This window comes from Argentina anserina, chromosome 3 (assembly GCF_933775445.1).
Source record: "Argentina anserina chromosome 3, drPotAnse1.1, whole genome shotgun sequence".
NCBI classification, from domain to species: domain Eukaryota; kingdom Viridiplantae; phylum Streptophyta; class Magnoliopsida; order Rosales; family Rosaceae; genus Argentina; species Argentina anserina.
The window spans coordinates 14,057,946-14,202,124 of record NC_065874.1 but is presented as its reverse complement, the minus strand read 5'-3'; the positions used below and the strand labels follow the sequence as shown (position 1 = coordinate 14,202,124).

Here is a 144,179-nt window from a genome sequence, read left to right as displayed (position 1 = left end):
CGTTAAGGTATTAAAATTAGATTAAATCAATGAATGAATTAAAATTGTTCAACATGAACCGTTCGTGTAAATCTCAATGTTAAAAGTTCAAACCATTGTCGAATTAGATGAAACTTTGTAGAGATGATCTTGAATAACATACCTAAATTGTGAATAACTTATGGTGAAAACATTTGACCGAAAAGTGTGCCAAAATTGAAACTTCACTCTGTAATTTTAGATTGAAGCTTCACCTATATATATAACTATGTAAATTTGTAATCAATAATAAAATGGTAATAGTAAAAGCAAGCGTCAAAAGAGACTGAAAATATGCGGGGGCCTCAAATTGAATCACATACTTCTGAGAGTTTGACCTCATTTGCTCGGCTGAGCTTGCCAAGTGACAATGCACTTGCAACATAAAAAAAAAAGATGCATATAAACTAATACAAAATTTGCATCATAGAGCCATTTGAGAAACTTCGAATATGTTGCTTCAAACTGGTTAATTGAAGCCAATATTTTTTCCTCAGAACTGTTCACCCCTCTCATGTTTTATATGTTGATGATCTTGTTGTCTTTTGTCATGCGGGCATACATTCTCTTATCCATTTGCGAAAGTTTTTTAATCATTATAGTTCTACTTCTTGGCAGTATATAAATACCGAGAAAAGTACTTTTGACCTTGGAGCCAAGTATCAGCATCTACATGTGTCAGTCCAACGTATGTTGGGTTTTTATGCATGTAGCGTCAGAGATGTCATCTTCAAGTTATTGCTAATAAAGCAAAATCGAGACTTATGGGCTACTAGGGGTGACTTCTCTTTATGGTTGGTCGGACTCAATTGGTGCAATCAATTTTTCAGAGTATATTGCTTCATAGTTTTTCTATGTATCAGTGGCCAGTCTATCTTGTCAAAAAAAAATTAACGTCATCGGCTCATAATTGTATTTAGTCTGGTAACATTAGTAACCGAAAGATCATCACTGTTTCTTGGCTTCAAGTGTGTGTCTCACAACAAGAAGGGGGCTTCATTATTCGTAATTTTTCATCCCTTTATTCAGTTGTTGTTCTTAAGTTTGCATGGGATTCTTATTTTTCTCCTTCTCAATAGGGTGCTTATGCATGAACAAGGTATCCAATTTTATCTAATTGCAAGCTGGGTTATCGTAAATCTTCATTTTGGCCAGGTTTCTGGTAAATTGCTTCTCACTTTAAGCAAAATTGTTGCTGGTTAATTAGGGATGGAAAGTCGGTTAGTTTTTGAAAGGATAAATGGCTTGAGGATCATATTCTATATATTTTGGGTATCTCAGGCTGGTTTCATTTTAGCAATCTTCATGTGGCTGATATTATTTCTAATAATTCATGGGAACCTCTCCCATTCTTATTTTCACACTTTTCCAGTATTGGCTTGGTAGATTTCTGATATACCCATTCCTCTCTCTAAAGAGCCTGATATGCTTATTTGGGAACCTTCCTCCTTTGGTGATGTTTTTCTAGTGGATATGGTTTCATGAGGCAACATCTCCCTGTGAAAGTGTGGGCATCTAATATATGGCAATATTGCATTCCTCCATGTTACTCTATCTTGGTTTTTGAAACTTTTATTTGATATGCTACTTATTGATGATAGGATGCAAATATGTGGAATTCCTATGGTGTCTATCTGTCAACTTTGTTATGGTTATGTTGAGACTTCATTGCACTTTTTTTTACACTGTCCTTTTTCTCAACGTGTCTAGAGGTGACTAACAGTTTAGTTTGACACTTTTTTTTTCTACTTTTATCTCTCCATAATAGATTTTTGGGTAAGCTATTATCGAAAGCCGTTCTTCTCTCAGCTTTATAATATGTGGCTAGGGGTAGGTATGTTTACCTTCATGGCTTTATGGAAGGCTTGGAATAGGCTATGGTTTGACAATCATCCTCATATCTCCTCTAAGTTGTGTTGCTGAATTATGGCTTAGATTCATGAAATTAGCTCTTTTATGCCTGGTCACTTTAAAGGTGTTTTTTATACATGTTTAGTGGCTTCTCAGGGTGTTGTTCCTAACCGGTTTAAGGCTCAAATTCATCTTATGGAAGACACCGATCTTCTTTGGGTTAAAGTTAACATTGAAAGTTTGGACAACTTCTTCCATGTGTGACATGTGTCCTTAATTTACACTACCCCAAAATGTCGATTAAACAATGGTTGATAGACAATGCACAAAAAAAAAACCATTATCTGAACTTTTCAGACAATGGTTTCAAAATAATTATTGTCTGAAATTCTGACGCAGACAATGCTTTTTAAATATCATTGTCAGATTTTTTTAGGGTAATGAATTTACTTCATTGATTAAGGATCATTACACTCAGATGTTATGATCTCCTCCACAACCGGAGGGATTACATTAGGGTTCAGGGTTTAGCCGTTTGGAAGATCTATTTCCATGTTATACCATGGAGAGACCGTGAGGTCTCCTCACGGAAGTGTTTGGTGTTTATGTCAACTGTGGTGATGTCCACCTCTTCACAGGGGCTTGTGACGCCTTCAATTAAGCTGTTATAGCTCTCTTAATGCCCATCGCTCTTTCTACAAAACACGCTCATTTCGTTGACTCTTATTGTCATCCTTCTTATGTGAAGGCTTCAATTTAGCATACTCCATTCTTATAATGAATACGATGTGATAATTGTTGACTCAATCTAACCAGCGTGCAGACCATTTGTATTTTTAATGGGACTGGTTGATGCCCTCGACGAATTGGTCTACCGTCGTTTTCTTGTCAACCACATGCTACATTAGCTATTCTTTTGAGCTTTTAGCTCATGTTAAGGAATCACCACCCTCACTATCCTATCAATTTACACATGGATACATTCTATTGCATGCAGCTTTAGTTATTTGTCTTTAACCCACATCAAACCAAGCGTTTAGTTTATACCAGCTGATTATTAAATACGATCCCAAGAATCTTTTCACTTATTTGGGTTTCGCTGTTTGTATGCCTATATTTAGTATCTCAATGGGTCTACATGAGACGATTAAGTATTATTGTTGGTTATGATTCACCAACACTTGTCCGTTATTTTCAATCTACAACCGTTGATCATCTCTTTTCGGTTACTTTGATAAGACACACTTCCCCTTGTGAGTGGGTGATATGGAATGCTCACATTCTGGTTTTAACGCCCCGGAATTAACGTGGCGTGGCAATAGGTCTCATTAAGATCATGCACCGCTTAAAGTGAGAAAGAAGTGTAATGCACTATCGCCTCCAGAAAGTCAAAGATTCGATGCTCAAGGACTTTATTGATATTGTCAAAGTGACGAGATCGCACAAAAATGTTGTGATGTGCCGGTAAGGTTGAAACTCCCATAATATAGGAGAATTTCATATAACCTGATCCTATCACCGTTGTCACCATCCCTGACAATAAGAAAAGAGGAGCGCTCATGGGATTAAGCCACGAAATAAGGGCGGCAAAGCAAAGATGGACTAATAAGGGTTATAGCTTCAGTCTTAGCTCATATCTAGAAGGGAAAAATCCTCAAATGATACCTGAATTATGCCTCAATGCACATTTTGGTACCTGAACTTTTAAAACTACCCAAATGGTACCTAAACTAATGCTCCATCAGCCATTATAGTACCTCCGTCTAATTTACCTTTAAAATGAGGGTAAAACTGTCAAATATATATTTTCTCTTATTCAGTTGATGACGGATACTCGAATAGTATGAGAGATGGTTTTTGTTGATAACTTGATGCTTGAAATAATAATAATAATAATAATAATAATAAAGCACCATCACCAATTCTTTATAGAGAAGATCAAAAGAAAGATATAAACAATAGTAATTGAGCATTCGCCAAAAACCTAGAACATGTTTTTGTTCTCTAATTTTTTATTTTTCTAAATTTAAGTAATTTTAGAAAAATAAGACTTTATAGTTTAATCAATCAAAAAAGTATGTTCGACTATTTTACTCTTAATTTAACGGTAAATTAGACGGAGGTACCATAATGGCTAATAAAGCATTAGTTTAGGTACTATTTGGGTAGTTTTAAAAGTCCAGGTACCAAAATGTGCATTGAGGCATAATTCAGGTACCATTTAAGGATTTTCTCTATCTGGAAGAGGGGAGATCATCAACTTCTCTAGAATAAAAAACCAGAAAGAAGCGAGGTGCGAAGACATAAATATTCCGCCCATCATTAAGAGATATTCTCCGAACATGTCTATTAACTAAGTTTATATGGGACGCTACATACTCCTTTTATTGATGTCAGAGAACAAAAACAATCTCTCAATTGATTTTATAAAAGAGCGTGTGTGTAAATGGATTAATCTTTGATGATGTATTCATTTATGGTCTTATTCCATTGTAAAGTATCAACAACGAGCAGCTTGGCCGAAGTGGAAAGAATCAATACATGTTGAACTAGATTTGTTATGCTAGTATTTGTTTGTAAATATAATGAGAATGATGAAGTCATGTAATATTTGCAAGACCTATAGCGCAAAGATTGTCTCATTATCCTAGTATTGGCTACAATGAGTTATTTTCTCTCATTAGATACATAACTGTTTTTCGCTACGTGATCAGTAGTTGTGTCCATGATAACTGATTTGTAGCATATGATTGTGGTTATAGCATATATGTAAAGGGATCTTGATACAGATATGAAAGTGCCTGAGAGACATTAATTCCCCAATTAAGTGCCTCCAATCCACGAAAAACTTATGCAGTTAGATTGTGACGTTCGGGAGAATGTAGAACTATCAGTTGCAAGAACCCATATGTGTTCACATGAAAGCTAATTTTGGATTTTCTATTCCGTCTAAGTAAAGATGATGATGAGGTTCAATGAACTAAGCATTCATGTATGTAAGTGTTGTTGGGACACTATTGCTTTCAATATGATGTGATTAACTATGCGCATATGCATCGTCATTTGACTTGAATTGTTCTTTTGACATGGTCTAGTTCTACACTTAAGCGAACTAACACAAATCCTCTCCACACCAACGCTATCAGCAGCTTACTCACATTAGTGTACACATTGGTGTTGCAGATGACACTAGCAGCATAAAGGTTGCGATAGTTCAGTCTTTGACCAAAATCAGTTTCTCATTGGTCTATCCCCACATTTCATTGATAAAGACACATTGAATATGGAAAATTAGAATCTATTCAGTTACAAAGGGTAACTTCAACAAGACATACATGATAGCTCACTTGATGAAAAATGGTGATTTTGGTACCATTGGAAATGTCTATGTTCCTATTTTCCAAGAACAAAAATATTTGATTATATCTATTATATTGAGTGAGTTATGGCCGTTTTAGAAAAATATGACAATTATGTCCCGGAATTTGCAAGTCAGTCAATTTTGACAGAGCTTTGTGATCTGCTCTAATTGAACTAGGTTGTGTGTTTTATATCACTGGAAAGCCACGAGTTTCTACTTTTCAAAATAGTTTACAGTTCACCCATATCTATTATGACGAAGAAGTTATGACCGTCTAAGTGCGTGAATGTAATTCCACGCGGGAATCTAATTTTCATTACAAACTCTTGTTTTCAGTTGTTATGCAATCTTGTTTCCTAAGATCTAAGTATGGCTATGTATAACATGTATGATCTAAGAATGTGTGGTTAGATTAATAATTAATCATTAATCAAAGACTACTTTTGAGAAACATATAATGTATGTTGTATATGTTGTTATCTGTACTCCGTGATTATGACATTAATCAGGAGGGGAGTGGCTTCGTAGACATTAAAGGGAGTCTACCTCACATGATGCTATCAACTGTAGATGGTGTGTTGCACTCTTTCTCTCATTCGATCAAGCTTTTGTTTTTCACCCAGGAGGTTTTTATTTTGTTACAAAGTTTTTACTGAGACAACATTATGTGCACCATTCAACCTCACATGCAACACAAGTGGGGGTGTTCCGGGATATTACAGTTATATTTTTATGTGTGTCTTAGCCTAATTAGATTTTCTTATTGGAGTAAATTATGTTTTAATGTAATAAATATGAATCCTTGATTATTCAGGATCCGTATGTAATGCCTATATAGACCCTATTATCAATCAATAAAGAATTTCGTTAGGTTTCATTATGTTGTTATTATTCCCGGATTTATGGAATTTTTTTAAGCCACGGATCTATAGAATTATTTGTGGTTTGTTAAAAATAAAATAACAACAGATACTACTGAAAAAGCTCAGGGCCGCTAGAATAATGCCACGGTAGAGAGGTTTTATCGGGCATAAGAAAGAGAACCGAACCCTAATTTACACAAAAATTTGGGCGACCCAATTTCTGTATCTCTCACCATGTCTCTAGCGATCACAAGCGATGGGTTCGCAGATCTGTACCACTGTCATGGTATGCTTTTGATCTTTTTCTTTATAAGGAAATTTGAATATGTAAGCTTATGGTTTGGTGAGAAATCAAATTGTAAAGATATTTGTTTAAGGAATTTAGGGTGTTTTCTCGAGCCTGGGCGAGTTTGGGATCTGCAGAAGGGGCTTCCTTATGTATTGGGTTCCGGAAGTAATGTAGAAATCAGTCTTGTTTAGCTGTTCCAACTTGAGTCTAAGATAGGAGCCATCAGTGATGTTTAGCTCTAAGATTATGGAGTGTCACAATGATTTATGTTATTATTATCGAAGGAGGCTAGACTTATTGGTTTGTTGGTCATGTATAATTAGGTTTCTTATTCATCATTGAATTATGTGCCCTGATCCAAGTTGGATTGTGCCTTTTACTACTCCACTATATGTTCTGATTGTTCTCTCTTTTGATATTTCCGGAATAAAATATCTCTGAGTTTTGTCCTTGAAATCTAATCAATGGAGCCTCAACAATCAGGTACAGGCCCAAAAGACTGGAAGCTTACCGCAACGTCTCTTACTCAACAATTTGACTTCTTGTCGCTGGCTATGCCTATACCTTTTGGTATGCTTTTCGTATTCGTTTTATACTTTTATAGTTTGTCAGAAATATTTCTGAAAAGTGCTAGATTATAGGAACATGGTCAATATCTTTACTATTACTGAGCTTGAACTTAAAGTAGTGGCTTTTCATTCGATATGGATATACCAAATATAAATAGACCTGTTCTTTGCTAATATGTTTTCCTTGCTTGCCAGTTATGCTGGGACAGAGGTTTGTGGCCAGAGTCTTTGTTTTAGTTGTAAAATTTTTACATGTTTCTAAATTGTAATCTGCTCACTTTTTGTCGAAGCAGAAGAACTATCAGTGAAACCAGAGGAAGAGGAGGAGGAAGAAGAAGAAGAGAGTGGTGAATGGGATGCACTAGATGAAGACGAGGAAGAAGAATTTGGGCTTTGTGATGTTTGCTTGAAGGAAGAGAAACACTCAAAATTTGATTGCCCGTACCTGGATCGCATACATACAGAACCCAAACAAGATAACTGTTGGCAGTGGCTATGATATTGTGTGTAGGCGATGTCATGCGTTGGGTGGCCATCCTGAACGTGACTGGGTAGGACGTGCCATCATGAAGTCTTGTACTATTTGTGGGGTACCAGCTTCTCACAGGAATTCAGAATGCCCGAAAAATCCTAACCCCGGAAGAAATTATGACTATTTAGGTTCCCGTGGTCGTTGGTGTTTGAAGCAATAGGCTGTGGTATGCCTTGTATAAAAAACAATAAGTAATACTTTTTTCCGTCGGCCAGTTCTAATAGACTATTGTATGCCTTGCATGAAAGTTTTAACCTCGTGTTTTAGAACATTGTGCATTTGCGCTATTTTCTCTCATGTTGTGATTTATCTATGCATTGTAAGATGTACCACATAAAAGTGGTTACTTAAGGAACCACTATGTTCTGTTGATTTAGGTGACTTCGTTCTTTCTTTTTGGTTCTTTTCAATCTCTAGTTGAACTAGGATTTAAGTTTTTTCTTATGTTCCCTTTTCTAATTGTTCGTTTTTGCTGGAATAAACATGGGGAATTCCGTATTATTACTATTGTAGAAGAGTTGCTCAAACTTGGGCAAAATTTTGCTCTGAAACTTAAACTCGGTATTGTATGACTATATAATTATCGGTAGGAGCTGCTGTTTGAGGCGACAGTTTTATTAGTACTCCGTTTCGTTGGGCAGTTCTAATAGACTGGAATTCTATACGAATTTTTATCCCGTGTTTGTGGACATTGTGTTATTGTGCCCCCTGTTAATAATATGATACTGATGCAGGATGAAATAATTGTGTATTATTGAATGATATGGTGGCCTATATATAGGCATTTACAAAACCACAATCCCGTAGGATTCGGAGTCCTAATTTATTACGGAGATGCTAATCTATCTCCTAACAGGAAACCTATTAGGCTAAGACACACATAAGGGTAGAATAGTAATTCTCCCGGAACACTCCCCCTTGTGTCGCATGCCTAGGTTGCATGGTGCACATATCGTTGCCTCGGTAAAAACCTTGTCAAGCAAAACAAAAACCTCTTGGGTAAAACAAAAGCTTGATCGAAGGGAAAAAGAGCACAACGCACCAACTACTTAAGGATCTTAACATGTGATGTAGACTCCCCCTGAAGTCTACCAAACTCTAGTGTTCCGATAAACAACGCATGCCAATGCTCTTCACATGTTTCACAAAAGTAGATTTAGGCAAAGACTTGGTGAACAAATCCGTAACATTGGATTCTGAACTCACTTGATTGATCTGAACATTCAAGAACTTCTGTTGTTGAACGTTGTAGAAGAACTTAGGCGAAATATGCTTGGTGTTGTCTCCCTTGATGAAACCTAACTTTGTCTACTCTATGCAAGCAGCATTATCTTCATAAATGCACGTAGGTTGATCAGTTGTAGAGACTAATCCACAAGAATCACGAATATGGCGAACAAGTGATCGTAGCCAAACACATTCTTTAACTGCTTCATGGAGAGCGATGATCTCCGCGTGATTCGAAGAAGTAGCAACAAGAGTTTGCTTTGTGGATCTCCAAGATATCGCCGTATTCCCAATGGTGAACATATAACCGGTTTGAGAACGAGCATTGTGAGGGTCAGAGAGGTACCCTGCGTCGGCATAACCAACTAACAAGTTGTTTGGAGTCTTTGCATCGGGGGAAAGAGCTGCACAGGACCGGTTGCTGCTCTCGACACCGCGCACGGTCTCCACGCCATGGCGGCCGGCGGCGTCGCTGCGGCGTACGGCGGTGGTGTGGGGAGATACCGTGGCGGTGTTCTCTCTGCAATAGGGGTAGAACAATTCCATGTCAAGGGAACATTTCAAGTGTCGAAACAAATGCTTGATTCCATTCCAATGACGTAGCGTAGGTGCGGAGCTAAATCTAGCTAATAAGTTCACTGCGAAAGATATGTCCGGTCTAGTGCATTGAGCAAGATACAATAGTGCCCCAATCGCACTAAGGTATGGAACTTCAAGACCAAGAACTTCTTCATCATCCTCTTTAGGATGGAAGGGATCCTTCTAGATATATAGACTTCGGACGACCATGGGAGTAGACAATGGACTGCATAGATCCATATTGAAACGTCGAAGCATCTTCTGCGTGTAATTTGACTGATGCACTAAGATGTCGTCGGCCCTATGCACAAGCTCAAGGCCGAGACAGAATTTCATCCTCCCTAGGTCTTTCATCTCAAATTCCGACTTCAAATAAGACACTGTCTCTTCAATCTCATCAAGAGTACCGATTATGTTCATGTCATCAACGTAGACCGCAACGATGACGAATCTGGAATTTGTCTTTCGTATGAACACGCATGGGCATAGTTCATCATTCTTGTAACCCCTTCTCACCAAGTATTGATGCAACCGATTGTACCACATTCTTCCGGATTGCTTTAACCCGTACAATGAACGACGTAATCTGACTGCATGAGCACTCCGTGGTCTGGAGGCACTTGATGGAGGTAAAGGTAGTCCCTCTGGACCTTTCATGTATATCTCTGCGTCAAGATCCCCATAGAGATAAGCTGTGACCACATCCATAAGATGCATGTTTAGTCTTTCGGACACTACCAGACTAATAAGGTAGCGGAAGGTAATGATGTCCATAACAGGAGAATAAGTCTCTTCATAGTTAATACCAGGTCGTTGTGAGAATCCTTGCGCCACAAGTCTTGCCTTATAGCGCACGATCTCGTTCATCTCATTACGCTTACGAACGAAGACTCATTTATGTCCAACAGGTTTGACATCTCTTGGAGTCAATTCAACATTTCCGAAGACTTCTCTCTTCGCTAATGAGTCAAGTTCTACCTGGATTGCTTCCTTCCACTTCGGCCAATCTGCTCTGCGTTCGCATTCAGCTACAGGGCGAGGTTCAACGTTGTCTTCAGATATGATCTCATATCCGACGGAATAAGCGAAAACGTCATCAATGCATGTAGTGGCTCGGTTTCGGACCGACTGCTCACTTGTGTAGTTCACTGAGATTTCGTTGTTCTCTGGCATCAAACAAGGTTCCATAGCGTCCCACGGTAACACTTGAGTTGATTCATGGACATAGCTGTAATCAGAGACAACTTCATACGATGGTGATTCATCGTTGATGACGCGCTGTGCCTTAGTCATTCGCTTCTTTCTAAGTTTTGAATCCCTATAGTTTATCGGTCTCCCCCTTTTTCTTTGAGGAGCCGAGGCCGAAGCTGCTCCATGCCGGGCCATCTCGGCATCGTCGCCACAAGGGGCGCCGGCAACACCACGGCGTACGGTGGTGCCGCCGCCGGCCTCCGTCCCACTGTCAGGGGCGGTGCCAACGTTGCTAGGTCCAGGAGCTTGTCTTCCACGCCCGTATTTCGGGACATCCAACCGTGCCGGTACGTTCGCAGCGGGTATGTTTGATCTCGTCACTTTAGCAATATCTACAAAGCCGTTGGGCATCGAATCCGCGACTTTCTGGAGGTCGATAATGCGTTGCACTTCTAACTCGCTTTGAGCAGTGCGGGGATCAAAATGAGACATAGTGGGGACACACCACGTCAATTCCTGACGTTCATTTGGAATGATAACATTCCCATCTCCCCCTAACGACGGGAAGCATGTCTCATCAAAGTGACAATCTTCAAATCTTGCAGTAAAGAGATCTCCGGTGGTTGGTTCTAAGTAGCGGACAATCGTTGGGGAATTATAGCCAACATAGATACCTAATCGTCTCTGTGGACCCATCTTAGTACGCAGCGGAGGCGTAATAGGCACATAAACGGCGCAACCAAAGATGCGTAAGTGTGAAATATTGGGTTCGTAACCAGTTACCATCTGGTACGCACTAAACGCTTGGTTAGCCGCGGGTCGGAAACGAATAAGTGTCGCTGCATGAAACACTGCATATCCCCACGTAGAGATCGGCAGGTTAGTACCCATAACCATTGCCCGAGCAACAAGCTGAATACGCTTGATGGTAGCGAATACGCTTGATGGTAGCCTCTGCTAGACCGTTCTGTGAATGAACATGAGGAACGGGATGTTCAACTTCGATCCCAATAGAGATGCAGTAATCATCAAAAGTTTTGGAGGTGAATTCTCCAGCATTATCCAAACGAATGGATTTGATAGGATAATCGGGGTGGTGAGCCCGAAGTTTGATGATCTCAGCTAATAACTTGGCAAATGCAGCATTCCTTGTGGATAGCAAAGCGACGTGTGACCAACCCGTCGATGCATCAACCAATACCATAAAATATCGAAAATGTCCGCATTCTGGTTGAATAGGTCCACAAATGTCACCTTGGATACGTTGTAAGAATGGAATGTTCTCGGTTGAAGCCTTAGCAAAAGAAGGACTTCTTTGAAATTTAGCAAGAGAACAAGCTTTGCAAAACGAGCGATGGGCATCAGAAATTGCCATGGAGGCATTTGAAAGCACGAGAGGCATCACAAGCTCCTGTGAAGGAGGGGATGCCGCCACCGATGGCATGAAAGCCGTGGAGTTGCCGAGTGAGGCATGCTCGGCCACACCATGCGGTGCATGGGTAGGCACGGCCTCACCGTGCGGAGCACGGGTGAGGTGATCCTCTAATCGCTTCCGGGACTTAAAAAATGGATGACCATGTGAATTCTTAAGAATTCTAATCATCATATCACGTCCAGGGTGCCCGAGACGGGCATGCCAAAGCATATAAGAGTCTGAATCACAAAAGTTGCGTTCAACCGCATATGATTCAAAGATCCGAATGGAAGTAAGATACAAACCATTCCCAAGACTCTTCATCTTCTCTAACATGTGGCGATGGCCTGCTTTCTCAGAGGTAACACAAAGATATTCCTCTCCATTCTCAACATAAGTATCGAGGTGAAAACCATTGGCACGTATGTCCTTAAAACTTAGCAAGGTGCGGGGAGACTTCGGCGCATAAAGAGCGTCTACGACGTTAAGAGTCGTACCATTAGGCAACATGAAAGAAGCTGTGCCTCTTCCTTGAATGATGGATTTCGAGCCAATCATTGTAGTCATCGAAGAAGTCGAAAACACTAGATCCATGAACAACTGCATGTGCCGTAGGACAGTGTGGGTGGTTCCGCAATCAGCTAGCCATTCGATTTCACCGCGGGACATCTACAAAATGACAATTAAGAGAGTCAGCGACACGGGAACAATTCTATACAATACGCCGTAGGATATTGTAAGAATGGGAATCGGAACAAAGGTCGATCCCATCGAATGTATCACATGGCAATAGTACTACATTCTTCAACTAAAGAGTTGGAAATCATGGTATTGAAGCAATGAAATACCAAACAGTAAACTAGGGTGGTATAAACCATCCAAAAATGGTGTGGAAAACACACACAAAGAGTACCTGTGAGTGCATATAACGGACTTGGAGAAAACCGGAAAAACAAACCGGAAAACCATGTCAAAAGAACTCAAAACCGGGTGAATTTTGGACGAGGAAAACGTGGCAGCAGGGACTGCTGCAATATGCCGGAAAAAATGATGAGAAACGACGGAAAAAATCGTCGAAAAACTCGTTGGAAAACCGGCGGCACCGATTGCCGGAAAACCCGCCGGCGGCGGTTGGAACTGGCCGATATGGAGGCCGGAACTTCAGGTCCGACAGGGGACGCCGGCAGGAACCGGGTGGCGGTGCCGGAAACGCCGGGAAATGGACGGAAGACGGCGAATACGCCGGCAAAACGTGTCGGAAACGCTGGAATAGTAACCGAATCCGGCCAAGGCAAAACGACGTCGTTTTCAACGTTCCGAGGTTCGTTTCCGAATTTTAAGTTCCAAATTCACAATGTAGTGCTATTGGGGTCTCATGTGACCCAAAAGCGTCCAATTTAAAAACCACGTGAGTTGCACACGTTGATGATCATGCTAAGTGTCAGGTAAATAAAATTCTCAAAGAGATCGTCTTGTAAGCAAGAAATGAGAAATTTTATTGAATGCCAATCTTTAATACATCACACATGAACTTCTAATTCCAAAATCAAAAGACTATTACAAAGTCAATGAAAATAACAATGGCGGTCGGCCATAACAATACTTGAATCATAAAGCTAAAGAAGCTAAAACGACTAATCAAAGTCGGGAGTATCCATGGTAGCAACCGGAGGCCTAGCCTTAGAAGCAAGGGGCTCGGGCTTCATGGAGATATGGTGAGTCTCGATCTCATGGTCCTCATCCACATGATTCGATTCGGGTTGTAGAAACTTCTTGTAGGCGGAGTAAGCCTTGATCATCTCTTTGCTAGCGCGACAATCGCAATTAAAGTGCTTGAAGGAGCCACATTTGAAGCATGGAGACTTGCCATTACCGGAAGTGGAGGCATTAGGAGGCGCACGGCCTCCTTGGAGTTTGGGACAGGGACGGCCTCCCCCAGAGGGTGCGGCGCCGCCACCATCACGGGTCCAAGTATTGGACCGAGGCCGAGATCGGCCTTGTTGCCTCCCACCACGAGAGTTGTTATTTTGGTGCTGATATGGAGCGTTCCTTGATTGATTCTTTTGCTTAGGAGCTTTCCCATAGTTAGACTGTGGCGTAGAAATTCTTTTAGTGCCAACAGGTCTATTGTTGTTGTTGAGGAGAATCTCAGAATGTCTCTCCTTCTTAGCCAAGAGTGCCATTAAGTCGGCAAAAGACCGGATCTTCCCTTCATCTACATGAGTGCGGTACGTATGAGCTTGAACCTCATAGTTGATTGGAAACGTGTCCAATGTCTTATTGAGAAGATCTAGGTCGGTGTTGATGACACCAACGGTGCCAAGATCGGATTGCAAGCATAGCATATCCTGATTGAAATCATCCACTCTCTTATAGTCCAATAGACGGATGTTATCTCATCTAACGGTCAATTCAGGAAGAAGCTTATCATAAACGTTGTTGTACCGCAAGCGTAGTTTGTCCCATAATTCTTTAGGATCTTTTACGTTCAAGTATTGCCTCTTGAGAGTTGCATGGATGTGACGTCTCATGAAGATGAGAGTCTGAGTCTTAGCCATGGGTGGGAAATCAGCAGGAGGGTCGGCAAACATGCCTTCAATCCCTCGGCTCTCGAAAGCGAGTTCCATGTCGGAAACCCAGCGGTGGTATTCCTTTCCTTCTAGATCAAGAAGGCCAAATTCCGGTCGAGATGGCGATGACATCTACAAAACGAATACGAAATCGATTAGATTCAAGTATAATAGGAATTAGAAGGGGTGACGTATATGGTCACAAGAAAAAATCGATGCAAGCGGCGATACTCATGATCGCACCCAAAACAGCGGTGCACTCAGGCGACCACACGAAAATCGATTAACTTCCCTTTCAAAACAATCGTGACTCCCCCAGGACCGTCACACATAAAACATCGACCAAGAGGGGAAACCCATCCCTCTATAGTCTCATCGGCGTTATAAGGAAGGCCGGAATTAAGACAAGAAGAAGGTTAATAGCGCCCGATATAATATATCTATACGTTCAAAAACGGGAACGATTATGAAAAATTTACCTTTGAAGGTTTGTAGTATACGGGAGTAGCTTCTCTTGAGCGAAGTCTTTGCTTGTGAATTTCACGTCTCTTGCGTGAATATGCGGGAGGAGCAATTTTGAATGCTTTGATGCGGGGACTTGCGGGGCAAAAAGATGTTTTTGCGGAGCGAATGCGGAGGAGACCCTGCGGTGCTGCGGGGATGCGTGCAGGGCTGTGGGCAGGGGCTGCAGGGGCAGCGTGCAGGGGCTGGCTACAGGGGCTGCGGGGAGGGCTGCGTGCGGGGCTGCGGGGGGGGGGGGGGGGGGGGTTGCAGGGGCAGCGATGCGGCGGCTGCAGTGGCGGCAAGCAAGAGGTGCGCCGGCAAGGAGATGCCGGAGCTTGGAATCGACGGCGGCCGGCGGAGGAGAAAAGAGAGAAAAAAAAATTTAGGGCTCTAAAAGTTCGGGGTTTTAGGGCAAAGTGCGTGATAACGTGATGCAGGATGAAATAATTGTGTATTATTGAATGATATGGTGGCCTATATATAGGCATTTACAAAACCACAATCCCGTAGGATCCAGAGTCCTAATCTATTACGGAGATGCTAATCTATCTCCTAACAGGAAACCTATTAGGCTAAGACACACATAATGGTAGAATAGTAATTCTCCCAGAACAGATACCTATTTATATTGACCAAAAAAAAATGATACCTATTTATGCATAGGGGCATATTATGTTGTACTACATTGAAGTACGTGGTTCCTTTAGATAAGAGCTTCGCCTCCCAAATCTCTCTTTTCTCTTTGATAAAACTCTGGTTGAACTAGCCATATCTTTTGTTTGTTCTTCCTCTCTTTTTTCTTAATGCTCAGCAACCTGAATCTAGGAACTTTAAATGAAGGACTAAAAAACCGACAATCGAAGATATATAGAAGATCTAAAAAATGGAAATTTCAATGGAATTATCTGAAAATATTGATATAGAGACAAATTTTTGACAAAATTTCATAGAAGCTTGAGAAATATCTTACAAGGGAGCATTTTTAATGAGAACCAGTTAGTTGAAGACTAGATGAGGAATTACTCATTTCAGTGATTTTCATATTCATATCTCGATCGTTTAGTTTTCAAATATATACGAGTATAATCATGCAAATCAAAACTGAGAATCGTCTAGGCATTCAAAACTGCAATTTACTAATTAAGTAAATTGGTAAACATACAACAATAATAGTGGACATGAATCTAAAGGATTCAACTGTAACCTAATCGATCCCAGAACTAATTGATACCTCCTCATGACCACTCTCAATAAGAAAACTGCTCCAATAAGCACTACATACCCAAACCTCCGATACATATGCAAAGACAATCCTCCAAGTTACATTCACAACAAGAATGGAATGATGTCAGAATAATCCCTTCGAATGACATGCACCATGAACATGGAACACTTAACGATACGACCAACACTCTACCTACCGACACCCTAAACCCTCACCGAAGGAGGAAGGACGACAAAACAACCTTAAAATACCTAAAAAAAACAAAAGAAAAATACCTAGGTTAAAAGACCCAAGCCCACCTAACTGACCCATCCTAGGCCCATTAGGCCCACGTCCATCTCAACAAATCTTTAAAACTGGTCGCCCATGATTACACCGACCTGCCGCCAACTTCGTCTTGTCAATTAGCCTCTCCGTCGTCGACGTTGGTCATCGCCAGAACCATTGCTCGTGTCTATGGTGACGGTGCAGCTCACCACCCTACGATATGCAACCCAGCTACGTGGGATGATATCCAACCCGGATTCGCACAGCAACCCAGACTAGCGAACACGGCCTCCATTTCCCCATTTCATTACACCACACATCTGCAAAGGCTTCACTCGCCCATGACGAGTACCCGACCACCAACTCATAGCGACAACATGGAATTTCCACCGAGATTAACCACTGCAAACCCAAAAAATAACGCATCAACTCTAACTGCAAAAAGGCCCGCCACCCTCTCGATTCCCACTAATCCCCCGCCATGCTTTGTCACTAACTTGGCCCGCCACAACTGCTGTATGACGAAGACACAATTTTTTTTTCGAAACCTTAAAACGTTCCTGTTTTTGCGGAAAGCTCTACAACTACTTAGGCTTATCAAAACTAGTCATTCTCAAGAATACAGTTCGTTCTTTATGTAGAAGTTGGTTATTACATAGTGGGCGAGAAAATAGGGTTTTTGGAATGACTTTTATTTTATTTTCAATTGCCTGAAATGTATTTATGATTTATTTTGTTCATCAAGTTTTTTTAATATTTCAAGGAGTTTTTGGTAAAATAATTCTTATAAGGCTAGCATGCCTTATTTGGGTTATAAAAGTATACATTAATCACATTTAAATGTTCAAATCTAGTGATTTTCTATAGATAATTGACAAATTGATATGGGATCTGAATCTTGTCCTAACCTATTCTCAAGCTGAGCTACCTAAGCTTCTTCTAGGATGATGACACATCCAAGTGAGATCTGATAGGTTACGATCGTTTTAGGTGCATGTAATGTTGTTTTCCTAACCTATATCCCTTAGTATTGGGGTTAGTGTTGTTTTCCAGCGGTTTCTTTTTTTATGGTGTTGGGTGCTTGTGATGAAGTAAGAACAAAACAGAAAATACAACCTCCTTCAACTAAACTACAATCTCATCTTGCTTCCAAGAAATCCTCGCCCATGCTTGAGTGTTGGAGAAGAGCAGTGATATAGGGTCTCATAAAGGCCTTAAAGGTCTTAATCCTATGTGTCAAGTCTAGTCACACACTATATCATTTCTAAAACTATGCAACATCATTGTTAAGTAAAAAGACCATCAAATCCTTTCAAATCTAATGGTTATTATTTATTTAAAAAATATCTAATGGTTATAATTTGTTATTTACATTTGACTTCGTTTTTTTCTTAATTAATTTGATTACCTTACCTCTTTAGTTACAAGGATCTCATGAATTTAATTAATATCTTAATATATTTCCTTTCCATATTTAGATCTTTTGACATTCTTTAATTTACTAGTTTGTGCAATTGTGCAAGGAAATAAACATTTTCATAAATAAAATACGATGTCAATATGAATTTTGTTAGAATTACACAGTATCTTTAGTGCAAATTTTGTTAGACCATGAAAAATCACGATTTTTTTTACTAACTTCGAGTTAAATAGACCAAGACAACACACATTAGGAATAATATATCAATCATTAAATCAGTAATGGAAATGCATAATTTAATCCATTTGAAAATTACAATTGACAAAATGTTGCTTATTGTCTTCCTGGTCAATTCAACCGGCTTTCACAGTATCATGTCAATGCGATTCACAAGCACACTGATCATACATTACTTGATACCAATGATTTTTTTTTTGTGTGGTTCTATTAAAACCACATACAATATAACAATCAACACATGTTTATGTACTATAACCAAGCAATTCTTGTACAACAATATAAATATAGTCACCACAATATAATCTCATTTTTGAAATAAAAACCGTAACATTATATAATATAACAATCCATATATATGTATCGTATTTACATTTTTGTACACATACATAACTCACTATATTATATAGATGACACAGTTCACTCTTTTTAAGAAATCGTAAATATGAGTCACCGCCAATGGTAAACTTGTCATAGTAAGATTTACTCACATTCACCACAGTCCATAATTACTAAAACTTTTTAAAATCATTTATTAAAATAGAGTTTCACATACCCATGAACCGTAGATGATCAAGTTCACGTAATTTAAACCAAAACGTATTTTTAGAACCGTTTTTATAAGCTACTGATGCAATTACTATGTTAACAACTCAAACTAACTTCAATAATTATAACACTACTTCGATCATGATGATCATTGTGAGGTTTAATCACCTTATTTCTTGCATGCAACTTCCATGACACTGAGAGCGATTCCCTCACTCGTTTCGTCGGTCACCTATTAGCATGATAAAATGCTTAGAAAACGATATGTAGAATCTCAGGTGACGATTCATTATAGTTGAACACTGTTAACAAAACACTGTTCATGCGCCGGTGACCACCGATAATCACCAAAATTTACCACCACAATCTAAACAACATTTCCAACAACTTTCTAGTTGACACCAAAGTCTAAATCGAAGCCTAAACAGTCCAATCAACGAAGAACATAAAATCGGCACTATTCACATACCATAGAAAAAGAAATTGTCGATTCTCCTTGTGTGTTTTGAAATAGATAAAATTGTTTTAGGGGGTTGATATACATCTTACAAGCTTCAAAACCCAAGAACAATCACCTGGATTGATTGCCGGAGGAGAGAGTTCTCCTCACTTCTTCAAACAGAACAGCCGTATTGTTTCTTCATTTATGGGCTTCAAACAGCTCCAATCTCTCTCAAACACTAATCTAGATCGGTAGGGGATGAAGAGACGGTTCTAACGCCACCGGTCTCACTCAATTCCGTCGCCGGACGACGGAGATATGACCGGAAAAAGATTCGGCAATAAAGAGGGAAAAATCGCGTGAATATTACCCGAGCTCGGGTGAATGGTAACCGAACTAATTTTGAGAAAAAAAAACTGATTTTCTGATTTTAAATCTCTTCTCTTTCCTTTTGTAATCATCCCAAAATCAGAAAACAAACTTCCGTTGCTAACAACTTTCACTATGACATCCGATTAAAGCGTGATGCGCGTCTATGAACTCATATTAACGAACTCTACGACTTTTATGAATGAAGTTTTCAGAGATGAGTGATGGAATAAAAGTCAACTCTTGAGCCACAAAAAACGTAACGTTTTTGAACTTAGATTTCCGAAATCAGTTTTGTTTCGCAAGGTATCAACGAGGAGACGTAAAAATGCGATTTTACTCAAATTACCAAGCTTAATAATCTTCAAGAATTATACGAATTAAAACCGAAAATTTAGGGTATTACACATGGTCTTTTAGTTGAGCTCAACATGTCACGAACCCGAATTTCGAATGATAAAAATTCGAATTTGAAACCATGAAAACTCAAAAATAATCTCAAATATACTGAAATCATCTTATCATAACAGTGTATCAAAACTGAGTCCACATCATGACTCAGTCAACTCAAATAATACACAACCAATGGAAATGTAAAATTCACTCAATCCTCACCACTAACAGTAGAAAGAAATCTTCGACGTCTTCAGAGTAGTCCGTCAATTCTACTAATCCACACCTGCAGAACTATCCCATACACCATCGAATAGGTGCACCGAGATTGTAAACACAAACCCGGTAAGCTTTGCAGCTCGCATGAGTAAAACAACAATACAACTCGTGTATAAATACAAAATAAACATACTAAAGACATATAATTATAAATGTACTCATGAGTCATTGGACAACCCATCTGGTTGTCTAATAATATCTGAAAATATAAGTGCTCATGAGAAATAGGGAAACCCCTTTGTTTACCCAAATACATTTATAATACGGATACTCATGAGCGCTGGTACACCTCTGTTACGCCTCATGAAATACGCCGTCAGACATTGAGCAAACTCTCGCTACCCAATATCCAAAAGAAAAATACTGAAAATATTTAATTATAAATGTACTCATGAGTCATTTGACGGCCCATCTGGTTGTCCAATAATATCTGAAAATATAAGTGCTCATGAGAAATCGGGCAACCACTATGTTTACCAAATTACATTTATAATACGGGTACTCATGAGACCCAGGTACTCATCTGTTACCCCTCATGCAGTACACCGCCAGGCATTTGGCAACCCATTTGCCACCCAAAAATCCTAAAAATATGGGTACTAATAAGTTGGTAACCCATTTGTTACCCCTCATGCAGTACCCCAGCAGACAGACTAGAGCTCTAACTGTATCGTAATTCTTGCCCGGCCAAGGCTAGGTTCCGACATGCCAACAGGTCTGAAGACTGGTCCGAAGACAGAAAAAACACGTCCGAAGACATAGCACACGTCCAAGTAATTTTCTCACTCATTTCGTCAGTCACCTAATAGCATGATAAATGCTTAGAAAATGATATGTAAAATATCAGGTGACGATTTCAGTACAGCTAAATGTTGTTCACAAAACATTGTTCACAGAACACTGTTCACGTTTTACTGTTTTTCTAATCACTGTTCCAATGTACTGTTTTACCAAAACACTGTTCACGGTACTGTTTACTAAAATGCTGTTCACATTTACTGGTATTCATGCGGCGCCACTGTTCACCGAACGGCACCAATGACCACCAAATTTCACCACGACATATTAAATGATATTCCTAACAACTTCCTAGTTCACCACAAAATCTAATTCTGAGCCTAAACACTTCAATTTAACAAGAACCGAAAAGTCCCAATTTAAAAACCTAGAATTTCTTTTCTTCGATTCTCCTAGCACACAACGATTGCGGTTAAATCTTTTGGAGGGTTTGTAACATGGAAGAAGACCTTCAAAATGGGACAAGAATCGTACCGATTGGTTGGCGGAGAAGGGAGATCCGACGAGTTGAAGTTCGGCGAAATGTGTTTTTTCGGGAGAACTTCTGGGCTTCACCGCTCCTAAACGGCGGCGAGATGGCGGGTGGCGCTACCACAATCAACAGGGGATGCAGTAACCTTTCAAATGTGACCAGTGCGCCGCTCTATGGTGGCCGGACGGCGGAGATCCGGTGGCCCAAAGTCAGCCACTCGAAGAGAGGAAAATCTGGGATTCCGGGTATGAATAGTTCCCATGAACAGTACCGATCCGAAATTTATGATTTTTCTCTCTTTTTCTCTTTAATTCCCCTATTTATACTATTTTCCAAAAATATCTAAATACCTTTTGATTCCTAACTTCTTCATACAAACTCCGATTTAGGCGTGCCACATGTCCACGAATTCGTATCGACGAGCTCTACGACTTTCTTTAAGAAGTTTTCTAAGAAACCCAATGAGTCAAAAGTCAACTCTTAGACTCGTCAAATTGAACGTTTCCGAACAATTAATATTTCGAACCCTTTCGTTTTCATCCTCGTCTAATAAAATTGGACAATGATCAACTTAATAATATCAGGGAACTCATTGGAAATTTGATATGATTTTTCGGGGTATTACACAACAGGTCAATGGTGATTTTGAATTGGATATATGCAAGTCTGCTATTGCAGATGCAACCAAAGATATTGACGTTACAGGGTTTAGTAGAAGAGTCGAGGAGAAGTGCGCAGTTGGACACCAACTGAGGAAGATCAAATATTTTGGTACTGGCTGAAGGAAAGGAAGATATAAAGGAAGCAATGGCCAAGAGTTTTCTCAGGAGCCTTATTAAGGATGACGAGCATGGAACAAAACAATGTGACGAAGTTGCTATAAAAGTAATCAAGAAAACAACTCTGAAATGGCTTTCAATATTTCAGCAGTTGAGGGATTTCATGTGAATTAAGACAAAACTGCTGTGATTAAAAAGAGCATGGTCATCTCTTCCACACGGTCATCTTGAAAAGGCAAGAAAATGGAAGTCATAATTTGGGAGCTGAAGTGACAGATAAAGGAAGACAGGGAAGAAACAATGGCTGAATGGTTTGCTAAGAACCTTATGGAGGTTGACGAACAGCAAAAAATTGCAAAGTTACTGTATTGTAGAAGAGAGATCAAGAAGGCAGTTCTTGAATGGTTTTTCAAGTTTCCAAGACATGTAGATGACCATGCAGAGAATTCTGCAAGTAAAATTCCTGAGAAACTGGCATTAATTATTGTAGTAAATCCTGAATGAGATGTAGATTTTGGGGCAAACCTAGGGAGACACAGAATCCAGTGTATGCACTTTTGGATGGTTTCACATGGTTTCATTCTATGCCTTTAACATTCATATGGTCTAGTTTGTTATATCAATGGTGTACTTTGTTACAATGAGAGGTGATCCTGTGGCCATTTTAGTGCTTGAGATTTTGAAAATGAAATAGTGTTTGTGCTTCAGGCTAGTTGAATCTGTTGCATATCCGAAGCTTTTATTTAGCAATTTACTGCATTTGCTTTCTGATTCATGCATTTGTTCTTGTGATTAGTATCAATATTTTAGTATCCCAAGTTCCCAACTTGTTTCATCTGTGTTCTCCGGGTTTCTTGTTAACCTCATTTATTTTTAACAAATAAGTTATTATTTTATAAAATGACACATCTCACTTGATAAGTAAATATGGAAAGTTTTCTTGGTTATCTGTTACGCATATATAATTTACAGCACCTGGCTATAACTTTAGAGCCCTAGCTATTGCTATAAAGATGTACAAAAATGGTTGGGAATGATCTTGTCCAATTAAAGGACAGTTAAGTTTTGACATGGATATAATGGCAGGTTTTTTTTGGCCCCCCATTTCGAGAAAACAAAATCCAGATTTTGGGTGTTTAGATAATGAAAAGAAGTAGTTAAACAAAAAGTGAGTCTCTACCTGTCTCTCTTTATTTAGAATACTTGACTTGGTCTTTTTGGGTGTCCGAACTAATTGTTTGGAAATGGAGGTGAAGCAAAATGAAGAACGTGAAGGATATCGAGTTCTTGGGTCTTGAAGGACCAGAAAAACATTCTGGTTTTTCGTGAGCCAAGGCAAATCGATATCCATTCTCAAAAAATATCTCAACTTGCATCCTTCACGCTTATTTATTTTCCTGGGGTTTAATTGAGTGAAACATTTGTGTTTTATATCATAATCCCAAGTTTTTCCTAGGATATGGCTGCAAGATTTGGATGATATAAATTGGAAGGTGCTCTGGTCGGATTGAAGTATCGGTAACGATGAGTTGTTTCCAATGTTGCATGTCCGAAGAGAAAGTCGCCAGAAAGTCCTTGAAAAAGAGCATAAAGGAATACCATGACACCAAAACATTGAACTCCTTTGCTAACATCTCCTTCAAAACTGGTAAATTCTTCTAAACTTTCTCCTGATGGAAATTGTAGAAATTGTGAAAAACTTGGCTTCTATTTCTTAATTATATAACTAATATCAAATGTATATATGCATGGCCGCATAGGGGTGAAATGATCCTATTCAGTTTATTACAAGTTGTCTAAGTTTTGTCTGATCAAAAAAGCAAGTTGTCTAATTTGTGATTATATTTGTAAATCATCTGAAAGCTGCCTGTAGAACATAAGTAGACTAATTATATAAATTATAATTTTTTTTGTTTCTTTGGACAATCTATGAAGAACATGGATAAGTAGAAATTGACTAGGTAGCTTATATGCAGCAGCTAGTTCAATCTGCTGGCCTCCAATTCAAGTTCTTGAATTTTAACCTTAGCATATTAAAATGCAGATAGCAGTAGGAGAAAGTACATTACCGATGAAATAGCAAAGATAGGCAAAGGAAATATTGCCGCTCGGATTTTTACTTACCGCGAATTATGTGTTGCAACTCAAAACTTCCATCTTGATAATCTGATTGGCGAAGGGGGTTTTGGAAGAGTGTACAAAGGCCACCTTGAATCCACCAACCAAGTACATTTTTTATCAAATTATCATTGATTTCATCCAATTTCTCATCAATTTCCTTCTCTACAGATGTTGTTTTATAATTAATCTATCTTGTTTAGGTGGTTGCTGTTAAGCAATTAGACAGAAATGGATTCCAAGGAAACAGAGAATTTCTTGTAGAAGTTTTGATATTGAGTCTTATTCATGCTCCCAACCTTGTCAATTTGGTGGGATATTGCGCCGATGGTGATCAGAGAATTTTGGTGTATGAGTACATGGCCAATGGTTCCCTAGAAGATCATCTACTCGGTATGCACCACATTAGTTTCTTGCTTTAAAATTCTACTATATATTCTAGTTTCTTGCATTGAAGCATTTTGTGAAGTATACGTATTATATAACACGTCTTACTTTGCTCCTAGATATATCCCCAGACAAAAAGCCCTTAGATTGGGAAACTAGGATTAAAATAGCAGCTGGAGCAGCAAAAGGACTTGAATATCTACATGAACAAGCAAACCCCCCTGTAATATACCGTGATTTTAAAGCATCGAACATACTGTTAGACGAAAACTTCAATCCGAAACTATCTGATTTTGGCCTCGCAAAGCTTGGTCCAACTGGGGATAAGACTCATGTGTCTACCAGGGTGATGGGAACCTATGGATATTGTGCACCTGAATATGCTCTCACAGGCCAACTGACAACAAAATCCGACATTTATAGCTTTGGAGTTGTATTTTTGGAGATAATCACAGGGAGGAGAGTTATAGACAACAACAGACCAACTGAAGAGCAAAATTTGGTTACTTGGGTATGTTCAATTCTTGTTAATATCATACATTTATTCTCAAAGTCTAAATTTTGGGGTGTAATGCTTATATAACATGATATTGATCATAACCTTAGTAAGCAGATGCACATGAGGAAGTTAAGCTTGATACATTGGTTATGTCAGATTCCAATTAAACAACTTAAGTATCTGAGGTTTAATAGTCTTATACTTGCGCAGGCACAACCATTGTTTAAGGACAGAAGAAAATTTACATTGATGGCAGACCCATTACTAGAAGGGAATTATCCCATAAAAGGCCTTTACCAAGCACTTGCAGTCGCAGCTATGTGTCTTCAAGAAGAAGCTGCAACTCGGCCTCTAATCAGCGATGTTGTAACAGCTTTAGAATTTCTATCAGTAGATCACCATGGTGAAGAGGGTAATGGAAATGAGGAGAATATTGATGGTGCAGATGAGGAGGGTGTTAAAGAAGAAATCTCCAATGCATGTTAATGTTTATGACATTGTTCATGTTTCCTGAGAAAACTCCAATGCATGTTGTAGCTAGCTAGACTTTGTAAAAAAACCAGTACCCCCATTCAACCATTGTTTCTAATATCGCTTATTTTTCCCTTCTTATCTCCCCACGGCCATGTTTGGATTAAGGATAAATGCTAGAATTTTCAATCGTAATATTGACAAACCAGAATTGTAATGAAGAGAACCATCAGAAGCAAATGTTAAGAGATGATATCAACTAAAAACCTCAAAAGACTAAAACCGTAGCTATTTTGGGGCAACTGGGCGTAACAATAATATTAGATGATCTCTTATGGCCAGTGGCGGAACGTGAAAAATAATCTCGGAGGGGCCAATTTTTTTGCCGGAGGGGCAATTTATACTAAACATATCACTAACTGTGTAATTAAAACCTAATTAAGGGAAAAATTAATTTTCGCCGGAGAGGCCGTGGCGCTCTCTGGCCTCCAAAGAGATCCGCCACTGTCTAAAATATATGTTGATACAGTGAAGTTACTCTAGTCAGTCACTCCTAAAGAGAATAGAATTTATATATCATTGACCTGTTTTCTATAATTTTATATCCAGCAATTAAATATATGTTTTGATCTTACCAATCTCAGTTGCATAAACCATTGAAGCTATGTGATACATGAATGATAAATCAGAGGTGCCTCCGGGAGAGCAGTCAGTTAGGAATTGCATCAAGTTTGCGTCAACTTACTCAGCTAAGTGTGCTGTATTTGTAGGAGCATCTACATTACTTGCAAGTCAAAAAATAAAAGACAATTGTTTTGTGCACCTCTTTTACTCCTAATCCAAATTATGTATAATGTCGCCACTACAAAGTAATAGTGCTTTGTGGTATTTTTAGATTGCAATCATGGGGCTGGTTATGTCTAGAGAATATAGCTTATCTAATCATAAAATCAGTCTCCTTGATCTCACTTGTCATCAGAGGAGACCAATTTCTGCTCATTTCTTCAGTTTGTTGCAGTAAAGCACCAAATGATTGTGTGATTGATTAGTTAAAAGGTTTGTACGTAGTAAGAACTTTACCAAAGAAATTAGTTAACAGCCTAACACTAATGTTTGAGCACTGATTTTTAAGTTTGTTGAAGCAACATTGTTAAAGAACTCTTATTGAAATTCACAAGAGTCTAGTCGGTCACTGCTAAAGCTACTACTTTCATTTCTAGTTGAAGCATTAAGTGCGAATATATGATTTTTCCATCATTAGCTAAACTGCATTTTAATTAATTGTTGAAGCGATGCATACACTAACTGCAAGATATATATATATATATATATATATATACATGTGCCTAGGATGAAATGTATGTGTTTAGTTAAATTAGTTTCCACCGTCCAGTTGTTACAGAAAATTACTTCCATTTGCCTTCCTAGTCCCTTGAAATTTCACCTTGAAACAAGGCATGCTATCAAATCTTATGTTCTTCTCCCGGGGGGGGGGGGGGGGGGGGGCATGCACTCCTCTGGCCTCCAAAAGGTTCCGCCATAAGTTATGGCATCAATATTGTACGTCCAAGCTTCCCCATGTTTTTGTCTCCTGAAATGTTGAAGTCTCTTGCATAGGCATTTCCTTAGATTTTATGGACTGAAGCCATAACTAGGAACGAATGCACTAATTAAGAGTTAGGACCCTGTATAAGATGCAAGGCTAGGTTATTCAACATTATAAAGGTCCAACCATAATTGTGAAAAATAAAATTCGTTGGTAAATACTAAAGAAAAACATTTTGTAGAATGACAATCTGAAAACCAATAAGAGTGCAGACACGTATATAAATAAAATATGATTTATTTATAATTAAGCGCGGGGTTACAATCTTTGTGTACTCCTCTGATTCTATCTCCGTGTGTAACTTGGCTCAAGGGTGACGTGCACTTGATCTTGAGAATTTGAGTTTGATTTGGATTTGATGAAGAACGATCAATTTGGTGGCTTGATGATTCTTCGTGGATTTGAGTTTGGATTTGGATTTGATGAAGAACGAGCGATTTGGTAGCTTGAGGATTCTTCGTGGACTTGAGTTTGGATTTGATGAAGAATGAGAGATTTGGTAGCTTGATGATTCTTCGTGGACTTGAGAGACTTCGGGATTTCTCGAGAGTGATATAGCTCTCTTCTTCTCCAATGTAAAAATCCCCCTTCTCTTTATGTTGGAAGGGGTATTTATAGTGTCAAGAATATTCTATTCTATAGAATATTTTAATGACACTAAAATAATAATATTTCTTTAGTTGTATAATTAAATCAATATGTATTTTCTGATTAATTTAAAATTAGTTATGAGAATAACTAAATTAAATAGATTCAAATAATTGATTTAATTATAACCGTAAACAAATTTATAAAATTAATCAAATGTCCGATTACCATTTCGATCGTCAATGACATTCAATTTCCAATTAAAGTCGGAATCATGTAGCTTTGATTACGATCATCCGTTTATGTGCTGACGCGAATTTTATTCGGGTCTGTACTGACTTTGTTGACTTTTGGGGCACGTGTGCAATTTTGTCGGGTTCTTGGTCGATTTAATCATTTAATAAAAATGATTTACTTTATTAAATTTCTTGTGTCTACAAATGCCTACACTTCAAGTCGTGCTGCAGACATGTCGTCGTCACGTGCCGAAAGCGCAGCTTGAAGTATGTACTTTAATTTGGAGAATTTGTGGAGCTAGCTTCGGGACTCCGCAAATTTTGTAGTAATCTTTCCTTATGACTTCCGAGATTTAGTTCGTCACAAAGGGAAATTACTGACTTTCCCGTCGATTTATTTGATTTGGTGTTGATTCAGTATGGCTTGATCATTTATTGATGATCGTTGACAAATTGCTTCTCTAGCATTAATTGTTTGGGAGTGTTGGCATTTATTGATGATCATTGACAAATTGCTTCTCTAGCATTAATTGCTTGGTAGTGTTATTTTTTTTCCTGCCTGCATTAATGCAGCGACATGCTTGCCTATTTAATCTCCTGCAATCTTTTAGTTCAACACACAAGCATTTCATTCAATACTCATTGTTGTTCAGTTTTCATCTTCATCTTCAACCTGAAGTTCTTTCGTCTTGCCACTCCAAACTGCAACAGAAGGCCATGGATGCAAGGTAGTTTTCTATTTCCCTTTTTTTCCCGTAGCTTCTCGGTAAAATTCATGCATTTCAACAATCAATATGCAGAAATTTTGAATTTTGATCCATTCAATCCAGAAAGCTAACAACAAGACTTCACAACAGGTATCAAGAATAATATAATCAAGCAGAAGCAGCCTTTATGATTGAAGCACGAAGAACAACACAGCTTCAAGAATTTCCAAAATCTAAATTCCTCAAATCTTCATCAAATCTAAGAACTAATTACACAGACTTGTTTAGCACGAAGAGGAGAAGAAGAAAAGTACTGAAGTTAACCCAAACGGTGGCCGGAGAGGCGATCGGAGACGCCGGAAAGAGCCGACTGTCTCCCCCTTAGTTCTCCTGTTTCCGGCGGCGGCGAGGCCATCCAAGGCCAGAGGGAGGACGACGACGGCGAGCTTGTGGTGATGTAGGTGGTGCGCCGACTGGAGGTGTAGAGGTGTCGGAGATCGGGATTACAGGAGTTGTTCGACCGTGTACCAAGTTCCTGGGTTCCTCTCGGGCTGTTTATATTTTTCTCGGCTAGTATGATCTTGTGCGGGCATGCCCACGGGCTTTAAGGTGCGACCCCTTTTTTTGACTTTGACTTTTTTTTTCATGGTTTGAATCTGATTTTTTTTTAGTTTGATTTTGACCCCCTTTTTTGTAGGATTTTGACAACAATTCGAGCACTACGGTTAATCTAACCATTCGACTTCTTTAGAAACGCGTTGATTTCTGACGGATTTGAAGAACGTAAACGACCTAATCGCTTGACTGTTCTCATTTCATAGATTTGACAACACTTAATAAAAGCGTTTTAGGCTTTACGCATCACATTCAGCATGGCGGCTTTCAGAGTTTGAAGAACGTAAACGACCTAATCGCTTGACTGCTCTCAATTCATAGACTTGACAGCACTCAATAAAAGCATTTTAGGCTTTACACATCACATTCAGCATGGCGGTTTTCAAAAGTTTCAAGGACGGGACGATTACTATCCTCGAGGATGTTGAAGATGAGAAATATGGTGGCACCACCTTAACTGGGTTGTACTACCGATGCGATTGAAGACTGAACCTCTACTTGTTGTTATGTTCACACGGTCAAAAACTAACACCCTTGTGATTGATCCTTCAATACGTTCTGATGTTGCTCTTCAGGGATCTGGACGATGTGATCGAACGACAAAATGCAAGGGGTTGACTGAACCTCTTAACTCTTCTCTTCAACTACCTATACACTTATATGTTGCACATTGGCTCTCTCCACCCTTCTTCTTTATGAAATTTTGATTGACTTGCTTGAAGCGAAACCGAGACCAGCTTTAGAAGAATCAAATCTTGCCCCTTACTCTCTTAACTTCTTTTGTGGCTCATCGAGCTCATGCGCCATCTTTACTGCAGTTTGATCGTCCTTTTTTCTTGATGAACCAAAGTCGTATCCGGCCTTTTCTAGCAGCTTGTATGCGTTAGGATCAAACCCTTCACTTGTTCTTTTCTTGGGCAGCGATCCATGTTCCGTCTTACCTTGAATTGGTTTGACAAGCCCCTTTAATGGCTGCTTTGTGGGATTTCAGTTACTCACCTTTATTAATGGCAATGTTGACTCCTCGTTCAACAATTTCACATCATCCTCTTCTAATTTTCGTGGGCACTCTTGTGACTTTGTCTCCACAAATGGAGATTCCCCCTCCCTTCGTCTAGACTTCGGAACATTGCGAAGGACCGGAAAGGCATGGCTGGCTTTTCTTTCTGCAGACGATGTTGCCACTTCAGATGAGACTTTTTGCGACACTTCACCATGAAGCTCAATGTCTTTTGATTTGGCATTATTCTCCCTAAATTTAGCGGCTTTCCCCGTGGAGGGTACTCCAACCGGAAGGACTTCTTTCATTGACTCCTCATCTGTGTAGAATTTAGAATCCGCAAAGTATGATTCGGCTTCTGTGAAAGGTTTAGTATCTCTTACCACGGTTTTCACACCTCCGCGATAGAACTTGAAGCATTGGTGTAAAGTGGATGGCACGATGTCATTTTCATGTACCCATGGTCGTCCCAACAACAAGTTGAACTAGGGGTGGGCACGGGACGGGATGGGACGGGACGAGGCTCATCCCACGTCCCGTCCCACTCTTTTAAATCCGGACGGAACGAGAGTTTTTAAAAATGCATCCCACTCGGGATTAATCCCGGTTGGGACGGGATGGGATCGGGACGGGACGGGATCGAAACGGGACGGGACAAATCCCACCTTCCTATGAAGTTAAATAAAAACCTATATTTTTACTTTTTCATTAACAAAGTAACATTCAATAATGAAATTTTAACAAAAAAAATACATATTATGTTCAAAATATTATAATTTACCATTATTATTTGAGTTGATATAATTTTGGAGTTATTAAGAACATAAATTAGTTTCATTTTGATAAAAATATATAAGAATTTTTAAGTTTTCATTAAAAGTGGGACGGGACGGGACGGGATAGGATGAAGCGGGATATACATTATTCATTCCACGTCCCATCCTATTATTATGAAACGGAACGGGATCGAGACGGGACGAACGTTTTTAGACATCCATCCCGTCCCATCCCTAAAAATTTCGGGACGGGATCGTGATTTCACTAATTTATGCCCACCCCTACTTTGAACTTCTGACCTCAAAAAAAGGAGACTTGCTTTTACTTGTTCACCTTTTCCTTCACATGATTCAAATCAACAACAATGAAATTAATTTCATAAAAAAACAATAATGAAATTAATTACATCATCGGAAAAACAATAAACTTAATTAGCGAAAGCAAAATAATAGCTAGTCGATCCCATATTGGATCTAGGATTGAGTGGTATAATCTAAACCTAGAACAAAAGGAAAATTACAGATAAAAAAAAGTATAGAATTTGGAACCTGATGATGGACCAAAACTTATTGGCTTTATTCGAATAAAATTGATGAATATCTAATCTAATCAAATTTATATTCAATAACTACACATACAGTACTAGGCTCATTTAGTCACATAATGGTCACCTCTGTTTTAAAAATAATAATTTTTTGAGGAATAGGCGTCAATAGGCTCCAATAGAAGCACCCAAATGTTATAGTATCTAGATAAGTAATAATAAGTGAAGTATTTTTTGTACAATTTTTGCAACACATGAACTATTTTTTTAATAGTCGAAGATGTGACATCCATTAATGAAAAACATGACCCACCGGAAGATATCCGGCTACGTCAATAATAAGTCATAAAAAACAAATCTAAGCCTAAAACTTAGCTTCATATGAAGTAATACAACTTTAGAAATAATAGTCTACAAGTAACCAAAGAGACAGATGCTACCAAGATGACTCCCGAAGCTACGTAAACACAACCCTAGGACTAGGCCCAAAAACCCAGATCCAAACCCATGCCAAGAACATCAACGTAGACGCAAGTCTCCCATTAGCTTGTTCCGCCTCCGGCGGCCGATCGTGCTCCCACCGTGTTGCCATGAACACCAAAAGTTGAGAAACAAGGTATTGATCCCCCGCTTGAAAACCCAAGCCGCTGCCTCGATGTCCAACTAGAAAGAGACGCAGGAGATTTGATTCGCTTCAAGGAAACTCCAACCATGTCGCTGCTAGGAACCATCGCCACAGTCTCGTCCCTTCGAAGCCTTGATTTCCGACCCAAAGATGCCGCACGGGAGTGAAAAGCCCCACCACCCTTCATAATTCTGCGCCGGAATGCCTTTCCGGCTAACGGGATCGAAGTCACCGCCACCGTTTCGCAAAATCTAGAAGACTAGGTTTTTTGATTGTCTGCCTCTTTACGTATCAAACTTTCTCTTATTGTCATAAGGAACACCTCTTTGCAAACATGAATTTGGGAAAGGAACAAGAAAATGTACAACAACAAAAAAGAGTAAAAGGTATTTTGTTAAGAACAAAATTTTCAAAAAATAAAAAATAATAAGACAAATACTCACTCTCTCTCCCTCTCTCTCACCATAAACAGCACCCAGACATCAACGCCCTCTACAATATCTCATCTCATTATACTAGCTATTCTCAAAGCCGAAGCTTGTCCACAGACATCAACCGGTACCATTTTCTCCTAAGCTCTAGTATTGTTTTAGCTTATTTGCATCTAGTATTTTGCTCATGATGCTTAATTAGTCGTAGAATCTTACAAGGAAGTTTGGTAAAGTTCAAAATTCTAAAGAATATTAATAATTATTTCTCATTTAATTTTTTTGAAAATCTATTAGTCACATTTCCACATCCAATTTGTTCAAACATACAATATTAATTAGTTTCATCAAGATTGTAAATCTTATTTGTTCATGATCATAGACTCATAATATATCTATGTTCAAGTTCTTAGCACTCATAATTGATTATAACAAATGTATTCAAGCGAGCGAAACCTAAAAATAAATAACCAAACAAAAAAAAACTAAAAACTAGTATGACTTGCATCATGCACCTATCAAAATTTACATAAAATTTACTTAATAATTGATTGTGAATGATTATGAATTTAAAGTACTTGGAAAAGAATAAGGTGAGATTTTTTTTTAGTTGTATGGTGAAATTTATTTGGTATAACGGATTTTCTACAGTGATCGAGATTGTTTTGGTAAGATGAATTATTTATAGTATGATGTAATTATTTTGATAGGATGGGTTTTGGTAAATTCACACGCATTAAAAAAAGTCAATACCAATTTGAAAAAAAAACTATCTAAGTCCTATTTTTAGAGGAGATATTTTAAATACACACCTCAAATCTCTTAATACACACTCATACTTAATACATTATCTATTTCAATTCTCATTCCAATATTTTTACTAAATACATCACATAAAAAACCTAAAATACCTTTGAATTAAAAAATCATAAAATACGTCATTATTTGGATATACAAGGTTATTTTTTACCGTAATTAGTATATTAATATATATACATATATATATATATATATTAATATCTTATAGATATTCATATCGATTCTTATTTGTTTTTACAAATTATTATAGATTGTAATTGTTTTTTTTTTTACAAATTAGTTAACCATAAAAAACTGATAAACAACATGAAGAATATATATATATATATAAGAGAAATGGATGAATTAATTGTTTAAAGAAGATGAACATTTCTCTGTTAAGAATGTATGAAGATGAAATTTAATGAACGATGAAAATTATAATTCTTTTTCATGAATTAACTCGTTTGAGACTCTAAAAATAGAAATGATATTTTTCAGTGAAACTTAAGGAATGAATTGATTATTTGAATTTCCCGCTTAATTTTCCATCAAAATATATACTAATTTAAATTTCCCTGAAATTTTTCTTATTTTAATTGTTTCTAAAAATAAATTCTTAGTTTTGATAATTTAATTTGTTTTTAATTTTCTGAATTATTACATGTATCTATTTTGGTCATTCAACATACATGCAAAATGTTATTTGAATTATTCAATAATAGGGGTGTGTATCAAGAGTTTATGGGTGTATATTTAAAACTTTTCTTTTTAGAGGTATGGATAAAAACTATTTTGAGAGAATAACAAAGAGAGAGCAAAACAAAACAAATAAATTAAGAGCTTGTTCTTTTTCTTCTGTTATTTTATTTTCATTCCAATAAAGACTCGACTTTTTACATTATTCACACACTTCTCTTATGCTTCTTCTCTTCATGTTACTCAATTTTTTTCTCCTTTCCTTTTCATTTCATTAGTCAAAAGCTTACCCTTTTTGTGTTTTTACACGGACTCCTCAACTTAATTTATCTGATCTACGTTTTTCATTTCGGTAAAGGATAGACCTGTTTGCATTCGGTACTCATCATTCAAAACTAATAGACCTCACACAATCTGTTGCACAAAGCGTAAACTCTGAAACCCTATTAGACGGTTACAATAGGCTTTGCGTATTACTAGATGTCTTAGTATGATATGTAAACTGAAAATCTACTGTGCAAGATCAGAGTCGTTCCCCCAAATAACTAGCATGAGATGTGACTTTGTATTCAACCATACTTTAGCTTCAATTTGTTTCCATATCTTGTCCTCAATATTAAGTACCTCATTGAAATGGATGTCATCTTTGTGAGATTGATGTATTTAGTAGATTCCTCCACCCTACTTGGAATTGGAAGCTCTGCAAAGTTTGCACCTCCTCCACCCACATGACCTTCAGACATTGAAATGCATCAACTACTTTTTCTTGACAGTTACTTCCTTGTGCAGTACAAGCATTTTTCTAAATAACCATTATCGGCATCGTATCGGTTTTACAAAATAAGGATATATCAGGGATATATCAAGGATATATCGGGATATATTGAATTATATTGGATTTATCAGATTTGTTAATATTTAATTAAATTAAATATATTTATAAGCATATACTTCAAAATATACAAAATAAACTTGAGAAATTAAAACTTATACTTCAAGATGTACCAATTAAACTTGAGAAAAGAAAAACATTTAATTGTTTTGACAATGAAAATATATAAATAATACTAAGTACTAAGTACAAACTAATAAAAATAGGTGCCTACAAGATAGATTGAGATGATCATGCATTATAAACTCTCTCATCATCGAATTCAAATTCAAACTCAAAGTCATCATAAACACTGCCTAACTACCTAATTATGTATGATTTTTAGATTATGTTGTTTAAATAGATCTATATAAATGAAAATGGTTAACTCTTACATATACTGCCACTTAAAGCAGTAATCATGTTCAAATGCATAAAGACATTCAAGATGGTTATTAAACTTGGAAAATGAATAAAATCACATATTTCATTTCCTCGTCGATGTCGAACCAAACAAAACTGACTTCGGAAAATTTAAATTGAAAAACGTTACGTTTTCTGTGACTCAAGAGTCAACTTTTATTCCGTTACTCTTCTCCGAAACGTTCCTTCCCGGAAGTTGTAGAGCTCGTCGACACGCATGCGTAGACACTTCACGCACATTAATTCGACATCATATGTGAAAGTTATTGTCGACTGAAGTTGGTTTCCAAATTTAGAAAATGTATAAAAGGATGTTTTTTGGAAACCCTAGTTTCCTAATTTGGAAGCAGCCTCTCTCTCTCTCTCTCTCTCTCTCTCTCTCTCTCTCTCTCTCTCTCTCTCTCTCTCTCTCTCTCTCTCTCTCTCTCTCTCTCTCTCTCTCTCTCTCTCTCCCCCGGAGTCTCTCTCCCTCCCCGACCCCGACCTAATTCCCAAACTTCACCACCAACGATGTCCCCACTCCGGCGACAGTGACCCTCACCACCGGTCCCAAGACCACCGCACGCTCGACTGCTCCAACCCCCGGACGAGACGCGCCCTCCCTCGCCGACGAGTGGCGTTTTCGGCAAAATCCCATCGCCGATTCAAGCTTCGCCGCCGGTGAGTTTTGACCCATAGATTCTTGCATTCGACCTCTTTGCTGGTTTAGCACGAAATTGGAGCTCAAATCGGAGGCTTTGACGTCGGAGGTGAACATGGAACTACCGAAGCTTTCCGGCCATTTTCCGGCGATCTGGGTTGCAACAAAGGTACGGTTGTGATCTCCTCCTCATGCTCTTCATCTTTCATGTTGGATGTTTGTTGTTTTGATAAGTTTTAGGCGGAGATGGTAGAGTGGCGCGTGTCGCCGTTTTTGGCAGCGCGTGGGAAGAGGTGAGGGCGGTAGGGGCTAGGTTATCCAACTAGGACGGCGTAAGAAGTGGAGTTGCGGGTTTTGGGGGCTGCGTGTGAGGTCATGCGCGCCGGAGGGTGGCGCATGAACCCCACGCGCCGCCACGTGCGGTGGCGTGTGAATAGTAAATTATGAACAGTAATTTTGTAAAACGTAATTTCTGAACAGTAGATTGTAAAAGTAATTTCTGAGCAGTAATTATAAAAGTAATTTTTGAATGGTAACTTGTAAAAGTAATTTTTGAATAGTAAATATGTGAATGTAATTACGTGAATAGTAATTGCAACAAACAGTGACTTGATGAACAGTAATCAGTTGAACTTATTCGGCATCTGTGGTTTTACGTATTATTTCTAACCGCTTTATTATGCAATTAGGTGACCGACAAAATGAGTGAGGAAATTGCTCTCGGTGTCGTGGAAATTACATTCAGGAAATAAGATGAGTAAACCTCACAATGATCATCATGATCGAAGTAGTATTATATTTATTGAATTTAGTTTGAGTTGTTACCATAATAGTTGCATCACTAGCTTATAAAAAAACATTATTCTAAAAATATGTTTTGGTTTAAATTACGTGAACTGGATCGTCTACGGTTAATGGGTAAGTGAAACGTTATTTTAATAAATGATTTTAAATTTTTTTAGTGATTATAGACTATGGTGAATGTGAGTAAATCTCACTATGACAAGTCTACCCTTGGCGGTGACTTATATTTTTGAATTATTAAAAAAAAAAGTGAAATGTGACATTTATATAATATAGTGGGCTGTGTATGTGTACGAAAATGATAAATACGATACGTATATATGGGTTGCTATATTATATAATGTTTCGGTTTTATTTCAAATGTGAGATTATAATGTTGTGACTATATTCATATTATTGTGCAAGGTTGTAGTATAATAACATGTGTCAATTGTTATTGTACATGGTTTTAATATTGAGTCTTGTTAAAATATTTTCTGGTCTTCGGACGTGTTGGCAGTAATCGGAACCAAGCCTTGGCCGGGTGTCAGTTGTGATTCAGTTAGAACTCTAGTCTGTCTGCCGGTGTACTGCATGAGGGGTAACAGATGGGTTGTCTGGGTCTGATGAGTACCCATATTTTTGTGTGATATTGGGTAACATATGGGTTGCCCATTATCTATCGGTGTACTGCATGAGGGGTAACAGATGAGTACATGGGTCTCATGAGTACCCGTATTTTAAAGGTAACTTGGGTAAACAGATGGGTTACCCAATGTGTCATGAGTACCTATATTTGCAGATGTTATTTGACAACCAGAAGGGTCGTCCAATGTTTCTACGAGTACATTTATTTTTAAATGTCATCAGTATTTTCTTTAGTATGCGATGTGTGTTATACTATTGGTTTACTCATAAGAAGTGCAAAGCTTACCGGGTTTGTGTTTACAATCCCGATGCACATATTCGATGATGTAGGGGATAATTCTGCAGGTGCAGATTAGCACAATTGGAGGGCTTTCTATGAAGATTGTTGAAGCTTATTTATTCTATTTGTTGTGAGAATTGAGAGAATTTTACATTTTCATTTGTTATAATACTTGAATTATAAACTGATTTTGTAATAATCAAATCGATTGAGTCGTACTATGAACTCAGTTTCGATACACTGTGATTATAAGATGATTTAATATATTGAGATTATTTTAGAGTTTTCATGGCTTCGATTTCGAGTTTTATTACTCGAATTTCGAGATTGTGACAAATGAACTGAAACAGATTTGCTTTGGCATTTAAACAAATTGTTGAGATGAAACATAAACTCACATCTATGGAAGTGCCACTGATCATTCACACCTTAACATCAACCTATATATCACAATCCCGAAATTTCGAATGATAAAAATTCGAATTCGAAGTCATGAAAACTCTAAAACAATTTCAAATATATTGAAATCATCTTATAATAATAGTGTATCGAAACTGAGTCCACAACACTACTCAGTCGACTTGAATAATACATAACCAGATTATACCTCATTATTATAACCAATGGAAATGTAAAATTCACTCAATCCTTACTACAAACTGAAGAAAGAAATCTTCAGAGTAAACCCTCCGAATATGCTAATCCCCACCTGCAGAACTATCCCCTACACAATCGAATTGGTGCACTGGGATTGTAAACACAAACCCAGTAAGTTTTTCAGCCCGTATGAGTAAACCAACATTATAACATACATCGCTGACAAAGGAAATATAACAGATAACATTTAAGGACAAACGTATTCATGTGACACTGGGCAACCCATCTGTTACCCAATATCATTTAAAAATATGTGTAATCATGAGACACTGGGCAACCCATCTGTTACCCAAAATCATTTAAAAACATGGGTACTCATGAGACCTAGGCAACTAATTTGTTACCTCTCATGCAGTACACCGACATGCACTGAGCAACCCATCTGGTTACCCAAAATCATTTAAGACATGGGTACTCATGAGACTCAGTTACTCATCTGTTACCCCTCATGCAGTACACTGACAGACACTGGGAAGCACATCTGTAGCCAATGTCACTAAAAAAAAATATGGGTACTCATGAGACCTAGACAACCCATCTGTTACCCCTCATGCAGTACACCGAGAGACAGACTGGAGCTCTAACTGAATCGTAAACGACACCCGGCCAAGGCTCGGTTTCGATTACTGCCAACACGTCCGAAGATAGAAAAACACGTCCGAAGACAGAAAAAACACCTCCGAAGACAGAAAACGTTTTAACAAGACTCAATGTTAAAACCATGTACAATAACAATCCACTCATGTTATTGTACTACAACAAAGCGACTCTTACTCAAATAAAATAAAATAGTTGCCACAGTATAATTCATTTGAAAATAAGAACGTGACAGTATATAATATAGCAACCCATATATATGTATCGTATTTACCATTTTATATACATACACAGCCCACTATATCATATACATGTCCTAGTTCGATCTTTTAACAAAAAAACGTAATTATGAGTCACCGCCAAGGGTAGACTCGTCATAGTGAGATTTACTCACATTCACCATAGTCTATAATCACTAAAACCTTTTCAAAATTATTTATTAAAATAGCGTTTCACTTACCTATGAACTGTAAATGATCAAGTTCATGAATTTAAACCAAAATATATATTTTTTAAAAAAATAATTTTTATAATTAGTGAGGCAACAACTATGGTAAGAACTCAAACTAAATTCAGTAATTATAACACTATTTCGATCATGATGATCATTGTGAGGTTTACTTACTTTATTTCCCGCGTGCAACTTCCACAACACCGAAAACGATTCACTCACTCATTTCGTCGGTCACCTAATAGCATGATAAAATGTTTAGAAAATGATACGTAAAATATCAGGTGATGATTTCAGTACAGATAAATGTTGTTCATAAAACAATGTTCATGTTTTACTGTTTTACAGAACACTGTTCACGAACAATGTTCGCAGTAACTATTCATGAACACTGTTTATAGTACTGTTCATGAGGGACCACTGTTTCCCGACCATCACAATGACCACCAAATTTCACCACCACAATCTAAATGACATTCCTAACAACTTTCTAGTTCACCATAAAGTCTAATTCTGAGCCTAAACACTTCAATTTAACAAAAACCGAAAAGCCCAAATTTAAAACCTAGGATTTCTTTTCTTCGATTCTCCTAGCACACAACAATTTGGGTTAAATCTTTTGGAGGGTTTGTAGTATGGAAGGAGACTTTCAAAATAGGAAAAGAATGTTACCGATTGGTTGCCGGAGGAGGGAGATCCGACGAGTTGAAGTTCGGCGAAATATGCATTTCCGGGGGAACTTCCGGGCTTCACCGCTCCCAAACGGTGGCAAGATGGCAGGTGGTGCTGCCACCAATCGACAGGGGACGCAACAACTTTTCAAACGTGATCGGTGCGCCACTTTATGATTGGACCAAAATCGGCCGTTCGGGGAGAGAATTTTTGGATTTTTTTCGCGGGTGTAATTTCCCTATTTATACTATTTTCCAAAAATGTCCAAATACATTTTGATTCGTAACTTCTTCATACGAAATCCGATTTAGGCGTGTCACATGTCCACGAATTCGTATTGACGAACTCTACGACTTTCATGAATGACGTTTTCTAAGATTCCTAACAGGTTAAAAGTCAACTCTTGACCCCTCACGGTAACGTTTCTGAGTATAAATCGCTTGAACACTTTCGTTTTCTCCCTCGTACTATATAATTGGATCATCACCAATTTAAATATCTCCGAACAATAATTAGAAAATAATTATAAATTTCTGGGATATTACACACAATTTCTATATTACCTATATAACATGATTAACATCAACTAACACTGATTCACATCTTAACATCAACTAACAAATTCTATCACAAAACAACAAAATTTAACAAAATAAAACTATAGGAACACTAATTCAAACAACATATTCAATGGAAACACGTATTCAAAGTTTTAAACAATCAAGCCAGTACGACAGTACCTGAAATATCGAATTGGGCAACAGAGTTGGGCACGACAGAGCTGGAGCTGGACGCGACGAATCTTGGTTTGATATAGAGTTGGGCACGACAGAGCTGGGCGCGATGAAACTGGCCGAATGGATCGATTGTTCTCCTAGTCTCTCTTTTTCAATTCTTCTCAGATCGTCGATAGGGTTTAGATGAATAATGAATTAGATGATTTTTAGCGTTGAAGGGCGAGGCCGCGAAAGGTAGAAGGTCGACACAATTTTGGAAAAACAACGCAAATTTTGCAACACGACATTGATCATTAAAAAAATCACTAAAATATCGGGTCAAACCGATATATCGCCTGTTGATCCGATATTTTGCGCTGACTGATATATTCAGACGATATGACACTTATTGTATCAGATTCTAAATATCAGCGATATATCGACAGTATATCACCGATATATCTCGATATTTAAAACATTGAGTACTAGTTGTCACTTCAGTTGACAACACTCAAAATTCTACCTTACCCTCAATTACTTTGAACACCAAGAGATCCACCTCCTCATTCTAGTATTGTTTTGCATGTCAGTATAAATTTAGCTTCTCAGTTATGCATTTTGTTACTGATATCCTACGGTTGATTTTTTTTTTTCAAATTTTATTATCTCAGTATAGTTTATAAACAAATAAATTTACACTTGAGCTACTATAAAAATTATATCACATTAGTAGGTATATTGTGATTCACGTGACTAAAATTCACAAAATGAAACTTTTACCATAAGATATGATAATCAGTTCATCACACTAAAAAATGGCCATGGTACAAAATTCACCAATTTTGTTTTTATTCGGGTCTTGATCCACGTAGTCAAAATTTAATTAACATAATGCATCCCTAAAAGCAGTTGTGTGCGTATTATAAACTATTTCAATTTTTTTGCTTTGATAGAGCGGATTATCACTGGACCTTTTTAATTTTGGGAATTTTTTGGCACATGGTGAATTTTTTGAGTTACCGACACATTAAAAATACTTAATCAACAATTCTCTAATGAGTGAAAACTAATGTGTCGATATTAAACTACACGTTGTCATGAGCGCGAAATATTCTCGGAATAATTTACCGATGCTCGAAATTTATTTTATGATTTTACTTTTCTTTTTATTAATTGTTGTGATTACTTTAATTTGAAATTATTATTATTTTTTACTTTCTCTTAAAATTAGTTTGGGTTTGGCTTTCAGGCTTACCCACCCGCCACCTCATTCTCTCCTTTTTTCTCTCTCGGTAACCACACACAGAGTCCCCTCCGCAACGCTGCCGTATGGTGAAGTTGACGACATGCTTCACCACCATCAAAACCACCTCTCCCTCCTCTTTAATCCCATACCCATAAATCGTCACTGCAACCTAGTTTTGAGAAATTCGAAACTAAAGAACTGAAGAACAATTGAAGATTAAGCTTTGACGTGAAACTTCGGCAGACTTCCCGGCCTTTATTTGGCTAAAGTAGCTTCATATCTTCTTACCGACTCGATTCTCTACTTAATTTCACAAATTATCTTTTTCCAAATACCTTCTAATTAATCTCGTCCTCCTTTCTTTGTTTCCTTTTCTTTTTTACCTCACTCCATTTAGAGAAAAAAAAAACCAATCTATTGCTTTGTCCACGCGGCAACTTCAACGGCCAAGATGCATAAGTATCGAAAAACAAACACTTGTTAGACAGAACCGCAGAACATCTAACCCAACGAGGGATTAACTCTCTCTCTCTCTCTCTCTCTCTCGGCCTCCTCTAATGTAGCTGGACTGTATGATATTTTTTAGAAGTCAAAAAAACACATTTAACCTAACTTTTAGACTTTCTAAATAAATACTGCTTCACTCTTGTACTCCCAGAACAACCCATATATAGTATTTACCCCATAGCCATAAGCTCTACTGAGTGAAGACCCAATCTTCTTACAGCTTTTGCCACCCAACACGGCTTATTTCTCTTCTTCTTGTCGTCGTCTTAGCCATATCAAGCTGGGGAGAGTTGCCTTCACCGACCTTATGGCTATGGGGTTATCCTCCTTCCAGACTACCAGCAGCCATTTGAGGCCTTGCCCTTCTTATTTCTCTTTATTACGGGCTTCTTCTTCTTCTTCTAGGTCCCTTTGGACTCCTTCTGTTTCAAGGTTCGGTCTTTACTTCCCCACTTGCTCACTTTTCAGTTTTGTTTTGTTGTTTTGAGGTTTTGGTGTTTCTGGGTATTTGAAGGTTGTTGTCTTGTCTTGTTTTGTTGGCCCTTCACTCAGTAGAGCTTGTTGGATATATTAGGGTTTATTTAAATTTCTTGGTGGAACACTTAAACTACTTTTGGTTAGTTTGGCTTTGTTATACTGTACGTATAGTTTGTGAAGTACTTCGGAATTGTGAGTCTATCGGAATTGTGAGTCTAAACTAGGAAATGGGGTTACCAAAGTACATTTTTCTGTGTATACTGGTGTTGATGTTGGCGTTGGATTCGGGACTTCAATTTTGTTATGTGTAAATGTATTAATGCCAATCTACTAGCATGAGAATGTGGTGATGCTTTTGGAAGTTTGTCGGTATACTTTCCTCTTGCTTTACATGCCTAGAGTGCGAGTTGATACTGTTTAGTTGGTATTTTCTGCCTTTGATGTCGAATTGATAAAAACTGCAGGCGAGTTTTAGATTGCAGGGATGTACAGGCTGCAAAATCATATAATTCTTTGATCTCTGAAACAACGTCCAGTGACTCTAGATACGCATGGAGAGCTGCAGTCACTCGCCTGAGGAAAGAAAAAACAGGAAGTGGATAACTCTTACAGAGACAATACGTACTCTGAAGGAAATGTTAAAACGATTGCTCCTGAAAAATTTGATAGCAGTAACTATGAGGTGGGGGAGGTAACTTTGTATGAAGCATGTGATGAGCGATGCAATGCAGACAGAGTAAATGGTTATGCAGATGATAGTCCAGATGTAGTAGCTTCTGTAGGACTTGATAATCTTAAAGTGGAAAAGGTGAATGGTTATGCACATGATGGTCTAAGACCAGGTGTGGCCATGCCACACAAATCTGGGAAGGATATTCAGTCCAAGGGGTCATTATTAGGAAAGACCTCAAAGGTCAGTAAAGGGATCGCTTCTGGACCTAGTAAAGATAAAGCTAGTAATGTGATCAACAAGGAAAAGGAAAAATCCAATGTTAAGATTCTGATTCTAAAGCTGCTGCTACACCAGTAGATAGTAAGGAAGATCTCCGCGAGACGCTTAATAAAATTTACGAAAAAGTTCTTATTGTCAATAGTGTCTCTAAAGCAAAGGAAGTCGTAAGGATGCTTAGAGGTGTATACAAGAATCTTATTCATGCCTATGACACAGAGGTATGTATTTTGCTGGTTAAATATTGACTTCGATTGATATAGTTCTGTGTAATAGAATTCGACTTCCTTTGTATTGCCTATATCTAGATGACTAGATAGATGTGTGTCGACTTGTTGGTATTTTATATTTTGTTATATACTAGCTTTTCTCTACTTGCTAATGATAGTATGTTAGCAGATGGCTGAGATAGATGTTAAGAAAGAAACACCGGTTGATCATGGACAGATAATATGCTTCAGTATATATTCTGGACCAGATGTGGATTTCGGAGATGGGAGTCCTGCATCTGGGTGGATGTTCTTGATGGTGGCGGCAAAGAAATCATACTTGAATTTGCTTCTTTTTTATTTTAAGATCCCTCCATCAAAAAGGTTGTTTGTCTTCCCCTTTTTTAAGGTGCTCTAAACAATGAGAAACTTTACCCTACATAGAAGCAGCTTTGGAAAAATGAATTCTTCATTTTGCTTAACTGCAATGACTTGCCACTTTTTTCTCATTTGTGGGAGAATTTGGTTCATAATGACGATCTGAGCTTGGAATTGTTTGTCTTTGTCTTGAAATTATGCATGAATAATTTATGTTGAAGTTGTGGTTAGCTTGTTTGAATGATCCACTTTACTTTGTCTATAGTGAATTGCTTGCCAGCAAAGCAGCACAAGCATTTGTTGATAAGTAATTTGGATTTTCGGAAAAGTGATTGGTACCAATGGTACGTGGCTTAATTGAATTTATTTTGTTTGATGATTTACCTTGGTGTTTTTTTTCCCGAGCATATTAAGTGCATGCCTGGTGGAACCAAATTTGAGAATGACAATAACTTTTTGTAGGTTTGGCACAATTACAGCTTTGATAACCATGTAATTGAGAACTATGGGTTTAAGGTTTCTGGCTTCCATGCGGACACCATGCACATGGCTCGCTTGTGGGATTCATCCAGGCGGTTAAACGGTGGTTAATCTCTTGAAGCTCTAACATGTGACCCGAAGGTCATGTCTGGGGCACAATCGTTTGAGGAGAATGACTTGATTGGGAAGTTGTCAATGAAGATGGTACTGATGGGACAATAACAATTCTTGACCCAGTTGAAGTGCTACAAAGAGAGGAGCGAACACCATGGATCTGTTATTCTGCGTTAGATGCTATAAGCACACTAAAGCTTTATGAGAGTATGAAAAGCCAACTCTCCATTAGGCAGTGAGAAATTGATGGAAAACTGGCTCCTGGAACCATGTTTGATTTCTATGAAAAATACTGGCGACCATTTGGTGAGCTCTTAGTTCAGATGGAAACTGAGGGAATGCTGGTTGTTCAAGGATATCTTGCTGAAATTGAGAAGTTGGCCAAATCAGAACAAGAGGTTGCTGTTAGTAGATTTCGCAAGTGGGCTTTCCATGCTTCTGCCCGGATGCCAAGTACATGAATGTGGGGAGTGATGTTCAACTATGCCAGCTTTTATTTGGTGGGACTACGAACAGGTGCATATTATCAAAATTATAAACGTGGTATTACCACTTCAGTTATATGTGCTCTCTGATGTAGACTACCATTCTGGCATTACGTGCCAGAGACACAGTAAGTTTTGAGTGCGTGAGGTTTTGTTAATGATTAGAGATTTGAAATGAATGTAACACTTCTAGTAAAAGCAGACACAATTAAGAGTTGATAACATTTTGAAAATGATCGGCGGATCTTTTAGGCCTGGAACTTGAGCGCACTGGTAATGTAGACTTAGAAATTTATTACTCATGTCATGTTCAAAAGAGTCTCTCTTTTAGAAACACTGAATTCAGATAATTTATTCCTAGGGCGCAGAGGACACTTTTAATTCTCATAAAGGAGATAAGTCAAGAATTTGTTTGCACTCATCTCCTGCATACCTTAATTTTAAGAGCACGGTTACCATTTGCACATTGGGTGTTATGATGCCAGTGAAAATCGCCTATTCTTTCTTTAAATCTATATAACCAAAACTTAATGTAGTAAAGGAGCCTGTTTGCTGGAGTCACTGGTTCATATTGATTGCTAGTCATATTCCCAGATATCCCACTGAAACTTACTACCAAAAACAGCTCTTTTCTCTTTTCTTATTTTTTGACTATTATGTTTTGAAACCTGTGATTTACTTCGACCAACCTGCTTTTTTGTAGTAAGCTATTCAAATAAAGGTACAATATCAAGTAGACATATATTTGAAACATTTCTCGTAGCCTTCTTGAGCCAACAGAAGCTGTATTAATTGACTTGATTATTCCTGGTACAGCAAGGACTCCAATCAGGCTCTTCCAAATGAGAGGACTTTTAGAGTTCCAAACACTGATACAAAGATTGTAGAAGGCAAAAATATAGCTCCAAAATTTCGCAATATCACTCTGCACACAGTTGGTGCCCATCTGCCGACTGAGATTTACACAGCAACTGGTTGGCCTTAAAAGTTAGTGGAGATGCTTTGAAGATTTTAGCTGGCAAGATCTCTTCAGAGTATGGTTTTATGGATCATGCTGCTGATAGTGATGATGGAGATTCTTGTGAGACAGTGACTGATGAATATTTGGAAAAGGACGAGATTATGTCTGCAACTATTGATAGGTCTGATTACGGAACAGCTTTGCACGCATTCAAGTCAGAGGAGGGGAAGGAAGCTTGCCAAGCCATTGCGGCATTATGTCAAGTTTGCTCTATTGTTTCATTGATATTCAACTTCATCCTCCCTTTGTAGGTGATTCTACACTTACATTCATATTGCTGAGTATATTATTCATACATGTATGTATTTGCAGCTACATTAAGTTTTCAATGCCACACTTTGATTCATATTGCTGAGTATTTTATTCATATGTGTATGTATTTACAGCTACATTAAATTTTTAATGCTCTCAAGCTTGCTCCTCATTCTTGTGCTTTTCTACTGTGAATACTGTAGGGCAGTAATATAGCTGGCAAGAACAGACAGATTCATTGTTCACTGACTATTAACACGGAAACTGGGCGATTATTTGCTAGAAGACCAAATTTGCAGGTTTGTTATTGGTCCCAACATTCTTGCAATCTTATAATTAAATGAATTTAATGCTCTTATTCTAGATCTAACACCAATCACCTTACCTGACTGATGATGAAATCTGGTACTCAGCTTCATTTAACTTCCTGATCTTTTGACAAAGGGGTCATGGTTCATCCCTGTGGTGGGAAAAGGGATTAGTTTAACCCTTTGTTTAATGACACCCTTCGTGCATTTTGCTCACCGAATTTCATGACTCCATTTTGCTTAGGATCCAAGTGCATGCCATATGAATCGACAGGTGACAAGTGAATTCTTTTTACTGTTTACTATTGGAATATGTTGAAATAAAATGTGCACTTCATCTAGCTTCCAATTGATTGTACCATGTGTACGCCATATCATATGGAAGGGAAAGTGGACCATGAGTTAAATAAAACCATACAATTGAGTTAAATAAAATATATGAGTGAGTATCCTGGATGAAGTTAGAACTTAAGCAGGAAAAATTTAATTTAGACATCCCTAGAGGCAGGATTTTAAAGTTTTTCAACTGAAACAACTTGAATGGTGGAGTTTACATCTAAGGGGATATTGATAAGCAACTTATTCTTGACAAGAAATTAGATAATTTAGGAGCTGAGGAGGGGAATGTAGCCTATGATGGGAAATGAAAGGACCGACCATTTAAACTTAATTGACAGTGGGTATCACACTTACGTTTACGTTTAACCCTAATCCTTAACTTCCATGTGGTCTGGGGTTTGAACCACTTAGGTGTTGCTTCTGTTTTCTAAAGGTTGTATAGTTTGGTAGGAGGAGGCCTGATATTCAAGCTGGGGTGCAAGAAGTGGAAATTCTGGGGATTCCAAATTAGTAAATCCATTCTAAATCTTAAAGCATGTATGCTTATCCTGTTTTACTTTTCACTGATTCAGAATCAGCCAGCTCTTAAAAAGGACCGCTATAAGATCCGCCAGGCATTTGTAGCTGCACCTGGAAATTCTCTAATTGCTGCTGACTGTGGGCAGGTTAGCTGTTTGTACTATCTGCTCATTACATGATTTATATCATTATATGGTTTGTCTAATGTTTTAATATGACAGCTGGAAGCCTGGAACTGTGGATTCTTGCTCATCTTTCTAATTGTAAGAGCATGTTGGATGCCTTCAAAGCTGGTGGAGATTTCCATTCAAGGACTGCAATGAACATGTACCAGCATATTCGTGAAGCTGTTGAGACTGAGGAAGTACTACTTGAGTGGGATCCTCAACCTGGTCAAGAAAAACCTCCAGTTCCAATGTTGAAGGTTAGATGTGTCTTTGTGAGTATATATGTGACTGAGATTAAAGTTTAATAAAATCTCCTAAAATCAATTTGTGATTCCTTAGCAGGAAATCTTTTGTATTTTTTTTCATGGGAAAAGTTCTCTAATGGCCATCAAAAGAAAAATTTATCTTACCTTTACGCCTCAACATGTTGCAAAGTTATGGTGAAATTTATCCAATTTTAAATTTTCTATAAATTGTTTATTAACGCGTACTTGTAACCATCTACTTCATGTAACATCTAGATATTCTTTTCTTTCCTTTTTGCCAGTCAAAATCTGGTTTGTTGAGTAGATCTGGTTTAACTCCATATAGTCATCACACATTCTAATTGTTACGTTTCATTATACATATGGATCTGAGAGAAGGAAAGCTAAGATGATCAACTTTTCCATTGCATATGGGAAAACACCAGTTGGGCTTTCCCGGGATTGGAAGGTATTGTAGCTTTAAATTATAATTTGGCAGTCGTTTTCTTCATTTTAGGAATTTTCATGATCCATTAGTGTTTTGTGGTCCTCAGGTATCTGTCCAGGATGCAGAGAAAACAGTTGAACTCTGGTACAAAGAAAGAAAAGAAGTGAGAAAGTCGCAAGAAGAACGTAAAAGCGAAGCTAAAGAATTTAGATGCGTTCTAACATTGCTAGGACAGGCACGCTGGTTTCCCTCAATAACTCATGCTAGCCGTGCTCAAAGAGGACATATTGAAAGGGCGGCTATTAATACTCCAGTCCAGGTATGTGTGCTATATTATCTGTCTCCTTATTAATGCTCCAGTGCAGGTTCTATTGCTATCTATCTCTCAAGTTTTTATCTAGTTGACTGCAACAGGGTAGTGCTGCTGATGTTGCCATGTTAGAGATCTCCACCAATAATGAACATTTGAAAGAGCTTGGGTGGAGGCTGCTTGTACAGGTTAAAATATATAAATAGAGATATATTCTATCGAGCGAGTTATGAACCTGTGCCAATGCCAGAAGGATAATTGCGAGTCTTAAATATTCTACAAATAGCGGGGTTTGCAGAAATGGCCATTTGCTCCATTTGGTCTGGGTTCAAACCCCTCAAAGTATATCGACCTTAGGTTTGCTAGAATTTCTGTGTTCCTCGCTTCCTCACGGTATGCCTACCTGGACAGGGAACTGGTCTTGGGCTTTCTGCATATCATATACATACATATTGTACAAAAAGAAAAAAAGAAAAAAAAAAGAAAAAAAGCTGAGAGCTTAAAAGATGCTTCAAGTGTAATATATCTATACTTTAATAAAGCAAACAGAACTTGCTCACCGTAACTGAATTTTTTTACCACTATCCCCTCAGATTAAAATACTTTTGAAATGAAATTTGTAAGAAGGACAAAAAGGTCTATTAACAAAATACAATAAAAGAAAAAAAAACAGAAAAATTGGAGCAGTTTTCTCCCTAATTCCTGCAATAATCGTCGTATGTTTGGTTTCTAGTTTCATATAGCCCAAATCTTTGGGGTTGCTTTTTCCAATAAACGTTGGTTATAGTTTTTTATGTTATTTGTACCAGTAACCGGTTTATGGACGAGTGCTCTTGGAGTAGTCAGTCTGGCCCTGAACATACGTGCCTATGATTTCGTTTCTTAGGAAATCCGTGCAGCGGAAGATCCTGAATTTGAGACTTTCTACACCAAAAATATTCTCTTAAACGAAGGTATTCGTGCTTGGATGGCGGCTCAAGATCAGTGGTGGACGTATTGAACCGAAATAAGAACTCAGATTGACATCTTGATACACTGATTTACCAAAATAATAAATAGTCAATGGTGACTCCGCCATGGGAAGAGCACGTAAAAAATACATTCCTTTATTTACAATGAAATAGGTGGCTTTATTATGAACGCCCACTTTCTCGCAGCCTTAATCCCAGAGGTGAAATCGGATCTACCTTATTTGATATGATAGAAAATAATTTGTGCTACGAAGGGCCGGGAAAAAGCGTTTTGTGCAATTCAATTTGATCTCGAGGTGAATCGAAATTAATTTTGTCTCTTGAGAGTGGTGATTGACTTATTAGTAATTGGGGAATATTTGAGTGAAGTTCATTTTTGCCCGACTCAGAATTAACTTTTTATGGAAAGCAGGTCCATGATGAAGTCATCTTAGAAGGGCCATCGGAATCAGCGGAGGTTGCAAAGGCCAGTTGTCGACTGCATGCCAAAGCCCTTCAATGGCAAGAACATCCCCAATGTCGACCTCGCCGTTGATGCCAAGTGTGCACAGAACTGGTATGCTGCCAAGTAGATGTTGTGGTTTGTTACAAATTGAATCCGACTTTTGGTCTACCAATTGTAAAGTTGCCTAAATTGCATTCACTCCCAAGAGGTTTTGCCCAATGAATCGGTTCATATAGCCTGCGGATGTGAAGTTTTCCATCATTTTTGATGATGCGTTTGTCACACTTCGGGCCGAGGATTACTAGAAGAGGGTGCTCTGCTTTTATGTCATCACATGGTTCTTGGACCATGGACAGGGCGATTTGAAAAGCATAACTTGTACATAGGTTATTCTAGCCATCGACACATTCTTGTATTTAGGAGTCATTATTTCTTGGTGGTGAAGCAAAATGTGTATTCTAAACAATTTGCAAAAAAAAAAAAAAAAACATCTCGAGTTATATACGACGAAACAACACAAGTAGATGGATACCCTAGCCATGCCTTTGAGCTCAGTCTACAACTACTTATTGAGTGACTCTTAATTTGACATCGAGGCAATGTAGATGTATTTGCACTACTGCAGAACGAGACATCGAGCACAAGCTCCTCAACCCTAGCCAAACAAGAATTGTCTGGGTCACCCCTAACTCTTTGAAAGCAATCTATGCTGCCTTTTGTTAAGGAAACTTTGTAGCATTGGTCGAACACAATTTTGCTTTCGATGAGGCATGCCAGCACCGTGTTGATGATCCTTGCGCTCATCTGACGATGAACAGCTTCATTACCACTAAGAAGTTCGGAGAAGTCAAGGATGGGATAGGAAGACCATGCATGACTCCATCTTCGAGATAAGACACTTGTTCGACCAATGGCTTTGGAAGGCAAAAATGAGAGTATGAGAAGCAGCACATCATCCGGGAGATCACTGATTGTCTGATTCTGTCATTTGAAACGGTACTACTCAGCTTCTCATGCATGATTTCTTAATTTCTTCACTCTCTCTAGAACGAGCGAAGAGATCACCACTAATTCTGTCAGCTGGAACATCAATGGACTGATCTGGGAGATGGCTTATTATGTTTCCTTGTTCGTGGTGGTGTTTGTTTCCTTCCTTCTCCTCCTTCTCCTCCTCATCTTTTCTTCCACAAGTGAAACAGTTCAAAAACCAGTTTCCCATGCCTATGGCAAGGTCAAGAAATTGACTATTCTGGAGTATGATCGAATTTACAAACGATCGTTTGGCTCATCAAATTGGCACAATATATATATGCCTCTGGTTCATTATTATCAACTTAGCATAGGGTTTCCTAACTCCAAAGTACCTGCAACGCCACAACCGTGAGGGATTCCAAATCTGTTTTTATTTTATTTTTAGGAATTCATTAATTAAGGATAATTACACTGGGAAGCTATTATAATATTTAACCTCCACATGAGGATCGGAGGGATTACAGACTTACAGTAATGAATTCTAATGACGTACATTCTATTCTGAGTAGTTAATTTTGGTAAGAGAAGTTTTAAACATACACCTATAAATTCTTGATACACACCTTTATTATTCAATAATTCAAATAACAGTTTACATGTATGTTGAATGACCAAAATAGGTACATGTAATAATTCAGAAAATTAAAAACATGTTTCAGGATGAAAATTTGTGTATTATTGAATGATATGACGGTCTATATATATAGGCATTACATCACCTGAATCCCGCAGGATTCGGAATCCTAATATATTACAAAGATGCAAATTTATCTCTAACCAGAAACCTAATAAGGCTAAGACACATACAAGGGTAGAATAATAATTCTCCCGAAACACTCCCCCTTGTGTCGCATGCCTAGGTTGCATGGTGTACACATAGTTGTCTCAGTAAAAACCTTGTCAAGCAAAATAAAAACCTCTTGGGTAAAAACAAAATTTTGATCGAAGGAAAAAAGAGCACAATGCACCGTCTACATTTGATAGCATCATGTGAGGTAGACTCCCCCTGAAGTCTACGAAACAACTCCCCCTGATTAGTGCCATAATCATGGAGTACAAAGAACAACGTATACAACGTTCATTACATGCTTCTCAAACGTAGTCTTGGGCTAATCATTAATCTAGCCACATATCCTTAGATCATACATGCTATACTTAGCCAAACTTAGATCTTAGGAAACAAGATTGCATAACAACTCAAAACAAGAGTTTGCAATGAAAATCAGATTCTCGGGTAGAATGACCTTCACTCACTTAAACGACCATAACTTATTTATCAAAATATGTATCAGCTAACAGTAAAATGTTCTGGAAATTAGACACCCGTGGCTTTCCAATGACATAAAGTTCACAACCTAATTTGATCGGAGCAGTTTACAGTGCTCTGTCGAAGTTGACTGACTTGCAAATTTCCGGACATAATTGTCCTACTTGCTAAAACGGCCATAACTCACTCAATATGATACCTATGAACAAATGGTTAGTGTCTCTGGAAAATAGACACATATACCTTTCCAACGGTACCCATTTCACCATATTTCATCGAGCGAGCTGTCTTGTAGGTCTGGTTGAAGTTGACCTATGAAACTGGACAGATTCTGATTTGTCACATTCAATGTGTCTTTCACAAAGGAATGAGGGCATGGACCAATGAAGAACTGATTCTGGTCCGAAGCAGAACCATACATATCCTTTACGCTACTAGTGTCGACTACAACATCAAGGCGTACGTTGATATTACTAGAGCTTCTGGCGGCGTTGGTGTGGATAGGATTTGTATCGGTTCACGAAGTGTAGAACTAAACTCATGTCAAAGGAGCAATGCAAGTCCAATAACAATGGATAGGCGCATAGTTAATCACATCATAATGAAAGCAATAGTTTCCCAACAATACTTACATATATGAATCTATAGCTTATTGAATCTCTTCATCATCTTTACTTAGACGGAATAGAGAATCAAGAATTAGTTTTCATATGAACACATATGGGTATAAGTTCTTGCAATCGATTGTACTACGTTCTCTCGAACGTCGCAATCTGATTACATAAGCTCTCCCTGGTCTGGAGGCATTTAAAGTCCCTTAGGCACTCTCATATCTGCATCAAGATCCCTTTACAGATATGCAATGACCACTATCATATGCTGCAAATCAGTTTTCATAGACACTACTACTGATCAAGTAGGGGAAAGCAATTATGTCCATAACGAGAGAATATAACTCATCGTATTAAATATTAGGATAATGAGACAATATTTGCGCTATAAGTTTTGCAAATATTGCATGACGTCATCTTTCTCATTACACTTACGAACAACGACCAACATAACAAGTCTAATTCAGCCTGTATTGATTCTTTCCACTTCGGTCAAGTTGCTCATAGTTGATGCTTTACAACGGAATCAGAGTATAAGAGAATACATCATCAATCATGGGAGATCAATCTATTAAACACACGCACGCGTTGTATGCGATCAATTCGTGAGATTTATATTCTTCTCTTAATATCAACAAAATGAGTCTGTAGCGTCCCACAAAAACTTAGTTGATACACATGTTTAGAGAATATCTCTTGATGATGGGCGAAATACTTGTGCCTACGCATCTCGCTTCTTTCTGGTTTTGATTCCAGAGAATAATGGTCCCCCCCTCATCTAGGCAAGAGCCAAGACCGAAGCTATGACCCTTACTAGTCCATCTTTGCGTTTGCCGCCCTTGTTTTGTGGTGCAATACCACGGGTGCCGACAACACCACAACGTACGATGGTGCCATCACCGGCTTCCTTCCTACTGTCAGGGATGGTGCCAATGGTGCTAGGACCAGGTCATATGAAATTCTCCTATATTTTGAGAGTTCCAACCTTACCGGCACATCACAGCATTTATGTGCGATCTCGTCACTTTTGCAATATCGGTAAAGTCATTGAGCATCGAATCTTTGACATTCTTGAGGTCGATAATGCGTTGCACTTTTGCTCACTTTGAGTAGTGCGGGATCTTAATGAGACATAGTGTCACACCACTTCAATTCCTAGCATTAAAATCGGAATGGGAGCATTCCATATCTCCCCCTAATGACGGGAAGTATGTCTCATTAAAGTGACCGTCTGCTAAAATCGCAGGATAGAGATCCACGGTTGTAGATTGGAAATAGCGGACAAGTGTTGGTGATTCATAAATCATAACCAACCAGAATACTTAATCGTTTCAAGTAGACCCATTGAGATAACTACAATAGAGGCACATAAACAACTTAACCAAATATGCGTTAGTGAAAAGAACGTTGGGATCGTATCCAGTGCCCATCTGGTACGCACTAAACGTTTGGTGAGTTGTGGGTCTGAAATGAATAAGTGTCGTTGCATGCAACATCATTACATATCCCCATGCAAAATTTGGCAGGTTAGTACCCATAACCAAGTCCGAGCTCTACTAGATCGTGCAGGGAATGAACATGAGGAATAATATGTTCAACGACGGTCGTAGTAGATATGCAAAACGAAATCATCAAAGTCGTGGAGGTGAACTCTCCAACGGTATCTAATCAAATAGATTCGAGAGGATGGGAAGGGTGGTGAGCCCTTAATATGATGATCATAGCTAAAAACTTTAGCAAATGCAGCGTTTCTTGTGGATAGCAAAGCGACGTGTGACCAACGCGTTGATGCTCTTAACCTATACCATAAAAATACCGAAAAATGTCCACATTCAGTTGGATAGGGTCCACTAATGTCACCTTAAATACTTTGTAAGAATGGAATGTTCTCGGATGGAGCCTTATCAAATAAAGGACTTCCTTGAAATCTAGCAAGAGAACAAGATTTGCAAGATAAGTGATGTGGATCAGAGATTGCCATGGAGGCATTAGAAAACACGGGAGGTATCACAAGCTCTTGTGAAGGAGGGGATGCCACCACCGACGGCTTAAATTCCATGGAGCCGCCGAGAGGGGCAAGCTCGGCCTTACCGTGCTGGGCACGGACAGGCATGGCCTCACCGTGTGGAACACGAGTGAGGTGGTCCTCCAATCGTTTCGTGAACATGAAAAAATAGATGATCTTGTGAATTGCAAAGAACTCAAACCATCATATCTCGTTCAAAATGATAAAAAAATGATCATGTTAAAACCGAGAAGACAGCAAAACTGAACCCATGATTCAAAGAATCTTGAGTTACATAAAGCGACTGCTGCAGGCAAGCAAAGCTATGTCTACAGGCTAACAAAGCTATTGTCTAAGCTTGAAAAAGCTACTGTCAATGAAATCTGACAGATTTATTCCTCTCCATTCTTAACACAAATATCAAGATGAAAATTCATCATTGGCATGTATGGCCTTTAAAACTTAGCAAGGCACGAAGATATAGAACACAATCTCCGCACGAGATCCGTAAAACAACTACTTGCACCGTATGACAGTGTGGGTGGTTATGCAATTAGAAAGACACTCAATTTCACGGTGGGACATGCTCAAAATAAAATTAAGAGAATCAACGATGCGGTGAACTTATCTAGACAATACGCCGTAGGATATTGTAAGAGGGGGGATTGAAACAAATGACAATCCCATCGAATGTATCATATGGCAATAACTACATTCTTCAACTTAAGAGTTGGAAAAACATGGTATTGGAGCAGTTGAATACCAAACAATTAGGTGGAAAACCATCCAATTGGTGCAGGTGGTCACCAATAATACTAAAATCGTTTGAGCTATGAAACGATTTGGAGAAAACTGAAAAACTAACCGGAAAACCATGTCAAAATAACTCAAAACCGGGTGAAATTTGGACTGGGAAAACGTGGCAGTAAAAACTGCTAAAAATATGCCGGAAAAATGACGAGAAACAACGAGGCCGGGACTGCTGTCCGACAGTGGGACGCAGGCAAGGAGGCCGGGACTGCTGTCCGACAGTGGGACGCAGGCAGGAACCAGATGGTGGCGCCAGAAACGTCGGCAAGTGATCGGAAGGCGGCCAAAACGCCGGAACAGTAATCGCGGATAACGACGTCAATTTTGACGTTCCAAGGTCTGTTTTCCAAATTTTAAGGTCCAAATTCACAATGTAGTACTATTGGGGTCTCATGTAATCCAAAAGCGGCTAATTTAAAAACCACGTGAGTTGCAAACGTTGACCATTCATGCTAAGTCTAGGCAAATAAAATTCTCACGAGATCATCTTGTAAACAAAGAATACGAGAAATTTTATTGAATATGCCAATATTTAGTACAACACAAACAAACTTCCAATTCCAATAGACGACTTAAGCTAAAGTCGAGCAAGAAACATGGCAATGCCAACGTCATACTTGAAAAATAGTAAGCAGAAAACATAGTCAAAATAGATTGACTAATCAAAAGTCCGTAGCAACAAAATCTTGCATATCGGATCAGGCAGAGCCTTAGCCTAAGGCTCAAAAAATTAGCTTACTTGAGAATGGAAAGAATGTTACGTTTCCATCTCCAAAGTTCCCTTAATAAATAGATACAGGTGCCAAAAATGACATGTGTTTCTCGGATGTGGAGCATGCTTCAAGATCAACTCTGGTAATACAACGTCATAGACGTTTATTGAATCACTTTAAGTGTGTCCCATAGAATTCGTTAATTTTTTAGGATCTTTTGTTAGGAAATAGTGTTGTTTCAAAGTAATGGGTTTCAACTCAAATAAATGAGTACGTAGACCTTGTGATTATCGTTTATAGACATGAGTTTAAGAAAACTCAAACATTCAACTAACAGTCGCGATGACGACGCATCCATAAGAAATGATGGTTGTATATGTTTCGAATGATCGACATTATTCAAGTATGTAACCGGAATTAGAAGAGTTGTGATGTATATGGTCACAAAATAATCGATGCATATCGGTGATTCTTATGATCACACCCAAAATAGCGGTGCACTCAGGCGACCACACAAAATCGATTTCTTCCTTTTGAATAATAACGTGACTCCCACAGGACCGTCACATGAAAAACGTCTACCAAGAGGGGAATCATATCCCTCTTTGGTCTCATCGGCGTTATAAGAAGGCCGGAAAAGAGACATGAAGAAGGCTAATACCGCCCGATAATTTAAATATATATATATGTTCAAAAGCAGAAACTTTAAGAAAAACATACTTGTTGGTCTGCCAAATAGACCGCATATAATTAAATTGCTCTGCAAATCGATCGTCATGCAGGAAGTTGCTTGATGAATTCATTTTTGATCTTCATACTGATGTCATAAATTGCGTATGAGTAACGTCCGTCTCAGGCATGGATGTCATCACAGTGGTACGACAATTGATCATTTTTTCTTATTGGTCTGCCAAATAGACCGCATATAATTAAATTATTCTGCATATCGATCGTCATGCAAGAAGTTGCTTGATGAAATCTTGTGAGGATACGATCGAAATCGTATGTAGATGACAAAAGTATCGTCTATCTCGGCATGAATGTCATCACCATAGTACGACGAGCAATGATTTTTCCTTTGAAGGTGTGAGAAGACATGAGCAGCTTCTCTTGAGCGAAGACTTTACTTGTGAAGTTCGCGTTTCTTGCGTGAATATGTGGGGGAAGCAATCTTGAATGCTCTGATGCGGGACTTGCGGGGCAAAAAAGATGATTTTGCGGAACGAATGCGGAGGAGCCCCTGCGGAGCTGCGAGGCTGCGTGCAGGGGCTGCAGAGAGGTCGTAGGGGCTGCGGGCAGGAGGTTGCGGGGGCTGCAGGAGCGATGGGCAGAGGCTGTCGCCGACGAGGAGCGCCGACGGTAGAAAAATTCAGGGTTCTAAAAGTTCAGGGTTTTAGGGTAAAGTGCGTGATAACGTGTTTTAGAATGAAAAATTGTGTATTATTGAATGATATGAGGACTTATATATATGCATTACATCACGTGAATCCCGCTGGATTCAGAATCTTAATCTATTACAAAGATGTAAATCTATCTTTAACATGAAACCTAATAAGGCTGGCTAAGACACACGTAAGGGTAGAATAATACTTCTCCCGGAACAAAACAAATTAAATTATCAAAACGAAGAATTTATTTTTAGAACCAATTAAAATAAGAAAATTTACAGGAAAATTTAAATTAGTATATATTTTGATAGAAAATTAAGCGGGAGATTCAAACAATCAATTCAATCTTTAATTTTCACCGAAAAGATCATTTCTATTTTTAGAGTCCCAAACAAGGTAATTCATGAAAAAGAATTATAATTTTTCATCCTTCATTAAATTTCATCTTCATACATTCTTAACAAAGAAATGTTCATCTTCTTCAAACAATCAATTCATCCATTTCTCTTATCATGTTGTTTATCATTTTTATGGTTAAAGAATTTGAAAAAAAAACATTGCAATCTATAATAATTCGTAAGAACAAACAAGAATTGATATAAACATCTATAAGATGTTAATATATATATATATATATATATTAATATACAATCACGGTAAAAAGTAGCTTTGTATATACAAATAATGATGTATTTTGTGATTTTTTAATTCAATGGTATTTTAGGTGTTTTATGTGGTGTATTGAGTAAAAATATTAGAATGAGAATTGAAATATGTGGTGTATTAAGTATGAGTTTGTATTAAGAGATTTGAGGTGTGTATTTAAAATCTCTCTTTTGCTAAACTATGTGCAACCGTATTAGATGTGCACCGAACAAAAAACAATTTAGCTCTTTGGGGAATTCAGAAGACATAATGGTTACCGGATAATAATTTGAACACAAGGGGAAGCTGGAAGACAGAGAACCAAAATCCAATACTTCCATGCATATGACTTGTTTTTTTTTCTTTACGAAAGGAATGCCCATGAATGCACGTACAGACGTATTCTATGATTATTGAAAGTTAGAAAGGTCAATTATTCTATTGCACCCCAAACCCAAAAGAATGGCTTTAGCTTTGAAGTTGTAGTTTTGGAGACAACTGACCAACTCGAGTGGAAAACTTTGCTTACTTGGTTATATCTAAAGTTCTTTATCATATTGCAATTCCTGATAATTATTATATTCCTATGCTCAAAGTCTAAACTTCTGGGTAATAATTATGTAACGTGACATCTTAACCATGATAACTTGATGCGCATGAGGAAGTTAGGCTCGAGCCTCAGTGTCCAACAAATCCTTGTACCAGTTATCATCTTCTGCGGAAGAGAAACCAAATAGCGAGGGTTTGCACTGCGGGAGAGATCATCAACAGGCATGCTAAGCCCCAGAGATGTCTTTGCTCTATTGAAAAATGATAGTGACATAAGGCATAAAAACAACCCATTTCATGGCTCTTATGCATATAGCAGACACAGAACTTTCTCAACAAGCACTTAACGTACAACACAATAAGAAGAAAGTAACTGCATCACTTCAGAATATCGCAAGCACCTCAACATCTTCCAAAATTCAAACACCATCAACTCCATATGTGTTTACTGCCCTATGTATTCAAAATCTTAGATAAGGTAACAAACATGTAAAATGTCACGATCCAAACCAACAGATCGATATGACCGAGTATTTAGCTATTACAGAGGAAGCATACGTCTACAATTTAATATGTGATAAGAACATCTCCATGCAGGGGGAGGGGGGGGGGAGTGGCAGATCAGAACCCAACAAACACAGCAAGTCCTGGGGAACTGCAAGATTAGTCTTCATAGACGATAGAATGAGTGCAAAACTACAAAAGATGAAAAAGAAGACAAGAAGGATTAGAATTGAAGCTGACAAAGCCAACCAGCTGCAAGGCAATAAGGACCATTTCGTAAAGAAAATATATATGCATCTATATATTTCTTAGGTTTGTTCTCCAAGAATGGGAAACGCCGAGTCATTTGGCTAAATGATCAGTAGAAAATGAATGTGCATGGAATTTAACCAGACTGAGAAATAATTATAAGATAAGTTGAAAGATGACACTACAAACTTGCATGTGAAGCTAACCAATATACAGGCCCACGTTTAAACTCATAGAGCATCCCCAGATAAAGTTCACACATTGCGCGTACGAGTCAAAATAGACAACAAACACTATAATGCCAAATTGAAACAGTTCAAACTATAAGTTAATCAAACAATTACCTTGTTGATGATCTTGGAACGAATGCACACCCTCATTTGACACCAATATATACCCTCAGCCGAACAATTGTCTACAAAGGAACAACACAGGAAATGGATCCATAAGATAACCATGTTCTCAAACAAAAGACAAGAACAGAAAATCATAAAAATTGTTTCAGTATAAAACAGTACCGCGGGGACCAAATGGGATCTGAACTTAGCATAAAGGATACCAAAGTCACCATGAGGCCTAATAATCTTTCCCCAAATGCAGCAGTAGTGGCTTATTTTTTTCTGCACATTATTCTTGTAGCGGTAGGCAACGGGTTTTCCAGTGTACCACTCAGCTTCTTTCCTAGAGTTGATTCCTACTATCCCTATCAGTGTGCTCTTGGGGTACAGTTTCATGATTTTTCCTTCAACATGCAATCTGACTCTCCCTTGAAATAGGGGTCTGTTCACCACTTGCACCTCACTCAACAGATCCTTCCACAGTACATTTGCCAGTGCATACATTCTGTTGAGAAATGGCTCAATATCATTGAAATACTCATGTTGTTTATACGTGGAAAATAGTACCTCTGCCCTCATTGTGAATAAAGCCATCGACTCATCTCCCAGATGTTGGAGTTCTTTCAGCAGCCAACCTACTGACCTTGTATCTGTTTCGAGCAACCTCGGCCCATCCCCATTGGGCAGTAGTGCAAAGCTCAGATAAGACTCCAGCTTTGAGACAATTCTTACAGTCCAACCAAGGATGCGGTGAACAAATGGTACATAGTCCTCATTGATGCCAATATTTAGTTCCAACTGTTCAATATATCCTAGACTGTAAATTGGCATCCTTATTCTCTTAGTGACCTGTAGGATGAATTCTCTGTGTGCTTGCTTCATAAGAACCATGATCCTGTTAAACACCACACCAAAATAAGCACTTTTCCCAGGCCAATCAAAAGCATCCACTAAGAATGATAACATTTTCAGGGTATCACTGAACGGTTCCACCAACTCCCGTCTGTCCTCTATGTTCAGCACCACCATCATCTGTATAAGAACTTTCGAGGCTGCTTCACCAATAAGAGCTGCTTGAGCTACTATGTTATCTAATTCTCTACGCACTGCCTCATCATGACACTCTCTGAGCAACTGCATGAAGCACCTCTCCCCGCCAATCCTAGCATTCGGGTACTCCTTGAACTCGAGGTATTCGAGTGCTTCATTCATATTATAATCAGCCCGGGGTATAAATCCGCCATTGTAGATGACGCCCTTGCCGAATGCTGCCGCAGTTAACCCGTGCAAAATTTCGCGTACGCCCTTTTCTGAAACCACACTGTTGGGATCAAAAGTCAAAATCCTTGCCAAGTGTGTGTTGAAAATCTGCTTGAACTGTTGCTTATATAACTCCATCCCTTCAAGTGGCATACCATCACCACCGATATCGGCCATTCTTTACCCTCTTGGAACAGAGACCTAAACAAGAAACAATGAAACAACAACACGAATTAGTCTTCAAAGCTTGAAATGACAAGTTCAAGAAAACTTTGTTTTCTACTACAATCTTTCCCGGAGATGATCTGATAGTTCAGTAGTCAGAACAAGTCCAAAGAACACAAAAATTGAAGGGAAAATAGCACAATGTCCATCCAAATAACATGAAAAACAAACACTAAAATGCGAAAGTCAACACGAAAGCAAAACGATGCTCAAGATCATCAATTGTGTAGTAAAATCAAACACAAGGTTCACTACGGATACATAATTAACATAAATATTCAACTACGAACAAAGTAAACAAAGAAATACTCGCTGTTTTCATAATCTAATCGTAATTAAGCTCATAACTCAGGCAAAGCTAATCTCGAAGGAAAATTATACAAGAAAATCAAGCTACATTTCAGAAGAGAGCTAGATGGAGTTAACTCGTACCAAAAGACTTTCTTGTTCAACAAGAATCCAAAAGCTAGTGACTAAAGAACAATGTTCATATCAGAGACTAAACCAAATCAAGAATCATACACACTCAGAAATTAAAGACGACGAAATTTCACTCCGAATTCTTGAACTACTGATTTCTAGTACTGTAGAAGCTAGAAGAAATCAAACAATGCAGAAGAAGAGAATCGCGTAAACCTCACTGGAATTTTGAGCAAGAAATTAAAGAAACTTGAAGAACAAGTAGAGAGAGAGAGAGAGAGAGAGAGAGAGACGTACAGAGTGTCACGGTGAGAGTGTGAAGTGAGGGAGCAGAGAATTTCCGGTTTTATAGGGGAAATGAGAAGCAGAAGGTGACTCAGCTGCCCTTTTTGTCTCATTTTGTTTTAAGGTGTGAGAATTTTCCGGTCTAGTCACCGCAACCTTCTCTTCCCTTAGTTCCTTCTCTTTAGGAGTGACTCAGCTGACCAATGCAGGCTCACAGGTGTTGAGGTGGCCATTGCAGTGTCGGAAAAGCTTGAATCGTCGGAGACTTGACTTGGAAGATCTGGGCTGCTTCGTTTTGTGATGAGAGGAGAGTTGACACATTCTAAAGGTCGATAATTGACCCATGGAAGAAGGAAGAAGAAAGGTGGGAAGATGGATGATGTGATGACCATAGAGAATGGAGAGAACAGATAGAACAAGGAGTAGAAAAGAAAAGGGACTTGTTTCCTGCCTCTGGGTTAACACGGGAGAGAGAATGTACTCCCAAAATATATATTAGTCTTAAATTATACATACACACATATATATATATATGTCAGGACCCCAAAATTTCGAGCATGAAACTCGAATTTCGACGTTATGAAAAACTCTAAAATAATCTTAATAAATCGAAATCGTTTTAATGTTTCAGTGACTCATTACTGAGTTCACAATACAACACAGAGAAACCAATTATTACAAACTAAATTTATAAATCAACATTACATCAAATGGAAATGTAATAATCCTCACAAATTCTCACGAAAATCCACACAAATCCTCACCACAAGATGGAATATGAACGACTTCGAATCTTCAGAGTTGTTCTTCGATTTCCACTAATCGACACCTGCGAAATTATCCCCTACATCATCGAATAGGTGCACCGGGATTGTAAACACAAACCTGGTAAGCTTTACAGCTCGTATGAGTAAAATAACAAATACCACTCGCATATCAATATATACGAAAATCCACAAATCAACAAATATAAATGCACTCATGATAAATTAGATGGCCCATCTGATTGTCTAATAATGTGAAAATATATGTATTCATGAGAATTGGGCAACCCCTCTGTTTACCCAAATGCATTTATAATACGGGTACTAATGAACGCTGGTACACCTCTGTTACCCCTCACGTAGTACACCGCCGATATTGGACAACCATCTGTCATCCAATATCAAAATATATGGGTACTCATAAGCCGATAACCCATCTGTTACCTCATATGCAGTACCCCGGCAGACAGACTAGAGCTCTAACTGTATCGTAACTTTCGCTCGACCAAAGGCTAGGTTCCGACATGCCAAACACGTCCGAAGACTGGTCCGAAGATATAAACACGTCCGAAGACATCAATCATGTCCAAAGACAAAAACTCGTCCGAAGACATAAATCACGTCCAAAGACAAAACACGTTTTAACAAACTCAACGTTAAAACCACGTACAATAATCATCATGTCATATTGTACAAATCAAATCACATGCTCGATATATAAATCTCATCACCAACGTGAACATATTCACAACGAAATCATAACAGTATATAATATAGCAAACTATATATATATATATATATATACCTATTTACCATTTATATAAATATATATATTCTACTATATCATCAATTACGTATTTTACTGTTCACGTATTTCTGTACAAATACACATCAATTACGTATACATACTGTTTACGTATTTATGCACGTATGCATACTATTCACATGTAAATATTGTCTCAGTAAATAACAATAACTGATTTACCCTTATGAAATTACTTTTTACATTTACTAAAAAAGTAATTTACATTTACATTTACTGTACGTAAAATAAATTTACATTTACAGTACGTAAAATAAATTTACATTTACAGTACGTAAATCACCTTTCTACATTCACCGTAGTAAATTTTTTTTTACAATTCACTGTTTAAAAACACTATTCACGCGTCGCCGCACGTGGCGGCGCGTGGGGTACACGCGCCGCCCTCCGTCGACCGCGCGTGGCGCTCACACGCCACTCATTGTGTCAGCGCGTGGGGCCCACGCGCCGAGCCTAAGGCCGGCGCATAGCACGCCACCGCCGCCTTGAATCTCCTCCTCTCCTTCTCCTCTACTTCCCCACGGCCTCACGCCGCCTCCCACCCCCTCCACGCACCCACACGCACCGCCTAAGGCGGCGAAATCTCCCCCCCCCCCCTTTCCTCCTCTGATCCACAATCAAAACATCACAAATTCACACACAAAGCACAACAACCAACAATCAAGCAATCCCATACCTAAATCGTGCCTTGGGTGCACCGGAGAGTCGCCAGAGATGCGCCTAGGACGGAGGTGGTTTCTGCCAAATCTTGGGATCGCTGGTGGAGCTCCGGCGCGGCGTGGAACGGCGTGTCGAGCTCGGGGTCGACTGCGGAGGGTCGCGCGAAGCTTTCTGGGCCAGCGGTGTGTGACACGGACGGTCGGAGGACAAGATCACCGGAGATGGGTTTTTGAGAGAGAGAGAGAGAGAGAGCGAATCGGGGAGAGAGAGAGGTGAGGGAGGCGCGGGGTGTGGGTTTCCAGAAATGGAAACCCTAACTCCAATAATTATCTATTTATACTCGTTTCCAAAATCGAAAACTAATTTCCGACATTAATAACTTTCACGTACGACGTCCGATTAGAACGTGTGATGTGTCCACAACTTTCACGTACGAACTTCGGTGAAAGAAGTTTTCACAAACGAACGACGAAATAAAAGTCGATACTCACGTTGCGGAAACGTAACGTTTTTCTAAATAAACGTTCCGATAACGTTTCCGTTTTCGATTTCCGACGTTGCAAGGCGACATAAACACGTTTAATGGAATTTGCAAACTTTATATAATTAAATCAACTCAATAGATAGTTCCAAAAATTTCGGGTTATTACAATATATATATATATATATATATATATATATATTGCCCATTGAAGCATAAAATTGTCAAAAATAACTAACTTTTTTATGGTCCCGGGGTGTGAAACTCTCTCTCTCTCTCTCTCTATTTCGAATATGAAATCGGTGCAGAGTCAAAACTGTCTAATATCTTCAATAGCAGTATGTTGAGAGCTTGGCATTTATAGATGCCCTGGGGAATCCATTTAATAAAGCAATGGTGTCAACTAGGGCATTGGGTGGGAGAGCACTTCCGCTCCTCCAAAATTTAAGAATAATGTTTTCCAGATCTGTTCCATATTTGAGCATAATCTTTGCGAAAGTTATAGCATTCTCAGATATGATCTTACCAAGGTGAATGTTGACTACCTTTAGGCGAATAAGAAAGGGGATCAATGTTTCCAACAAATCGTTGTTCCACTTATGCTCTTCTTCCTGACTAAACCAGAGATCGAGGGTGTGGACTACCGGAGAGCTCTTCAACAGGCATGCTAGACCACCAAGATGTCTTTGCCTCATTTCACCACTCATTCTCAAGGTTTTAAGTTTCCCGAATGAGAAAGGTAAGCCACCAGATTCGAGATATATTTCTGATAGAATCTCGAGGTAGTAGTCATGGGATAATTCAAGGATTTCAGCTTGGGAGGAATAGGAAAGAAGATCGATCACTAAACTATGACGAGTCGTTTTAAACCTTGTACCGCCGAACAAGTCATGACGCATGCGATATCTTTTGGGCGTAGGAAAGTTGTGAATGGCACACTTATTAGCAATGTAATTTCCCCAATCCAAAGATTGTAGATTCGGCGCAGAAATGTTGACCCGATCACGGATGCAATTTCCATAAAAATACAACGTCTCTAGTCTCATTCCAGAGATCTGCATGCTATATAGCTTCATACTCCAAACTTGTATGTCCTTTAGGTTTGGACAACAAATGTTCAGAGAAGTCATTCCTCTACACCGGTATAGTTTCAATTTCTCGAGAAAAGGGAATGAAGAAACGGATAATAAATCCATACCTGAGAAATCCATCTCATTTAGAGTTAAATCTTGGAGCGAAAGGATATACGACGAAACAACATAAGTAGATGGAAACCCTAGCCACGCCTTTGAGCTCAGTCTACTACTACTTATTGAGTGACTCTTAAGTTGACATTGAGGCAATCTAGATGTATTTGCACTACTGCTGAACGAGACATCGAGCACAAGCTCTTCAACCCTAGCCAAACAAGAATTGTCTGGATCACCCCTAACTCTTTGAAAGCAATCTATGCTGCCTTTTGTTAAGGAAACTTTGTAGCATTGGTCGAACACAAAATTGCTTTGGACGAGGCATGCCAGCACCGTGTTGATGATCCTTGCGCTCATCTGACGATGAGCAGCTTCATTACCACTAAGAAGTTCAGAGAAGTCAAGGATGGGATAGGAAGACCATACATGACTCCATCTTCGAGATAAGACACTTGTTCGACCAATGGCTTTGGAAGGCAAGAATGAGAGTATGAGAAGCAGCACATCATCCGGGAGATCACTGATTCTGTCATTTGAAATGGTACTGCTCAGCTTCTCATGAATCTTAATTTCTTCCCTCTCACTAGAACGAGAAAAGAGATCACCACTAATTCTGTCAGCTGGAACATCAATAGACTGATCTAAGAGATGGCTTATTATGTTTCCTTGTTCGTGGTGGTGTTTGTTTCCTTCCTCCTCCTCCTCTTGATCTGGGAGATGGCTTATTACGTCTCCTTGTTCATGTTGGTGTTTGTTTCCTTCCTCCCCCTCCTCCTCCTCCTCCTCTTGATCTGGGAGATGGCTTATTACGTCTCCTTGTTCATGTTGGTGTTTGTTTCCTTCCTCCTCCTCCTCCTCTTGATCTGGGAGATGGCTTATTACGTTTCCTTGTTCATGTTGGTGTTTGTTTCCTTCCTCCTCCTCTTCCTGCTCCTCTTCCTTTGAAGCTTTTCCTCTACTAGTGAAACAGTTCAGACACCAGTATCCCATGCCCATGGTAAGGTCAAGAAATTGAAAATTCTGGAGTATGAATTTACAAACTATTGTTTCGCTCATCAAATTGGCATGCCTGTGATTAGTTATAATCAAGTTAGTATAGGGTTTCCTAACGCCAAAGTACCAGGAACACCGTGACCCCCAAGGATTCCGAATCCATAACAAAGAAGACTAACCGTTACCTATAAGCAAAAGGAAAATAATTAATTTGGTAAGAACCGATCTTTTGGCTAATTGTAAATTTGCTCCCTAAGCCCAAAAAATCCTTATTCAACATATCGACTAGAAAGCTTTCGCATTTTGCACTTCTAGTTTCAACATTGATTGGCTCCGATCATTGTAGGCGGAACTAAATGTATAGGTCGGCAGCAAATTGTCCAATGTATATCATCCCCACAAGAACGGCATCATTATTCTCTAGGCTGCCGGAACACAATGTTGCGACGCATCTTCTGCTTTCCAGGTTGAGTTGCTATTTTAAATAAACATACGAAGGTGCATTTTGAATCTGATTGCCTCCAATTGGTTCAAGCGGTTCTCTCCAACTCTTGCTCAGACATTTGAAGATGATTCTGCTTTTGGTAATGTGATTACTGAAGTTCGTAGTCTTTCTAAGCAGTTCTACTTGCTTCTCCTTGTCTCAACAAAACTTTCGGCCGAATACTACGACCATACCTCAAACTCTTGCGCAAAAACTGTACCTCAAACTCTTGCTCAGACGCCAGTGCAGTCGATTTTTTTTCTATTCTTGGTTTTTGTATACTCAGGAGTCTACAATGGATGTCCATAGCGACTTAAATTGCTAGTTGAAATGTTGAATGAAATCAACTATTATCACCCACGTACAAAAGAAAAAGGTGGCTACAATGACGATCCATCAATATCAACTTTCCCATTAGTATTACTGTTTCAAGGCCCTTCAGCCAGTAAGCTTCAACCCCTAGTGGGGCTAAACATACAAACCACCCACTCAAAATGCTAAATCAAATTTCAATACAATATCCAACTGGTAACCTATTTGGCATGTTGTTGCAGATTGATTCCCCAGGTGGATGCCAACTGCCGCAAAAGTTGATCAGGCATTGCACCCTCCCAGTCCTCAGGTGGATCCATTGTTACAGAAGCTTCATGCAAATTCAGTACTATCTCCTTCTTTACTTCAGCCGGAATGCCGAGGACATCAGGTCCATTTTCCATCACTATTTCAACCAACTGCAAAATGTAACCGGGATTAATTGCAAAAATGGACTTAAGGCATCTCCACAACCAAACAGAAAAAGAAATAACTTAGAGAAAAGATATGTAATCCATGTTTGTCAAGAACTAAGAGTGACATATTCTATTCTAAGCAGCAATTATGAATATGACGTAAATATGCAAATCATCTATAGTATGTACAGTGCACACTATCTTATAAGAATACCATTAAGAAAACATAGGTACCTGCTGAATCCAACACAGGCAGACGTCAAATAAGTTTTGCTCCGGCAAAAATTGTCCAACCGCATACAAGACCTCAGTTGCCGTCTCATTTGAAAGTTGGTCAATCACAGGACCTGATCTATCCATTAGTTTAACAAGCAATGGATCATCTCCTGTAGACAATACTTCAGCATATGCTGTATCCATATCACCCACTTGTAAAGCATCCATTGCATTAGTCCAAGAAGTCCAGATCGGATCCTGATCTTGGCCAATAGTATCATCTCCCATAGCCTCCGCTGTCATTTCAGGAATAGCTACTCTTGCTGCTCTTGATGGTCCATTATCCTCTCCAGCCACACGAATTGCTTCTAAGGTAGCTTCATCTTTTGATGCTTGCCAAACACTTCTTGCGGAAGGCCCCTCACCGAACCTCAGAGGTCCACTCCCTTTCTCCCATGCCCGCCTGCTGCCACCATAATCACTTCCATTTTCCGACTTGGGTGACCTACCATCCATGGGACCACCACCCATGGCCTTCCTCTGCCCATTTCTGGAACCACTGTATGTAGAAAAATCCCTTGCCTCGGCCATGTCAGGTCTCCAAGAAGGGCCCTTTCCCCTCATGTCTGAAACGATTCCATCAGTTTGGGAATATCTTTCCCCAAACGGAATTCGCCCATCACCACCTCTTCCAAATTTGGCACTAGCATAGTCAGGGAAACCATTATACTTGCCTAACTGTCTATTAGACCCCTCAAACCCCATTGCAAAATTTCCACCTCTCCTACCTGATGATATTGATAAATCCCGTGCCATGTCTTCCACTATTCTCTCAAGGCCCCTTACCCTGTTTTCCAAAGTTATCATGGTGTCATGAGAGCCTCCCATGAAGTCCTGCAATTTAAGAAAGGTATATGATACTTTAAAAATGATGCGAAGTACGGGCTCCTCAACGCTGAATTGATATATTAATAATAAAATTACAGTACCTGCAGCATGCTCATCAAATGAGATTGTTGTCTCTCCAGCTGTAACAACTGCCTTTGGATAGCCAACCAATTTCCTTTGCTATTCGAAAAGGATCCATCAGATTGGCCATCAGTTTTTGAGAACCCTGCACGACTGCTGGACGACTCCCTTTGATTTATATCAGCCCTGTCATCAACATCCACTGCTCTCATTCTCAGGTCTTTCCCGTTCATTCTTTCTTCTGCCAATTCATTATCTCGTTGTTTAGAATACAAACTAGCAATTCCTCTTTCAATATTACGGTACTTACTATTGAAAGATCCACGAAAATCTTCTGAATGGCTGTTTCCAATGTTGTTTGACCTTTCCTTTGAGTCCATAGCATTTGACTCTGGTTCTACCTCATTATTCGAGTTTGAACTATTGAGATGTCTACGAGGAACAACCACCTCTACAGGCAACTCCCCAGAACCCCTTTCAAGTTTCTGGAAGAATTCTGGGTTTAGTTCTTTGTCAGTCAAGACAGGAGGTTTCTTTTTCAGAAGGGCAACAGCTTTATCTGGAATACTACTATCTTTGGCTTTAGAAACAGAATCTGAAGCAGGTGAAGAACCATTAGGTGAAACCTTTGCTGCTTGTTCTGTTTGCTCACCAGGCTTTGAAACTTTTAGTTCATTCCCTTCTGATGCCTCTGCTGATTCAAAATTTCCTTTGTTTTAATAAATTGGGACAGCATACAATAGATCAAAGGACAAAAAGAAAAACTCTGATGAGCTTACCCTGGGATGGGCTTTTCTGCTCTTTTGGAGAGTCATCTCCCCCAGAAATCTTCTTCCAAAACTGCAATGCTTCTGTCATGCTATCTCTGACAGGTTTTATCTTCAAAAAGATTAAACATAATATTAGACACTAGGCAAGCCATATGTATGATCATTATACTATTTAAATGACATATTTATACAAACAGTGTCTGATTTCAACTGTAATAAATGAAGCCGAATTCTAATGTGGTCTGCCTGCTAAGTGAAGACATTACCCTGTATCCAAAGGACTATACAAACTAAATCCAACAATTTACTTAATATAAGAGCTGTTCCCTTCACATTCTCACAGAGTTGATCCCTCCCAATACAAACAAAACAAATCAGCAATATTAAAATTTGTTTTCATTAAACTTCCTATGTAATTCTGCACTGACAATGCATAAAAAGAAACTCGTAACAGTCATCTTAAGTATGAAAATCCAATGCTGGAAAGTACTGCAACATTATCTAAGAATCAAGACCCTCCTATATATTGAAATCAGGTAATCATTGACAAACACTGAAAACAAAAACAAAAATAGAATGGACAAATCAATATAATTCAGAGACTACATAACCAAAAAAACCACCTTGTCAAACCGGCAAGACTCCAGCACAGCCACCGTGGGAGCAGCTCTATCCGTGACCAAATTGCTCGAATGCAAAGCGAGTGCAATCAGCACATCCGCTGCCGCCTTACGCGTCCCCCAATCCGGACTTCCAAGACAGTCATGAACACTCGGCAGCAGACTATCCAAGCTCTGCGGTGCCACCGCTCCGACCTGGCAACAAGTCCAAACCCTCTTCAGATCACCAAAACTCTAACCACATTAGCTTTAAACTCACCAACTTGCTTCCAAATCACAACAATGTACATCACTACAACAACTCCAACACTAGAACATTGCACAAGACAGTTACCTGGGACAAACTCGAAACCACGGGCAGAAGTGAAGACTTGGCCAGGAAGTTAGGATTGTTGAGCAGCTTACAGATCCTGGGACAGAGCTTGTGAAAAGCAGAGACAGGAGGGTCGGAAGCCGAGTCCACAATCTTAGCCATACACAGCGCCGCACCGGATTGGACCCCTTTGTTCTGCTCCCCCATCGCCTCAAACAACGGCTTCACAAACAGCCCCACCACCGACCCGACATTCTCGCCCCCGCCACCTCCGCCCTTCAGGTACTGCGCCGCCAGCGCGCCAATGGCGTCGCGACACGCGTCCCTTACGCCGGAGTCGGCGTCCTTGAGGCGTTTGACGATCTGGGCGACGATCCTGGTGAGGTGGGAGGCGGCGGAGTCGGGGTGGGATGCGGAGGCCAATGCGAGGAGGCGGAGGGACTCTTTCTTGACGGCGGGCTTGGGGTCGGCGGAGGCGTCGTAGAGGCAGTTGAGGAGCATGGGGAGGCCGTCGGCGGCGAGGGTGTGGATGATCTTCTCGAGATCTTCGACGGCGATTTGGTGGGTGTCGCGGTCGGAGAGTTTGGAGAGGGAGGTGAGGATGCGCTGCTTGAGCTCCACCATGGCTAAATGGGAGGAGAGAGAAGAAGAGGAGGATCTCGGCGGTGGGGTGGTGGTGGTGGTGGAGTTTGGGGGTTTTGTGGGTTTTGAGATTCTGGGTCCGGCGAAGCTCATGGTGAGGGAGATGGGTTTTTGAAATGGAGGGAGATGTGGGGGAGGGGCTCTGCCTGGTGCAGCAGAGAATGCTGCAGCAGAGCAGAGAGGGTGGAGTGGGTGGGAAGGCTAGTGAAAGCAAGAAGGGGACCTTGAGGAAGTTGAAAATGAGAGAGAGAGATCTCTGAGGAGAGTGAGAGGGGGGAGTAGAAATGACTCTTTTGGATTGGACTGATCTCTTGTTTTGTTTTTCTTTTTTGACAATTTAGGTTAAAGCAAGCAAAGCAAATTTATTATAGTTTGGGAAGACGCATGAAGAACTGAAGAAGATTATAAAAGTTTTGCCAAAAAGAAAAATATGAAGAAGATATTGAATCTGGACCCAAAAAAAAGAAGATGATGATGATGATTGAATCGATTGCTATTAGTAGCTTTCATACATTAAAGTAAAGTTGAAGCATTAGCTTTTTGATTTTATAGAAGAGTTTGAGATCGAGCTTGTTTAAGATTGCCGCAAGCTGAATGCACATTCAACAGCCAGCGTTGATTACCACAATTTTGAATTATGGATGAAACTGTTATTAATTTTTATTTTCAAAGAGTTTCGAATTCAACTAAGCTGGCAGGCTCCCCTTGACGTAAACAAATACGATTAAAGAACTTGTGATTAGAAAGATGAGGGATGAGCAGGTTCTAGTGGAACCTATTAAACATGACAAAATATCCGCGTGTGTAAACATGCAAAGTATAAGGTGGATTATACCTGCTTTCACCAAAGATATATAGATTGGAGCCAGAGTTGTAGGATTAAGTTAGCAACTACAACAAATCGGACCTTACAATCTCCACGGTCGTCGAGCCTTCACGCAGTAATTCACGGCGCCTGTTTGCTTACGCGTCCCCAAATCACATTTAGTCGAATCACATCTCGTCGTCGTCAGCTTCGGTATTAAGGTTGCGTTTGATCGACTGGTGGGTCGACTGGTGGCAACGCTGGAGCGAAGGATGACTGGGACTAGATATGGAAGGGTTGGAGAATACCGACGATCTCCAAGTAACTCCCTCTAAAATAGAAATCTCAAATATGTACTCAACACGAGTTGTTCTTCAAAACCAATTTCATCATCTCAGTAATTCAATCCCAACCCAATTCCATCTTCTCAGTACTTTTAGTTCTCTCTCAATCCCAATCCAATTCCTTTATCTGAGCAATTTTCCTAATCTCTCAATCTCAACCCAATTCTAATCCCAACGACATTCGAAAAATCGAATTGAATCTATGCCCAGAAAGACAACCACCTGGGTGATGATCCTCTGAACTTTGGTGCTCGCCATGGCTACGAAACTCTTAAGGCTTTTGGGTCGTAGAGAGATAGTCTCACACGTAGGTAGTTTGCCCTTAATATTTACTTTTTTACCGAACCAACCACTGACTGCCACGTTTCTATTTACCTTGTACTCCATAGCTATGGAGGGAGTTCACTAATAATATTTCAGCTTTGGACTTTAATTTGCTACCTCTGTATATATTTGAATTTTGAATATTGTTCGTGGCTGGACGTTGGATTCAGGTTGAACTAATGTAATAAAATGGATATATTAATGATTTGTTTGGAGAGGTCAACATCAAATATAATCATACTTTATGGAGTTGTGGAAATGCAGTAATCACAATTAGAATTAAAACAGTGTGAGAGGCACCCATGACTGATACTTTCACTGAAATTTTGAAAATTATGCTAGGTAGGTATTGTTATTTATTTCTATGATTGTGGCTTGGAGGGAAAAGTTATAAGTTGATAGAAATTATAAAATTCAAAGTCAGTGTTCTTTTTTTTTGTGTTCAAGCCCTTCAACTTTTTTTCTTTTTCGAGAAGACAAAGAAACATTGAGCTAAAACGCCCACAAAAATGGTTGTGTTTGGTGTAGCTTGACTTATTAAAAAAGATGGCTTATGCTTATTTTTGAGAATAAGTGGCTGATAAGTAAAGTAGTTGTATGTTTGGTAAATTGACTTTTATAAGTGGTTGTTTGTAGCAGAAACAGTGACAATGCGTTTGGTAAACTTAAACTCCCTTATGCTTTTAATTTGTCAAATGACCAATTTAGACATTTAAGATAATTTTGTATGAATTGTTGGGTAATATAACCTAATGTTGTATTATTTCATATCATTTTTTCTTAATTTTCAAAACTTAAAAGACATTATAATTAGTATGCTGGCATTTAAAAATAAATGTATATATATTCGACTAGCAGGTTCAAGTTGTTGCTAATGATTTTGTGTTTTGTGTATGAGTGAAAGAGAGAGTTAAAAAGTAAGGAATCAACATGAGTTTTTTAACTAGTGAACAACTCCCTAATTGGCTTTGCATGATAATCTTGTTTATGTAAATATTTGAACCCTATAAAGTGTAAACAAAACAGCATTTCCTCAAACACCATAAAAGGGGTTAATCTTGTTGAAAGAAAGATTAAAAACATCTCAGTAGTCATTTTCAATTGATACAGATTATCTGAAAAACTTATTTCATTAACAAACAAGAAGTTATTTTATATACTTCAACAATTGCAGACTATCTAGATCTCAATTTGCGGACGCTACAACTGGTAATGGAATTACAAGGCAAATGAGAAAAGAAACAAAGAAGCTAAGAGAACCTACTAAGTGAAGCTAACTCAATACAAGCTAAAGATGCTGAAGCTAATTCACTGCCATTACAAAGATGTTCAATGATTGTTCAAGAGTTAAATTTGCCTCATCATGTGCTGAAGAAGGTGCATATTTTCTTCCCTATTGACGCTTGACCAGGATGATCCTCATCATCATAATTGTCGCAACTGTCATCACCTGAACTGCTACCATTCTCATCACATGTGTTGTTGCCATGACTAGATTCTGTGGCATTCACTTCCACACTTAACTCTATATTTTCAACAACTTCCTTTCATCAGTTTTGCCATGTGGTTATAGTGTTGCAAACTGTTGGTCTGAAGTAGATGATGCAGATACAATACCATTGTATAATAAACAAATCTTTTCATAATAATCGTAAACATGAACATCAATTTCATAATACATATGTGTTCCTAAAGGGATATGTATCTATTTCTTGATCAACAACAATCTAAATCCTAGCATGAACTTGACATCTGAGTTATTGCTACAACAATGAACATAAAAAGTTAGCGAGGAAATAGTCTTCTGAAACACAACACAAAGGCTCAGTAATGGGGCTGAACTAAATGCTCAAACTTATATTGTGCTCATGGACTTTCTCCTGAATATATAGTGGCCTAAACCTCATCTTGTACTCACCCATAGAGAGTCCAAGATTGACTCAAGGTTTAATCTGATAGGAGACTTAATTCTTATCATTTACTAGATGTTGTACAGGTTCACAACTAATGAGACTTCTAATCCACCAAGAGATATACTTCTCGATGAATAACTAGCATTAGGATTACTTCTATGTAATTCTGCCATTTATCTTAATATTAATTCAATTGTAATTACTAAAGTGTTTTAGATAATGTCAAAATCCAACTTATTTTCAACAATCTCCCACTTGGACTAACATTATCTTTATTGAACAATTGAATTGTTTAACTGCAATAAATAACAACTGAAGTGTGCACGTGAATTACATAAAATCCAGCTCTCATCCAGCTTGGTCAAGATACAATATCTAATGCAGGATTTAGAATGAAGTATGCTTAAATAAGCAGCAAGTTGATTATACACCACTAACAAAATCTACTATACTCACATAAGCTACAAATGATAATAGTGAATTAGGATGGCAAGTACATCTACATGTAAAGCCATCACTTCACAGTCCTCCGAATTACTTTGACAATACAAAGTCTTCTCACCAATATACTAGATTCCAGTGAACTTGGAATTGCTTGACTGAAAACTAATCATAAATGTGATCACCATATAACTTAACTGAAGAATGTACCACAAAATTATGTCTAAAACCATCTAGCTACCAATACATCCAATCTGATTTTAGACCTTAATTCTTAACATTGTCTTAAAAGCTTAATGATAGTAAACACAAGTCAAAACAAAACAATAATATGACATGACTTAATCTAGTAGGAAACAACCAATCTTACTGGCATACAATTCAACTTATGTTCTATGGAAGAATTATCTTTATTTGAATTGAAAAATTACACGTAAGAAGGAATCAGTCAGCCGAGAAAATATACACGGGATATTCCAACAGGTAAAAGCATACTGGATACATTTACTAAAGAGTAAACTTGATATCACAATTGTGCAAATACAAAGATAATCTAGGTTTTTAAATATCACAATTTCCAAAAGTCATTCCCTATTAGGCAAATTTAAAAGTTTCACTAAATAGAAGACAAGTAGAATAATTATTCACATTGTTTCTTACTCTTTCCCATTTTATAAGTTAAGAAATAAGACTCCATAGAACAATGATAAAATAGTGAGAACAAGAACTATTGAGTGCAGATTTTAGAAGACTGGATCAATTTCAAGTTGAAAACAAATTAACTATTCATCTAAATCATTGTTATTCAAAATAGGCATCATTCAATCATAAAACTGAAAAATCAAATTTATAAAAATCTCTCTGAAAATTTAGTTCACAGTATTTCAATCATACATGCAAAACAATATATAAAGTCATCATAATAAGTATTCAGTTAATCATTACAAAAACATTACTGAACATTATAATGCATCAACCAAGTTGAATACTTCTAAATATGACAAATCCCCAGAATTGAGGTACAAGTTCTAGAATCAAAATCCATATCTTAACTAATATAAAGCACATGCATTCTTGCATACATCTTCCCCTTAGCATGGGATACGCTTTATCCATTTGTGCTCCTTAGCACACCCTCAATGTGTTTCCTGTAGGCTCACTCAACTAAAGAGTTAAAAACAACTTGGCTAAAAAGAAGATAGATAGAGCTTGTACACAACATAATTAGAGACCATATTATATTCTTATATTTGGTTTGATATACTGCATAGGGGAAACAAAATGATCATATACATTTATGCATGTCTCTTATTAACCTATACGTAATTAAAATCAACATCATTAATTTTTGCTTCATTAAGATCCCCAGACTGCATGTCTTACAATTTGTCAAATACCTATAATCTATGTTTCTCTCAACTGAAATCTCATACCTTGATACTTATGTTTATATAGTGTAAACATATTAGTCCCTTCCCAATTACACAAAGAAAAGAATATGCAATCAGAATGAATAATGGTGATGTAAATATGATCAGGGTAATTCAAATGGGTACTCTTTGGAGCATCCATTAAAAACAATGGAACAACAAGGTACTCAATCATTTGACTTTCTAATTTCAATCGAAAATGATGACATATGCAAAACTAATAAACAGAAGAGTATGAGATTGCAGAGTTGCAGACTAAGCCCATAAGAGCAATCATCAAAATTAAAAGTAATTTCGATGTTTACAGGCTCAATTACACGTTTTAAGAAAAATAATAGCAGAAGCCAATGTAATTGTAACACAAGATAAATCGATCAAAACCCAGTTCTTGAATCACCATAATTACATCAAAGATCGAACATTTCCCAAGAACAAGAATCAAATCTTTAAACAAAACTTCATTACTCACCAGAAATCATGAGAGCTTGATTGAGGCGTCGATCGAACTCGGATCGAATCCTGATACATGAAGACAAAAGAAAGAGAGGCCATAGGTTATGGAGATATGTAAATATGCTTCTACAATCGAGTGCAATTGAGTCTCTCTTCGACTCTGGTGAAGGAAGAGACAGTTTCAATGTTAGGGTTTATCGTGTAATTCCATCAAGTTTCTAAGGGTATCCAGTGGGATTTTGAAAATTTCATTTAATTTCGCTATAGTACATCGCGTGTTCGCTCAGCTTCTACTTCTAAAAGGAGATCTAGAGGTGTTTCGGCCTTTTCTTCTAAAGAGCCAGCGCTTCTTAGAGAAGCCTCCAATCATGGAGTTTACCAAAGACTAAATAGAGCTTAGCTTATAATCACTGAAACTGAAAAGCTCTTCCTCGTAGACATCACCAATTGAGAGGGATTCCACGTACTAAGTTGCACTTGCATCAATAGTATGGACATCACGTACGCTATTAGTTCTTCAACTCTATTAGTGTTTCTTGACACATGAGAGGTTGACTCTTATAGACATTACTTTTATGAGTCGTGTAATCTTGAGATTTCTATTGTTACATATCATAATGAGATTGTGACTCATCTCCAATGTGTTATTTTTTAATTCGATTACATTATTTTACAGCTTCAATATTCCTACCCCGTTGAATATTGGTATTTTTTTTAATAGTTGGTGAAACAAAAATTAGGATACATTCTGGGAAATTAAAACTTCCATATAAATAAGATTCATAGTATCATTCTTATTATTAATCGTCTAGAATTGGAACAGAAACTAAATCCATTTGGGGAGAAGGCCAAATAAAAAGGGGTTTATTAGTGGCGGGGGAGATGGAATTCGAAGTGAATGCATTGCATATTTATTGTCATTTCACTTACACCTTGGTGCTTAGAATTATTTTCCTCATATCCAACATCAACGAGTAAGGATATTAGACTCTCCATAATTTTTTCACTGTAACTCTAACAGCTATTTTCTTAAACACATTAAATCAACAACTAAAAATGTGGGTAAAAAAAAAAACTATAACCTCAGCCTTGCATGCTCACAACGACATGTGGTGAAGCAAATTTACCGACCACCTTTTTTGACCACCCTCATGCCCACCCACCTAGATGAAAGTCATATGTCCTAGATTAACTATGGTATAACTATAATTATCTATATAAATTAATAACACATGGTAAAAACAAATCAATAATTAATTTAAGAAATTTAAGAGTTAACTATGGTATAACTATAGTAAGTAAAAAAGACACGTGACATTCATCTAGGTGGATGAGAATGAGGATAGTCAAAAAAATTAGTCGGTAAATTTGTTTGCTGACATGTGGTACCACCCCAAACCATAACCGTCGTCTAACATGCCTCGCCATGCACCACACCCAATCCAAGCTTAAACTAGAACCATCGCGTCGGACAAATCACAGCAATCAGACCCCTAGCATCGTACCAACAACCACCATGCACTAAGCTTGCAAGGCTGAGATACACAACACCGCCTTCAAGAACAGGAAAGAGACCAGAAAAACAGAGCCAGGAATAATTGGAAAAATCGAGCAAACCTCCACTTTGGTATGATATTATACTCCCTTATGGTGATAACGGTGATAATTACATCTGTATGAGAAACTGGTGCATGCGTTGAGTATGAATGCATGATCTAGTACGTTAATGCATATCAACATATCATGTATGCCATTGGTGTTACCATTGTATAAAAATTAATAGTGTTTTTTTAGAGATATAATAAATATTATTTGACCACACGTTATTATTTTCTACAATTACTAGATGCATAATCAAATTGGTGTAATTCAACCTCAAAACGTATATATGAATTCAATAGTTTTACATTTCCTTTCTTGCTACGTACTATAACCACAAAAAGATTCATCTCTTCTTGTATAAATAGTTCGACAGAGAGCAAGTGAATGCATAATATATCTTGATCACTATAGACATTAGACATGGCTTCTTACTGGATGAGTCTCTTTGTTAGTCTACTTATAGTTGCAGTTTGTAAGTACTCTCTCTCTCTCTCTCTCTCTCTGTTTGTATGTATATTGATGAATCTTGAATCGTGATCCACATCATTATTTGAACTAATTTACATCATACTGAATTATAGGTGCATCGTTGCGAGTACCAAATGTAGAAGCAGCTAAATTGCCTGAGACAAATGAAACACCGTGTCATCGTGATGTCGATTGCATATTCAAAAAACTGCCGAAATGTACGGGGTTTTTTGTTTGCAATGATCAAGGAAAATGCGACTGCATCCCAGGCAAAACTCCTCCTCCAGAGGCCAATCTAGAGGCCAATGCTGATCAACAATGTGTTGGTGATGTTGATTGCGAACGTTTTTTACACTTGCCGTGTAAAGGCTCCTTCGTTTGTAATCATGGCAAATGTGTGTGCATCACGGGCAAAACTCCCCCTCCACAAGTGGAAGTAGCTACAGATCATGAAACACCATGCCATCGTGATGTTGATTGTCAATTTAAAAAGTTGCCGAAATGTAGAGGCTTCTTTGTTTGCAATAATCATGGAAAATGCGACTGCATCCCAGGCAAAACTCCCTCTCCAGAGGTCAATGCTTAACAATCCGTGATGTGGATTTCGAAGTTAAACACTTGCCATGTATAGGCTTCTTTGTTTGTGATCATGGCAATTGCGGGTGCATCCCAAACAAAAGTCTATCTCACGGCAAATAAATGAATGAGTGAAATTTGTTTCCATTAACTTTCTTTCCCATTTTTGTTTTGGTTACTAAGGGGACCTAAAACGTTTCATAGATTCATCTTTACTCTTAACATGTCAAAGTTATCTTTGAAGAGGTATATGAGTACTTTCTAAACTCTAAACTATGAAACTCAAGGACACATCATGAGAAAATAAATTTCATTGATGATTGTATCGCTAAATCGTTTTAAAATTACTAAGTATTAAATTGTCATTAAGGACTACTAAAGATGTAAGAGAAATTATCTCATATTTTATTTATTTTACTTGTATATTGTAATCATTTCATTTATTTAATTATCTACGTGTGAGTTATTAAAATGAGTATTGTTATTTTTTTATTACGGTTAATTGAAGTAAATTTGTTGATATATAAATTCCATTTGTGTTTAGTCTTTGACACAAATCAATTTCCTGGGATCTGCACTACACAAATTCAATTCAGTAATCAGAGACATAGAAAATCCTTATTATAAAAATTTTAAATATTTTGTGTTACATTTTTCTTCAGAATTTATAAGAAGAGGTTTTGTTTGTCTTCAGAAAAAGAAAAGAAACACCAGGTCAGCAAAAACTGTTCAGCAGTTCAGCACTATTGTGCTTTTCTTCGATTAGCATTATTGGGTGTTCTTATTAGGTAATTATTAGACATACCCTGTTGGGATTTGCTTTGACAGTCCCTCGCTCTTCCAATAAGAACAGAAAAGTTGCGTTCAACTGAGATTTGGATATGTTTCTGGAAAGTGGCCTTTGTATCCAGACGTTTCAGTTTCTTGGGTATCCGTAGTTTTCCGGCTGTGGATTTATAGTCTCAGTCTCTCCGGTATGTTCTTACTCTTCAACTCTTTATATGATCTCATTACTATCTCTTGTTTGCTTGATTTTGGATCTTAATGTTTCATCAGCACCATCAGTAGTCGAGTAATTCTGGGTTTTAATAATAATATGTTCCTGTAAACTTAGTGTTTTGCCTTAAATTTTGCTGTTATTGGAGTATTGGGGGTTGATAGATCTTGATTTCATACTGCTGATGATAATGGAGTGAAGTAATGATATTTATTTCTGGGCTGTTCAGGAATAGCTGTTTGCCCCCTGCATTTCTTCATCTTAGAAGGACCTTAATTCCATAGATTTGCTGTTGAGCTTGATGCAACAGTACCTGTTTCTGGAACTGGGTCATGTGGGAAAGTTTTTGGAAATGTGCATTTGTAGAACTTTACAAGAGAAGTGAACCAGTTCTTAGATAGTTTCTGTGTGGTTTGACATAAGGAGGTTGAGAAAGGTTTTGCACTTACCATTATGCTATAATGATTCATGGCAAATCTTGATCTCATGCTTTATCATATGAAATAATGGCTCATATACGTTTTCCTTTTAATTCTGTGCTTTTTGTTTTAAAACTATTAGATAATTGATAGGTGATAATTAGGTTGATCTGATTATACACGATACCTTGCCTTACCCCTTCAGGCTTAGAAACTCAATTATAACACAAACTCACTTACATTCTCAATCTCAAGGTACACACGCGAGATCTTAAAGCATTAGCTGATGCTATCGCAGGAAAGCTCCTGAACTGAGTTGGTTGTAACATCTCTTTCAACAAGATTCTAGTCCATAAGAGATCCCTGCTCCAAGTTGTCTGCCTGCTCGAACCTTTGATTGAGACCAGACGAAGATGGTTCAGAAGCTTCAAGCTATAAAGGGTGGCGGAGGATCTATCAAGGTAGGGGCCACAGGGACTGTCAGTTCCCTGATGACGAGAGAACTAGAGTCCACTCAGTCCAGCAAGGTTGAACCCCCAACATCTGCTGCTTCTTCCCGAAATAAGCATCAAACAGCTCCTGTTTCTATTCCATGTGGTGTTCCGACTTCAAAAAAGCTACCAAGGAAATCTTCTGATGAAGCCAGTAGCAGTGGAACCAGCACCTACATTAATCAGAGACGCCCTGACATTCCCCAGAAACCGAAAACTCATATGAAAACTACTAGTCAAATCCCAATGCTTGATTCTCATAATATTGGTGTGGATAAAACTCCTATTAGGCAGAAAGCTAACAAGAAAGGACCTCATATAGTTGAAGTTGTGGACATCAAATGTGGGGGATCGGGTAGAGCTTGGGCTGGCCCTGTAGCGAACCGGCTCAAGAAGCTGGGCTTCTCAAAGCTCTCTGAGAGCGTTGTCTAACCTGGTAATTTCTTCACATCAGTTCTTAGATTCCTGTAACTGTGTACAGAAATTCCAATAGTCCGATTGTTGTCAGCAACATCCACCATAGAACATATGCTTGGTAGGCGCCCGGTGCCTCTCTTTTTCTTCTTTTGTGTTTTTACCACTGAGTCAAAAGTTGGTCTCAAATGACTGCTTGTGGAAACAATACTTGTAATTGGGGGCTGAGGCTTATGTGAACTACATTCACTGCGTAATTCGAGCTGGTTGAAGTACTCAATTTCTCTCATTATCAGGGATCCAACTGTGCCTGTAGTGCCTATTTTTGCAGGAGCATGTGGCGCCATTTTTGCAGCATCTCTTGGGGCAATGGCTCTGGCTTTATACATCTTCTGGTCTGCTGGATGGGAGCTGGCAGCTTGAGGCTGAAGAGAAGTGGTTTTCCATCCAGTCAGGGTGGGGAAATTGCTTTGTGTTTGAGACATTGGTCTTGAGGTTTGGTCACTCACAAGGTTTCTTTACCTTATATCCTGTCTAAAGTGAACTGAACACTTGTAGGAGTAGGTGGTGATATTTTCACTGAATTCATGTGCTTGTAGTTAAAAATTTAACTCACCTGCACCTCTTTAACCACTTGGGGGGTTATCATTTACTTGTAATTTTCCCTACTTGGATTAAGACAGGAACATCCAGTCTTCTATCTAGTGTTGTGTGTTATTTGCAGCGATGTGAGACTAGAAACTGCAGTCCAGTGGTAATTTTGGTTTATTTCTCAATGCTTTTAAAGTAAGTTGTTATTTTCTTTTCATGTCTTGAATGGCAAGCGAAAAGAAAAGGATGGTGATAGTTTTGGTGAAGCAACTCGAGTGCTTTTTAGGTGTGGGAGGAAAATGGTTGGTTTTGCTTTGGCTGGTCCATGAATCTTATTCACTTGCCTCACCATTGAAGTAGTCATGGGGAAGATATGACAAGACATTCTTTTTACACAACATGTGATCTTCCTTTTCCCTTAGTTTGCAGATATCTTTCGATTTTTGAGTTCTTTTTGCGCCTGATGAATACATTGGAAATCAATCACTAGCTAAACAGAGGATGTTATTGTGTTGAAAACCATGCAATTATTGTGGCCGGTGGATTGGTGTTTTGAGCTAAAATAGTTAAGAACATTCATTGAAGCAGGTAGAGAAATGGCCTAGTTAGGCAGAAGGTCTGCCATTTTTCTTCCGCAGAAACATTAAGAACCTGTGATGAGCAATATTTGAGGTGGCTCTGCCGCTGGGGCAACTAATTCGTTTCTGTTAAAACACCTATTCTAGTATGTTGTATTTGATATAATAATTTCATCAGAACATCTTGTCCAGATCGGCTCCCTACCTCTTTAAAGGATTGGTTGTCTTAAGGGAGGATGAACGAATATAGGTTCTTGAATTGGTTCATCGTCAGTAAGCTGTGACATGTTGGTTGCCTAATCTAAATTGACATAGAAATATCATCGATTTGAGCACTCTATGCTAATCCACACTATTAAATATCACTGATACAGCGCCATATGTGTCACAGTTCGCTTTTGATTTGGTCATTATGCACCCTTTTATTTCATGAAGTTAAACTACTACTTGAACATATCTATCAACTTCCACCTTCCTGTAATGGAGCTCCTGTAATTGTACCACTTTTGGATTCAAATTTGCTGAGCTCCAAAACCTAATGAAAATGGAGTGGTTTGGGTTGGTTTTATCTTGTTCTCTTGATGGGTAGTTGGTCCAAATGCGTCAACAGAACATGTGCAACATGAACTGTCCAAAAATGATCGAAAAGTAGGAAACGGTCCAACACTTGTGACATAATTTTCAAGAATTCATTCGAAATGAAACCTTGCACTAACAGAAAATTTGTATAGATAATTATAGCAATATTACAGTAATGAAAGTGCATATAGTCTGGTACTGTCAGTCGCTCAATTTGATGGCGTGTACACAATGTCGACAGAAAGAAAGAACATAGGTCTCGAAAGTACATACATACAGATTAGCTTCAACCTCGTCGAGTTTCTTCCTTTCTCACTCCAACTAGGCAATGTTGTTTCTCAGCTGCCTGCTTCTTCTTCAACCTCGCCCGATAGTCCGATACACTGCTCATCTACTCATCCTTTGGAAACCCTAACCCTAGATGTACGTGTTGTACGCTTTACATTTATGTACACCCTATTATAATATGTCTATTTTTGGGGGAAAACACTTGCATCCAACCTAGTATGTATGTATGTATGTATGTTGATAAGCGCAAAAATACCTACAAAGATACTCTATTATTAAATCAATTATATCAATGTAGTAAATAGAAAATATAGGTTATTACCCGCAGAGGATTGGTGAAACTAAGACTTAAACACACAAACAAACGTGTAAACCAGAAATCTGACAGACTCGACCTAGGAGCGGAAACCTAATTAATTAGCTAATCTAGACTCAACCAAAAGTTACGAAATTAAATAGACACTATCTGGACATAGTGGCGGACTACCACACAAATTTTGAGGGTATTCGGAATCGGTTTGATTGGTGAACAAAAATAAATAAGACATAAGTATTGTTGATAACAGAATATTAAAAAGTAAATATGGATGTAAATATGAGAAAAACAATAGGTATGAACTTCTCTTCACCACTAGATATATTTCAATCAATCCAAAACAATGTCAATAATTTAGATGAATGCACTCACAGTTAAGCCAATGTTGTTAGGTCATTAACCGTATTACGTTCTCTTACTTGTCATGTTAAGCGAAATATCGGTATCGACTTAATTATATTCTCAATTAATTGATCTGTGAAATATCGGTATCTAGACCAAAATAATTAAAACCATGAAGTTCTAAGAACGTTTAAGTAACAACAAAGAATCTAAGGTCAATGTCAGTAGCCTTAGATTATTAAAGAATCACTTCACACAAATAACTGCAAATAACTTGTTATCTCTTACAAAATATGCAACGATATTTCGGTCATATACATATTCAAGATAATAAAACCCTAAAACATGCATCAAAGTATTAACCCAATGAGACATGCAATAGAATTATCAATGAACAATTAGTGAAGAAATTCTCATCTAAAATTATATAAATCAATTAAGAGTTTGAAATCAAAGACATATCTAGAGCTTTGATTAGTCCCTAACTATTAAGGAATTTAGTTACACATAATTTTGAATAAAAGCATCAAAGAATACATGAGAGATGAATTAAAGGAGAAGAGACTGAATTTCCTTTTTCTTGTAGAGGCTTGATGAGATTTTAGCACCTTGAGGAGATGTGAGTTGTAGCTTAAGAACATTAAAGGTGACTTTGCTTCGGCTCTCCATGTCTGTCTTCTCCCATTTTTCTTCTTTTCTTCTCTCTATTTTTTTCTTCCCCTCTCCCTCTCTTTCTCTTAGTTGGTTGTGGAAAAATGGTGTGTATGAAGATGGTGGTGATGGAAGTTTTTATAGAGGAGAATGGTGATGGAAAAAGTAGAGAAAATGAGAGATAATGGTGTAGTGAGTGGGGTGATTGGTTATAGAATAAGTGGGTGAAAAAAGAGGAAGTTTGTGATCATAGAAAAAAGTGGGTGATCATGGAAGGAAGTGAGTGATCATGGAAGAAGTGAATGATCATAGAAGAAGTGGATGATAAAGAATGAAGTGATAGACCTAGAGGTGATGATTACACCCAAAATAAAATCAGATTTTTGTATAATATAGGTGTGGATTTTTTGACAATGGAGTCATGATTTTGTGAGAAAGAGAGAACAATGGTATAGTTAAATCTCAACTAAAAATATGAGATCTAGTTGTAATAGAACAATGTGTTGCTCATTCCTTGCTCCTCCATAAAATTAGCCCGAAAATGCATGGCACCACCAAAAGTGGTGGTGCTCAGAAAATTGCCGAAATTTCACATTTTTCTCTTCTTGTTAAGATATTCGAGTTAGGAATTGGATTTTTCTCTTTTTCTTCTCTCTTATTCTTAATTCCACTTCAAAATACCTAAAAACAAATAAAGTTAATTAAAAATATAAAAACATTACAAAATAGTTAAGTAAAATGAATAATTAACACAATAAAAGTCACATAAATATGTGACTATCAAAATACCCCACACTTAGTTTTTGCTAGTCCTCGAGCAAAACACTAAACTAAGACTCTAGAGAGACTCAATAATAACACAGACTACTAGGTTTAGGATTTCAAAAAATAACATCTCCGGCCACATCCTATTAGGTTTAGGAATTCAAAAAATTGTTTGACCTGAAATAGAATAAATTTTGTAACAATCCATATTTAAAGAAGATTTTTAGGAGGAATTCGATAATAGAGCGTGTGTGTCTACTCTTATTGAGTTTAACATGAAGTTTGCGTGAGATGTGGTGTGTAATGTGTGCTTGGCTGACTTGAACTTAAAAAGAGATAAATTATTATATATACCCGGTACATAGTCCATATGACGTATCCCTTTAATGTTATTGATCCATTTTTTACTGTATTTGTTTCTGATTAGTTACTCGTATTTAAATAATTTTTTACCTTTTTCACTGCGTGCATGTTTACTACACTATGAAGTTATATGATTGGCTGGATACACCACATGACAGTGTCACGTGGTGTTCCGGGTACACAGAGTAATTACTCGTGAATTTTCATGTACACAATTCAAGTTCACTAGAAAACTAACCATCACTGATAAACATCATCAAGAATTCGAGATACAGTACTGCAAATCGTACTCTCTTCTATCAATAAAATTTGACAGTTTACTTGTTAACTTTCAATTTTCAACTTCTTAAGCAAATGCACCACTTACGCATTCAAATTTGCTGACCTCCAAGAGCTAATCGAATTTGGGTGGTTTGAACTCTATATAAGAACCTCAAGTATAAACAAGTAAAATGTAATACTCATGCCCATGCCATAGCTTATATCAGGATTAACGTCGTGAATTGAATCAGATGCAATATGAAATCCTAAGCCTCGGCCAATCTGTAACACTTGTGGAGGAGGCAACATATGATGGATGTTCTTGTGAATCTTGTGATTCTTGTCTATGTTTGTTTACACTGCAACAATGTGGACCCTCCAAGTACTGCTCGTTCAGATTCGGTAAAAGCGGCAAGGATGCCAAGGGTGCCGGAATCTATGCAACTCAATCCGGTGGTGAGCTTGGTAAAGATAATGCAGAGCAGGTTTGACTCTCTCTCTCTCTCTCTCTCTCTCTCTGTATTAGAGGATTAGAGTGCCCACAGTAATAGTTGGCATAGTGTATTTTGACGTTCCTGCTTAATAGCATTTCTAGTAGTAATTGGAAAAGGTAAAAGATTTCAAGAATCTTTGAAGGGTTATGATCATTATTGTTAACATGATTCTTACTTTAAATCAAATATGAGTGAAGATGGGAGTGGAGAAGCAAGTTCTGAAGGCTGGAACAGGTCCCAAACCGGTGGCAGGGCAGAATGTGACGGTTCATTGTACGGGTTATGGAAAAAATGGTGATTTAAATGTGAAGTTTTGGAGCACTAAGGACCCGGGGCAGCAGCCTTTCACCTTCAGAATTGGGCAAGGCTCTGTTATAAAGGGGTGGGACGAAGGAGTCCTTGGAATGCAAGTGGGAGAAGTTGCACGATTGCGGTGCTCTCCGGATTATGCTTATGGAGCTAGTGGATTTCCTGCTTGGGGGATACAACCTAATTCAGTTTTGGATTTTGAGATTGAGGTACTAAGATTGGAGTGACATCAGAGCAGGTGAGTTGGGGTATCTTCGAATCCATATTGTTACTAACAAGATGCAGGACTAAGTAGATTCAAGAACAGGTTAGTTATGGGTTGTAGCACCTACTTTCACTTATTTGTGCTTATTCATTCAGTCATCTTTAAAGTAGTTGTGCCTTTGGTATGTATATTTGCAACTCAGTTGGGAATATCATATAGTCATATTTAGAGCAAGATGATTCTCATGAGCCGTAGATTGTTAATCCGCAAGGGAATGCAGATAACTGAAAACACCAAAGTCCAGTTTACTAAATAGTAGTTTGATTGCTCCACATTAGAATACTTGAAAACTAAAGTAAAGGCAGTAGCTTCCAGACAAGTGAACTAATAGTGTGTTGTGGAAGTGAACTAGTTTAAAGCAGAAAATGCAACAAAATGCCCTGCATGAATAACCAGAACTCACCCACAAGTGTTCCCTTGATTAAGTGGATTATTGGCATGTTTTGCAGTTATCTGCTACTATTATATTAGAGAAATACATAAGTTATGAGACATTTCAATGTGGAGAAAAATGCTTGCTATTTGCTTCATTTTCTCTTTACATAGCTTTGTGATTTGTTGTGGTGAGGACTTCTTTTTTCAACTATACACACCATTGTTGTTGCACCAATTCTGACCCGATTGACTAGATTGTGGATAAAACTTCTAAAACTTTTCTTGAAAAGAGAAAGTGTCGAAGAGCTAGTTCCCATGATGTTGGCTTATAATCATGGTTAGGATCTGTTGGCTTATAATCTATGATGCACGAGTACGGGTACGGGATACGGATATGGCATGATAGGGGATACGTTTTTTTTCTAAAATGTAGTGTTTTGGATACGTTTTGTAAAATAATATTTAATATATATATATTATATATATATCTTATATATATTATATATATATATATCTTATATATATTATATATATATATATCTTATATATATAAATTCAAATATTTAATCAAACAAGTAATTAAAACACCTAAATTCCATCAATTTTATAATAAACATAAGTTTATAAATTAAATACTTAATAAGTTCAAGCAAAATAGAAGATACAACAATAGAATGAGCTATTAGACTCTCCACCTAATTGTAATTAGTAGTTTAGTACTATAGTTATTCTGAGTTTTTAACGTGGCAATGACAATTATACCCCAAAACGTATCTAAAATGTATTTGGACCGTATCTGGTGAGTTGACTATATAGTACATATTGTGGGTGCATATTTTCAGCCAAGGATACGTAAATGTAGTGTATCCATATCAAACCCATATCCGATACGGGTACAATACGTGCATTCAATTTTTCCCACGTGTCCGTGCATCACAGCTTATAATCCCATGCTTAGGATCCGTTGTGTAACCTGAATTAGAACTCTTTCAATTAAACCCTACGACTCATTTGGCCGGAAAGCAGTTAAATAATTTTATTACTTCACTTTTGCAGGATCTCATATAACAATTATGCTGAAAATGCTACTATATTTTGCAGGTAGAAGAAAAGGTGGCAAACAAGCGTGTGCTTATCTCAAATCTGGCTGGTGTTAGTGACTGTACTCTTGATTTCCACTCCTTAAGGCATTGATAGTGAATTCAGATATGTTTTTAAATGATACTGTGGACAGCTCAGAGATGTAATAAACTCTTGCTTTTCTAATAAGTAGCTCATGGACTAATTAGATGGATTTGACCTCTGTATTGGCAATCAACTCTCATGGTTTGAGGAGCTGTAGAAATTTTGTAATGAGGTTTTGTTACTTCAAGTAATTTTGCACTTCTGCCATTTTGCCTGCCTTGAATTGCATACACATCTTGATCTCTAAGCAAAAACAAAGCTAAAACCTCTCTCCTACTCCTGGTGGGAAAGCTGTTACCAATCTAGCTGTGACAATAACTCGATCCTAATTCTCAAAATTTAAATTTTGGAATGTACTTTTCGTCAATATCTCCCATAAGTCTAACCCAAAACTTCAGCACAAAATTAGAGATTAGCGTCATTGTAATAGTGGCATTTTTAAAGCAAAACATCTAGGATGAGTGTGTTAAAGTCAACTGTCGAGAAGTACTTAAAATGGACGGTCAACATCACAGTTGCATGAGAAATAAGGTACATGATTGCACACCCGAATAACACTCAGCTTACACTTGAGTGGATAAAGGAGCGAGTGATCAAGCTCAGAAATGTAAGTGTTGCTAAAAACACGGACATGGCTTCCATTTCATGTACTGGTGCTCCTACTCACTCATGCTTCACCTTCAACTCCTTCAGTTCTTCAGCTTCTGCAGTCAAACTCAACACCCAGTTTCTGGGTACCCGGAAAAGACTGGGTTTGGTCAGACCCTTGGGCCTGGGACCCTCCAATGGCTCCAGAGCCAAGTGCTGGTTCAAGTTCGGTAAAAACGGTATTGATGCTGAGGGTGCTGGAATCTACGGAAGCCAATCGCGTGATGATTTTGATAAAGATGATGTTGAGCAGGTCTTTTACTCTACTCTTTTCTATATAGCTCTCTTTGCAACTTTTACCTTTGTACTTTTTGTGTTGTGTGTGAATGTGGGATAGTAGAGATTAACTATCTACTTATTGTTCTGTATGTGAGAATGATGATAGATTGATAGTTGGTAATGTTTGTCTTTGTGTTTGTGTCGAAAGATAACGAAACACAAGCATGTCTAGTATGTCTAGAGGGTAATTATTATTATTAATATGAAGATGGGAGTGGCGAAGCGAGTTCTGAGGGCAGGAACTGGTCCCAAACCAGTAGCAGGTCAGAAGGTCACCGTTCATTGCACCGGTTATGGAAAATATGGTGATTTGAATCAGAAGTTTTGGAGCACCAAGGACCTGGGGCAGCAGCCTTTCACTTTCAAAATTGGGCAAGGTTCTGTCATAAAAGGATGGGATGAAGGTGTCCTTGGAATGCAAGTTGGAGAAATTGCGCGTCTATGGTGCTCTCCTGATTATGCATATGGAGCTAGTGGATTTCCGGCCTGGGGCATACAACCTAATTCTGTTTTGGTTTTTGAGATTGAACTAGTAGGAGTTGGTATATTAGCAAATCTATATGATATGCTAAGTAATTTGCTTCGCCTCGGGAATATACAACTCTGATGAAAATGTTGTTTTGGTGAGTATATTATTTTCAGCATTCAGGTACTCTATCAGCTTATGGGTCGGTTAAATCACTATGCTTTTATATAAGCTTATGGATCAGCTTCTGAAATAATTTCTTTCCAAGTTTTTGCATGTCTGAATATTTGAAGTATCGGTTCTGATAGGGTGCCAATTGATTGTGCACCATCTAGGAACGTAATTGACAAATAATTTACTCTATAGAGACACGGCATACAGCGAACAAAAGTCCATGCTGGAACTTATTGAAGTGCAGATTATGTTTTTTCCTCTTCTGGGTTTTATAAAGGCACGAGGTGATCGAGGCTCCAATATTTCATTTTTTGAACCTGGTGAATAAAACTTTCAAGAATGAAAGCTGATTATTGGCTCTATGATTAGTTTGGTGTGTCCGGGAAATATGCTTATATATGTATGACTAAAAGGTTATAGAAACAGATACATTTAGTAGTCCTCTGTGTGGTTTCATATAAGCATCTATTGAAAGCAGAAACGTAACTCTTTTTCAGAAGGTTTAATGTACTTAGAATTGTGTTCCTTATGATATGAATCATACCTACAATCGGATATGAATCATACTTACACTCCTTAAAATCACTCCCCATATGCTTTTGAGGATCATGATTTGTTGCATTTATGCTTACATTGATCTGATGCATGCCTTTTGATGACAGTATTTCAACTACATGGGAATGCTTGCTGTTGAGGGTACGTATGATAAGATGAATGCTCTTTTAAGCCAAAATATCCACCCAGTAGATATTCTATTGTTGATGGCTGCCTCAGAAGGTGACATGCCGAAAATTGAAGAACTTTTAAGAGCCGGAGCTAGTTACTCTGTCAAAGACGCTGATGGGCGGACAGCGCTGGATAGGGCTGCAAGTGATGAAATTAGAAACTTCATTCTTGGTTTTTCAGTGCAGAAGGCATGATTGGTTAAATTTTGGTTTAATGTTTTGTTGTATTTGATGACTTTATCATAATCAGGTAGTTAATTTAATAGCAGATTATTGTAGTTTTGTTTTCATCATTTTTGGATCAAGATTTGAACGTATAAATATAAAAGCTCATTTGGCTGATTACATACATTTGAGAACATTTACCAACTGCATTTGGGGGCAATTTGAAATCAAAACGAGTTTTGTCCATCTCCGAAAGCTTGGCATGCATTTTGAAATCAAATTGGACTTGTTATGACTTACAACCACATCATTTGCATTGTTTTTCAACATGTTAGACGATGTGATATGTTTTTCAGATTGTGCGAAACAAGCATAAATTGTCTCGAACATATCTAAGCACTTAAACAAGCTCCAACTAATAGGGTAGCGAATTAGAAACACATGAAAAAGTAGGGTAACAAATTTAAGCACACATTTACGAATTATGATCCCAAATTCGATCATTATATAACAACAGTGACAAGACTACACCAGGAGATGGGTCGTCTTCATTCTCAATTTTATTGCCGGCCATATGCATGCAAACTGTTTCGACATGCAAATGCATTTTAAGGCTATTAGCTATGGCGAGTACAAATTTAATGAATGTATTGAAATAATGGGTTAATCTACTATACATCAATGTATATTATACATTCCACATCCAACCGTTGACAACAAATATTATTTTTCTGACTCCACGCACAAAACAATATTGACCGTCTGATGTGAGATGTATATCATACATTGATGTATATTATAATTTTCCGAAATAATGCATGAAGTACGCACGTACGAACCTGTTTCCTATTTTGGTAGGGTGCTTTGGCACACCTTTTTTTTTTTTTACAATCCATACACCTCTCATATTGTTTTTACCAAAGCACCCTTATTTATCTCGTCATCTTCCCTTGTAAGAGCAATTGTCACAAGATTGTCTCCTCGTCGGGAGATTATATCCCAAGCACTCGAATTCAATGAATACAACCACTGCTATAGCTTGTTCCAATTTTTCTTGTTTGGGTTCTATCACATACCACTACTAAAAATAAGGGCTATGGGGACATTTAGTTTAGGGACATTTGAACTAATGTCCTCAAATCTCTTCATTTGGGGACATATATTAGTATGTGTGCCAAATATTTAGTAGGCACTAATCATATGTCCCTATTTTAGCAAAAAGCACACTTATGTGTCTCAAAATTATTAAAATATGACTATAATTGTATATAGGGACACTTATGTGTTCCTCTTTTGTATAATTTTTATTTAATGGTATACATGTATATACCCATAGTAGAATACATATTTTATATTAAAAAGTAGTATTATATATATTTAGTGACGGTGAATCTGGACCATTGGATTGCTAAGAAAAGTTAGGGTTGGGCTAAGAAACGACGTTGTGCTGGAGCAGGCCGATCAACTCCGATTTCACTTCCTCCTCCTCGTCTTCTTCCTCTAATTCCGACTTGTTCCGCAGCATTCAGGCCTCCCATAAGCGCCAACGCCCCCTTGGTACCTCTCTTTCTCTCGCTCTTGAGTTTTGCTCTTTCAAATTAAGGTTCTATTGAATCTCTATTGAATTTGGGGCTGAATTCACAATCCAAATTTAGGTACTGAATCCATAACTACAACGAAAATTTATAGCTATAGCTAGCTTAAGTGAGGAAGGGGGCTCATTGATTTCTTCATCAGTCTTTACGATCGAGGCTGCAGTCATCTCCTTATAATGGAAGTGATCTTAATTGGAAGTTGTTGATAGAAAAAAGAAAAAAAAAAGAGAGGTTGAGAGGTTCAATCACTACTGAAGAAGGAAGGGGCAATTGCTTTTGATAGCAACACAAACAAGAAAGCAGGTCGCTGGAGCATTATGAATACCACTCGCGTGAGTCTCCCTCCATCTTTACCGATCAATTCATTCAATTGGCCAGGTGAACTGGCTCTATATATAAAGCAGTTGGCCGGTTAATTACGGCATTCAATCCATTACTATAAGATACCTTGCGTTGAGAGTACTGTTTAAAATAGATATTACATTATACCTTGCATTCAATCCATAACTATAACGAAAATTTGGTACTCGGTATCCAGTTATTGCTACTATTCCGTGTTCATCATTAATATTTTTTCTTTGCAGATTGAACCCTTCAATTATACTGAACAAAAGAATAAAAGGATGTGCTAATTTGGGCTTCCTCAAGCGATTCTGTGGTTATAAAATGAAGTCATAAAGTTATCACCTTACATGTGCAATTAGAGATTTAGATAATGAGGAGCTCTACAATTTCCTCTTAAGTAATGTCACCATTCTAGGTTTCATCTTAAATTGATAATATTGTAAAGAAATTTATTTTTCCTACTTGGGTAAGCAAGAAACTGATTATCTGTATGTACCTTCTATGTTATTATACCCATCTTTTGGTTGGTTTAATTCTGTTTCATTTCATTAGATTTTCCATCACGAGAAGTATAACTTGGCAAAATATTGCTTCAAGTATTTCACCTTTATTTTACATTTTTGTTGTATGGTCAAATTTTCGTAGCAATCTAATGTACTCTGAATGAGAATTCTTTACCTCTGTCATTATGATAAATGGTCTCATTACCATCTTAATTGGGTGAACAGATTCATGATTAGACATTCATGTCACTCATGAGTTGGCTATGATAGAATAATTCGATTGACGCTTAACATTTCTGCTTTGAAAACATCTTAACTCTGGGTATTTTAGATCTGATATTGTAGTTCAGTAAGTTGCATTTTTTATGCTAATTATCTGATTTTCGTACTTTAAATTGTTATGCTTTTTCTCTCCAGGCTTTGTATAATGAGCAAGAATGTTTGGCTGTTCTAGGAGAGGCGAAGTACCACTGGAACAGGTTCTAGTATGGGAGAAAATACTTATGGAGTTGCAGTAGAGGTATGGGGGCGAATACTTCTGAAGTACAGTTAGATTCAAGTATCATGGTTCAGTTAGATTAGTTTCAAGAACATAGGCTTGTGCATAATTGTGGTGGTTAATTGTTTAGTTGTTTTGAGAATCTAAATATTGTGTTTCAGATTTTGTTGATGTATTGGTGAATTTTTTGTGATTAATAATACAATAGAATATTTATTGTTTGGATATTAAATATATAAATATATTTATATACACACACTTTTGACTGGCAATTACTCCACACTATAGGGACCAAGATTAAAAAAAAAGGGTTAAATTTATAGGCACATATAAGTGTCCCTAATTGGTGTAGTGTATTTATACACATCCATGATATTTGTAATCTAGTTTGTGGTTTAAGATACTATGGGACCCACTTATATCTGGGGACATATAAACTATATGCCCAAGTTAGCAATAAGAACACTAGCAAAAGACACAAATGTGTTAAATGTCCCTATAGCTCAATAGAGACTTATATGTGTCCCTATAGGTATCAAAGGGGACATTTGTTCATTGTCCCCTCAGACCATATTTCTTGTAGTGGACTATTCAATTGTCATAACTCACCCTTTAAGTGGACTATTCAATTGTCATAACTCACCCTTTAATTCCTCTGAATCGGTCTCCATAGTCTTTGATCTGAAATCTCACAAGCTTATTTCAACATGCCATCAGTTCAACAAAATTGATATGTATTGTATCTCCTTAATTTCTAATCAATCTCATGCAAATGTCTAATAAATTGATAATTGAGTCTTTTCCTTTTCTGACTTCTGCTGCTTGGCTCAATGGCTTAATTTGTCGTCCTCATTTTAACTATAGGATTCTGAATTATCATCAATTCTTTCAAACAAAGGTATCAATCTCGATTTGCCTCTTGTCTCAGACCCGTATCCTTCAACTTGTCGCTCTGTCTTTGTAGATCCTTAGCAATTTGAGGACCATTGTGGTCATGACCATATCATCTCAGGGGTTTTGAGGAATTAAGAAGACGCTGGGTTGGGTGTGAGCTTGATTATAGAGAATCAGTATTGTCGCAGAGAGGTAGTATTGGAATATGAATATTATGGGTGTATGAAGACTTATTAGAAAATTCAAAGGTGTGCCAATTTTGGTAAGATGATATATATCACGCACAACAAATTGAACACGTTTGAGTTACATCTTTTGTTTTTTTTTTCTTTCATTAGAGAAAGTAGGAGAACATACATGCATGGAAACAACAATTTCCAGAATTTTAAAACGTTTTCAAGTCATAACAGTAGATTCATTATATCCTGTTAAAGATGAATCACATGCGAGGTCGGTGGATTGGATCATTGAACTGTTGACGACGCGATGCGTATCAATTTGATCCACTTATTCGTTGAGCTCTATCTTGTGTGTACGTATTGTTCTTTCAGAGATGTTTTACTATAAATACGAAAGAAAGGGGAGCATTTCAATTCATACCTGCTAGCAATTAACTACGTCTGGTCGATATAGTTAAGCCACATTGAAATATGTCTCTCACTACTTTTGACGGTGTAGCTTCTCGAGCTCATCAAATTTTGAACGCCTCGACTAATGCCGATACTCGGCGTTCCGCTAACTTCCATCCCAGTATTTGGGGAGATCGGTTTCTGTCTTACAACAACATTGCGGTTTGTACATTCTCGTCAACTCTACATCTCTTGCAATTTATATATAGTATCTGCCTGATCGATATATATACACTAGAATCTCGTTAAATTAATACCCGAATAATTAATAATCTCGTTAAAATAATATTTTGTGTCGGTCCCGACTCGGATTCGGGACTAACGTGCTAAATTAATATTTCGCTAAATTTGTAAAATAATAGAAATTTGAGAATTCATATAAACTCAATCGAATATAAACATTAATAATGACATAATTTATATACTTTTATGAGGATGTCATTGAAGAATTTTACTAATTCAATTATCATCAAATAAATAATACAATAAATCAAACAACATAATATTTTAAACAACGGTATCCATGATAAATCCAACAATATGTTGTATGAACAAAAAGTAAAACTCTTTTTTTCTCGAAAAAGTGAAAGAAAATATTTATTATACCTTAATAAATTAATGAGTTATTAATTAATCGATAAATTAATTATCGATATATTAATATTTCGTTAAAATAATAACTTTCTTCAGTTCCAAGCTTATTAATTTTATAGAGGTTTTACTGTATATATATATATTTTTGTTTCTTAAATCGGGCTATTTGTACGTAGGAAACTAACATGAAAGGTGAGCAACATGTCCAACAACTGAAGGAAGAAGTGAAGAGAATGCTAATTATGACTCTGCCGGTTGAAACTGGTTTGGAAAAACTGGAGTTGATTGACGACATCGAGCGCTTAGGCGTGTCTTACCATTTTGAATATGAGATTGACCAAACTATGCAGCAAATTCACGACAACGTCAATGGCTACTGTGATGGGGACCTGCACACTTGTGCTCTTCGTTTTCGCTTGCTAAGGCAGCATGGTTATAATGTTTCTTGTGGTACGTTGTTAAGCTGTTCAGTATAGATGCCTAGCTAAAATTCTATGATCAATCGTTCTTTGTAAGATAGGCTAATCACTATAATGCATTGGCATATGAACACTACTTGAGCAGATATGTTCAACAAGTTCAAGGATAGTGATGGGAAATTAAAGGAATCACTTCACGACGATGTGGTAGGATTGCAAAGCTTGTATGAAGCCACACATCTTAGGGTGAGAGGAGAGGATTTTCTGGAAGAAGCACTCACCTTCGCTACTACACGTCTGGAGTCGGCTGCAAATCGATTAAGCCCTCCGCTTTCGAAACAAGTAAGTCATGCCTTGAATCAACCCCTTCGGAAGGGCTTACCCAGGCTTGAAGCGAGGCACAACATGTCTCTCCACCAGGAACTACACCGATCACGTAACCAAATCTTGCTGAATTTTGCAAAACTGGATTTCAACCTGCTCCAAAAAGTACATCAGAAAGAACTGAGTGATATTGCAAGGTTAATTACTTAATTATTACCATGCACGTTAAATATGCCACGAAAATAAACGAAATTATGTATGTTTGATTAATTAATTAGATAAATATGTGTTTGATACGTGATAACTAATTAAGTGATTCATCAGGTGGTGGAAGGAGTTGGACTTTGCTAGCAAACTGCCATTTGCAAGAGATAGAGTAATTGAGTGCTACTTCTGGATTTTGGGAGTCTACTTTGAGCCCCAGTATTCCTTTGCCAGGAGGATCCTTACCAAAGTTATTGCCATGACATCTACTATTGATGACATTTATGATGTGTATGGCACACTTGAAGAACTTGATCTCTTTACTAGAGCAATTGAGAGGTCTGGAATTGATATAAATTTTTCTTCCTTTATTATATAACCTCAATTTATTCCTGATCGATAAAAGTTTCTCCACTTACACCGTTATCTTCTTAGTTGCAGATGGGATATCTCAGCCATGGATGAACTGCCAGAGTATATGAAAGTCGCTTACGAGGCACTCTTAGATGTCTATGCTGAAGCAGAACAGGAGCTTGCAAGTGAGGGAGAATCATATCATATCGATTACGCAAAAGAAGCGGTAATTAATTATGTCGATCAATCTTCCATTTAGTATTATGATTCCAAAAAGTTGTTGAAGATCGATTAAGTAACAGTTTCACTTCCTGCATATACATATTAGATGAAGAGACTAGTTAGGGCATACCATGCTGAAGCCAAATGGTTTCACAAGAACTACACACCATCAATGGATGAATACATGGAAGTAGCCCTTATCACTTCAGCTTACTCAATGCTAGCGACCACAGCCTTTGTTGGAATGGGAGACATTGTTACAAAAGAGTCCTTCGAGTGGATCTTCAGTGACCCTAAGATTGTAAAGGCTTCAGCAGTAGTTTGCAGACTCATGGATGACATTGTATCCCACAAGGTACTTGAATTTGCCGCAGTACGAAATTAATAACAGAACATATATATACTTCTTAGAACTCTTCCATATCTAATCTAATTTTGACCTTAATCTTCTTGGCTACATAGTTTGAACAAAAGAGAGGACATGTTGCCTCGGCTGTGGAATGTTACATGATGCAATATGGCGCAACAGAAGAAGACACCATAGTGGAATTCCGTAAACAAGTGAGTGATGCATGGAAGGACATAAATGAAGAGTGCCTCCGCCCTACCCCTCTCGACATGCCCCTTTTGATGCGAGTTCTTAATCTCACACGCGTGATAGATGTAGTATACAAGTCTGAAGATGGCTACACTCATGCTGGAACCGTACTCAAAGATTTTGTAGCTTCTCTACTAATTGATCCTGTGACTGTGTAAGTAGAAGCTGGGAACTTATTATTGGTTCGACAATTAAAGATGTTTCAACTTTAGTTACTGGAGTTGCAGGAGTATAATCACTGTAATGTAATAACTAAGCAATGCTTATAGTTGATTAGTCATAGTAGAAATCATCAAATAAATTTGTCTGGGTCTGATTGCAGAACGAGAATCAGAAAATAAATAGAAATGCAGACACGTGTATGAATAAAATGTGATTTATTGATAATCAAGCGCGAGGTTACAATCTTTGTGAAACTTCTCTGATTTTATCTCCTTATGTAACATGGCTCAAGGGTGACGTGCACTTGATCTTGAGAATTTGAGTTTGGATTTGATGGAGAACGAGCAATTTGATAGCTTGATGATTCTTCGTGGACTTGAGTTTAAATTTGGATTTGATAAAGAACGAGCGATTTGATAGCTTGATGATTCTTCGTGGACTTGAGTTTGAATTTGGATTTGATGAAGAACGAGCGATTTGGTAGCTTGATGATTCTTCCTGGACTTAGGAGACTTCGAGCTTTCTCGAAAGTGATATTGCTCAAGTGATTTTCTCTCTTCTTCTCAAGTCCTCTTTTCTTCATGTTGAATGGTGTATTTATAGTGTCAATGCTTCTATTTTGTAAAATATTTTAATGACACTAAAATAATAAATTTCTTTAATTGTATAATTAAATTAATATTATTTTATATTAATTTAAAATTAGTTATTCTCATAACTAAATTAATCAGAAAATAATTGATTTAATTATAACCATTAAAAAAATATTAATTTAATCAAATGTCCGATTACCATTTCGAATCGTCAATGTCATTCAATTTCCGATTTACATCAGAATCATGTAGCTTTGATTACGATCATCCATTTATGTGCCGACACGAGTTTTATTCAGATCCGCTCTAATTTTGTTGACTTTTGGGCCACATGTGCAATTTTTGTCGGGTTCTTGGTCAATTTAATCATTTAATGAAGACAATTTACTTCATTAAATTTCATGTGTCTACAAATACCCCCACTTCAAGTCGTGTTGCAGACATGTCGTCGTCACGTGTCGAAAGCGTAGTTTAAAGTATGTACTTTGATTTGGAGAATTTGTGGAGCTAGCTTCCAAGGCTCCGCAAATTTTGTAATAATCTTTCCATATGACTTCCGAGATTTAATTTGACACAAAGGGAAATTATTGACTTTTCCGTCGATGTATTTTATTTATAAAATAAATGTTTCCATCCCAAGATGCTTTCTAGCCACCGAGACCAAGTGATGAAGATACGCTTTATCACTTCCATATGAACCATATTCATTTTCAACCTGAACCATTATAATTGGACCACCATTTCCATAAAGAAGATGAGCAATCTTTGGAAGTAGGCTTCCCCACCGTCTTTCAATCAATTGAAGGAAAGCTGGGTCAGATGATCTTAGTGTGAGAGCTGGCTTGATGGCAAGTACGTACTAGGAGATTGATTTGTGTTATATGAATCTTATACAGCAATCATCAGCTTTCAAACTTTCAAGCTTGAATAATGCAAGTCACCTCCAATGATCTGGAAAGACTAACCATGTCCTTTGAAATTTCAAACTTTCTGACATAATCTTGATTCCACAATCCACTACAATGTTCCACTGCCTTGAATCATTGACACTACTACAATGTTCCACTACCTTAAATCATTGGCACCACTACAATATTCCACTACCTTATGAATAATTGGCACCACTACAATGTTGTGGGGTTTAACTTGAGCAAGGGCATTCTGTGCTACTGGAAGTATGAAACTTTCGATGCTGGAAAGTTCCCTATATTATCCAACCAGTTATTCACCAATAAAGGCTTTAAATATGACACTACCAAGATCACAACCTCACAGTTAGAGCTTGACATTGAAGCTTATGATAATTATGGGAAGCTGTATCTCAGCCCTCTGTTCGCATTGTCTATTGGATCAGGATTTGCAAGATTTTCGGCAACCCTCATTCACGTGGCACTCTTTCATGGAGGGTATGATTGCTCATTGCAATGAAATAGCTTCTCCTCTTCTAATTTATAATAGATACTCTTGCGATGCTAACTAGGTTGGTGCTTGATTTTGTTCTGCCAGTGCTATTTTGAAGCAAAGCAAATCAGCTGTGAAGAATGCCAAAATGGATATTCATGAAAAACTGATGCAAACCTACAAGCACGTGTATAAATGGTGGTTTCTCATCATACTATTTGTGACCCCTCCCTATTCAAGTGCAGCAGTTACTACAATCAAATTTTGCATGAATTCTTCTGCAGTTGGTTTTTCACCATCGATTATATCGGTCACAGCTTTAACAAACATTGCTGGGACTTTCAACAGATCTGCCACGTAGGCAACAGATGCACCCTCCATGTCTTTAATTGTAGCATCATTTGCAATGATTGATGATTCATCCTGTTGAGACATATCCAAAGAGTTGCCAGTAGACAGCTTGCCAACCTTTAGGTCAAGTTCCTTTTGAAGACTTGGTGTTGACTGTTGAGCAGGTCAGTCGCAAGCCAACTCCATCACCTTTGTTCACTGAAAAGTCTATTTATGATGAACCCGCTCCAAGAAGAAAATCCATTGATGGGCTGCCTACGCTTTGGAGCCGCGGGAGGATCTAGTGGTAATGGCAGGGGATCGTTTGTGTGCATCTCTCTGGTACCATAAGAAGCTTCATTCATGTGGGGGAGATGATGTACATGCTGCTGCGGGTTGTGCATATGTTTGATCCCACGTGATATTTGGCATCCCGGTGGACATGAAAATACATTGCCACTAGTTAAGGAGGAGTTTTCTCGGTAGTGAATTGTTGCAATGGCATTGTCCCGTTCCATTATGGCATTATTTCGTTCTGCAATTGCTGCATCTCGTTGCAGGAATGCCATGTCCCGCTCTGCAAGGGCAACCTTTTTCTCAGAGAAGGCCATATTTCGTTCTTGAATGGCTGCATCTCTCTCGGCCATTATGTCCATAATCTGTTTCATCGACGGTTGATGCGTTTGATGTTGCATCAACCACTGACCCTGAGCTGCTTTATACTGTTATTCTGCTTTGAGTCTTCCATTCTCACGATGCCCTCCATCATTCATCAGATAGCTGATTTGAGAAGACGAGGGAACCCCGTGGAAGAGTAATGGTCGAGCAGAGAAAGAAGAAGAAGAATAATCTTGTGCTTTTTGGGCTCTTCTCATATCAGAGTTGATGAGGGGGGTTATGTACTGATCCTTTAGGGCGGATCCTTTAGGGAAAAGCATGTTTAAGCAAACATGCTGTCATGATGTCTTTCTAAAGGCTCGGCTCCAGTTCGGCTCGGCTCCTGCTCGGGTATGCGATTCTTTTTTTTGTAGGACATTGACAACAATTTGAGAGTCGCGGTCGATCTAGCCATTTGACTGCTTTCAAAATGCGTTGATTTCTAGCCGATTTGAAGAACGTAAACGACCTAATCGCTTGATTGTTGTCAATTCATAGACTTGACTCCAGTCAATAAAAGCGTTTTAGGCTTTACGCATCACATTCACCATGGCGGCTTTCAAGAGTTTGAAGAACGTAAACGACCTAATCGCTTGACTGCTGTCAATTTGTAGACTTGACAGCACTCAATAAAAGCGTTTTAGGCTTTACGCATCACATTCACCATGACGTCTTTCAAGAGTTTGAAGAACGTAAACGACCTAATCGCTTGACTGTTGTCAATTCGTAGACTTGACAGCACTCAATAAAAGCGTGTTAGGCTTTACGCATCACATTCACCATGGCGGCTTTCAGGAGTTTCACGGACGGGACAATCACTATCCTCGACAATGTTGAAGATGAGCATAATGATGACACCACTTTAACCGTATATCCCTCTCTTACTAGGCCATTCGCTTTTAAAGCTCCATTCTATGGCAGCTGAACTCCCGTCTTGCAGTGGACTTACGCAGTGAATCGCCAAGTAGCAAGCTTCCAAATGCCCAGGTTAGGCAACGAGGTGCTAAGTTCAGACGTTTGTAGAACTTCGCTTGATCACGACGGCCCAAGAAATTCGACAAAATACTTTTGATCAGCGTCAGTCTATGCTTGAGTCCCTTGAGAACTTGAAGGAAGAACAATAGAAGCTAGAGCAAACGTTGGACTCGCTAGATGCAAACCTTTTTCTTCACGATGCAAGACTTGTTGATCTAGAACAGAAGAAGTGTCAAATCCGAGAGATTCTAGAACTGACTGCAACAGAGATTGAAGAGGCAAAGAAGTTACGAGCTAGTTTTGAAGAACGTCGGAGCAACTTTAAGGGTTTGACCTGGTTGTGATAACTGACTTCAATGATCAGGATTTGCTCCTTTTTTGTTCTTTTTTTTAATCAAACCCTTATTTTATTTTTTGATGTGACTGAACTTAAGTTGTTATTCTCAAGCTACCTACGTATCCTTCTAAAGAATGAATCAAGTCATCACGTAGTTCAAGGGTTTTTTTGTGTGCCTTGTGCAGTTTAACCTCATGCAGGTTTTTTTTGTCTTGTGCAGTTTAGGCTCGTGCAGACTTGGAGCATACTTTGACATTTTCAAGCATGGTACTTCTTCAAGAACTTGCCGTTAATGGGACCGATCCTCAAACCGTCTTCCGCCACAATTTTGTAAGCTCCATTGGTGTATACTTCTCTAACGACGTAAGGATCATCCCACTTTCACTTGAATTTTGGGCTAGTCATGTGCGTCATAATGATGGGTCTTCGAACAACAAGAACTAAATCATCAACTTGAAATGACCGTGGTCGAACACCTTTGTTGACATTCGAGCTTGGTAGCATTTCAGGTGTTGTTGTTCATCAAGCCTCTTCTCGTCCAAAGGTTCTAACTCTTGAAGGCGCAACTTGACATTTTCCTCATTTGTGAGACTTTCTAGCAAAGCGATTCTCAATGACGATATTTCTTTGTCTAAGCATTTGTGGCATCTGATACGTCATTCTATAAGCCTAGAGAGCGTCGTCCAATTTCTCTTGCCAATCCCTCTGCTTCTTGCTTAGAGTTTTCTTCAAAATGTTACGAAGCGTTTTATTGAATGTTTCTGCCAAACCATTTGTCGGAGCGTTGTATATCGAAGATAAGTGAAGCTTGAAGTGAAATTTCTTGCTCAACTTTTCTGTTGCGGTATTTGAGAAGTACTTGGCGTTGTCTGTGATGATGCATCGCGGTATACCATAGCGTTGTATAATGCTTCCTGTAATGAAGTCTACAACATTTTCTTTCTTTATTTGTTTGAGCAGTATCGCCTTTGCCCACTTTGAGAAGGAATCTGTGGCTGTCAGAATGTACATATACCAGCCGATGATTTCGGAGTGATGGGTCCGATTGCATCCATTCCTCAGACATCGAACGGGTGCGAAGCAATTGTCGGATGGAACGGCTCAGGTGGCTGATGAATGAAGTTGGCATGAAACTGATAAGCTTGGCATTTATGTGCATACTCCATACAATCTTTGACCATAGTGGGCAAATAATACTCTAGTCGTCTTACTTGAAAATGTAACTTTGATCCTGACTGATGTGCTCCACACACTCCAGAATGAACCTCTTTCATGGCTTTGACTGCTTCATCTTTTCCCAAGCATCGAAGGAGTACTCCGTCAAATGACCTTTGATATAAAGTTTCTTTGTAGTACAGGAAGCGCGGTGCTCGTCGTTTGATGCTCCACCTTTGCTTCGAATCTTCGAGAAGTTTGTTGTGCTCAAGATAGTCGATAAAAGAATGTCTCCAATCTTCAACATCAATGGTGTGAACTAACACTACATGAGAATTGGCACACTTGAGTGAAGGCTTTGTTGTCACGACCCACCTTTGGCAAATTGGGATGTCCAAAATTTCGTCTCTAGACAATGCCAAGATCGCCGCCAAGTTTGCCAATGCGTCTACTATTTGATTTTCTTTCCGTGGCACATGTATGAGTATAACATTATCAAAGCCCTTCAGGAGTTGTGTGGCGAGTTGGAAATAAGGTACCAAATCTTCCTTCTTGACCTCGTAATTAGTGAGCAGTTGATCAATCACCAACTCTGAGTCCCCATACACTTCGAGACTTTGGATTTCAATTTCTAACGATGTTTGCAATCTCATGATCAACGTTTGGTACTCTGCGACATTATTGGAGCACAGTTTCCCAAGAGTGAAAGAATATGGCAATATCTGTTTTTGTGGAGAGACAAAGATAACACTAGCCTTTGCTCCGTCTGCCCTATATGAGCCATCGAAAAACATCTTCCAAGTAGGAAGGACCTCTGCAAGGAAGACTTCCTCGTCCGGGAAGTCATCTGAGATTTCCCAATCCGCTGGAATATGGTGGTCTGCCAGAAAGTCAGCCAACGCCTGTCCTTTCACTGCTTTAGCGGGCACATATATGATGTCGTATTGGTTCAATAGTAATGCCCGGTTAGAACTGGTTTAGATAATATAAACTTAACTGAATCGGCTCGCGCCACTAAGTGCATTGTGTAAGCTTGCATGTAATGCCTCAACTTTTGAATGGCGAAGACGAGTGCAAGACACATCTTCTCTATCGGCCGATAATTTAACTCAGGTTCAGTGAGGGTCCGACTTAAGTAGTACAAGGCTTTATCCTTTTTGGCTTCATTTTCTTGGGCAAGGAGGGCCCCAAGTGATCTCTCTCCAGCTGCGATGTAAAGGATAAGAGGTTTCCCAACGATAGATGCACCCAACACCAGAGGATTTGCCAGGTATTTCTTTATGCTCTCAAAGGCATTGCGACAAGCTTCATCCCATACAAATGGAACATATTTCTTCATGAGTCGACTGAATGGTTGGCAACGGCCCACTAGGTTTGATATGAACCGTCTGATTAAGGCAAGTTGTCCTTGGAGGCTTTTCAACTCGCGCAAATTTCTTGGCTCTGGCATTTCCTGGATGGCTTTAATTTTTGATTTGTCTACATTGATGCCTTGGTGCTTCACGATGAATCCAAAAACTTTCCATAACTGACGCCGAAGGCACACTTCAAATGCTTCATTTTTAACTAGTACTCGCGTAACATGTGCAACATATCAGTGTCAAGGCATGGCTGGCTTTTCTTTCCGCATACGATGTTGCCACTTCAGATGAGACTTTTTGCGACACTTCACCATGAAACTCAATGTCTTTCGATTTGGCATCATTCTCCCTAACTTTAGCGGCTTTCTCCGTGGAGAGTACTCCGACCGGAAGGACTTCTTTCATTGACTCCTTATCTGTGTAGAATTTAGAATCCGCAAAGTATGATTCAGCTTTTGTGAATATTTTGGTATCTCCTACCACGGTTTTCACACCTCTGCGATAGAACTTGAAGCATTGGTGCAAAGTGGATGGTACGATGCCATTTTCATGTACCCATGGTCGTCCCAACAACAAGTTGTACGAGGTCTTCGCATCGATGACATGAAACAAGGTGTTTTATTTTAGCTCTCTGATGTCTATGTCTAGTCTGATCATGCCTATCGCTCTTTGTCCTCATTCGTTGAAACCTTGGATCATGAGACGACTCCTTGATAACTCATCAACGTTGATGCCGAGTTGAGACATGGTTGACTTGGGCATGATATTTACTGCTGACCCTCCGTCTATGAGCATGCGATTCAACTTCCGCTCTGATATGTACCCTCTCACAAAAAGAGGCTAATTATGTGGCTTAGAGCCCAGTTGAAGGTCATCATTTGTGAAATGAATGGTATCACAATATGCATCACACGCGCCACGTTCCTTCATGCTTGTGAAGTGTTTTCCTACATCGATAAGCAACTCCACAAGTGCGCATCTCGTTGATTTTGGCAATCGCATCAAGTCAGAGAGGCTAAGTTGGAAAGGTAGACTCTCCAATTGTTTCAACACCTCATTTTTCTTCAACACTTGACTTGCACCTATTTCTCTTGCTTCAGGCTTTTTATCTTCTTTGGAGTTGACTTCACAATTTGTGGCCATTGAAGTGACCTTCGGTTGTTTTGTAGGCAAGTGCTCTATTGACAAGTTTCGGCGAAGAGGCTTCCACAAATATGGAACGACTTTCATCTCAAAACGTCCTTGTCCGTTCTCCTCCCATCGTGGAGGTGATTTCTTATGACTTGGTCGGGCAACCGTTGAGTTTGACATCATACCTTTGTGAGTTCTTCTCCGGTGACCAATATATATCCTTCATCATCGGCATTAGGGGCAACTTGGTCTTCTTATGTTCACGTGCCTCCTTTGTGAAACAGAATGGTGCTTTCATCGGGTGAAAAAAGAGTGAAACTAGCTCGAACGACCCAAATGTTACGGTAGTGCAATTGACTTCAGCAACGTCGTCAACGTCTAGCTCAATCTTCCTTTGCTTGGTGTCACGAGCTGCACAATTGGTTGTGCCATCGTGACACTTCCTAGGGGCTATGCCAAAGAGAGGGTGTCAAGCGGCAAGCATGCAAGCTGATTGCGGGCTGATTGGGTGTTCAGTGACATGTCCAGGTGGCAGTTTCGTAATTAAGACGAACTTCTAGGTTCGAGGCACTTAGGCTCGGAATTTGGGAAACGTCTGAACACGGAAAATGTCTGGGACATCGAAAAGAGTTGAATGCATTTGACGGCATATTTTTATGAGCTTGTATGAATTAATTATGGAAGTTGCCCCTCCTCGGATATTTGATGTTTCCTCCTCCAAAGTCTAGTTTTCTCCAATATGCTCTATAGGAGGTACATGGTGTCTGACTCTCCACCACCCTCGGTGCCGGCCTTATGGGGCACTAAGCGAGTCACTCCTGGGGGACCTTGGGGGACCTAGGAGCAGGGCGGATGTCGCCAAAGAGTGGCGGCATGCGTTTCCATGAGTCAGGAAGTCTCATGGACAGTATTAGCCGGTAGACCGATATTGCGGGTCCAAGTAAGTAGCGAGGTTCGTACGTGGGCGAATGCGTGGGCGAATGCGTGGGCTTAAGGAATACATGTCAAAACCCCGTGGTGCGCAATGGCCACGGAGTAAAGCGACGTGGGCATGGGTTAGGGATTCGACCTTGCCCAAAGGAAAGAGTTGTCAGCAAGCACGGAAGGGCGACACCGTGCTAGAAGGGAGGAAGCCTATATTGGGCATATGCGGGCAAGTGGCCTATGAAAGAGTATGCTGACAAGATGGATATGTGTCGGGATGATATGTGGGAGGCAAGCCGTGGAAGCGAGCGTCACCCAACAAGTTAACACCCTAGGGCCGAGTTGCCCTTATGATTATCCCCCATGGGTGAAGTGTGATGTGGGAATATAAGAGAGAACGATCGGAATGACACGGGAGGCGCACGAGTAAGAAAAAGAAAGTTGGCATCATGGAGGCATGAAGAATTAGGCTGGCCTTGGTTAAGAGTAACATTGGCGCCGCACAGGTCATATTCTGCTGCGTAGTAAGTCGGCCCATGACACTTGGCGAGGTTCATTATTAAATCTTTGAGAACAAAGCACTTCTCTATAAGGTGACTAACGAAGCGATGATATTTGCAATACTTCGGATTGTTGACACGATGCATTTCTTCTGGACGCTTGCACTCCGGAAGATCTATTATCTTGTTTTCAAGCAGATCATCTAACATGCCCGCCACATCAGAGTCTGGGAACGGGTACGTCTTTCGCTCCATCTCATTCAACGTGCATTTACTCCTATCGTAAGTTCAAGGAGGTTCCACCTTATTGAACTCTTTCTTATCACGCGTAGAGATCTTAACCGGTGCAGTATTAATGACTATTGATTCTTTGGAATGCTTCTTCACAACCTTGTCAAATCTGCTTCCAAGACTTTGTTTTTTTGTTGGTCAACCAGGGACTCATTCTTTCCCTTATGACTTGCCAAGCTTAGCTCCATTTTGTGGGCTCGAGTAGCCAACTCTTCGAAAGAACGAGGCTTGATTCCTTGTAAGATGTATAGCAAATCAAAGTGCATGCCTTGGATGCACATTTCAACGGCTGACACCTCTGACAGGCGGTCCTTGCAATCAAGGCTAAGTGAGCGCCATCTATTGATGTAGTCGATCGCGGGTTCATCATTTCGTTGCTTCATGTTAGTTAGCTCCATCATGCTCACCGTTCGCCTTGTACTATAGAATCGATTAAGGAACTCGCGCTCCATACTCCTACTCTAAGTCTGTATACCACTCAAAGGCATTTCCCTTCAACGAGCGAACAAACTGCTTGACAAGGTGATCGCCTTATGTCCCGGCGTTACTGCAAGTCTCCACAAAGTGGGCGACGTGTTGCTTTGGGTTCTCTTTACCTTCAAATTGTTGGAACTTTGGTGGCTGATACCCCAGCGGCATCCTTAAGTTGTCGATCCTCTTAGTGTAAGGTTTGGAGTAAGTAAGGAAGTCACGAGAAGGACCTCCATATTGAGCTCGAATTGAGTTGGTGATAATGTCTTGCAATTGCTGGAGTGATAAGGAACCAAGTGAGTCGCCATCATTCTTGGACATTTCTCCCTTTTCATTTACTTTGCTCCTGCCAGGCGACCTTTTGGTGGAGTTCTCATCATCATGATCTTCCAACTTACTATAAAGTTCAGCGATTTGCATGTCTTTTTCTTCACCGTTCGGGTGAGCTTTTCAACCATCTCCAACAGATTGGAGAGTTGCTCCTCGATTGTGAATGTCCCCGTCACCAAGACCTGCGCATTGTCAGAAGAGGATTCATGTGCCATAGAATGAAAGTTATCACGATCTTCTTTGGGACTTGCATGGTATGATGCAGTGCTTGATTCGTCATCAGAGAAAACGTCTTCTAGGATAGGGCCATCACCATGAACGGATAGAGGAGATTACTCATTTGGCTCCTTCTTTTTTGACGCTTGCTTCTTCCCACTTTCAGAAGCCTGTTATGTCACTCTTAAGCTCTCCAAGGTGATGACTGGTTGACGAGGCTTACTAGCAAGTACCATAAATGTTGTGGGTTGAGCTCTAGCCACGCTCCGGGTGACAAGGGTAATCGGTTCACTCTTTGATTTGGAGAATGTTTGTTTGGATTTCTTGACCGGTTCGGCCTATCAGTTTCTATCCAGAGTGAACCTTCACTTTGAAATTACATAGTGAAGTTCCAATTTTAGCACATTTTTCGGTCAATTGTTTTCATCACAAGTGATTCAATATTTAGGTATGCTATTCAAGATCATCTATGCAAAGTTTCATTCAATTTGACAATGGTTTGAGCTTTCAAAATTGAGATTTACATGAACAGTTTACGTTGAACAGATTTAATTCGTTCATTGATTTAATTTAATTTCAATACTTTAACGATAACTTACTCTGGATAGAGACTTTATATATATATATATATATATATATATATATATATATATATATATATACAAGGCTTTTCACATAAGGAGGTCATTATCTTAGCTTAAGGTACGGATTTTCATTTTTGACCAACTTTTAGATCGGGTTTTCACATCTCCACCGTTTAATATCTAGGTTATAACGTATAGATCATCTCCACAAAAGTTCAGCCGATTCCATAACCGTTAAGGTATCGAACTTATCAAAACCAATGGACGTATTGAATTTGCCGAACCTGAACCGTTCATATTTTGAGTAGAAAATTGAAGTTATGAGTACCTTAACAGTTATGAAATCGGCTGAAATTTTGTGGAGATTATCTATACGTTATAGCCTAGATATTGGACAGTGGAGATGTGAAAACTCGATCGAAAAATTGGTCAAAATGAAAATCCGTACCTTAAGCTAAGATAAGGACCTCCTTATGTGAAAAGCCTTGTATATATATATATCAATCAAATATAAGAACAAATAAATTGATTGGGCTATACTTTATTTGCAATTACTCATCTGTTGTTGCATGAACAATAGTTTTAACTAAGAAACAGGGAAGTTCTTTTAAGAGGTCAGAAATTCAATGTTTAAATTACTGCTGGTCAAAGTAAATGACAACATATGACAATTGACAAGTGAAGAAAAAATGACTGCAAAAGGAAATGGATATTGTTTGCATTATAGATGACAACTTGACAAGTGAAGAACAAATACCTAGAGGGCTCCAAGAATTTGTCCATTCATCATTTGCATTTGTCAATTGTTTCCATGACATGCATTATAGATATGAAAATCCTACAATCCTAAATGTAGAAAATGTCATTTAAGCCTCTCCAAATTTTCCCAAGAGTTCATATCTAAATCTCAACAAAAAAAAACAAGATGTAAACATGGAAGCCAACATTATTTGTTTCTGTTATGATTGGAAGTTTGGAACTTTTGAAGTATAATCTGTAACATCCCTAAATTCTGAACAGTAAACTTTCAAATTTAAGGATGCTAACACTCTGATATAACTTCAATAAATGAAATTATGTTACAACAGCTGAATATCTGTACCAAGTTTATCAAACTACTTGGATTACAAAATGTAAACATAAACATAATTACATGAATGTAAAGATGTATTTTTTTTCATCTCACAAGCCTCACCAAAAATAGGAAAAAGAACAAAAAGCAAAAACAACACTCAGTCGTTACGCTGCTCAAACCCTTCGTCTCAACTACTGCGTAGTACCTGTTGTACTACCCCCTGCACCAATAATGGTACACCAGGGTTACACCAGGGTTGTAAACACAAACATGGTCAACTTCATAGCTAGTATGAGTAAACTTAATATAAATACTCAACCTAACAATATCAATGCAACAAATGCCTCGACATTCAAAACAATTCGCAACGCATGCATAAACCACCATAACCACGCAACACATGCAGAACAACACCACTCACAGCAACAACGTAACACATGCAAAACAACACCACTCACAACGCAACACATGCATGAAAGTTTTGGGTTAAAGCGGCTCTCGAATCTCACTCATAAGAAAAATGGCAATAAATACTAGAGCTCTAACTAATCATCCCCACAACCGGCCAATGAGTGGTTTTGACATTTGCCTACGCCACTACCACAAAGGCATAACATTTAAATACATTTTGCCACTTGGGCCACCAGTAAGGCAAAACAACATATATACTTTTCTTTCGCCAATCTGGCCTCCACAAAAACAGAACAACGCACATAAAGTTTTTTGCCAAAAGGCTGCCATAAGGGAAAAATAACTCCACACAATGGTAAGCAACAACAATCATACCGGAATGTACATTTTCTTCCTTCATGGCTACAACAAAATTATCAATAAACACAATAATGTCAGAATGTACATTTTCTTCCCTTCTGGCCAAACAACATATACATATATATACAGTTATTTCATCCACAACCTCCAATTTATCGAGAGGTACATTTTATTCCCCTCAATCTTATCCTCCAAGGTTTATAAACCAACAAAATTATACATAATATCTTTCCCCATTAAAATGTAATAATATATATACAAATATACTAATCACATACTAACTTGAATAAGAACAATATATACTCAATAATAATGATATGCATATCTCATTACCATTTAGATATGCATATTTAAATCACCAAACATATATATATGAGTATATAACAATCTCATATTATGATGACATTATAATAAAATATGTCCAGTTACCGCCAAGGGTAACTAGCATATACGTGAGGTTTACTCACATTTTTCGCTCCCGCTTTGCAACTTGCAACCTCAAGTGAGAATCATTCACTTGGTTCGCTCATTCTATTACCTAAGTGACAAAACATCACTTAGTCAAAGGAACTAAAAGAAACTAAAAATGAACACAACCTACTAAGAACACCCCACAAGAGCTTGATGCTCTCACACTCTCTCAACACCCTCAACTAACCAAAAACTCACAAACAACACAGTGAGACTGCACATAGCCCCTTACCACTCAAAACAACTTCCCAATACTACCTCTCGGTCTCTCTCAACTGTCCAAAGAAAAAAAAAACAACACATATACTAAACAATTACTCAGGACACCCATGCCACACGCTAATGGCAACAACACCAACCTCGTCACTCTCTTCCTCTCTTACTTCCTCAAAAACCATCCTCTTCACTTAATACACAAAGTCAAACCGCAAGACCTCTTCCAAAACTATCCCAAAATACTAACTCCAAGACTACAACAACACAATAGTAAACTAAGAATAGTCAAACTCCCAACAACAACCAAAATATCAATTTCAACCAAGAATCACTAAAATTTTAATAACAACTAACTTACTCAAGAATTAACCTAACACATGGAAATGACCAATATAAACGCTCATATCGACGAGCACATCACAATGAAGTAAACCATTATTCCGAAACATTACTCTACACACCGCCACACGCCGCAGACGGTGGCGGCACCGCAACTTTTTCCGCGACCACCAATGTAATACCCTGAATTCGTAATTCGAGTTCAGAAAACACCTCATAATAAAAAAGTTCCAACTCATCGCACATTGGTCACAGTGTTGGAATGTAAGCATTACGAGTTCACGAGTGTTTGCGGATTTATTTTCTGACACTCGGTATATTTTTCCTTATTTTCTAAATGGTTTGTGTTTTAGGAAATTGTTTTCGTAAAACTAAAAGCGTTCCATATTTCCTAGCCATTAGATTTTGGCCATCTCTCATCATAACCATCAAATTCCTAATTATCTCTCGAATTAATCTCGGCCTTTAGATCACAGTGAGATTTAATCATAGCCTTCCATTTTTAAAACACTCTCTTTTCTCTCCACGTGCCTTTGCGCACCGAAACACCTCTTCCCTTTCTTTTTCCTTTCTTTTCTTTTCCTTCTTTCTTTTCTTCTTCTTCTCCTCCCCCGATTACACAGGGAGAGACCCGCTCTCTTCCTTCTCACTGCTTCGTCTTCTCCTCACGCAGCACCGTCGTCCGGCCTCCTCACGGCGGCGCACCAACCCAGAAACGTCTGTCTCTCCGCCCTCATTCCAATCATGTCTCCAACTCACGCATGCAACCAAGGTGCAGCTAGATCGGAGGAGAAGCCCAACGAAAATTTTCCCTGTTTTCCGGCCGATTCTCCCATATCCGGTCGATTCTCTCTTTGTTATAAACATCCTAGAGTCCTTAAAATCGAAATTTGATTCGGTTATGACAAATTCCCTTTTTCTGTAAATTATACTGTTTCTGAACGTTGAGTTCTCCGGCCAAGCTTCAATATTTGGCTTCAATTATTATCTTTAGAGGTAATTTATAATCCCTTTGACACCTCTAATCATTCAGTTCTATTAATTTTACGATTTGGAGCTAAATTGATTATTTCCCCTTTTTTGGGTTTGAGCTCCGACGTTGGCTTCTGCAATTCCGGCGAGACTGTTAGACTAATTATGTGAATGACCACATCTTAACATCTCAAGCAAGAATTAATTCCACAAATATGGCACACAGAATATGAAAACAGAACATTATGAATTCCTAATAGTGTAGAGACTCACCAGTTGAAGAACTTCCTAAGTCTGCCATTGCTATACGTTTTCTGCAGCTGCACCAAGACACTCTTCTGAAACACAGCACAAGAACACAGTATGGGGCTGAATTTAATGTTTGCTCTCCTGTGTGTGATCAGGGAATATCTCTCTTATTTATACCGGTGTGAAACTCCACTTTGTGCTCACCCATAGAGAGTCCAAAGTAGACGGAAATATTATCTGTTAAGAGACCTAATTGTTATCACAAACTTCATATTGAACAGGTTGTCAATCTGATAAGACTTCTAGATTTATTAAGAGATATATATCTTGATAACTACTATAATAGGATTATTGCATATATAATTTCTGCTTTTCAACTTAATTTAATCCAATTGTATTATCTGAAGTGGTTGAGATAATGTCAAGTCCATTTTATTTCTAACATTCTCCCACTTTGACTAATATTATCTTTACTGTATAATTGAACTAATGACTGAAACAAATAGCAACTGTAATGTGCACATGAACTATATAAAACCCTGTACTTATCCAGCTTATCAAGTAAAAGTGACTATTGCATAACTCAGAAACAAGTATGTTATGAGCAACAAGTTGATTAAGAGTCACTAACAAGGATCACAGTACTCTCATAAGCTATTGTGATAGTGAAATATGAAGGCTAATATATCTACCTGTAAATGCCATTCTTTCACATCCCTCTGTATGACTTTGTCAAAACAAAATCTCCAGCAACATAATGAACTCCAGTGAACATGGAATTGCTGGACTGAACTGAATTGCTTAAAGCATGAATGTTCACTTGTAAAACACACAATACTTATAAAATGGAATAAAAAACTTTCAGACATGTAGGATTCTGAAATACCTTAAATTTTATTGATTGCTTGCAGAACAAAGTGCAAAAGTTGCAGTAATACATTAAAGAAATTGAAACTAAATGTTACAGTGAGATAAAAATTCACAAATTGCTTAGTACTCCCACTGAACTCAAACATCATCCAATTTGGATAAAATTCCCATATTCTTTACATGTTTCTTGAATGTTTCAACAGGTAAGGCCTTAGTAAAAGAATCTGCAAGCTGTGACTCCGTATCAATATCTAAAACTATAACCTCTCCATTTTTCACTCTCTGTCTAGTACTGTAGAATTTTAGATCAATGTGTTTAGAGTTGTAGGACCTTTTATTGTTCTTGGTGAAGAACACTGCAGCTTCATTATCACAGAATATCTTAAGTGCATCAGAAACTAAAGAACTTAATATTTCAATTTGAATTATAAAATTCCTCATCCATAATCCCTGACACATTCCTTCATAAACTGCTATATATTCAGCTTGCATGGTGGAGGTGGTAATCAATTTTTGTTTCATTGTTTTCCAAGACACAGCCCCTCCAGCAAGCATGAATACATATCCACAAGTTGATTTATTTGATTCTGGAAAACGACCTGCAAAGTCTGAATCTGTGTATCCTACCAACTCTAACTCTTTCTCCTGCCTATACACTAGCATATGAGACTTGGTCCTCTGTAAATACCTAAGTACTTTTTTCCCAGCTATCCAATGTTCATGAGTAGGATTAGATTGAAATCTAGAGAGAATGCCAACTGCAAAAGCCAAATCAGGTCTTGTGCAGACCTGAGCATACATGAGACTTCCAATAAGTTTAGCATACAATGTTCTATCTATATCAGAACTCTTCCCCCCAATTTTTGAATTTTTATTCTTTGACAATTTGTCTCTTTTAGACATAGGAACTTCCCCAAATGCACAGTTTTCCAATATTAAATCTTTTTAGGACCTTTTGTATGTGGTTATTTTGAGAAAGTCCTAATAAGCCCTGTGCTCTATTTCTACGAATTTCAATCCCTAAAACATAAGAGGCTTCACCTAAATCTTTCATATCAAACTGATTTGATAAAAATGATTTAGTTTCTTTAAGTAGCTTTACATTGCTGCTTGCTAAAAGAATATCATCAACATACAGTATAAGAAAAATAAAACTATTCCCAACTGTCTTGATATAAACACATTCATCAACAATGTTTTCTGTAAATCCAAATGAAGAGATTACTGAATCAAATTTTTTATACCACTGTCTAGAAGCTTGTTTCAACCCATATATGGATTTCTCAAGCTTACAAACTAAATTCTCTTTCCCAGGTTCCACAAAACCTTCAGGTTGTTGCATATATATGACTTCTGCTAATTCTCCATTTAAGAATATTGTTTTAACATCCATTTGATGCAGTTCCATGTCATAATGAGCTACAAGTGTCATTATAATTCTGAATGAATCCTTGGTGGACACAGGAGAAAAGGTTTCATCATAGTCTATGCCCATTTTTTGTGTGAACCCTTTTGCTACTAACCTAGCCTTATACCTCTCTATGTTTCCATTAACATCCTTCTTAGTCTTAAAAACCCATTTTGAACCTATAGTTTTCTGATTTGGGTTAGGTCTTACAAGTTTCCACACTTTGTTTTGACTCATGGAAACAATTTCTGCTTCCATTGCTTTATGCCATTCTGTAATTTCAGTGCTCTCTATTGCTTGTTTATAACTTAATGGATCATTATCTTCTGCATCCAACTCTTGTAAATAAACAATATAATTGATGTTTTCCCCAAAAGTTAGTTTTCTGTGTCTCTGAGATCTCCTAAGCTGAGGCTGTTCTACAATTTGATGTTCAGCTTGAATTTGGTTAGGTTCAACTAAATGCTCATTTTGAGCATGGTTAGGAGCATTCTGATCTAAGACTATTGGTTCCTCGAAATTTTGATTTTGGACTATAATTTCTGTATCATTAGTTTGCATTTCATTTCTTGAATTAAAAGGTAAAAATTTTTACACAAGAACATTTTCTGTATTTTCTGTAGTTTCCTCAAAAACTACAGTCAAGTCTTCAAAACTTGTATTACAGATATCTTCATCCATGAACTTAGCTTGATGTGTTTCAAAAGTTCTGGTTGTTCTATTAGGTGTATAAAATTTATAACCTTTTGATTTTTCACAATAACCAATGAAATGACAACTTATGGTTTTCTGATCTAACTTTTGTGCTAATTCTTTAGGTATTTTTGCTTCAGCTTTGCATCCCCAAACATGAAAATGATGCAAGCTTGGTTGTTTCCCTGTCCAAAGTTCAAATGGAGTCTTTTCTACAGATTTACTAGGGGCTCGGGTGCAAATATAATTTGCAGTCTTAAGAGCCTCACCCCATAGGAATTTAGGCAACCCTGTAGTGCACATCATGCTTATCACCATATTTATTAAGATTCTATTTTTTCTTTCTGCCACCCCGTTTTGTTGAGGGTTGTAGGGAGTTGTGTACTGAGCCTTAATGCCATTCTCTTGCAAGTAAAGTGCAAAATGTCCCTTTTGTTGGCCTGCTTCAGTATGTCTACCATAGTACTCCCCTCCTCTATCAGACCTAACAATTTTAACTTTATTCTCTAACTGCAATTCAACTTCAGTTTTATATATTTTGAATGCCTATAGTGCTTGAGATTTTTCTGATAAAAGATAAATGTAGCAGTACCTAGAAAAATCGTCTATAAAGGTGATAAAATATATGTTTCCACAGATGGTTCTGTGTTTAAAAGGGCCACATATGTCTGTATGAATTATTTGCAATAGTGAATGACTCTTAAATGCATTTGTGTTTCTGCTGTGTGTCATTTTCCCTTTGCAACACTCTATGCAATCTGTTAAATCAGAATAATCTAAAGCTGGTAAAATTTTATTCTTTTCCAATGTTTTAAGTCTTTCTTTAGATATATGGCCTAATCTCTTATGCCAAAAGTTAGCAGACTTGGTATTATGTATGGTTCTTTTACTTCATGTAACATGGTTAACTGAATTTATGCTTTCTGCATTCTCAATAGCTAGAATCTCCTGTTTAATCACAGAACAATCTAATTTAAGGTAATTATTGCATAACAAATCACCACCAATGTATTCAGAACCTCGAAAAAATTTTATTCCATCAAAATCAATAACAAGTCTCAATCCAATACCAACCAAAAGACCTACTGAAATAAGATTCCTTTTTAAAGAAGGAATATAATAAACATTGTTCAAGAAAAAATTTCCAAATCCTTGTCCTAGATCTAATTTCAAGGTTCCAATCGCCTTAACTGCTACCCTCGCACCATTTCCCACACAGACATGTTGCTCACTGTTCCTTGGAGCTCGCCTCTTTATGATACCCTGTAATGAAGTGGTAATATGGATAGGTGAACCCGAGTCCAACCAGTATGAATGACTATCTATATTAACAAAGTTAACTTCTAGGGAAAATACTGAATTAGGGAATGAGTCATCTTTCTTAATCATCCAGGCTTTAAACCCTGGACAGTCTTTCTTTTTGTGACCAACTTTCTTGCAAAGGAAACATTTGAACCTTGATCCATTCCCTCCAACCTCTCCATTGCAACCCTTAACATAGTATTTTTTCTCACATGCCTTCTCATGATTCCCAGAAACTTTAGTTGGAACAGTTTTCTTAACTTTAAGTTTGTTTTTACCCTTCCATTTTGGCTTCTCAACTAAATTAATGGCAGTGGTTGGCTTGGACTCTTTCTTAATCCTCTCTTCCTCATTGACACAGACTGAAATGAGTTTGTTGAGGCTCCAATTGGCTTCAGATGCATTATAGGAGGTTTTCAGGTTACTGTAGGTGGTAGGTAAGGAATCTAGCACTTAAGCCACAACCTGGTCATCTTTAACTCCCATGTTTAAATCTCTAAGCCTAGCATTAATGTCCATCATGCCCATAATGTGTTCTCTCACAGAGCCAACACTAGTAAAATTCATGTTATTAAACTGCCTAGACAACCTAGAAATCTCAGCCTTATCATTTTCCATGTAATATTCAGAGATAGCCTCTAGATAATCCCAAGCAGTCTTAGGTTCCTAATTGACCCTATAATAGAGTCTATCATGGTAGTCCTAATGAAACTCTTAGTCTTCCTATTGCTAGTGTGCCACTCTTTATAGATCCTTCTGGTCTCAGCATCATCTTCATCAGTAGGCTCAGCAGGAACATCCTCAACCATGCATAAATCCAATTGATTGGTCATGGTTATATGATAATCTATGTGCCTTCGCCAGTCCTTATAGTTAGTTCCATTAAGCAACACCACTTGACCAAGGTTAACAAAAGTAGAGCCTAAAACAACCAAGAAAAACATACATAAGCTACTGCAAACACCATTTTGTGTGTTTATATATATATATATATATTATATATTCTGTAAGCTTCAGACTTATAAAAAACAGTCATGCATACTATCAAAAATTAATTCCTCAACCATTTTTCAAATCAGAAGCATAAAACTTTAATTTTCCCCATAGAGCTGTAGTTGATAGTGAATAAAATCTTTGGATATAAAATTCATCATCCTAAAGTTTCTTTATCACCAAACCATGGTTGTTATATACCAGTTATTAATGAAACAGTCAAAACTTTGGTTAAGAAAAGTTCCAAGAATCTAAAAAGATATATAAGCCATATAAGATGCTGCATTAACACAAAACAACACAGTGAACATCTTCTTTGGAAGAACAAAATATAAGTGTTATGTTGAATTAGCTGCACAAGCTTAGTTTGTTAAATGAAAATTTTTAAGAAACAATAAGGAAAAATTGTTTTGTGCAATATAGTCCATAAAGCTTCTTTTAAATCACAAACTAAATCAAGGGTCTTATTTCCAGTTCAAAACCTCAGTAAAACCAATGATCTTCAACTATGATTAATTCTGCAGATTTTGTATATATAATTTGGGAGATTACTGTAATATATATATATATACTTCCTCTTAAAAATTTCTGGCAAAATCATAGTCATACAGAAATACTATTCAATCACAAAAGCAATACGATTGAATCCATACAGTGCCTGAAAATAAACGTACAAGCCTCCATCTCCAGATCATGTCAAAATCAACCAATTCAGGTATCACAGATCATCTAAATGCCTAGCACACGTCAACCATAACGAATACTTTATCTATATGCCAACACTTCTTCATATGACCATCCACAAATGCAGAATTGAAGTTTTGACAAGATTCAGATTGAAGGCTTACCTTTGCCTCTGCTACAGCGCTGCAATTTGTTAGCATAAAGTCAAACAATAAACCCAATCTGGCCATATTTGCTCCTAAATGGGTTTGAATCCCTTCACTGAGATTTATACTCTCAGTTGCGCATCAATTCCCCCAAAAACCCAGAACCATGATTATGCTGGACAAAAAATTGGATATGAATTGGGTGCCTGAATGGGTTATTAAGTAGGCTTAGAATCGATGAATGCGGATTGAGGATTTTTGCCTACTTACTTCCGAAAAATAGGGTTTTATTTTCTTCTGTAGTTTTACTGAATCGAAAACAAAACAAAAATTCTTTTGTGCAGTTTGTGTTATTCGTGTTTGCTCTGATACCACATGTTAGACTAATTATGTGAATGACCACATCTTAACATCTCAAGCAAGAATTAATTCCACAAACATGACACACAGAATATGAAAACAGAACATTATGAATTCCTGATAGTGTAGAGACTCACCAGTTGAAGAACTTCCTAAGCCTGCCATTGCTTCACGTTTTCTGCAGCTGCACCAAGACACTCTTCTGAAACACAGCACAAGAACACAGTATGGGGCTGAACTTAATGTTTGCTCTCCTGTGTGTGATCAGGGAATATCTCTCTTATTTATACCGGTGTGAAACTCCACTTTGTGCTCACTCATAGAGAGTCCAAAGTAGACTGAAATATTATCTGTTAAGAGACCTAATTGTTATCACAAACTTCATATTGAACAGGTTGTCAATCTGATAAGACTTCTAGATTTATCAAGAGATATATATATTGATAACTACTGTAATAGGATTATTGCATATATAATTTCTGCTATTCAACTTGATTTAATCCAATTGTATTATCTGAAGTGGTTGAGATAATGTCAAGTCCATTTTATTTCTAACAGAGACCACTGCCTTCCAGCTTTGCTTCAGCCTTCAGTGATAAGCTATGTCTTCCCCGACGTCTTTAACCTTTCTATCATTCAATTTTCATAAATAAGCTGAATTGTATTTTCCTCTTTTCTGCATATTTTCACCGCCGTTGTCCATTTTGGCGCCATTTAGAAGAAGAGGACATGAGAATCTCAATGAGCATTCCAGAACAATTGCTTGAGTCTTGGCGCAAAAGTTTATCTACTTTCTGTTTCTATTCATCTAGGAATCGCTGCTGGTAATTTCCCATCTCCGTAAGTTCCTGTGTTCATGTTTGAGCTGTTGTGACGATGTTTAACTTATGGAGGAGGAGAACATGAATTCTAGAGATTGAAGTTGCAGAATGCAAGGAGCTGCTAGCACCCAACTTTTCTGTTTTGGAATCAGTAGAAGCCTTGAGACACAATTGAAGCAAGAGAGGATCGCCAACTCGTATTTGGAAACTCCAACGACGTTTTCGAATTCTGGAAATAACTTTGAGGTAGCTTTCCTATATCCTTTTTAGGAAAGTTTATCATTTCTAAATTTGGAAAGTTTCCATAACAGGAAACTATTGTGGGTGTCCTTAGTAGATTTTGGGTTGACTACTATTATTCAATTTATGACCTAACGAATCTTGAATCCTAAACATTTTTTATTAGACGATTATCGATAAATAACAATATATGTAGCATTGATCAAGTAGTATTTATCATTTGGTAAATTCCTTGAATTATAAAGTGGTATTTACTTATTTGATATGATATGCGTAAAGCCGAAAAATTACGTTGTTCGAGTTTATTAAACCATTTTGTGTTACGAATCGATAATCTGAGAATATTTACGAATGAAGGGTCAAGGTTAGTTAAAAGTCAACCTTTGGTCAATCTCCTGGTCAAACCAAGAATGACTTAGTCAACCCAAAGTTGATGCTAAACCTTTCCTATTCGAGTTAGGAAAAAATTACGTTTTATTATTTTTTACGTTGTGGAACTTAGAAATGTATTTCCACAGTGTTACTCGGACATCGAGATCTTTTGAATGATTGCTCAGCTTTTAGAGCATACATTTGGATATGGGGACTCTGCTCGACAATCCAGGTATGGGAGCTAACCCTTTATATAGTATTTGGCCACAAATTATAAATTCATAGTCTATGCCTTGTTGAATGATTTATTATGCATTAAAGTTGCGAAGACGCGAGGCTAGACAAGTTTTGTAGGATTAGTTGGTGAGATCCTCGTATGTGATAGACCTGAGAATGAACATGACCCTAGAAATCGAGGTAATCATATGGTGTTACGGAGGGGCAATGCCCTATTTATTATTAGATCAACATTCTATATAGTATTATTGAGGGCATTTCATTAAATGCACACTCTCACTCCTTTGTTGTTTCAACAAAAGCAGTTGGCCTTGACTTGAGAGGCGACTTGTTAGCTTCCTAGTCGCTAGGATCGGTCATGCATTACTTGTAGTAGTATCTACCACTATCCTACCAAAAAGGGATCCCTAATGATTTAGCATTGATTTTGAGTTTTTCAAACTTGCATAAATGTATAAGGTTTTCTCAGATCTAAAACCTACCCTCAACGTTTTATGAAAATCATATTGTATCCCTACCTGTTTTCAAACCTATATGGGCGGTTGGCCCCTACTGGGCAAGCAATGACGACGCTCACCCCTATAATAGTCTTTTGCAGGTTTTAACTCGTGTTCTTGGAATTATGAGTCTTGTAGAGAAGTGAAGTATGTGTTCCTTGTTCTACTTCCTTTATTACTTCTCTATTGTTAAGTTTAGTATTTCCCGAGGTTTATTTATGAGAATTGTCACCTTGTGAGTTGTTCTATTTTGGGTTGTTGTATTTAAATATTTTTGGGCAGTGACTCTTATCTCCACCTTTCGTATTAATTTTGTAAACTCTTGTTTCACGAAAATATTCAAGTTGCTTATTTTTATTTGTGAAAATAAAGTTGTGTTGTAAAAATCTTTGTCACAGATTCTAGCTTGGTGAGAGTTCAAACGACACCTTGTCGTTTGTTCGCTTGCCATTTTACATTTATTCTTGTTTGTTAAGCCTAAAATCACTCCAGTATATTGTTCATGTTCCATTCTAGGATGTGACAACCAATGATCACTAAAATTCACTACCACAATCTAAATAATATTTCCAACAACTTTCTAGTTGACAACAAAGTCTAAATCCAAGCTTAAACAGTTCAATCGACGAATAACATAAAATCGGCACTATTCATAGGTTCTAGAAATTGAAATCGTTGATTCTCCTTGTATGTTTTGAAATAGATAAAACTAATTTAGAGGGTTGATATACATCCTACAAGCTTCAAAACACAAGAAGAATTACCTTAATTGATTGTCGAAGAAGTGAGTTCTCCTCACTTTTTCAAAATAGGACATCAGCATTGTTTCTTCATTTGTGGGCTTCAAACAACTCGAGTCTCTCCCAAACACTAACCTAGATCGATAGGGGACGAAGAGATAGTTCCAACACCACCAGTCTAACTCAATTCCATCGCCGAACGACGGAGATATGGCCGGAGAAAGATTTTGAGTTAGGTAAACAGTACCCGAGCTCGGGTGAACAGTACACGAGCTGGGTTTGAGAAAAAACTGATTTTTTAAGTTTCTAATCTTCTCTCCTTCATTTTATACTTTTTTCAAAATCTGAAACCAAACTTATGTTGCTAACAACTTCCACATACGATATTCGATTAAAGCGTGCCGCGCGTCTACGAACTCGTATTGACGAACTCTACAACTTTCGTGAAAGAAATTTTCTTAAACGAGTGACGGATTAAACGTCAACTCCTAAGTCAATTAAACTTAACCCAATATTGAATTATTGGTTCTTGAACCAATTTCTACTTTGAATGAAGACTATTCAAAAGGCGTAGAATATGGATATAATCAAAATAACATTTCATTAATCTCAAAAAATTACAAGAAATGTAAATCAAATTCGGGTTATTACATAATCAGGATGAGGTTTTGTTTGTCATAATTTGTAAATAATCAGAAAAGGAAAGTAATTATAACATAATCTCAAGTTCTCAACCAGAAAAGAAAAGTAATATCCAAAATGTTAGATATAAATCAAATTGGTAAGTAGAGAAGGGGGGAAAGAAGACGACTTTGAGCATTAGGAATTTAGGATTGCCCAAAGCCTAAACCAATGTGCAGCAACACACAACTCTTAAACCCGCAACAATTACTGGAATACTAGGTAAGTTCAATCATGGTAAACAAGTAACAGATCGGCATAATTGCAAAGAAATCTCTAACAAGAAACAACATACCTTTTCTGATCAAAAAGTCCAAATATTTGAATTTAGAAAGATATGAAGAACTGAAGGACTCCAAGCGGCAACCGATCAATACGACAATACCCAAGAGCCAGCTTGAAAGATTGAAGTGGGTGCTTGACATGAATGACAGCTTGACTGCATGTGTTCACAACTTCACATCCAATATTCCAAGGAAAGAACTTTCTTCATCTTCTGAATTCTGATCTGCTGCTGGGAGTGCTGCTAGCTGCTGCAGTGCGCCAGTGCTCTTTTTTTTTTTTAAGCTAGTATTGATGTAGGTTTTTTTTTGGGCTTGACAAATCAGCATGGGCTTCGCCACTGATCACATCTCAAACACACATACAACAGACCGACTCACTGGGATATATGTGACAACAACGATGAATGAGAAAGATGAATTATGCAGTTCTCCTACGATATATATAAAAGAATATGTTATTAAACCTTGTTCGTTCAGTGACTTAAAAGCTTCGGAAGCACACCGCATATGTTGTCTGCAACTACATCTGTAGCAGTCATAGCCAACATATCTATCCTTCTTTTTATCAATGTATCACTATCGTCAGTATCGTGTCTTCCCAATTTAGCACACACTTCCACAGTGGTTCCACCCCCTAGCTTACTGGTACACATCTCCATCATATTATTAAGGCGACCATTCTGGCGGGTGCCGAAAAACCTCTGCTTCCTATCGCGAGTATTTTCCTTTTTGCGATTTGATGCATCCACACTCGTGGGTAGATTTGGAATCCATGGTACCTCCACTTCCCTCTGCCACGATTCATCGATTCTCTGGGGATGCCGATCACCACCACCTGATACAAAGATACAAGGGAGTCATGACACATACATTTCGAAGTACATACATAACAGTGACCATGCTTTTATACACAAAACGAATAGGTACACTATGAATATCAATGCCGATACTCCCTGTGCTCTCATATATAGCAACCTAGAGGAACATGTAACCATGTTTCTCTTCTCATTTTAAAGTAAAACCTAAGAAAACTTACCCTGCAGTATTGAATTTATGTCCCCAAACGAATCTTCTGCATTCAAAGATGAAATTCACACGATAAGAATCAACAAAAGCCACTGAAATTACCAACACAGAGTAATAAAATCGAAGACAGAGGAACGGTAGAAAAGCCTAAAGCAATATTTCAGCTCAATTAATTTCCATGTTCTTCAGTGTCAACAAGCCTGAGCCAATTAACTAGGGTTTTAATTGCTTACGAAAAGTGACGAAAACGAAGAGAAGATCGAGTTTAGAGTGAAGATTACCGAACCGGAGACGACTTTCGGAGCTACGTCGACGGCAGAGGTAAGGCGGAAGGGAGGTAGCGCTTGAGGACGGCATAGACATTGCTGAGTGTCACAGGCCGACTTACTACGCAACGGAATATGACCCGTGCGGCGCCAAGGTTACTCTTAACTAAGGCCAGCCTAACTCAATATGCATCCATGATGCCAACTTTCTTTTTCTCACTTGTGCACCTCCCGTGTCATTCCGATCTTTCTCTCTTACATTCCTTGCTTGTGAGGTTCCACCAACGAAAGCCACTCACACATGAGTCTCACAACTTGTGACTTATCGATCGCTTCCTCGTGTCATGGTACTCCCATGCCACTCGTCCAACCGATAGGCTTCCATTCCATCCGCTTACCGATCGCTTCCTTGTGTCATGGTACTCCCTCGACACTCGCCCAACCGATAGGCTTCAATGCAAACCCCTTACCGATCGCTTCCTCATGTCATGGTGCTCCCATGACACTCGCCCAACCGATAGGCTTCCATGCCAACCCCTTACTAACATGCGTGCACCTTGCACCTCGTAGCAAGCGGCATGACAGTAGGTCGAGACATTGATGGTCCTCGCTTCCTTTCTGACCGTCCCTTGGAAGCTTGCGCACGTTACTTGCCTCCTGAGCATCCATCATCGTGCTCACTCGGCACATAGGCATCCTTTGTCAACCCCTCACCCATGGGGTACTCATGTGGGCAACTCTGCCCTTAGGTATTAACTTCATGGGCGAGGCTCGCCTCCACGGCTCACCTACCACATATCATCCGACATCATATCTGATTTGCCAACATACTCTTTCATAGGTCACTTGCCCGCATCTGCCCATTATAGGCTTTCTTCCTTCTAGCACGGTGTCGCCCTTCCGTGGTTGTTGACAACTCTTTCCTTTGGGCAAGGCGAACCCCTAACCTATGCCCACATCGCTTTACTCCGTGGCCATTGCGCACCACGGGGTTCCGACAAATCTTCCTTAAGCCCACAAGTTCGCCCATGCCGCTGGCATAAGGATCGCCTATGTACGAACCTCGCCACCCGCATGGACCCGCAATATCGGCCTACCGGCCAATATTGTCCATGAGACTTCCTGACTCATGGAAATGCATGCCACCACTCTTTGGTGACATCCGCCCGGCTCCTAGGTTCCCCAAGATCCCCAAGGAGTGACTCACTTAGTACCCCATAAGGCCGGCACCGAGGGTGGTGGAGAGTCAGACACCAGGTACCCCCCCTATAGAGCATATTGGAGAAAACTAGACTTTGCAGGAGGAAACATCAAATATCCGAGGAGGGGCAACTTTCATAATTAATTCATACAAGCTCATAAAAATATGTCGTCAAGTGCATTGAACTCATTTCGACGTCCCGGACATTTTTCGTGTTCAGACATTTCCCAAATTCCGAGCCTAAGTGCCTCGAACCTAGAAGTTCGTCTTAATTACGAAACTGTCACCTGGACATGTCACTGACCACCCAATCAGCCCGCAATCAGCTTGCATGCTTGCCGCTTGACACCCTCTCTTCGGCATAGCTCCCAGGAAGTGTCACGATGGCATAACCAATTGTGCAGCTCGTGACACTGAGCTTCTTAGGTTTCATTTCATTCTAGGGGAATTTACTACTGCGCTTTCCCTCTACTGGCCTTTTTTATGCTGCTACTTCACCAAAATCGAAATTAAAGATCGAGGTGGACAATGGGTATGAATCCCGTATATCTCTATCTTTAAATCCAACTTAAAGCAGATAATATGTCAAATTGATGTTAAAGCATATTAGTTATTGTATTTGATTGAAAAAAAAAAGATTAAGTTAACCTCTTCCCCAAGAAACTAACTTTCTCACGGTCATCATATCCATTACGATCCCTATATGATACTCCATTTTAAACAGTGCAAGCTTGCGCTGTAGCAGTTGCGAGCCTCACATACAAGTAAAATCCATCGATATTAGCGTCTTATTAGTGTCAATAATGATATTACCCTGACTTAACTGAATAAACCATTCTAAGCGGATCGAATAGGTCCATTTTTCAGGATCCAAGTATTCTGCTGGAAGTGAGACGTCAGCAACCACCTATAGAGTGGGCAATGTCAGAACTTCTGAGAAATCCAAAAGCACATCGGAACACTTCTTGCAGGAAAGAGGAAGATTGGAGAGGCAGACATCAAGAAGCCAGACTACTTGAAGTCAATCATAAAAGAAACCCTACGGTCACACCCTCCTCTTGCCTTGATCGCAAGACAAATTAATCAACTACAGTGTGCCAAGTTAGCGGAGCAGAGGTGTCAATTCAACCAAGGTATAGATGCCCAGCAAGCAGAGGTGTCAATTCAACCGGCTGATCAAAGAGGATGTTATCCCTCCAAGGCTGGGAGTTCAATTGGCAAAAGAAGTCCAACCAGCTTCTAATGGCCGCATTGCTGACAACATATCACAACTCATAGGCCATTCTCAAAGGGCATTCATGAACAACTGAAAATGGTCCACAGATATCAAAAGGGCAAAGAGAATGTTGTACCTACGCCGCCACGTTGCCCACCATGTTTTCACCTCCCTCCCCACTAGTAATTTAGGTATGCCAAAAGTACTGGTCCAAACTCTATCAGAATTCCAAGTCAAAGCTCCCCCCTTTGCAGTCTCCACTGCATACAGAGCATTGCAGCCTCTAATTGCACACTCATTTAGTAGAACCAAACAACCGATCCATGCATCCTGAAACTGGCCACGTAATTGTAAATTCTTAACCAACCCCTGATATTAGTACAATTAAGTAGAATGATCTGCTTAAATGTAAAAGTGAAGCCATGCAAGTTCACTGTGCCACATTCATATATAGAAAAGTTGTATGTTGAGAACTGTAGACCTAGCTATCAGGATGAAATCCCTTTCATGTCTCCTACAATTCTACCCCTTGCACGACCTCATGAGACATAAGTGGCACCAGTAAAATGATAAACTAACAAGCTCCAGAATCTTCAAACCCTCGAAGTAAATTCATAATGCTTCAAATAATCACTCTAACAGAGTTAAACTCAACATAGACCTTTAATTGTGCATCAGGAAATAGAGTTGTAAAGGCCTGTTGCACAACGGGCAATGGCATTGCTGACTGGCACCAATTGGCCCTTGACGGTTAGATTCCGATTTTCAGCAGTTTTTCTGAATCCCTATAAATTTAGGACCCAGATCAGGCGTTTCGACTAAATCTGAAATAATAATGGCGAAAAAGATCATTAAAGTAATGATTCCCAATAAAAGAAAAAAACATCGTAAAGATAATTCCAGCACCCCATAACAGTGGCACACAACTCTTGAGATACTAAGAAAACAGGAAGATAATCAAATCTGCATTTTCATGTACAAATGAACAATGAATTCTACCACAAAAATGCAGCTGCATATGTAGATTATGGATGTACATACATTGTCAATATTAAGCATAAAAGCCAAGAGAATCAAGTCATTATGTTGCCAATGATGGAGTAACAACTGCATTCGACAATCAACCAACTCGCACCTCAAAATTCTAAATCCTAAATTCAATCGATACACTTAACATATGGCAGCGATCAGCAGAATGTTAAAATAATAATAATTACTTGCACTGAAAGTCGAGTCTTAGGGGAGACCATAGTGTTTGTATTGAAAACTATAGGTTAGATAGGTTTTCCAATAAGTGACAAGAGTACATATTTTGCGAAAAAAGAAAGCCATTTTCATTGGTAAGTACCTGAATAGAAACATCTATTTTTCACTCACGAAACAAGAGGTTCATTGCCATATTAGTGGCAACGACATTTGAGTAGCTACGTGGGGAGAGATGGCAATGTTGGTAAAAGAAGGTACGCTTCTCATGTGCACACACTGACAGCCATAGAAGTACTCTCACATGTTCACGTAACCAGCTGAATGGTGCAGGTATCTACATGTCTAAAGTGATACACCCTGCAAATTATTACATTGAAATGCTTTCCCAGTCAGGAAGAGGAGATTATGAAAGAGTACATGAACCTGTTATTTAATATAAACCAAACAACACAAACAAATATTGCTCTCTGAATAATTTTGGACACATAGTTCGGACGGGAAGGGCCATCCCTCAACACATGGGGGAGAATCCAACACCCCCCTATCACAGTTACAAGGACATTGTCATGTGCAGTAATAGACGCTCTGAACTTGTCCTCTAAGTGACTCATCTTTAAACACTACCTCCCATAACAGGGTGAAAATTCTCATCAACAGCCTCACACATTGGATTAAGGCTAGGCCACAAAATAAAAGGCCTAAGAATAATGTCTATGCAATTGTGACAGCCTAAGCTCATGGTTCTTAGTCATTACTCAGACCTGTTATCTATCCTACAATAGAGGAAATCTTCCTTGCCAATCACTATAGATTGATCTTATATCGCCTTTCTAATATATTCATGGATGAAGATCAAGGTATAATACACAATCAAACTCATATTATTCTCAACAATAATAAATTAAACCTACTCAAAAAAAAAAGTCCTGATAATCATCTTCTCTTTCTTCCAACATCTATCATCCAATAACTAAAGTAAAATAAGGTGGAAAGCCATTAACTACCTCTAACAAAGATAATGGTCAGATAATCTACGAGAAAACAGATGAAGAGAAATAAAATAATAATATTTTCACACATGATTATCAAGATATAAATCCTCACAACCGTTAAAAGTTCATTGAAAGACAGAAGCAATAAACATCCAAAATTCCAACAATTCACGACACTTCAACATCATAATTGAGCTAGCAAGCAAACAAGCAAACAAAGTATATAAGTATCCAATTTAAGCTTCGAATTACCTATGAATCAATATCCAAGGTAGCTAGGATCTCCAGTAAACTCCGCAATCTGCTCAAGCTTCACATTGAGCAACACATGTGTATCAGCATCCTTTACAACACCAGTTTGCCTATCAGAATCCTTCTCAACAAGACTACCAAAAACCCCCTTATGCTTCCCTGACAAAACCAGCACCGGTCCCCCACGCCTCGGCAGCGCAGTCTCAAGAAAATCCTCCGACACTCCTTGAACAAACTCCCTACTCCCATCCATAGATATATCACAAGTCCCCAGTCCAACCACATCCACAACCTCCCCCTTCTTCAAATACAATTTCCCACCTCTCAAGTCCTTACTTATCACCCTAACCCGAATGTGCCTCGCAAGCCACGTCTCCTCTTCCCTCCTCGGCTTCCTATCCTCCCCCCTCAACCTCCTCCACCTCTCCTCCTCCTTCGAACCGACCTCCACAACATCCTCCACATTCACTCTAACAACCACTCCCTCCTCCTCTTTTGCCCTCGTCGCAAGCTTCACCGCCACCAGTCTCCCATTCCCCAATCTCTCCACCACTCTCCCCCTCGAGCCGACATTGTCCCTCCCCTTCACAATCCTCACCTCCTTAGCAACCTCCTCCTCCCGCCTCCTCTCTCTCCCAACCTCCTCCTTCTTCTTCTTCTCTTTCTCTTTCGAATTCTTATGAAACCCTAAGCCGTGCCGGTCAGTGCTCTTAGTATACTCCACAACCTTCACATCCTCCTTAGCATTCCTCCCTATCCCTCTCCCGGGGCACCACCCGTAGCCGGAGAGCAGCGCCGCGCCGAATCCCTCCACCGGCATCCCCTCGTACTCTTCCATCCCTTTATGATCGGCCAACCGCTCCAAATCGCTCTTGAATTTCTGCAGCAGCGTCTCCTCCACGGCGCCGGATCTCAGCCTCTCTCCGCCGCCGGAGTAATCGATTTCCGACGACTTGCGGACGTTGAGGCCGTAGGAGATGTTGGAGTCGGGCTCGATGGCGAGGGACTCGGGCTCGAAGCGGAGGTGCTGGCCGCCGGGCTCGGTGATCGGAAGCTCGAGGTTCTTCATCTTCTTGTGGGGGCGCCATTCGTTTTCAATCGGGGCGATAACGGGGGCCTGGGAGGCGGCGGAGAGGGGCTGGGAGGCGTCGAATTCTTTGACGAATTGCTTGGATACATCGCCGTTTTGGTTGGCGGCGGAGGGGTTGATAGGGTTTGGCGGCTTCGATGAGGATTTGGATTTGGAAGGCAGAGAGAAGGAGAGCTTCATCGTTTCCAATCTTCAGTTGGCAACTCTGACTCCTCTTTCCTTTAATATGTCATTTTTTATGATGCAAGGGAGAGTAGGTTACACGTTATACAACAACAAAGTTATCAAGAAGAAAGAAAGCCATCAACATAAGCTTGGTGGTTTATGTGTTAGGCCCAGTTTGGGTTTCAAGTGCAAAAACTCAAAAAAATGGGAAAACTCTGCTTTTTTAAAAATCGTGGTTATTAAGACTAAATTTTACATAAGCTTAGAATACTGGGGCACTTTTCAATTCATGTTGATCATCTATTGAAGCCAATTATTGACCAAAACAAAACTTACAAACGCAAACTAACACTAGTTATAGTAAGTAGCATAGTCTTTCATGAATTAACAGCACAAACAAGAGCAAGACTACTTGAAGTAAAGCTGAACAAGCTTCTTCAGTGTGTCAAATACACTAGTGAAGGGGTCGAATTGAACAGAGCGCTTCAGTCCTAGATCAGGAAACTCATTTGTTAAAGTTTTTTGCATTCCGGTCATTGACATCATTGCAGATAGCCGACTGTCCGACATCACTTCACAATCCTGCGGGGTGTCCTTGATTTTGGTTGGATCATATCCGAAGTTGGCCAAGTATGACTTGTACTTCTCTATGAACTCGGGACCAGGAGTTGGTGTTCTGGAGTATATCTGAAATGTTAATGCCAAAGATCGTTTAGCAGTACCTTAATACAGGAAGACAGAATACAAAATTTTAAGATGATTGCTGCTTCCTAATTATGCCTTGTGAAGGTTTCCATAGCATTTAAAGATTCAGAGGTATGATCAAAACATCTGCACCTAGCATCCATAGGAAACCTCACCAGAGATATGGAGGCTTTTGAAATTATAAAGATAGTCCAATTAAATTTGAAAAACTCAAGGAATGGACAAGAGTTCATAATTTTCTAAAAAGTAAGTTAAAGGCTTTCAATTAAAAAATGTCACCAAAATTTAAAAATCAGTTTGATAAGTACCTGTATAAAACCTGTATCTTTTGCGCCTGAAACAAGAGCAAAATTGTCATAGTCAGTTGCAATCACATCATACGGCAACTTAGGGATAAATGGCAATGTTGGAAATCGGAGGAAACACTTCTCTTTGATCATCTCCTGCATTTCTAGATCTGTCTCATTCTTTACCAAATCTTTGTCTGAAAGGCATTGAACATTTCCCCTTATGCCAGTTATATACCCATCAGGAGACCCATGAACACAGAAGGTATCAACTTGGATGGCCCTCTTCTCCATATCAAAGGTATATACACCCTGCAATTAGAAAGTTGAAATATTTTTACAGACAGAATTAACTAAATTAAGTGGTTAAAGTTGACCAAAATGACTTGTATTCAAGCTTTTTTCCAACTTGAAGGGGAGTCGAACAAATTGGAACTGCAGTCATGTACAATACAAGAAACAGGAGAATATAAATTCTTCCTCATAACAAACTTATCTCCGGAAAGTATATTTTAATAAAATTACGTGTCTCAGTTCAAACTACACATACCATTTCCATTTACCTGGGTGCAGTGACAGTCTTCCTGACCTTGCCCAGCAAATCCACGTTTAAGTGAAGCAACTTCATACCACCTTCCAGAGTATCTAATGGGATCAAAATTGTTCGCTGTCATGCCTCTCATCATCATTAGCTTCTCAGCTCCATCATCAGAGCCCTTATCCAGTGGAAAAGCTACCGTCTTCTCAGCAGCATTTGCAAGCTCATAAGTATTTCTTTGGAAGTAAATTTCTGATGCAACAGCCTGCTCATAAGCAGTTAAAATACAAACATCAGGTAACCTCTAGTTCCTGCAATGGCACAGGTATCTAATCTATTTTATCACTACCGTACAGAAATCTCTTGTGCACTAATTTCAAAACTCTCTCCATCAATCCACATATAATCTACTGCACTTCCTGATGTAAATCAACCAAATTGTTACATATTGCACTGCAGGAAAGGTATAACCAATATTCTACCAAGTTTCAAACAGAGAATCAAGTGCACAAAACTCAGACATCTCTACTAGAAAGCCTTTAACTGTATGCTTATGCCACTGTTGATTGAAGGGGGTGAGAGAACTAAAACATTTCTCTCCAATGAATGGTGTTGAAAGAAAATTTGGTACACATTCGTCTCTGGTGTCAGAGTTAAAGACTGCAATTCACTTAAGGCCGGGAGCTAATCAAATGGAACCCAAGGTCCAAGGACATTATCATACAGCTAATTTGAATAACTTTATGTAAAGGGATGCAGTAATATACCAACTTCCATAACAGAATACTTCTGTCTGGGAGCTGATAACATGCAACCAATATACTCCAATCCCACATACTTTTTATGTTGGGTAAATTGCTGAAGAAGAATTCCGTGTGTCAGAACATTTACATCTCATTTTAGCGGCCTTTAATAACACTACGAGAGATCAACTCTACTTACCTGGTTTATTTGTGAGAGAAGCACTAAAGATGCAGCAAAACCAGATAATACATGTTTGGTCACTGGCTCATCGCTCGTAGATTTCTGTAGAGAGCAGTTAATCACTATTTTCCTAGGCTTTCCCCTGTAATGAAGGCCAACAAATTGTGATCACAGTTGAAGCAATCAGAAAAATAAACAACATTGTTTCGCAACTGCACTTATGCCAAACCATTTGCATTTGGTACTTTCTTATGTATCTGAAAGCATAAAGATGCATATAGGAATTACATAAAAGCAGAATTGTCATCTGCAATGGTTGCAATCCTTATCTCACATGCAAATTGCATTGAAGCTATGGTGTCATTGGTGTGCATCTAACACTACAGTTAGCATCTTAAATATTTGAAAGTGGGCTATCAACTGTTGTTTGCTTCTACACCATCAATGTCCAATCAGATAAAAGCAAAAATATTACAGTCATAATAATTGAGTAACCCCATATGTATATCTAATAACCAAAACCCAGAAAGTCGAGCATAACGAAATTCCATGAAATCCCAAATCATTGATGAGCAATTGCAACAAGATCTTAAGTTTAGAAAAATACCCAGATAAGAAAATGAGATGATTTAGCAAAACTGAAGGCAGTAAAATATGTACCTGAAGGAAGAGACATGAGGAGCACAATGGGGAAGAAGTGTTCCTGTTTGCAAAAGAGCATGAACCATTTCCTCTGCTTTGCTTTCAAAGCTTTGAGAGGCTCCCTGTAATAAGGATCAGTTGCTAGAAAGATCCTAGTGAAATGTCATCTTCTTGGTCTTTCTCAACGACGGGGTCCCTCTCGATGACCTGTTTGACACACAACACACCATATCTTTGATCCTCTTAGTTAAGCCAATCAGAGAGTTGCACTACCACCCAAGTAATCCAACACTCCAAAAGAAGCCCAAAATCAATTTCTATTTCCGTACTTTCCATTTTGGCTTTTTTTTTATTTGCTTTATAAAACCTCTTTTGCACATCTAAGTGATCTAACGCTTACATCCCACGGCCTCAATTATGTTAGTTAGCTAGGACACAGCTCACGAACGACTTCAGTGCACATTTCACCCTCATAACATCTAAAACTCAATCTGTCTACACATATGTAGAATGCTCCAACTGTGCATTACAACAATATGTCCGGCCACTTAAGGTTAACAACCAGAATATTCATACCGCTAAACCACTTCACCGCTAAACTACCTACAGAATCACTGGTATAGGGAGAAATTTAGATATAATTTGAGATAGACATGATCATGCTACACTGCAGCATTGAAAAAAAAAAAAAAGCTTGAGGATTCACATTAAGCTAGAACAAAGCAATTTAGAAGAGACTATTTTTCACATTGGAACTAGAAAGCAAGCTGAACAATGGTTCTTCCTCATTTAGGCTAATCTTGTCAGTTTCTCTAGAAGGGATTCCTGTTGTGTTTGCCGATGATGGTATGGGTTTTTTAACTTGTACAAATGCAACTTTAACTGGTCCAGACTTCAGTTTTGATGCCTGAGAACAAGGGATTTGTGGCAGATAAACTTCTTGGGGAAGTCCTTTGCTTGGAATGTCTTCCATATTTGAACCCTCCCCACAAGGTTCAACCTGCTTTACATCATCACCATCGGATGGACCAGACAATAGATCAATCTTGTTCTCCATGACCTGAACGTGATCATGCTCAACAGTATGGCTTGCATCTGCCCCTTCAGACATATTTTCGTCATCTAACACAAATAAAAAAAATAACAAAGAATCAATGTGCGCTCGTTATCACATTAAACTAAAGAAAATTATGAATTACTGTCACTACTTGGTATATACTCCTACAGTGAGTCAGTGTTACTTTATCTCGGGATCTATCTAGTGTAGTTAGTGAACACACGTTTTTAGGATTAAGGAGGATAAGCATGTCCCAGCTGAAATTACAACATAGGATATACTTCTACCACTCAATAGATAGGTGCAAGAGATAGGTGCAAATAACCATTTGTTATGTCTCTGTGGTTTAGTAACATAAATGGAGTCTTATTTTATAAGAACTCTAGATTTGTTGACAATATGTACCTAAAGAAGTGCACACATCCAAAATGTCAATTTATACACCCTTTTTATTTTGCGACTCGTTACACAAACTGTACAGCACACCCTTCCATTGTTCTGAAAACTTCATCATACATTGAGGATTTAACTGAAAAGTCTGTAAATTAAAATCTGGGATGTGTAACCATCCCATAAGTAGACATTGTTGCCCTTCGAAACATTTATACAGAGAAGAGTTATAACATGGAAAATCACAATAATCAGAGGAAATCCACAGCCACTATAATTCCAGTACCAAATAATCCTTATATTTCTTACAATCTAAAACAGAACAATAAGGATAACAAAAGGTAGAATTATCACCCTACTGAATACAAATACCCACAAGGAAGAAACAGTACCACACCAACCAACAAGGATGATGCAGGTGGAAAAACAAAAACAGCACTATACATCAATCATGTCACCTCAGATATTAAACAGTGGAAACGGTGCGAAAGAAAAAAGACATTGAGATGTGCAAACAAAAACAAAATTGAAGGATGATATGCTTAGATATAGAAAGATAAAGTAAGAATGCGGGTATACACTGACCTCCAAGGGAAGACTCAACACTTTGATAAATTACAGATGGTGTCCCCAAAGAAAGATCCCCACCAGGACATGCAATCTGGCTCTTATGCGTCCTCTCAAGCAATTCAAATTTGTCAGAATTCCACACGCACTCCAGAGTGATGAATTCCTCTTGTGTAGGGTAAAACTCCCTAAAGACCTCAATTCCTTCATGATTGATTTTTACCGATTGCTTCTTTTCGGAGAGAGAAGAAACCATGTTGAATACTGAAACTACATCAAGCAAAATCTGTAGAATATAATCCATTAAAGAGAAGTTCAGCAGAGCAGTCCCGAATTTTGGAAAATTTAGGCAAGGAGCAGCAATGCCCAGTAAAGGGTCATGGGATTACCTGTTGAACCAAAACTCGAAGTCGAGCTAGCAAAGCTAAGATAGTCAACGAGAATCCCATGAAAAAAGTTTGAGCCAGCAATGTAGATATCTGACTATAAAAAAGTTAAGTGTAACAGATCCACATAATGCACCGATTCATGCTAGAAGACCTATATCATTAGTGTGGAAAGAAGTGTCTGGCATTGTCACACTTCTTTGCATACTCATGAAAGAATTTATTGGCTCAGAAACACTGCAAGATTATCAAGGTCTTGGTCAATTATTTTCAAGAATTTTACACATGCCTCTTGTCTTCTAAGATATACCTAGCTTTTAACTCTACTCATATTCCTTCTGGTCAAAGGGCCAGTAGAGAAAATCCAAGTATAGATATGACAGAGGCAAAGCAAGAAATTATGATGAGAAAAAGATGCATTCGTTGGTGTGTAAAAAGATACTATATCAACTGCTTGATATCATCCAAAACTCTTACAGCGTTCCGGAAAGCAGTGGTCTTTAGATGTAGGTTATTAGTCCAAGACTACCAGGTAATAACCTAGAGAACACTGTATTATAAAACTCATGTCATAGATGAGATTTGGAAGCCTAAAAAATATGGAAACCTGTAGTCCTTTGGATAGCCACATTAGTCACACCATTACATCAACTTTCGAATCTTCTCTTCCGTCTTACAGTACTAGACATTTACTATATGTGACCAATAACAGAAAAGGATACATAGCTGCCTTCAACATTGGTTCAACCATCTGCAACAGAAACAGAACATAGTTTAATACTTCAAAATAATGAAATTCTTCAAAAGATGGACAATTTTAGCATTTCCACCAAGGCCCCTCTTGACAAAAATATGTATTGGATTCAAATTATGGTCAGTTAATTAATGGACAAATTACATTATCAGGACTTGTCTTATGACTCCTATCATCCACCATATATGGCAAACAGACATAAATACATAATTATCCGAGTTCACCATGTTACAGACTTGCAAACTCAGTCTACAGCATTCTCCACCCAATAATAAATCCACATAATGCATTGATACATCGATGCTTGAATTTAGTCAATTTACTCATGTCACCATGTCAGACACTTCTTTGCATACTCATGAATGGTTTCATTGGCTTAGAAACAGTGCAAAATTATCAAGGTCTTGGTAATTTTTTTTCAAGAACTTAATAATAAAACAAGTTTCTTGTCCTTTAAGATATATCTAGCTTTTTACTCAACACATATTCTTCAGATCAAAGGATCAGTAGAGAAAACATGACAGATACCATAGTTCACATTATGAGATCATAATTAACTGCTAATGAACACCAAATTACCATTCAGGTCAATTATAAGGGTGAGAGAACAATATATTATTTTGCAAGGTGCGTTAGAAACCTGAGAGCTTTCAGCAGTTGTATCAAACAGGCAGCAATCAACATTGCTTATGTAAATATGATAGTAAATAATACAATGTGAACCACAATAAAAGTCCACGGAAGAAACTGAGATCATATGTTAAAGCAAGAAACACCTGTGATAGAAGACGTGCAGCTCCCAGAAGTCTCTCCATAAAATTATATTTTCCGCTTTCACATTTTCTTCTTTTCAAACTGTGAAGCAAGGGTTTGACAAGTGATAGATATTACCAAATGGTCAGGCCAGAGAAACTTCTAAGCCTATCAAGGATACAAGTTAAGTTCCCAAACTGTGGAAAGCAAATTTTTGTAATAAAAAGACAAACAAAACTTTACTATTATAAGTTTATCCAATATTGTTATGTACTATTGTTGCTTTCCCTTTGAAGAATTACATCAACACATTTCTAACGTGATTTACCTCTTTCAAAAAAGGAATAGCATTATCTATATAAGACACATGTAATAACAATACCACTTCTTTACCTTTCTAATAGATGCACTTTTTGCTTCGGTCTCTTCCCGGTGATACTTTGGAAACAGCAGCCCAAAATCTCCTCCAACTTAGTTGATTGTAAAAGTTTCAAATCCCTCCTTACCTGATTTACATGCACACATTTAAAAGTTTAGAGAAAGGTAAATTTGAAACTGATTTTAATAAGCTTAACAACCTAAATGATCTAATTGCTGCTGGCTTACGTAATGTATATTTAACTCTCTTTTCCAGCTACCAAACAACAAAGTATAACCTTAGTTATAACTAATAACATGGTGTGGCAAATTATAATCAAAATCACAATTCTCTCATCTTATATCAGAAAATGGGGATTTAAAATACATAAGTAAAACAAACAGCTGAGCTTAAACTCTAACTCATTCTCATACAATTGGCAAATCATGGTCATTTGCTCAGAGAGGCATAGCTTATAGTTTGGCACCAGATGCCTTTAACGCTTGTATTGTCTATACTGTTAATTATTTAGAAGAGATTATATCTAGTCATTTTGACTTGTTTGTTCTCTTCACTTCTCAATTTTCTACGGAAAATTCGATGTGAAAAATCACCATTACAAATAGGGTGTAGAAATTGTAGACCTTCATTAGGTACTGGAAGTAGGAGGAACGTCTATGCTGGTTCTTGTTCTTGTGGACCACTCTTTCAAGAATGGCACACTCAGCTCGGAGCTGACTGAGCAGAGACGTCAACTTCTCCTCAAGAGCTTCTGCTTCAGACTCCATTGGCTACCTGAGGATTATAACAGTCATTATCAATTAGTACACTCTACTAGAAGCTTACTAGTACACTCTACTAAGCCATTTCTGCTGTTGATGAAAATCTAGAGTAGGTGCAACTAATTCATGATTATCATTCTAATTGATTATCTGAATGATAAATTAAAAATGACAGGACCAAAGGGCTATTGAGAACTCCAGAATCATGAATACAGGCACGGAATCCTCTTCAACACATACATAAGCGGTATCAATTTGAAAATGGTTTCTTCTATAATGGGACGAAGTTTGAATACAATCAGGCTCATCGGCACAACAAAGAAGGCATGTCAGAAATTCAAATCAGCTCGACATTTCTTGATCACTCTGCCCTATGCTGTGCCTTTATCAAATTCAAAACAAACAAGCTAATGTATCCAAACCCTTTCTACTGTTTCTAGTTCAAAGCAGATCGCGTTTACTGTTGCAAAATTTAGTAGTAATGGAACTCAAAAATATACCGACGATTGCAGAGGAGGACTAGACATACCACACGGAGCAGGGAACCATTGGTACTGTCCATTAAAATTAAGTAATCTATATTCAAGCTATCAATTTTTTCTATCTCTATGACAGCCTATATTGTACATTGCACAGATATCAAAACATATCATTCCCTATGGATGAAAACTATCAGGAAAATCTCAGTGCTTCTTTTCAGTAATAGAGAATGTTTGTCTGAGCCATAGTCTACTGACCAAATCAAAGTAACATGCATAAAACATAGGATCACAGACTTTTCATAAGAGTTTGAACTTGGAACCAGAAAACTCAAAGAGCAAAACAAATCAAAATTCTCCGACAACCCTCTCATTCGACTTTTAGCACTTCAGGCATTAAGGGTAAAGAAAACGAAACTGAAAGAACTCATATCCATCTATCTCAGTAAAGAAATCAAGATCATATAGTCTAAAACCCACTGTGACTAATCAATCGAAGAGATGAGCCATCAAATTAAGAGAAGAAACCACCTTCACCGAATTTCGGAGCGAATCGAGCCCAGACGCTGTGATTTATGGACAAGGTGAACTGCGCAAGGTTTAAGGTTCTCATTCCCTGATTGAACCGATGGGCCACTTGAAGATTGGGCTACTGCTCCATATTCGACCCGAATGTATTACCTCCAAATCCACGAGTGAGGACTTAGGCTGTGTTTGGTGCAGCTTGGCTTATTAGATAAGCTGACTTATACTTATTTCTAAAAATAAGTAGCTGATAAGTAAAGTAGCTAAGTGTTTGGTAAACTGGCTTTTATAAGTGACTTTTAGTGGTAGAACGTTTGGTAAACTCAAGCTGGCTTATGCTTTTAATTGTTAAATGACTAATTTGGACATTTAAGATAATTTCAAATTAATTTTTTAAAAAAATAATGTTTCATATGATTAATATTGGATAGATGTAGTTACATCTAAATGTAAATATTTTCATTCTAAACGTGCAACCATCAAACTTTGAGCAATGTTGTTTCTTAATGTCTCCATTTCTTGTGCACCATGATGGTTTTGTTCTTCTACATCATCATCTTCTTCTTCCATAGCTCCTTCACCATTTTCATTTTCTTCACCTCGAACAAAATGTCTATCACGATGCGCATATCTTCTAATATAATTATGAAGTATCATAGTAGCAATGACAATTTTGACTTGCTTCTCGAATGAATATCCTTGCATGTCTTTTAAAATCTTCCACTTTTTTTTCCAAACTCCAAATGTCCGTTCTATAACACCTCTAAGTGAAGAGTGTGTTTTGTTAAATAATTCTCTTTTATTTCTTGGTTCTTGCCTACGATATTGTTGGAAGTGTTGTCTTGGTCCTTTATAAGGTCTCAAATATCCACACATCGTAGGGTATCCCGAATCCACAACATAATATTTACTTACAAAATTATTATATAATAAAATTTATTAAAATGACATTTTAACCATGAATATCCAACAAAGATTAACTGAATTTAATATATTACCTGGTGGAGGATGAGGAAAATTCATTTCAGGATTTTGAAGAACCGATTGCATAACTCTTGTATCATGAGCAGACCCTTCCCAACCAGCACATACAAAGATAAATTGCATATCGAAATTGCATACCGCCATGACATTTTGTGTTGGTATTCCTTTTCTATTAATGAATGGTGCTTTTTCTTCATCACTTATTGAAGCGGGAATATGCACTCCATCAATAGCCCCAATACAATCTTGTGAATAATATTG

At 38.2% G+C, this 144,179-nt stretch overlaps 11 protein-coding genes, 1 long non-coding RNA gene and 2 pseudogenes across 24 annotated transcripts; 7 read left to right on the top strand and 7 right to left on the bottom strand.

Moving 5' to 3' along the window:
- The first annotated feature begins 23,720 nt into the window (after window positions 1–23,720).
- LOC126787117 (probable serine/threonine-protein kinase PBL23) lies at window positions 23,721–25,688 on the top strand. Its single transcript, XM_050513047.1, has 5 exons — window positions 23,721–23,846; window positions 24,243–24,424; window positions 24,520–24,709; window positions 24,823–25,214; window positions 25,413–25,688. The coding sequence occupies exons 1-5, from the start codon at window positions 23,723–23,725 to the stop codon at window positions 25,686–25,688; spliced, it is 1,164 nt and encodes a 387-aa protein (XP_050369004.1). The 5' UTR covers window positions 23,721–23,722.
- A 17,326-nt stretch (window positions 25,689–43,014) lies between these two features.
- LOC126786316 (DNA polymerase I B, chloroplastic/mitochondrial-like) lies at window positions 43,015–51,319 on the top strand (annotated as a pseudogene).
- An 8,993-nt stretch (window positions 51,320–60,312) lies between these two features.
- LOC126788715 (uncharacterized) lies at window positions 60,313–63,630 on the bottom strand. The gene is made up of 4 exons (XM_050514731.1): window positions 63,218–63,630; window positions 61,196–62,476; window positions 61,022–61,092; window positions 60,313–60,620 (listed from the first exon to the last, which is right to left on the bottom strand). The coding sequence occupies exons 2-3, from the start codon at window positions 62,450–62,452 to the stop codon at window positions 61,054–61,056; spliced, it is 1,296 nt and encodes a 431-aa protein (XP_050370688.1). The 5' UTR covers window positions 62,453–62,476; window positions 63,218–63,630; the 3' UTR covers window positions 60,313–60,620; window positions 61,022–61,053.
- Window positions 63,631–66,262: 2,632 nt separating this feature from the next.
- LOC126787116 (putative F-box/FBD/LRR-repeat protein At4g03220) lies at window positions 66,263–68,119 on the bottom strand. Its single transcript, XM_050513046.1, has one exon. It carries the CDS (start codon window positions 68,117–68,119, stop codon window positions 66,263–66,265), a length of 1,857 nt encoding a protein of 618 aa, XP_050369003.1.
- An 873-nt stretch (window positions 68,120–68,992) lies between these two features.
- LOC126785886 (microtubule-associated protein TORTIFOLIA1-like) lies at window positions 68,993–73,028 on the bottom strand. Of its 2 annotated transcripts, none has more exons than XM_050511557.1 (6): window positions 72,238–73,028; window positions 71,907–72,098; window positions 71,293–71,392; window positions 70,534–71,207; window positions 69,563–70,438; window positions 68,993–69,331 (listed from the first exon to the last, which is right to left on the bottom strand). In XM_050511557.1, exons 1-6 carry the CDS (start codon window positions 72,949–72,951, stop codon window positions 69,134–69,136), a joined length of 2,754 nt encoding a protein of 917 aa, XP_050367514.1. In that variant the 5' UTR covers window positions 72,952–73,028; the 3' UTR covers window positions 68,993–69,133. The 2 variants fall into 2 exon arrangements, with proteins under 2 accessions (XP_050367514.1, XP_050367515.1); XM_050511558.1 differs by having other exon boundaries at window positions 70,534–71,204.
- Window positions 73,029–82,035: 9,007 nt separating this feature from the next.
- LOC126788012 (uncharacterized) lies at window positions 82,036–84,303 on the top strand. Of its 4 annotated transcripts, none has more exons than XM_050513962.1 (3): window positions 82,036–82,188; window positions 82,886–83,557; window positions 83,867–84,303. In XM_050513962.1, exon 2 carries the CDS (start codon window positions 83,044–83,046, stop codon window positions 83,551–83,553), a length of 510 nt encoding a protein of 169 aa, XP_050369919.1. In that variant the 5' UTR covers window positions 82,036–82,188; window positions 82,886–83,043; the 3' UTR covers window positions 83,554–83,557; window positions 83,867–84,303. The 4 variants fall into 4 exon arrangements, with proteins under 4 accessions (XP_050369919.1, XP_050369918.1, XP_050369916.1 ...); XM_050513961.1 differs by having other exon boundaries at window positions 83,852–84,303; XM_050513959.1 differs by having other exon boundaries at window positions 82,929–84,303.
- A 4,342-nt stretch (window positions 84,304–88,645) lies between these two features.
- On the top strand, window positions 88,646–91,047 carry LOC126788203 (peptidyl-prolyl cis-trans isomerase FKBP12). Of its 2 annotated transcripts, none has more exons than XR_007671343.1 (3): window positions 88,646–88,754; window positions 88,961–89,379; window positions 90,814–91,047. XR_007671343.1 is itself a non-coding variant. In XM_050514177.1 (3 exons), exon 2 carries the CDS (start codon window positions 88,961–88,963, stop codon window positions 89,297–89,299), a length of 339 nt encoding a protein of 112 aa, XP_050370134.1. In that variant the 5' UTR covers window positions 88,646–88,754; the 3' UTR covers window positions 89,300–89,310; window positions 90,814–91,047. The 2 variants fall into 2 exon arrangements, 1 of the variants encoding a protein (XP_050370134.1); XM_050514177.1 differs by having other exon boundaries at window positions 88,961–89,310.
- Window positions 91,048–91,527: 480 nt separating this feature from the next.
- On the top strand, window positions 91,528–93,532 carry LOC126787978 (peptidyl-prolyl cis-trans isomerase FKBP12). 2 transcript variants are annotated; one of them, XM_050513908.1, is made up of 2 exons: window positions 91,528–91,798; window positions 93,127–93,532. In XM_050513908.1, the coding sequence occupies exons 1-2, from the start codon at window positions 91,529–91,531 to the stop codon at window positions 93,382–93,384; spliced, it is 528 nt and encodes a 175-aa protein (XP_050369865.1). In that variant the 5' UTR covers window position 91,528; the 3' UTR covers window positions 93,385–93,532. The 2 variants fall into 2 exon arrangements, with proteins under 2 accessions (XP_050369865.1, XP_050369863.1); XM_050513906.1 differs by lacking the exon at window positions 93,127–93,532 and adding an exon at window positions 92,033–93,091.
- Window positions 93,533–94,774: 1,242 nt separating this feature from the next.
- On the top strand, window positions 94,775–96,521 carry LOC126788189 (uncharacterized). 2 transcript variants are annotated; one of them, XR_007671342.1, is made up of 2 exons: window positions 94,775–94,911; window positions 96,215–96,521. It is a non-coding gene; the product is annotated as an uncharacterized LOC126788189 (long non-coding RNA). The 2 variants fall into 2 exon arrangements; XR_007671341.1 differs by lacking the exon at window positions 94,775–94,911 and adding an exon at window positions 95,132–95,281.
- Window positions 96,522–97,840: 1,319 nt separating this feature from the next.
- Window positions 97,841–100,752, top strand: LOC126787768 ((-)-germacrene D synthase-like). The gene is made up of 7 exons (XM_050513668.1): window positions 97,841–97,981; window positions 98,590–98,863; window positions 98,978–99,353; window positions 99,481–99,699; window positions 99,802–99,940; window positions 100,043–100,291; window positions 100,399–100,752. Exons 1-7 carry the CDS (start codon window positions 97,841–97,843, stop codon window positions 100,690–100,692), a joined length of 1,692 nt encoding a protein of 563 aa, XP_050369625.1. The 3' UTR covers window positions 100,693–100,752.
- Window positions 100,753–103,226: 2,474 nt separating this feature from the next.
- On the bottom strand, window positions 103,227–103,895 carry LOC126787115 (protein BASIC PENTACYSTEINE6-like; annotated as a pseudogene).
- Window positions 103,896–129,337: 25,442 nt separating this feature from the next.
- Window positions 129,338–133,834, bottom strand: LOC126787979 (protein MOS2-like). Of its 3 annotated transcripts, none has more exons than XM_050513910.1 (2): window positions 132,533–133,834; window positions 129,338–130,906 (listed from the first exon to the last, which is right to left on the bottom strand). In XM_050513910.1, exon 1 carries the CDS (start codon window positions 133,800–133,802, stop codon window positions 132,540–132,542), a length of 1,263 nt encoding a protein of 420 aa, XP_050369867.1. In that variant the 5' UTR covers window positions 133,803–133,834; the 3' UTR covers window positions 129,338–130,906; window positions 132,533–132,539. The 3 variants fall into 3 exon arrangements, with proteins under 3 accessions (XP_050369867.1, XP_050369868.1, XP_050369866.1); XM_050513911.1 differs by having other exon boundaries at window positions 129,338–130,867; XM_050513909.1 differs by lacking the exon at window positions 129,338–130,906 and adding an exon at window positions 131,559–131,645.
- A 216-nt stretch (window positions 133,835–134,050) lies between these two features.
- Window positions 134,051–137,035, bottom strand: LOC126788251 (chloroplastic lipocalin). The gene is made up of 5 exons (XM_050514220.1): window positions 136,902–137,035; window positions 136,260–136,383; window positions 135,343–135,582; window positions 134,801–135,091; window positions 134,051–134,474 (listed from the first exon to the last, which is right to left on the bottom strand). Exons 1-5 carry the CDS (start codon window positions 136,967–136,969, stop codon window positions 134,196–134,198), a joined length of 1,002 nt encoding a protein of 333 aa, XP_050370177.1. The 5' UTR covers window positions 136,970–137,035; the 3' UTR covers window positions 134,051–134,195.
- A 456-nt stretch (window positions 137,036–137,491) lies between these two features.
- On the bottom strand, window positions 137,492–143,014 carry LOC126786723 (uncharacterized). Of its 4 annotated transcripts, none has more exons than XM_050512639.1 (8): window positions 142,941–143,014; window positions 141,793–141,943; window positions 141,184–141,296; window positions 140,814–140,892; window positions 140,006–140,034; window positions 139,287–139,380; window positions 138,916–139,183; window positions 137,492–138,005 (listed from the first exon to the last, which is right to left on the bottom strand). In XM_050512639.1, exons 2-8 carry the CDS (start codon window positions 141,934–141,936, stop codon window positions 137,611–137,613), a joined length of 1,122 nt encoding a protein of 373 aa, XP_050368596.1. In that variant the 5' UTR covers window positions 141,937–141,943; window positions 142,941–143,014; the 3' UTR covers window positions 137,492–137,610. The 4 variants fall into 4 exon arrangements, with proteins under 4 accessions (XP_050368596.1, XP_050368599.1, XP_050368597.1 ...); XM_050512642.1 differs by having other exon boundaries at window positions 141,793–141,957; window positions 142,942–142,961; XM_050512640.1 differs by lacking the exon at window positions 142,941–143,014 and adding an exon at window positions 142,890–142,929 and having other exon boundaries at window positions 141,793–141,956.
- Between the last annotated feature and the right edge of the window lie 1,165 nt (window positions 143,015–144,179).

Bases quoted from the DNA above. Each gene is read 5' to 3' on its own strand.
- LOC126788012 (XM_050513959.1), top strand. From the start codon at position 83,044: ATGGTTCAGAAGCTTCAAGCTATAAAGGGTGGCGGAGGATCTATCAAG.
- LOC126788251 (XM_050514220.1), bottom strand. From the start codon at position 136,969: ATGGTTCATGCTCTTTTGCAAACAGGAACACTTCTTCCCCATTGTGCT. The intron at 135,583-136,259 runs GTAAGTAGAGTT...GCTTATGAGCAG, and splicing joins TTCTCTCACAAATAAACCAG to GCTGTTGCATCAGAAATTTA. The intron at 135,092-135,342 runs GTAAATGGAAAT...TTCTAATTGCAG, and splicing joins AAGACTGTCACTGCACCCAG to GGTGTATATACCTTTGATAT.
- LOC126787116 (XM_050513046.1), bottom strand. From the start codon at position 68,119: ATGGGCATGGGATACTGGTGTCTGAACTGTTTCACTAGTAGAGGAAAA.
- LOC126786723 (XM_050512639.1), bottom strand. From the start codon at position 141,936: ATGGAGTCTGAAGCAGAAGCTCTTGAGGAGAAGTTGACGTCTCTGCTC. The intron at 140,893-141,183 runs GTAAAGAAGTGG...CTTGCTTCACAG, and splicing joins AAAGTGCATCTATTAGAAAG to TTTGAAAAGAAGAAAATGTG. The intron at 139,184-139,286 runs GTAATCCCATGA...TATATTCTACAG, and splicing joins TTCGAGTTTTGGTTCAACAG to ATTTTGCTTGATGTAGTTTC.
- LOC126787768 (XM_050513668.1), top strand. From the start codon at position 97,841: ATGTCTCTCACTACTTTTGACGGTGTAGCTTCTCGAGCTCATCAAATT. The intron at 99,354-99,480 runs GTTAATTACTTA...GTGATTCATCAG, and splicing joins GAACTGAGTGATATTGCAAG to GTGGTGGAAGGAGTTGGACT. The intron at 99,700-99,801 runs GTCTGGAATTGA...TCTTAGTTGCAG, and splicing joins TTTACTAGAGCAATTGAGAG to ATGGGATATCTCAGCCATGG.
- LOC126785886 (XM_050511557.1), bottom strand. From the start codon at position 72,951: ATGAGCTTCGCCGGACCCAGAATCTCAAAACCCACAAAACCCCCAAAC. The intron at 71,393-71,906 runs GTGGTTTTTTTG...ATCTTTTTGAAG, and splicing joins AGTCTTGCCGGTTTGACAAG to ATAAAACCTGTCAGAGATAG. The intron at 69,332-69,562 runs GTACCTATGTTT...TACATTTTGCAG, and splicing joins GCCTGTGTTGGATTCAGCAG to TTGGTTGAAATAGTGATGGA.
- LOC126787978 (XM_050513906.1), top strand. From the start codon at position 91,529: ATGGCTTCCATTTCATGTACTGGTGCTCCTACTCACTCATGCTTCACC. The intron at 91,799-92,032 runs GTCTTTTACTCT...ATTAATATGAAG, and splicing joins ATAAAGATGATGTTGAGCAG to ATGGGAGTGGCGAAGCGAGT.
- LOC126787979 (XM_050513910.1), bottom strand. From the start codon at position 133,802: ATGAAGCTCTCCTTCTCTCTGCCTTCCAAATCCAAATCCTCATCGAAG.
- LOC126788715 (XM_050514731.1), bottom strand. From the start codon at position 62,452: ATGGCCGATATCGGTGGTGATGGTATGCCACTTGAAGGGATGGAGTTA. The intron at 61,093-61,195 runs GTACTGTTTTAT...GTTCCTTTGTAG, and splicing joins GATCCCATTTGGTCCCCGCG to ACAATTGTTCGGCTGAGGGT.
- LOC126787117 (XM_050513047.1), top strand. From the start codon at position 23,723: ATGAGTTGTTTCCAATGTTGCATGTCCGAAGAGAAAGTCGCCAGAAAG. The intron at 24,710-24,822 runs GTATGCACCACA...CTTTGCTCCTAG, and splicing joins CCTAGAAGATCATCTACTCG to ATATATCCCCAGACAAAAAG. The intron at 25,215-25,412 runs GTATGTTCAATT...ATACTTGCGCAG, and splicing joins AGCAAAATTTGGTTACTTGG to GCACAACCATTGTTTAAGGA.
- LOC126788203 (XM_050514177.1), top strand. From the start codon at position 88,961: ATGGGAGTGGAGAAGCAAGTTCTGAAGGCTGGAACAGGTCCCAAACCG.